At 38.7% G+C, this 144,179-nt stretch overlaps 1 protein-coding gene and 2 long non-coding RNA genes across 3 annotated transcripts; 2 read left to right on the top strand and 1 right to left on the bottom strand.

The window, feature by feature from the left end:
• The first annotated feature begins 26,871 nt into the window (after positions 1-26,871).
• LOC116874468 lies at positions 26,872-136,432 on the top strand. The gene is made up of 3 exons (XR_004384004.1): positions 26,872-27,024; positions 27,057-27,068; positions 136,392-136,432. It is a non-coding gene; the product is annotated as an uncharacterized LOC116874468 (long non-coding RNA).
• Positions 55,428-128,026, bottom strand: LOC116874467. The gene is made up of 3 exons (XR_004384003.1): positions 127,899-128,026; positions 126,558-126,644; positions 55,428-55,612 (listed from the first exon to the last, which is right to left on the bottom strand). It is a non-coding gene; the product is annotated as an uncharacterized LOC116874467 (long non-coding RNA).
• Positions 136,433-139,106: 2,674 nt separating the features above from the next.
• On the top strand, positions 139,107-143,328 carry FABP5 (fatty acid binding protein 5). The gene is made up of 4 exons (XM_032869121.1): positions 139,107-139,266; positions 141,873-142,045; positions 142,415-142,516; positions 143,068-143,328. The coding sequence occupies exons 1-4, from the start codon at positions 139,188-139,190 to the stop codon at positions 143,119-143,121; spliced, it is 408 nt and encodes a 135-aa protein (XP_032725012.1). The 5' UTR covers positions 139,107-139,187; the 3' UTR covers positions 143,122-143,328.
• The last annotated feature ends 851 nt before the right edge of the window (positions 143,329-144,179 follow it).

Below are 144,179 nucleotides of genomic sequence, written 5' to 3'. Positions count from 1 at the left end.
TAGTGTCAGAATTTAATTGAACTGTGGGGCACCCATTTGGTGTCAGAACACAATATTACATAGTGTATTTTAAAAACACACCATGTTTTTGCATTGCCTTATTTATAGTTTTGATTATCATATGGCAGAAATGATACCACCAGCTCAAGGTGAAAAAGAGAGCAATTATATCAAGTGTTTATGTCTTTATCAGTCAAACTGCAATGTTGATTGATGGTCAGGGAATTAATCAACAAATTTGAGTATGTGCATTCCATCCTTTCAGCTGGACTGAGGGCTTCTGGAAATTGAGTTCACATTTTCAACGTCTATATATCTCAAACCATGCCTACTGCTTTCTCTTCAAATTCCTAAGTACTAATGACCTGCTTTACAGTTTATATGATGATGTACAAATAGGTCCTTACTAATTACAATACTCACCTTGCATTACATGCTTATTTAACAGTCTTCTCTCTGTGGACATCGCTTTAATACTCTTCTTTCTCTCCTTATTTCATGAACAGGAAATGCTAAGCCATAGAAAAGCATCTTTCTTAGGATCTCAGAGTAAGCCAGGACCAGAATTGAAATTCGAAGTCCATCTCCCCTAAATTTCCAAGCCTATTACTTAGCTTATGACACCCTCCTTAAGTAGTAAGAGCAACTGGTCATTTTTAGTTCCAACTGCTACATGGATAATGATAGTGAAGTAGCCATCAAAATTCAGAATCAGGTTTTATTATGCATGGTGTGCTTGTCATTAATTTTAGAAGGGTTTGTTTGGCCTTATGTTTATGCTGGTAATTAAATCCAATGTCTTCTTCCCAAGTCAAGTCAATGAATCACTTATAATGATAGAAAAGTTTAGGAATCTAACTCAATTTAACATGTACATGATTAAAGATGATGAGAAATATACCTCAAGTATTGACAAAAACAGAAACAGTTAAATAAAGAAATCTCAAATGTATAAAAATAATTGCATTGCTTATCTAGCAGGTTAAAATTTAATTAGCTGTATTGAGTCAAAGCTGGGCTCACTTTTGTTGAGTCTTCATGTTATAAATCAGAATGGAAACAGTAACTTTAGCAGGCAGAGTTTTTAATGGCTATGGGGACTACCAGCCAACAACTTATTTCACACTGGAGAAAAGAGAGAAAAATCTCATTTTATTTTATCTGATCTATTGTTACTCTTCAGAAGTAATGACTTGCTTTTCTAACACAACAAACTTTTACTTTATTACTAACAGAATCTCTGAAAATGATGGCAACTGGAGTCAGGGAACTGTCATTACTGTCATTCGATTTGACAACATGCAATCATGTCCATTAAGAGCTTTACGTTCTCTTCAAATGTGTGGTAGGAAACTTCAAAGTTTATTTAACCCACTGCTAAGTACACAACAAGCTCAATAATAAACATGTGTTGATAGGCTATGTTTCCGACCACTTCCCTAGGAGCTTTATCTAAATGGCAAACATTGACAGAAATAATTGTTTTCTGGAGTCATAAGACACTATTTGTGACACTTTCTCAGAGACAAAGTGGATCATTCTGGGGGTCATTTTGTAGTTAAAGGAAAAGTTCATGGTCCCTCCCTTCTAGAATATTCCTGCATAAATGGTGACATGCTTCTGACCTTGGACTTCTGTTCCATACAAGCTTTTTTATGCATAGCTCTTGAATGGGAGACACTTGAGTGATAGGACTTGTCCAGAAGAGGCCTCAGAGTTGGCCTGTTTTAATTATTTCAGCAGTATTTAATTTCAGGGGAGTCCAGGTCAGTTTTCTTTTAAGATCCACCACTTGGGATAATTTCAAATGTTCAGATTTTCAGAGCAATGTCTCTACTAATCTAGGCTCTTCTGAAATAGGGATGATAAGGTCTACTATAGGCCCACCCTCCTGGGACCACAAAAGAATTAGTGGGGGAGAAAAGTGGCTTTGGTTAGAGGTTTGTATCTGCTACAGCAGGGAGCCCAGAGCAGTTCTTCTTTTATGGCCCGCAGCACAGTGGTTAGCAGCGTGGGCTCTGGGGCCAGCTAACCCAGGTTTAGAGGCCTCCACTGACAGGTACAGAATCCTAGTCCAATCGCTTATCCTCTCCAGGTCTCAAGAAGCCTCCTTTATGAAATGTAGCAACAGCTTTTCTTATTTTACATTTACTAACAAGTTACTAAACCAAACGAATGGTTTTTAAACATTTGGCACAGTCTCTCCAACCTAGAAAGTGTTCAGCTGATAGTGCTTACTCTGTGCCTGGGGAAGTCTGCACATTACGTACACGTAAGTCCTTTAAATTTCACAGCGTGAGATACCACAGTCCCATTTGACAGATGAGCAATCTGAGGCACATTCAGGCTAAATAGCTTGTCCAAGATCATATAGCTAGTAAGTAGCAGATTGCCTCTGCACCTTTGAACTCAGGCCATGTAACTCCAAATCCATGCATTTAGCTACTGTTTTCTGCCGTTTCTTGGATCAATACGGGTGATGTTTCATTATTGTTGTTTTCCTTCCTGTAAGGCTTTCCAACTTTGTGGCACAGACGTGACCTTTGTTCCCTCAGGTCTTGTGTCCCAAAAGACCAGCTGCTGCCTCCCTCTATTGCTAAGCCACTCATAATTCACAAGCTACTTATCACTTGCACGGTTCCCATTGTGAAGAGGAAACGGTAGCAGGAAGAGCTGAAAGACCGTATATGAGGAGTTACATTCTTGTTTGGATTTTGACACTCTCCTGGCCAAGGGCGCTTAAAGATCTTCTCTGGGCCTTAATATCCTAAATTATAAAATGACTGATTCAAACTGGAATATTTTTACATATCTTCCATATCTAGGATTTCACAGTAGTCTACTTACTTAAACTGAAATATTTACTAAATACCTTGCTAAATTAGAACATTGTGGTCTTTGCTAGGATGAAAAAAAAATTAGTAGAGATAAAAATGATAGAAAAAAACAAATAAATTGAAGCTGCGATTGCAACTACAAGTAATTTTTATCTAACAGGAAAGACACCTGTGTAAGTAAACAGGAAAGAAAGACTGTATGAGTTAGGAAGACCTGGACTCAAATACAATTTTTCTCTCCTTCCCCCCACAAGATATTATTTATTTATTTATTTATTTACTTGGGAGAGAGTGAGAGAGCACAAGCAGGGGAGAGGAGCAGAGGGAGAAGCTGGCTCCCCACTGTGCAGGGACCATCCCCCCGCAAAGCGAGATTCCATCCCAGGACCCTGGGATCATGACCTGAGCTGAAGGCAGACGCTTAACTGACTGAGCTACCCAGGCACCCCACAATCTTTCTTTCCTATCTGTGCTTAATTTTAACAAACTTATCTATCTAGACTTTAATGTTCTCATTTATAAAGTGGGTTTGATAATACTTTCCTTGAAAAAATTGGATCATTGCTGGTACTCATAAATGTTATTAAAAGTATTCCACAAATGCCTTGAATAAGTATGTTTTTAAAAAGAAAGAACATAGGGATGTCAGCAGGAAAAATATATGTCGTGGAAATTTAAAAATATGGATGGAATCATGGACTCGCTTGATTTCCATGCTCTGTTTTCAAAATAAATTAAAAAGAAGTTATATGCCAAAATTCATGATAAACTGGTTAAGAATTTAAAGTCTAGATACCAACACAATTTTACAAATAGAGTCTCTTCTATCTCATGATCTCCAGAAACATGCTCACTGTATGCTTTGGCAGTTGTGTTCATGCTCACCTGTGGGGGGTGGGTGTGGGGAAGTGGGTGTGGGTGTGGTAACTTTTCATGGAGGTAGCCAGAGTGAAAGGCAAAACCCTGTGAAAGGCAGCAGTGTGTGTACAATCAAAAAAATTGGGAGGAAAAACTGAATGGGAAGAAATCAGAGAGGGAGACAAACCATGAGAGACTCTGGACTCGGTGAAACAAACTGAGGGTTACAGAAGGGAGGGTTTGCGGGGGTAGGATAACCAGGTGGTTGGTATTAAGGAGGGCGTGTGTTGTGATGAGTCCTAGGTGTTATACACAACTAATTAATCATTGAAAACTACATCAAAAACTAATGATGTACTATATGCTGGCCAACTGAACACAATAAAGAAAAAGACATATTTTGTTAAAAAAATTGGCTTTCAATAGTGAACAGTGAGGGGGAAGCTGTTCTTTCCTCTCCTGATCTCTTCTTCTATGTTATAGGGATTCCATTAGCCTAAGCTGTCTGGACTCCTTTCTCCCTGTTATTAGTTCCCCACCCAGGGAGGGAGAGTGGCTTATCTGAACTGGTGAGGTTGAGAGAAGAAACGGTGTGCATAGCCCTCTCCCTCCTCTTCTCTTTTAGGTATGAGTTGCCAGAAGGAAGGGAATTCTTTGCTCTGCTCCTTCTCTTCTTTTTGTGTTCCAGAGATTGATCTGTTCCCAAAGTCCAGCCAACCCCCTGCAGCAGAATGGGGGGGTCAGGCACGCTGAGATCCCTGCTGCGCCCATGAATGTGTAAGTCACATCTTTATTGGTAATAAATGCTATATTGTGGCCTCCATCTACCTAACTACTCTATGTCTTAATTTATTTGGAATTCAAGAGAGGAAAACAGTGGCGTTAATTATCAAGTACTCTTGATCTGTGACATTCAAGAAATTGTTGTCCCACCCCAGGCGACCTCAGGTATTCCTGCTCAAGTAGGTGGCTTACACTGAGTCCTTGGCATTCTTCTGTCACCCCTTGATGGTGCCATGCAGTTTTCAGGGTGATTGTGGACTAATGGAATAATTTCTACATAGAATTTGACTACTTTAAACCCAAGTCAATTAGTGGGAAGAATTTTATTTAATAATCATTTCATCCTTTGCATGTGAAATGTGCTATAAAAAGATGTCAATGAATACTCTCGTAATTACAAACATATAATATTAATATATTATTTTAATGCTAAAGGAACACGCTATTATCAGACACTTGATAAGAATAAAATGCTTATTAAAATGGGATACATCAATGAAACACGATAAGCATGCCATTTAACCAATTGATAAATAAAAAAATGAAGTGGAAGGAGATGAGTATGGATTTGTGAATGTCCTGATTAAGCCCTGACTCAGGTGTCGTACCTAAACATCATAGTGCAGAAATTACATATGGACCATTTTTAAATTCAGGGCTCTCACAATAATGTTAGTTGTTCAATTCAATTCAACGAGTATTAATTTGACTCAAATTTTCTATATGCTATCCATGTTCTATGTTCTGTTTGGGCAAACAAACCCGACAAATATGAGCCGTGACCTCATGGGAAATAATGGAAAGGACCTAATTGTGTTTCTTAGTTAAATCTGTAATTGTGAACAAAGAAATATTTTTTTAATTAAAATGGCATATTTTCAATATATGTACCATGATTTTTATTGCTTTGTTTCTTATAACAGGAAAAAATAGGGAAAATATCCCAAGTGTTTATCAATAGAAGATGGCTTCATAAATAATTGTATTTCCATTCTATGGACTGTTATATACTTGTTTGATAGAATGAGGTAAATCTCTATGAAGGGATTAGGACACCATAATGATTCATTGTTAAGATAAGAGTTATGTGTATGATTTCATTTTTGTAAAACAACAATAGTAGCGATGATAGTTATATGCATATTATATGCTAGTTTAGCAAAGGAACAAGTAAGGAAATTTTTTTTTTTAAGATTTTATTTACTTATTTGACAGAGAGAGATCACAAGTAGGCAGAGAGAGGAGAATCAGGCTGAGCAGAGAGCCCGATGTGGAGCTTGATCCCAGGACCCTAAAATCATGACCTGAGCCAAAGGCAGAGGCTTAACCCACTGAGCCACCCAGGCGCCCCAAGTAAGGAAATTTTTAACAGTGATTACATTAATTGGGAAAATGTTTGAACTGTAACACAGGGAAGTAATATCTTTAATTAAAGGATCGGAATAAATGCTTTATTGGTAAAATAAAATAATGCTAAGTAGAAAAAATAGACTACATTTCAACTAAGAAAAACAAATAGGAGTATGCTAGAGAATGAAAATGTCAAAATGTTGACAATATTTGCCTCAAGGTATATAATGATGATTACAAGTTAATTTTTTCTCTCCCTCTGGACACTTTTATGTACTTTCTGTATTTTCTACAGAAGCATGCATTAATGTAACAATCAGAAAGAAAGAAAACTTATGATGAAGATGATTTTGCCCTCTGACTTGCTAATTCTACTCTTAAGTTTCTCTCTGAAAATAGAACATACCAGAAGAATCCAAATAAGAACAATTCCTTTTAAAGTAATTATAAGGGAGAGTATGTCGTTATTCCAAAAATGATTATTTAAAATCATTTTTGGAATTTCTTTTGGATTTTCCAGTGTATTCAGCAGAATCATTGATATGCAGAAGCTTATCTTTGAGCTCATCTCTACGAGCTAATGGTGTTCCAGTCATTCTGGGTAAGACGCACACTCCTCTAATCTGAGGTATCATGATGTACACTCATAGGAAAAAAAGCATGCTTCTCAGAAATTACGCAACACTTTCCCCTCTAGCTGTTAACTATTTAAAAAGAGGCAGCCTCAAAAGCCATCCAAAAGGAGCAAATAAATAAATAGGATACTTTTTAAAAATAAGATCTATTTATTTATTTTAGAGAGAGAGGGAGTGCACATGTGCACATGAGTGGGGGTAGGAGCAGAGGGAGAGAACCTTCAACAAACTCCCGACTGAGTGCAGAGCCCAACCCATGACCCATGAGGTCATGACCTGAGTCAAAACCAAGAGTCAGGTGCTCCGGGACTGAGCCAGCCAGGTGTCCCAGGTGTTTCTTATGTAGAAATGTATATTCTCAAACCTGAGGAGCTTAAAGCTTGAATAATTGCTTTTTTGCATGAATGTGTGAGGGTACAGGAGACAATCCATTTGACAAACACTATTGATAACCCACCATGGGTCATCTTGTCGTCTTTGGGAAATATAATGGAAGACGTGAATAGAAATAACACCCTGTGTGGTTTGGTGGTTACCAGACCACTTTGGAGGCACTGGGACTGGGACCACGGAGTGACATTGGAGAAAAGGGAAATGCACAGGAAAGTGGAGGCTTAGTTTGTCACTGGAAAATCGAGGCTGTTAAAACCTGTAGGTGAAGCAGGAAGACCTGGGGTGGAATTCTGTCATTGCCAAGTTTTTTTGAACTTGAACATGTCAGTTAATGTCTGAGCAATGACTCTCTGATTTGATCTGTGCTGAATTGATAAAAGCTGTAAAAAATATGCAAGTGCTTTGCAAAATTATTGTGAAGATTAAGGGAGATAATATATGCAAAAATGTATTTTAAAAGTGTGAAGTTTAATACATAAATTCGATATGTTAATAATCAAAGGCTTATTCATATCCCTGGGGACACAGAATACAGTGTCTTCTGCTTGGTCATTATCCATTAAATATTTATTAAGTTTATGTGGGGAGACAGGACACATACTGGTGATAAAGTGATGTTTTGGCAGCTATCTTCACAAAAAAAGCCAAGGTTCCCCAGGTAATGTAAAATTAAAAGATAGTTATCACACTTCACGTGGGCACAGAATTCTTAACCTCATGCAATTTTAGAACTGATAGGGTACTGTGTGGTCCCTTAACTCAACTTTTCATTGGTGGTGTTTTCCCATGTACTCTTTCCTGGACCACCAATTCACTGATTCGGTATGACTCATGAATTTAATTTCTCAGCCAGGAAAGACTACTTCAGAACTGACCATGTTTCAGACACGCTATTGAGAGCTATGGATACAATAGCAAGGAAAAGTGTTCACATTCCCTATCCTTACAGAGGTGACAGCATGGAATATGGGCAGATAATTACCAAGTGGTCACACAAGCCTCTATAACCATAACAATTGGTGGCAGGGGGAACTGTAATTCCAAGTGTCTGGGTGGCTGGGTTGGTTCAGCGTTTGCCATGCACTCAGGTCATGATCCCAGGGTCCTGGGAATCCCTGTTCAGCGGGGAGTCTGCTTCTCCCTCCATCCCTCCCCCCTGCTCATGATCTCTCTCTCTCTCAAGTAAATAAACAAAATCTTTTTTAAAAAAGAGATAAATATGTGAATCCAAAGGAGCCTATCTATGTTTGCTTTAGTCAGTAAGGTCAGGAAAGATGTCTAGTGGTACTTAGAAGAGGAAGATGGGAGAGAAGAATGTTCCAGACAGAAGGAAAGGCTTGCACAAAAGGTCTGAGGCAACAGGGAGCATGTTAGTATGAGTAAACAAAAGGAAGCCAGAGTTGCTGAATGCAGAATTAAAGGCAAGCTGAGAAGACAAGGTTGGAGAGGCTCAGAGAACCTGAAAACCATGAAAGACTTGACTGCTATGTTAAGGAGTTTGTGATGTTTCCAAAGAGTAATAGAAAAATGATTAGGGTTGTAAATAGGTGTGTCTTGGCCAGATCTGTGTTTTGGGGGGAAAATCTCTCACATTGTAAGAGTAGACCAGAGATGGGCCAGGGTTAAGTTATTAGTTTTCTATTGTTGCCAAAACAAATTACACAAATTAAACAATTTAAAACAATATCACAGTTTCCATGGGTCAGAGGTCTGGGCACAGCATGTCTTAGCTGGGTGTTCTGTTTACCATCTCAGGAGGTAGAAAATGACATGTGGGCTGGGGTTGAGGTTCTCATCTCAAGCTCATAGGCTATTGGCAGAATTCATTTCCTTCTCTGGCTTTCCATGTAGCCCCTCCCATCTTCAAGCCAGTAAGGCTCTCATGTATCCAATCTCTCCAGCTTCACCTTCTGCTGTCTCTCTCTTATTTCCTCTTCTACCTTCTGCCGACAGACAACTCTGCTTCTAAGGGTTCATGAGATGACATTGGGCTCACCTTGATTATCCAGGATAATCTCTCTATTTTAAAGTCAAACTTATGAATAATCTTTGTTACATTTGCAAAGGCTCTTTTACCAAGTAACATGTAACATGAGTTGTTCATAGGTGTGACATCAAGGACAAAGTCATGGAGCCAAAACTCTGCCTACTGCACATGATATAGGGATACCAATTAGAAAGATATTCTAATAGTTCAGGCAGGAGAGGTTTGTTCTCTGGACAAGATCAGTGTTGGTAGAGCTGGCGAAAAAAGTGGATGTGTTAGAAGAATCTTGGGGACTGAGGGACGGAAAGGTGTAAAGGCACACTCCCAGATTTCTGGCCTGTACAATTGGATGAATGGGAAGCTCACTACCTCGCAATGCAACTTGTTCCATTTTGAGATGTTTCCATATGATTCTTCTTTCCTGAACTTCCGTCTTCCTGCCCAATTTCCAGACTCTCTTTATTCTGCATTTCAAACTGTTCCTGCATTTCTTCATCTTTGCCTGGAGGCAGCACTCCTGCAGATGCTCCTGGCCTCCTACCATTATTGAAAACATACACCAGAGAAGATCTGTTTCTTTAGTGATTTGTTTCTGGTTGAAAATCCCATATATGTATGCACTATAGAAATCCATTAATATCCATATTCAAGTCTAAGAGAATAAAAGCCCCCAACCTCAAAACTAACCACTGTTTATAAGTTAGTTTATTCATCTTGATTTTTTGAATGTATATAAATATTTTTAATAGAAAAGGAATAAAAATATGTTCTACAACTGGATTATTTTTCTTAGTGATGTATCTTGGCAATCCTTACTTGTCACCATATGTGGATTTTTCTGATTCTTTTTAAGAGTGGCATAGTATCTTTTTAAATAGCTGTACCATAATTTATATAATCTGTCTCCTATTAGTGGTCTGTGTTCATTTTTTGCTGTTATAAGCAATGTTTGCATCACTATCTAGGCGCAGGTGTCTTTGGCCACTTGTACGATATATCCCTGGGATAACTTTTTAGAATTGGAATTGCTGAATCAAAAATTAGATATATTTAAAAATTTAATTGTCGTAATAAGCACCCTTCAAAAAAGTTGTTGCAGTACACATCTTTCACCTAGCCTGGCGGAAGGAGAGTATAAGTTCATGTAGAACCAAGGGAAACCCTCTCAAGGAAAATCTGGGGTAAGACAAAACTAATCTCTTCAAGAAGTTTAGGAAATGCTGATTTAATGAAGATAATACATCCCAGTGTTTCTGATACTATGTTAGGTCTGGAAATAGTGTCATGGTACTGGGGCGATTCAAAGAATGGGAAATGAGTCTTTTCCTTAGGGGTCCCCAGGTAGTATGCATAAGGCTGGTGGAAATCATTAAAGAAGCATGAGAGGAACTTGGGAGGTGATGAGCTGGGGACAGTTTGGGCTGAGTCATTTTGGTGAGCAGGATTTTGGAGGGAAAGTATTTTTGTGCCCATCACGAAATAGCCCTGTGGGTTCACAGAATAGAGTAGATTTTGTACCTCGAGGAATAAGGGTTTTGAGGTAATGAGGCTAGAAAAGCAAGTGATCTCAGTCTGTTTCAGTGAGGATTTATTATAAGGGATAAGAAGGGAACAGCCATGGCTTAAACAATTACAGGTTTATTTTTTTCTTAAAGTCTAAATGTAGGAGGCTGAGGAATGGGTTCAGTGACTAAATGGGGTTGGGGCCAGTGACTAGTTCTCTCAGCCTTTGTCCCACGGTGCCAAAATGGCTGCCTCAGTTTCTGATCTCACATCTACATTCAGGCTAGGAGGAGGAAGGAAAGGGTGGCACCAGCACAGCTGTCCCCTGCCTAAGGAAAGCAAAAGCTTCTTCAAAAACACCCCCCATCCTGGATTTCTGTTGCTGTTTTCCTGGCTATCACTCACCGCAAGGGAAGCTGAAAGGGTAGAGAACAGAATGTCGTAATTTGCTTGGGCCAACTACGACACTGCTGGGAAGTGGGCCCACAGATTCCCAAGCAAAACGTCAGGCCCAGAAGAATAGGGAAATAGATGTCAGGAGATAACGAAAGCTATCCTTATGGGTTAGATTTTGAAAGCCCTGTGCCCTCTGCTGGAATGTGAACTTCATGGTATGCCAAAGACAACCAACCATTCCGTTTTCCATATGGACCATAAAAGTTTCTAGTAGTGACTGTTCTTTCCCAAAGAATTCAGAGATTCTGAACTTGGTGGAAAATTATTTCGGAGTGATAGCTACTGATCAAATGAACAACTCCCTTTATTTACTTTACAATATGAAAGGACAAGATTGTGCTATCTCTTTCATCGGCAAAGCTTTCCTGACTTCAAACAGAATATCATAAACAAAACACTTCACAGGATGTGGAGATGAAAACAAGTTATGAAACCAGTTTACATGGCACAGTTTAGGAAGAGTCATAAGACATAAACAAACAACACTTTTGGGTTAAAAAAGTCCATATTTACACACAGATGTATAATTACTGTCAAGTTATTATGAATTTCAAAACATCTTTAATTAGGTGGTCAAATAGCTCAAATGTGCCATTGTTTTTATGGTTCCACATAGTTTTCTTAAAATATAAAACAGTTTTTTTCTCATCAAACCATAGTAGCTGAGAACAATTACTAAGCATTAGGTTATCTATAAATTCATATTCTTTCACTATGATTATTGATATGCTTCTATTTAATACAGGAAAAAATGGGAACACAGACAATGAGAATAGGAAACACACCATGAATCCTACATAAGTTAAATATTAAAAGTAACCTGTTAAAAACTTTAAAAGAACGTTTAAAAATTATTGAATTGGCCTATGTATTATAATTACTGTTCTCTGATTAAACACGAAAAGTGTTTTGGAAGAAGAGAGGAGAATAATTTTCTTAAATAAGTTATTGCCTTTTTAAACAAAACATTATTATAAAACCATAATTTCTTATGTGAAAATGTTAGTAGAAAGATCACAAGTCTAACTGTATTCTCCCTAGACAGTCTTCAGAGTTATGCCCACAGCATATGAATAAATGGTGGTAGTATTCTTTAATTAGGAAATTTTGATCATATGAAATATTATTTCATGTTACTGATATTCAATAAAAGACATAAATGTTTCAAACTCTCAACAACAAACACCTATTTGACCTGAGTTACTAGATCAACTCCACTCCAAGTTACTATAAACACAACTAAGGGACCCAAAAGGGGGGTAAAAAACCCCACAAAAACAACAGGTGAAGACTCAGAAGTGACAAAAGGATCAATATTTATCCATCTCCCCCAGAGGTGAAAAATGTATTGATGATTGGAAGATTTCAAAGTAATAAGCAGAAGGATATTGGAGATGGCTTTTTGTCATAGAAAGTGTTCCCTTCTTTTTACCTTCTCATATAATTCTCCCTTTTGCCCTGCTGGTGCTGACCCGTCTGTGGGACTCTGGGGAATACCCCTAATGTGGGTTGGGGCTGCTCATCGTTCTCGCTCCACTACTGTGTCAGTCCAAGTTTTCTAGGAGATGGATGACAAATATGCAAGAGGCTTGTCTGGGGCATTGTCTGTGGGAAGCACAGAGAGAGGGGGCACAGGAGGAGACAAGGGGAGGCTACAGACTAACCTATAGACCTGACACCTATGACAGGAGAGAGGAGGAAAGATTGAGCATCCAGAACCCAAACAGGGATGAGACAGTCTCAGCCATGCTAATGGGAGATACTCAAGGTGAAGATTCCCATCGAAGAGGTTGTCTGCTGGTCAGGAAGAGTGACACTGGGGAATTCACCAGTGGGGTGAGCCCAAAGGAGTGACTCCTGGAGACTATCAGTCATCTCAACTCCCCAGGAGATTGTCTTGAAGGGAAATCTGAGTAGGGCATTCCTGTCGCCATCAGGCCAGCATCATCTTTTTCATTCTGGATCAGCTCATGTTACTCCCCTATTGGAAAGTCTGCGCCAGTTTCCTGCTGGCTACAGAACAATGTCCGATATGCATTGGTGGTTTCTGCAACCTTGACATCGGATTCATTTACACCATCCATTTTACTTTAAATGTATCTCTTCCCGATTCTTGTTCTCCTGCCAGGCAACTTAACACCATTCCCCAGAGCTCCAATGCGGTGTGATGCCTCTGAGCTCTTGCTGTGCCTGTCCCTGCACACTCTCTTTCTCAGACTCTCAAAATACCACGTGCATTTCCACGTCCACGGAAGCTCCTTCTCCTCGGAGGCATCTTGCTCGAGCCATCTATTCAGGATGCAGCCCCTTTCTTTTGTGCTCGAACATCATATGGTGCAGATGTATATTTGGCATGAATTTCATTTTACTTTGTCTTACGTCTTTTCTTCAAAGAGCTAGTGGACAGGGACTATATCTCTAGGACCATTCCTGGGTCTTATGCATAGGAGGGGCCATTTGACAAGTGTTGATTGAAAAGAAATTAATCCACGTGCAGGAAAAGACATATGTTTGTGAGAAGAGAGGCTGGAGAAGAAAGGGGGCATTACCTAAGCAATCCCAAATATATTTCTGTATACACCCTTGCTAAATTCTCTTTGCTTCTCATGGAGCGATAAAAGATCCCCTTTCCAGGAACCTGAAGCACATAGGGTCTAGAAAAGTTGAGACCTAAAGAGCAAGGAAGCAGATGGAACTCCCTTTTTATGCAGCCCTTAGAGGACGTAGCCTTAAAGAAGAGAAGCAAATCTGTGTTTTCCTGTATAACTCTTCCCTTTCTTACTTACGGTTATCCATGTGGTCTAAGATTCTCCCGCCTACTTCTTATGTGAAGACCAGACAGTGAGGTTTCTCATGCCTTCTCGTGTTTATGTTTGGGACCCTATCACCCAGCAGAGCACCTGGTAGAGATTTTGTGCAGAACAAACGACCACAGTGAGCCGCGCTAAGTGGGGTGTGTGGTAAATGAGGAGGAGGCAGGCTGTCCTACAGAAGCAGGGATCTAATCGGCAGAGGGTGGTTGCCAGGAAATCACACAGAGAGAATTACAGAGACTACAACAGCAGCAGGACGTGAAGGGACAGATGGCAGCATGCAGCAAAGAAACTGAGGGGAGACACTTGGCTTTGCAATGGTCAGTTGGATTAGACTATTTCTGACCCCAATACAAATAAAAATATTAACTGCGTTCAAGTTAATAACTCTGTTATGTGCTCATTTTTGCAAACGGCCATCTTCATTTCTGTGGTTCAGACCAAAAAAAAAGGAGGATATAATTAATTTCTGGATGCTAAGTAGTTGTACTCTTGTTGGGAACACATATACAAACACACATTAAATAGCTTAATTATGACGTGAGAGAATTCACATTTGAGTTTCTTTACTCTTCTATCTTTAATTTGCCCCTAAGTCCTGAGGGTTTAACCTATAAAATATATCCCAAATCTGTCAGCCTTTCACCATCTTCACTAGACCATCTCAGTCGAAACCTCACTGTGCCCTCTGACCAACACAGCCTCCTGACTGGTTTCCCTTGCTCTGATCTGGGTCTCCCTCATGGTCCATTCTCTGCACAGGAGACAAAGAGATCTTCCAAAAACTATATGCCATATGCTATCTTCTCCTGCCTAAAACCTTGCCATGGCTCCTGGATGCACTCAAAGTCAAAGCTGAGGTCCATACATGATCTAGCACCGGCTCTCGATCAAACTAGACCCAGCTTCCCCTTGCTCACTACCTCCCGCCCATATCACCCTTCTCTCTGTTCCTGGAAACTGTCATGCTTGGTGCCTCCTTAAAATGTTTGCAGCTGTTACTCATTCTGCCTGAGACATTTTGCACTCCATCTTTGCAGGACTGGCTCCTTTTCTTCGTGTAGATCTCAGCTCAAATGTCATCTCAATGAAGCTCTCTCCACCCCCCAATCTAAGCTATCCATCTCCCCCTTCAAGCACTTTCTGATATCACCCTTTTATAGATCTTCCTAACACTTAGCAGACTCCAAAGTAATCTTCTATTTTGTTTGTGTTTATTGTCTATCCTTCCCCCCAGGGAATGCAAGCTTTCTGAGCACAGAAATTTGAGGTTTGTTTTTTTTTTCCATTTTCATTTCTTTATCTCCATTGCCCTACCGTGATGCTTCGTGTGTAGTCAATTCTCATTAAGTAGTTGTTTCATGAATGGATTAAAAGTATGAATTATTGGGGCACCTGGGTGGCTCAGTGGGTTAAGCCTCTGCTTTCAGCTCAGGTCATGATCTCAGGGTCCTGGGATCGAGTCCCACATCGGGCTCTCTGATCTGCAGGGAGTCTGTTTCCTCCTCTCTCTCTCTCTGCCTGCCTCTCTGTCCACTTGTGATCTCTCTCTGTCAAATAAATAAAATCTTTAAAAAAAAAGTATGAATTATTGAAAGACAAAGAAAGGAGATTGTAGTTTGGAGTAGCTGGGAGGAAGAAAGCTGATTTTAGCTGTGAAGAATGGGGTGGGGAGCAGAGACTTAGAGGATGTGCATATGTTCGTAGAAGGGAGGACTCCAGCGTGGCTGGAGCAGAAGGTACAACACAGAGGCAAAGATGGGGGCAGGTATCACGTCAGGCAGTGGGGTTTGGAGGGAAACACAAGGCAAAGGAAAGTCATCCCACGGTCAAATAGTATATATGCATTTTTGCCTCAGGTGGCAAAGCATTGGAATTCCACAGGGTACACGAGAGTTAAAATGTCTATTTATCATCTTATTTCCAATTGCAACAAATATGGAACAAATTACAGTCCCTGAATCATGACCATAATGAAAAAGATTTAGTAAGCCCCATATATTTCATATTTATACTAGTGAAGGTGATTTTATTTTATTTTCTGGCTCCTCTGTTTCTCATGAAGTGGTTTACTATTTTGATAGAGCCGCTCCCTAAATTATTCAATCTAGGAATAGTTTTCATTTACTTGACATTTTATTTTCTCTCAGGAATGAGAAAAATCCATATAGAATATGCATTTCTTTTCCTTGAATGAAATAATATATGTGAAAGTACTTTGCAAGCCATCAGGCGTCCCCGAAATAAAAGGTGAAATGATTATTATCACGAAAGGTCTTAAGGGACATAAACTACTGAAAGCATCAAGTCTCACTGCCCTGGTTTCCTTGCTTTTTATTGCAGTAAGATGGACTCTTTCATTATACCTGGAGATTTTTGTTGTTGTTGTTGCAGTCAGGAGGCAAACCTGTTTTTTGTCTGTTTATCTCCCAGTCATTAACGTTAAGAAAATTAACAAAACCATGTATTTTTGAGAGGAATCTTGGATGAATGATCATATAGTATATTGCTACTCAGAAGAAAAAAGAATTAAAATTCTGCTGATTTCAAAGAGCACGCGTTCCTCACATTCTCACTTGACTCATTCTCTCATTAGCACCGGAAGTCTACACGCAGAGTCAGGAAGAACGGCAACTTCTGTGAGCACCTCATGTGGCAAGGGTTGATTGCAGAGACTGGGAGACTAGTTTTGTGTTCTAAGTAATGGCGAAACTGTTCCAAAAAAAAAAAAGAAAGGAAAGAAAGAAGAAAGAAAGGAAGGATGGAAGGAAGGAAGGAAGGAAGGAAGAAAGAAAAGAATGAAACTGTTCCATTAAAGATTTTTAAGGAATGTACTTGAAGTATGAAAATATTTTCCAAAATAGGACCATCGCTGTCTTTGTCCTCTATAATCAGCTCAATCATGGTTCCTGAGCATTAATATTTTTGTGGTCGCATTGATGCTTCCTGTGCCATATTTTATAAGGTGGTCCTTTTCTCATTTATAGATATCAGAGGGGAAACAAAGTTCTCAGAGATCCCGGGGCTCCTGGGTCCTTCTCCAATCAACTGAAAAACTCTGCTTTCAGTTAGGAAGCAAAGGTCAGTCAGAGAGAACAAGGAGCAGAGTGGTTTGGCTGACTTGGGTAGAATTCCAATGAAATCAGCTGCAGTAGATGAACAGAGGATGGTGGGTCTGCTCTATCTGGAAAAAACAACAACAACAAAACAAACAACAAAACAAAACAAAAACTTGGAAAATAGGGACCCAGAGACAAGTTTTTCAGTGAAGAGGTAAATCCAAGGAAAACATAGTTTTTCAGGTGGAGAAGTAAATGGAATCTAATGCAAATACAAAATTCCAAGAGAACAAAGGGGGACAAGGATCCCACCTGGTTTAAGAATGGACTGGGATTAAACTTTGTCTGACAGGGCAGATAAACTTGGACTTTGAATCCAAAATAATAGTAGTAATAATAACTGAGCTTTCTTTTTATTACAGTATGCATTTTCATGAATCATTCTACGTTATCTTACGAATCTTTCCTATTTCATGATCTAAGAACTAAGCTTATTCTTACGTTATAGCCAAGGAAATAAAGATTTAGGAAATCCAAGATGCTTGAATGATGGAGCCAGGACCCAGGCTATGGCCTGCCTGACTCCAACATTCATGATCTATATAGTTCTCAAAGACGTAATGTGGTTTGGGATATATACTCAGTTTGAAAAATAGAGAAGCACATACAAAGAAATTAAAATTCACGATAATTTTACCATGTAAAAAAAAATTCATGATAATTTTACCATGTAAAAATAATAAAAATAATTTTACCATGTAAAAAATAAAAAAAGAAATTAAAATTCACGATAATTTTACCATGTAAAAATAATGTATTTCTTCAGATCATCACTATTTCCAAAAGTCAGTTCTGTTAACATTTTAGTTTATATGGTTCCTATATACATGTATATATATATATATGTACGTGTACATATATTTATATGTATGTGTATATATGTGTATAGATACGATATGTGTGCTTATGTGTATTTTTTCATTAATACTGCCAATAAGAAGTGGCACTAATTTATATTTTTACCCGGGTACCATGTAAGATCTCCTCTCTTCTTACATCTTTGTGAAAACTAGTTGTTATTAATTTTAAAAATTTTTATGATTCCAATAGTGGAGAAATAACTCGTCTTTACTTTTTTTTTTACTTGTTTTCAAGATTTTATGTATTTATTCATGAGAAACAGAGAGAGAGAGACAGAAGGAGAAGCAGGCTCCCCGCAGGGATCCTGATGCAGACTCGATCCCAGGACCCCGGGATCTTAACCTGAGCCAAAGGCAGATGCTTAACCATCTCAGCCACCCAGGTGCCCTGCTTTTTAAAATTTTTTTTCAAGAGGAACATTTTTCACATATTTAATGACTTTAACATAAATAGGTTTCTTTAAAATATATTAATGTAGATATATTTTCTCCTAACTACTAAACTGTTCTGTATAACTGTAATTTTACATATGGGCATAATACATAGTCTGGGAAGTAGGGATGGACAGTATCAAGAAAGAATGAATATTGATTGGGGTTGGGACAGTGAGACAGGACTATTTTAAATAGCTTTGAGACAGGACTATTTTAAATAGCTATCCCAGAAATGTTTGATAGAAGGTAATGAAAGAATGTTTCAAAGTACTGTTTCTGATCTTTGATCATTTTACTCTCTTATTATGATGGCTTTTTCACACCAAGATCTAATTTCTAATTTGTAAAACGGGGATGAAATTCTCTTTCCTTTTAAAAGGATATTTTGAGTATTAGAAAAGAAGACATGAAAACACTTTGAAATTGGTACTCGATAGCGTGATAACTGTCTTTATTTTCCTTTGTTTTATCAATGACATTCTCTCAAGTCTGATCTAAAGCATTTCAAATCCACCCACACACTGTTTTTTACCCTTCTTATAAAAACACTTTTATAATAGTGAAAATAACACATCTTTGCCATTTCCTTGGATTTCCATTCAATTGTCTTTCAGGCTTAAAGAAGGAGGTCTTATTCTAAAGTCAAGATGGAATTATCTGAGCTGTCCTTTAGTTAAGCATGAGAGCAGGAGAGTTTTGTGAAGAAATATAAGACTCCGGAATTTTGCTTTCTTTTGATTCAGAAAAAACCTAAACCTAGTGTCCTTTGGGGCATTACGCAAAACCCATCTGTTAAATCAGGATTTTCCTGATGAAAATGGACAGGGGCTCTCTTGAAAATTTGACCTATTTGTATTCTGTTGGGCAGCTATACATATGCCCGGAGGGCCCACCAAAGAGTGGGCATTATGAATTGAAATAAAAAAAAATCCCACTTGGCTGTATTAGAACCATGATCCATTAGACACGATCCCCGAATCTTCCTCTAATCAAATGTAGTTTTATTATCAGCTATCCATTTTTAATAGGCATCTCGCTCTATTCATTGTAATTCAAGGTTGTGCCCCTGCTGCCATCGTAAGTCACTGGTTATGCTCTCCTGCTTTATAATACCACTGTAACCTTTTGCTATATCTTGCTGTCAAAACATTCCAATCTGATCTGATGCAATTTCGTTCCACATGCATCCCTCTCTAACCTACCGGACAGCAGAAATAATTGAGTACATCTGAGAATTTTTTTTTTCTCCAAATACCTATCATAATTAGAATTCTAAATAAATGGGAAATTCTTGGCAATAGGGTTTATCATTAAGAACTTCTTTTCATAGGCATAGCAAACAAGATGTGGACTGTGTACAGTAGCTGGTCAAAGACGGATGAATAATAGAAGCTCTATTTGCTGAGCATTCCAAAGGATCCCATTTATGAGACAGCGAAACATGATTCATTGGATCCATTAGTGTTTCCCACACTAGCGGCAGACTGGCAAGAAAGACCCCCATTTCCAGGCCTGAGGATATGGTAGTCCTTATATTGCCTCAAAAAAAAAAAAATGGTTTCATACTACTTTCCGTATAGCTTGCAGAATTGCATTGGATTTTTTCCTACAGCTTTTGCAAGACAGATCTTCCCCAGATGCCTGGATCATACTTGCCAAATAGGTGTTCGGTCCAGCGGGTCTCTGGCATTCTGCACCAAGAGCTGTTATGGAGATACTCTGAAGGGCATAAAACCTGAATGTGTAATAAAGATTTAACTAAGGGTATAGTATTTTCTTCTCTTACCTCACACTTGAAACACAATATGATATATTTTTGGCTGAGAAGTGTTTTCTTCTTGTTTTCTATTTTTATACACGTACTATCAGAGAGGGGCACAGGAAATCTATGACAGCCCAGCCCAAGCTGTTCTGAGATGAGACTAGGAATTAAGTTTCTAGCAGGAAACCACATGTATTTTGAAATCCGGTATAATATGCAACAAAATCATCTCTTCCTCTCTCTATCCTATAACAATAGTCATTCTATTCTTTTACCAGAGAAACTGGCCCTTTGTTTCTTCTCTAGTCTGTGGGGGTACTTAAGGTATCTTTAGAAGACATGAACTGCTTGGCTGGTCCTAAAGTATGTGCTCTCTCAATGTCCTTTCCCACCATTCATGTTCTTTGAGAAAAACTTAATTTTCTTTTTAATGTCCCTTCTGTTAATATGGAGTCAGATTTCGTTATTTTCCTTATCTATAGTTTCCTTAGCCATATCAAAAATGGCACCTGGCAACCAATTCTTTAAAAATAAGGAAGGGCTTAAGGCCTTTTATTGCTTCTCACATTGAAACAAAACAAAACCACTAGAAGCACTGAAGAAGGAAGATGTGTTGCTTTTGCTGATCTAGGAAAGCAGTGTAATGTCCCTGAAGAGAGGGACCTCCAATGCATCACCATATTTCTGCAGAAAAATTGGACTTACCTCTGATGCATGTGGCTGGGTGCCAAGGAGGAAGATTAAAAATACCAAGTACACGATTTCCGGATCCATCCTACAGAGTGAGGAGGGAAGTGCTTGCTAGGGAGGCCAGAGAAGGCCCTACGGAGGTGACATCTGAAGCAATCGTGAGATCCTGAGAAGCAGGAAGCCAAGTGGAGAAGATGCAGGCAAAGAGAACAGCAAAGGCCGGGGAAGAGCAGGTCCCAGGCCCTGAGAAGGGAGTGAGCTGGGCGTTTCTCAAGAGCTAGACAGGCCAGTGTGCCCAGAATGGATGGACAGAGCAAGAGGTGAAGGGCTGGGAGGTATCAGCTCGCTCAGGACCCTGCAGGCCAAGGTAGGAAGTTGGCGTTTCGTCATGGTCTCGGATGAAAAGGCACCTGAACATTTTAAGCAGGGGAATGACACGATGTGACCTGGGTTTTTGAAAGAACATCTGCAGAAGTTGTTTGTGGTCACTGTGCAGGAGGCTCAAGGAGGCCTGATCCAGGAGTCTGTTGCAAAGGCTAGGAAAGATGTGATGGCAGCCGGGGCGAAGTTGTAGCAGTGATGTTGGCAAGAAGTGGTTGACACTGGGGTATACGATGGAGTGGAGGGTGGGTGGGACTGGCTGAAGGGTTTAAGGAGGAGACTGAACAACGGAGTGAGTGAGTGGACAGCAGAAGGTGACAAACAGATTGGTTTTAGTTAAGTGGAAAGTATAACCAGAACATTATAGGAGATAAGGATGGATGGTGAGCTTCCTGATGTCTGTTCTTTGGAAGGTTGAGTCAGTGAACTAGGAAATAGGGCTGATCTGGAGATCACACAGCTAACGGAGATTGGACTTTGATTATGAGGCTGAGATGGGCAGAGCAGAAAGAAGGAGGAGATACTAGAACAAGAAGGTAGTAGCCTTGCACTTGGGGGTGATAGAAAGATTCTGGAAAGAATGAAGGTGAGCGATGTGACAGGAAATTGGTAGCCCACCAGTTGTGTTAAGACACTTCCAAAACAGTTGCTCCATTTATCAGTGCAGAGAGAAATCCCTGGAACCTGATGGAGTATTGTAGAGACAGACAGCCAACAGACTGACTGCATTACCACACATTAGCTACTTGTTTTTATACTTCAGACATGAAACTTTTTTTTAAGGATTGGATGGAATGGATGAAGCAAGAGAAAAAAAAATCTGAATTTGATTTCAAACTTGGTTTCAAATTAGTGGGGACACAAATACAGGGTTGCCTTTCATGACCACGAGAAACCTGGGAGAGAAAAAGAAAAGTAGAAGGATGTCATTTCATCTAATAGTTAATGAAAAACTTTTACCTTTGACTTTGGAAAGGTTTTCTGTTTGCCTTTAAAGCCAAGAAGTGCCGTTTCCTGGAAGTTAATTTAAATATAATAAGTAAGTGGAGTGCAAACCATACTCAGGAGATGCTGGGAAGCTACTTCATTTCTCAGTATCAGCTCTGCCCTGAGAATAGATCACTCTCTCTTCTGGAAAGATGATCTTTCTTGGGCCTTCCCAGTAAGATTATGGGAAGAAGTTATGTGTTGTGTTAAATATGAAAAATGAGTTGAGAGGTCAACAAAGCTATAATTAAACCCATCCATTTAGTCATTTGATGTTTATGAATTACAGTCAAATCCAAAAGTATGTGATAAATATTCAAACCCCTTTAAGGTCAGGAGCCATAGCTGATGCATCTTCGTATCTCTCACAGCCCCTGGCAACAGTTGGTGAGCGAAATGAATTAGACTGGCAAAAGGAAAGGTGACCGTGGTTGGACTGTGCAGAGGAGCCTCATGGACAAAGTAGAATTTTATCTTGTCCTTTAGCCGAGGGAGAGTTTACAGAGAAATTAAAAGAGGTAAGGAGCTACAGCAATTAATAAATCTGTATGGAAGATTTGGCTCCTAATCCACATGTGAGCGACTCACTTAAAATCACTCATTCATTCCTTCAACAATTCACTTGGTACCCACTCTGTTTTAGGCATTGTGTTATGTCCTAGGCATGCACTAGAAAATAAAATAGTCACAGTCTATGCCCTAATGAGACTTAGAATAGATAAGAAACAAATTAGTAATTGAATTCAAAACAAAAACAAGCAAAAGAAATTCAACTTCTTCCTTGTGATGAAAACTTCTAAGATCTACTCTCTTTGCAACTTGTGAATATACAATGCAATTATAAATACATTATACAGTGGTATTAACTATAGTCATCATGCTATACATGACATCACAAGGACTTCTTACTTTTATAACTGGAAGTTGGTGCCCTTTGTTACAAAAAATTTGTGACTAATATGGGGTGATGAATGTTAATTAGACTTATCATCGTTTTCATTTCACAATATGTGCAAATATTGAATCATTATGCTGTGCATCTGTAATTAATATGTTATATGAAAAAAGAAAAGAAAATCTATATTTTTCTGGTAGAAAATAATGAGGGATTGATTGACTGGGGTGATGAGGGGAATCCTTTCCGGGGAATGACATCGCATTCGGATGAGGAGCAGCTAGCCAGCCTAATGGCAAAGAATGTGGCGGGAGAAGGAGGGAGTTGAGGTGGTTGATGTTCTAGACAGAGGAAACACCACGCAAAAGCTGTGAAATAGGCTATATCTTGGTTCTTTTAGGAAGCAAAAGGAGGGTTTGTAGCTCAATTTTTGACAGTCGGTTTTGAATAAAAATGGGATATTGAAGCAGAGATCTCCTAGAATAAGGAGGAAATGAACAGCCTAAAAGGGGATAAACTGTCACTGATAATAGTCACTCATTTCATTACTATACACTGAGCCAATCTGGGCATTGGGGAGATAGCAGTAAGAAGCTTGCACTCTAGAAGGGGATGACAAATCAGAAAACAAGTAATTCAATAAACAATTTAATTTCAAATCATGGTAAGGTGTCATGAAGTTGACACCATGTCATGAAACTGGTAACAAGTGCTTTATTTTATTTTTGTTTTAAAGATTTTATTTTTATTTGACACAGCGAGAGAGCAAACACAAGCAGGGGGAGTGGGAAAGGGAGAAGCAGGCTTCCCACTGAGCAGGGAGCCCAATGCAGGCTCGATGCGGGGCTCGACGTGGGGCTCGACGTGGGGCTTGATCCCAGGACCCTGGGACCATGGCCCGAGCCGAAGGCAGACGCTTATCGACTGAGCCACCCAGGAGCCCTGGTAATGACTGCTTTAAATAGAAAAGGCAGAGAGGCTTTGGAGGAGAAGACACCAGCTGCCTAGCCTGGAGTGAGAACATTTCAAAAGTACATGTGCAAAGGTCCTGAGATGTGCAGTTCTGTGGGGCTGTTTCCAGTGTCACAAAGCTTAGGCATGTTCTCATAGCATGCAGGTGCACCCCACTCCATTGAGTTCAGAGAAGCCCCTCACCTCCGGGAAGCCAAGGTTGTCCCGGTGCACTGCACCTCCTCTCTCTCCTTGACCGTTGTCTCTCTTTCTGTCGCCCTGTGCAATGTATCTTCCCATTCCAGCTACACTGCTGGCAACACCATCTCCTTCATCTCCTTCTCGAAGTGGGCACAGTGAAGTGCTGTGGGCTTGACGCTGGAAGGAGCTCCACGCAACCAAGAACAAGAACACTGTGTGACCAAAGAGGCTGGAGCAGGAAATAAGTGTGGGTAAATGTAATTACGGGCAGGCGCACTGACAACATGTCCCTGAGTTCCCACTGTGGGGGCTTGTGTTTCATCTTCCTAACATATGTATGCACTTCTGGCTGAGAATGTGAGGTCTAAATGTGGAAGCAGATGCTTTGGTGTCTATGTGCGAGATAAGAGTGAAGTAGAAAATTATGTTCTCAAAGACATACTAAGACTTTATTAAGTTGCAGTTAAAGATGAATTGAGATGTTATCAAGCTGCTGCTTAACGAGAAGCTATATAAAATAGACTCATGTATTTTCCTGACAGAATCAAGTCACACGAGAGTCAGACTCCACAAACCTTAATTGAGCACCTATTATATACCAAGTACTCTGCTTAAAAAATGGATTTGATGCTATCCTTTGCAGTAAGTCTAATTTCCCCATTTTATCAATCAGGGACGAAGGAACAGCCTGACACTTGGGTCATGTACTAAAAAGAGGCAAAACATCCTAGGATCACAGGTCTTCCAATGCCAGATTCTGGGGTCATCTGATGGGGTATCAACTGCCTGCTCAGTGTTATGACGGCAGATTGGGAGGGAACCTGGGGAGAAATGGAGGGTGATGGTGGGCATGCCTGAATTAGAACATGAGATAGAGTCCATGTTACTTCTTTCTAGACATGTAAGACGGGGCCAGGGACTTTACCTTCCTAAGCCTCAGTCTCCTGATGGCTAACAGGGGAATAATAATGAAATAATCTTGCAGGTTTGTTGAAAGATTAGTATCCAGAATTATGCCTGGGGCAGTTGGAACTCAATAAATGGCAGTTACCTATCACATCGGAGGAGAGAATTTAGCCCTTAGGGTGCTCTTTTTAAGCTGGATGATGTTCCCCAGCTCACTGTGTCCTCCCAGATTGGAGAGGGGGGCTCCAATGGAGCCCAGTGATGGAGGGAGGGGACTCTAACACTGTCCCGAAGAAAGGTGCTCTTGCTCTCTTCTTCATGAAGGGCGAGCAGCCCAGTTGCCCTCATGAAAGCCTACACTTCCCACCACCCAGCCTCAGGGGGACAGAGCCCTCCCAGAGACATGAATGGCAGGCAGCTGTAACCTTCAGAGTCTCCGGGGCTATCTACAACCTGAACTCTTCTTCTCAGAGAACACTGAGGTTTCCAACAACTGAAAGGCTTCATATTTGAATCAAATGCTTTTCTAACATAATCACTGCTCCCCTGTACCTTTTAGATGTCTGAGAAGTATGATTTACATAAATATCCTGTATACCATGTCAGAACATTTGAATGTGAGTTTTGAATCAGGCTATTATGAAGAAGAAATTCATTGCTAATTTAACTTAATTTTTTTTTTTTTGCATGTTAGGCCCATCAAATAGGCTGCATGTTAAATTATGTAATAAAGAAGTTAAAAATAAGCGAGTCACGTGACCTTGGCAGTGAGAAAATAAATCAGAGGAGGAAAAAAGGGAAGTGAATTGTTCTAAGTATACCAGAAAGGCCTCATGTATTCAGAAACTCATTTACTTTTCGCCAAATCAATATGCAGTGCTCAGCACAGAGACTATCAGAGAACTACTGAATATAAAGCACACGAGATAACAGCCGTGATTACAACACGCAATTGTGCAGCTGTGATACTAGCCTCTCCCCCCAAACACGGTCCCCCTCCATCAGATTGGTTGCTATGTTAATATTTTAGGCTTAAAGGACCAGAATTAATGAATTCCATTTTATCTCTGATGTGTTGGTTTTCTGTCAAAAATTCCTGACTGAATTAACAGCTAATGAATGAGGATAATTAGACGGAGAGATGTACCCTATCATGTAGTCCTTGGAATCACTGGGCACAGCATCGTCTCCTGCCTGGTCACGGAGCCTTGGCACAAGATGATAGCCTCTCCCCATTTTTCTACAGGGCAACAATTTTCGGCTATAAATAGGCTACCATTTTTTTATAATGAACATAGAGGATGATCTTCTTCTGTTTTGATGAACAACAGCAACTACAAAATCAGATGAAATCTGGGGAGGAAACTGGAAGAGGTGTTATGAAGTCCCTCATGCTGATGAAATTTAAATTAAGGAAAGTATATATAGTTTAAATTAAGGAGAATATGTAAAAAGCCTGATCATTTTACCACCATTTTTTCTCTTAATGGTGATGAAGTCGTTGTCTATTAAGAGCGATCCTGTGAAGTAGGCAAAGATCCTTCAGAGAATGTTCCAGTTCATTCAGCCTGACAGTAAAAATAGAGAAGTTTGTAGGGGACGACAGCAGAAGCACAGGAAGCTGACAGGGGCAGACAATGTGAAACTCTAGCATTTTCACCCAAAGCGCTGGCCTCTGCCCTTCCCCACTCCGTCTCCTTTTCTCTGGTGCCTTGGCTCTTGAACAGAAGTGTGGAGGAAGAAAGAAGGAGAAAGAATTATAGAAGTATCTGGCGGCCAATAAAATGAACACCTACTTTATGGTCAGAAATGACTAATCTTTACCACCTTTCTCTTCACCATTTACTCAAGAACTGTTGAGAATTCAGAGTTCGGCTGTTGTCAGTGGCTAGAATCTTCCCAGTGCAGACATGCTTTTGGTTTCTGATCTCCAGTTGGTTGCTCCAAACTAGCTTTCTTTATTTTACTTCCCTCTGCGAAATGTACTCAAATCCTGAAAAGACTTTCAGAGGGAGAACGCAGTGCCGCGGATCCTTGAGTGTCTGAGGTTTGCGAAGACTGTAGAGGAAGGTGTTTTTGAAGCTCGGTAGGGGAAGGTCAAGACCCCAGCGGCCTCGGACCGGCACCTCCAAGGGCATTAGGCCTTGCCAGGGACAGTTGGCTGAGGTCGCCTGCGGAAGTCAGCAGTGAGGTGCCCGCAGCCAGCAGTCTTCGAACAGGAAGTGAGCGGGGGTGGGGGGGGTGTGGGGTGGAGGTGGGCAGGAAGGTAAGAATCAGCTGAAACCCAGGAACAGAGATGGCCCTCTTGATCATCTCTTCTTAAATCGGCAGAGATGACTGAGCAACAAGGGAGGGAGATACTTTGTCCTTTAGAAACGAAGTTGGTGTAATAATTAGAAAACTAGCTGTAGCAAGGGTCTGATGAAACAGACCATCCACCCTTAGAAAGATGGTTTCCCTTCCCCCCTGCCATGTTGCTTACCATAAGCAGTTGGGTAACACCTATGCTCTGAAGTGACCCATTCCAGATTTCCAAATGCTGGGTCACTGTCACAAAGCACCAGGCCCTATCTATTCTGATTTATAGCCCTAGGAGCGGCGACAGACATCAATAAATAAACAATTAAGTACCCACATAAATCTTTTCGCCAATTCCTCCTCTAAAATTTTCACTTTCCTTAAGAGTGGAGAAGATTAATTTTAATGTTATTAAATTAGAATAAAACCTAAGAATAGGCACATTTGACCATTGATAGAACGTACTTTCTTCCTTTCATTATGAGAGTAGCAGCTAAGGAAGGCCTCATCCTCATTTGGCTGTGGCTAAAACTTGAGAGGGAAGAGAATCCGTTACATAAAAGGGGCTAAGCGTTGAAAAATATTAATTGAATTGTCCTTAAGTATGACCAAATAAACTTAATCAGAAATATGGTCAAAAATAGAATACACCCCCCCGCTTTGTGCTATCCACAGAAAGCAAAGCAAATCTTGTATGTGAATCACATTGTAATGACTTCCTGTTTCTAAAAGTTGTCATTTGATTTTTAAATATATGCATATAAATTTTCATTGCAGGAGTAGAGTGTACATTGTTGGACCATGTTTGGGTTAAATCATATGTGACTGGAAGATCTCATTCCAATCTTCTGTACTTCCCAAGATTACTCTGAACTGTGGGACCACAAAACTACTATAGGCTCTTAGGCTTTGGGGAAAAAGTCATGGGTGATGTGTGTGTGTGTGTGTATAGGTGTGTGTGTGTGTTGTGTGTTGTGTGTGTGTGTGTGTGTGTGTCTGAGATTACTCAGAATCATTTTGAAATATAATTTTCCCCATACCATTTCTTATTGTGGTAACAATATAACATCTATTTATTTAAACATTTTTCAGTGAATTTATTTTATTAAGCATAGTTTAAAGTATTTTAAATGACAACAACAACAACTAAAAGGTAGGAGGTTTCCAATTCTGGTCATTCTTAATCCCCATCTTAAAGAGTATTTTGGGAACTAGAGCACCAGTTTCAATACCGTGTTGAGTCCTTTGATCTTCTTGTTTCTTTAAAAAATCTAAAAGAAAGTGAAACTGGTAAGAGTGAGAACAGATATTCATTCCCAAGTATACCTTACTAAAGCAATATTGTGACCCAAATTTCTGAATAAAGAAATTTAAGTGTATAAAAATATACCTCTCATTTTATAAAAAAAATCTACAAAGTTTTTATCAGGAGAATTTGATTAACCCACTAAATTTCATTCAAATTGAATTTGACTAGATAGTAAGTAGGAAAAACTGATCTCTACTGAGACAAAATTGCTACAAACTGCATCATAATGTGTTCAAAGTATAGAATCTCCCAGATGGGACTCAGGGTAGCAACATAGGCATCTAAAAGCAATTTATGAAGTGATGAAAGCCCGAGAACATAGTGAAAACAGTAACAAATAATAAAGCAATGGCTGAATGGGATGTGTTATTCTTAAGTCCATCAAAGATAATTATAAAAAATATCCTCGACACAGAGTTAATTATCTCTTCATAAGATCAAATACTTTCATTAGAACATCTTTAAATTATCTATTTTTAAATAAATGTTTTAATATAAATCAACTGGGGACATGCTCACTTTTTTTTTTTAAACTGATGGGAGACACAAAATATTTGCAGGCAAACTTTCCAAAAGAATTTAATATTAAAATTATTTAAACCGATGAGACCTTTAAAAGCATACTTTTTCCTCTCAGAGCAGTAAACTCTGAAAGAAAAAAAATGCAGTTCCTAAAGAACAAATAAGACCATTAAAGCAAAAATTATTTTGGGGAAAATTTGGTTTATAATGTCATTTACTACAGTCTTGTGTCTCCTGAAGACTATTTTTAAAATGCACAAGAATTTAGGTTTTTTTTTTTTTTAATTTATATCAGCTTTACATATCATTTTAAAACTATTAGGTCTGGAGAATAAAGAGTAAGTCTATGGGGAAAAAATTGTTTTGCAGGTCACTTAGCTTACTACAACAAAATAATTTCATTTTATATCCCAAGTCTGACTCAAAGGAAGTCAGTGCATTCTTTTCAAGTTCCCAGAATAGAATTCCAAGTAAGCAAGGGGGACCTTAACTACAATTTTAACTACTAGTACTCAAAAGTCCCCAGTGATATTGATTTGCTTTCCTTTCACCTTTTTTTTCCCCTGTTCTGTGTTTTCTACAGTAAATTCCTTTATCGCAGGTAGACTAATCCCATCTTCCTTTGACTCAGCTCCAGAGCGGATGCATCTCAGTAGTCTCTGGGAAATCCAATCCCAGAAGGGAGAAATCTGGTTTCAGGAAAAAAAATAAATAAATAAAATCTAGTTCCAGAAAATAGATACACTTCCAATAATTAAAAAAGAAAATCAGGTTAAAAGATTTAATGAGGTTTTGTTCTCAAAATTAGTCACGTTGTTTTATTAAAAGAAAAAAAAAAAAACTCCGATGAGCCTTCTGTGCTCAGATTTGCATGTTGCTTTGCAGTTTACAAAGGTTTTTCAGATTATTTTAGTTTAGTTTATGTGGTGCTTGTTTATTTTTCTATCAGATTTTAGAACTCTGCTGTGATCAGTCATAATCTGGAGTTTGTTAGCAGTTGAGTTGTCTTGGATAAAATACAACACAGACTGGTAACAGGAGCCCCAGAAGGCACTCGTCATACACCGTTCCATCTCTAACATGATCTCAGAGTCACGACTTTAGAGATAACGTCATCGTGAGACTCTACTATACTTAATTTGATTTTTTTATTATTCAAAATCATTTCTTGGGAGACCATATTCTTACTTACATTCAGTTTTTACAAACATTTCATCTTCACCACTATTTCTTTTAAGCTTTCCAGACTGAATTCTTATAGGAAAGCCTCTTGGTAGTCATCATTGAGAGAGATGCTTTTGAAATACGAATACATGAAGGCAAAGTCAAATGCTTCGTGTTGTGAAAATAGCTATCATTCTTATTTGTAAAATTCAAATAAGCATTTCCTAATCATTTGTGTAGATCCAGTTTCGATTCATAATTTCCAGACTGCCACCTGGATGCATTCAAGCTGTTCTGTGACATAGTTGAGCTAATTTTGCAGGTTCCTCCTTTGTCTCTGGGCTCCTTCTCTTTTATCCCCCTAGGACTCTCTGCTTCAAATTATTTTATCTGAAGCTATGTCTGAACATGAATAGACAAACGGAGGACTGAGGCAATTATACTACTAATTCAAGCCGAAAAAGGAACACACTTTGCCGGAGTTATCTGGAAATTCCTGGCAAACGTCTTTTTCTGTTTCATTAATCTGGAAGACTGCCTAACTTCTTTGGGTGGGGGTGGTAGTGGTGGTGGTGTAGATCTGGTCTATGTCACATGGCTCGAGCATTCAGTGTCTACACATGATTGCTTCATTTCCTGCTGCCTCAGACCCTATCTATTCTAGGAAGGCTAAGCCATGATAGAAAGGTTCGGTGGTTCCGAGGTACAGTTCTCATGAAGACATCCCTGTGAATTTTAAATTCTTAACTATCTTAGGGTCTGTTACACCAGTCATGGTGAGCTGGACCAACTGACTTTTTTATTCATTCATTTACTCATTCATCATTTATGAGTGTTCTGTGCCAAGTCCTAAGGGTACAAAAATGATGATGTCTTGCTACAAGCACTTGAAACCCTTCAAAGACACATTAAAAAGCAGGTATGATACAATGTAATAAGTTTGAACAATGAGTCCACTGTGAGGGAAAGCACACACCCTTTGCAAGTTTCAAAGAGACAGAAGCAGAAGGCACAAAAGCAATTTCCCATGAAGATAATTTTCATGCTTATCTTGTTTTATTTTTCTCCTACAATCCCTTAAGAATGAGATAGACCAGTCTCCCTGGAGATTCATGTGCTACTTCTCAATATGCAGTCTCCGAGAGTTCTGGGGGTAGACATTCTCAACACATGAGGGCTTGGCAGAGGCTTGTTAAGTATCTCTGCCAAGGGCTCTCCCTGGCAGATGGCAACAGCTGTTTGTGATCGAGTCAAAGAAAGTACAGGAGGAACCCCTGCAAAACGTCCTTTTTATTACACTAATGACTTCTTCCCTGAGAGTGGTCCTTCATTGTATCTGTGCATAATTGTTTTTGCTGATGCGTTTGCTCAGATCACACAAAAATCTAATAACTCTGTGTAATGAATCATTAACAATTTCCTTAAATTCATTTCAGTGTTTGCATGCTGGTATTCAGTTTATGCTAATAAACCTAAAATATTCATGCCTTGAAGTCTGAGATTGCAGACTGTGTTGAAAAAAATTGTTTTAGTAAATGTACATTTTAAATCTGCATTTGGTAGAATAATGAAGTGTAAACTCTGCGGGATTATTCTTGAATACAATATTCTCATTTTCTATTCACTTTCTAAGCTGAGTTCTTTTATTTCCTTCACACCCCGTGATCACTTAGCTACAACAAAATGACACGTGGTCATGTTTAACTTCAGAGCATTAATTGGTGTTTGGTAATGGAAGAAGATCAAAAGTGTTTGATGCTGACCTTTTCTATGATTTATTCACACCGAGACTCAGCCTCTGATTCATTTGCTGAAACAGATATTGGAATAAGTACCTTAATATCATTATTTTTCATCAAAGAAGGGGAAAATAAACTTTGAATTCTAGCCTTAAAAAGATACCACTCTGCTGTGCAGAGGTTTTCTACGTTATTATTATTATTCAACATAAACGATGCGCCAGGTACTCTGCTCAGTGCCATGGTTCCCCATTTCATTTCCTCCTCCCCCAAAGCCTGTGAGGCCGATGTTGTATTATCCTCCACTTACAGATAAGAGACTGAGATTTAGAAAAGTGAAGCAACTTGCCCAAGTTTGCAGTGTTGCACACTGGTTCTCAACTGAAGACGGTGTTGCTTGCCTTCCTGAGGACATTTGGCAATGTCTGTAGGTGTTTTTTATTGTCACAACTGGACAGGGGCACAACTGGCATTTCACGAGAAAAAGCCAGGGATACTAGAGAACATTCTACAGAGCACACGGCGGCCGCCATGACAAGCAATTGTCTGGTCCAAAATGTCAACAGTGCTGTGGCTGAGAACCCCTGGGCTAGCAGCTGTGTGATGACGTGCGATGCCCAGGTCACAGCCATGCGAGCGGCTGGTTTCTGAGCAGCTGTGCGGGACAGCTGGGATGGACACCGCGCTTCGACTGTCAGCATCTCGCCATTGTGTGAAGTAGTGGGTCCTTGCTTTTCTGCCTCGGGGCTTTCTCTGAAACACCTGTGTAGGCGCTGCCCGGGCTTATTCAGGCATTGACAGCTGGAGACAACTATCCATCAGTGTGCAACCTCCCTGTTCATGGCCGGGACAATTCTGGGGGCCTTTTCTACAGTTCCTCTACGTGTCCCCAGATGGAGTCAGTCTTAACTTGTCTGCAGTGGTAACCCCTGGTACAGCAGGCCCTTGCTGACCCAGTGCCATCTCCCGCTGGTGGAGGGTTGCCCCAGGCTTGTCAGCCCCGCTGCCAATTCCAGGCTGTGTCTGTTGCTGAACTGCGGAGAAAACTCTGGGGCATGGGGACACAGACACCGCCACCTGAGCCTGAGTGGAATGCTGATAATGACGCTGAACTGTTTGCCGTAGCTTGCTGAAATCAAGAGCATACATGTGATGGGTTTTATCACCTACCTATCTCACTTCCCATGCTCTCCTTCCTAGATGTGACCTCACCCTCCAATAAACTACCTATACTCCCAGTCCTTATTTTAAACTCCGTTTTCAAGGGAGCTCAGACTAAGACACAAAGCTGGCGAGTCTGCTATGTTATATCGCAGATCTAATCAAAACAGAGCCAAAAGCTAGCCGTCCCTGGAGAAGCAAGGGAGATCAGTCCGTTAGCAGCCTTTGGCTTACAAATCCCTCTTCACTTTAAATTTCATAGTCGGCGACTGAATATTGCATAACTAGGACTCTAAATTCTCTCCGTACTTTATCTTTTCCCAAACCAGTAACACGTCCTCAGTGACAGAATCAATCTTGTTGTTGTTGTTGTCTGTGCACAGGTCATATTACCTTGAGGGAGGAAGCTAGTTGACTTGATCGTTTGCAGGTTTATGCAGAGAACTTGCAGTGGGCCTTTGCTACTGTTTGGAAATCTTTCATGAATCTTTTAATAACTTTGTTGCAAACCTCTCCTTCCTTTTTAGGTCCTAACTTTTGTTAGCTCTTTGTCCATGAGCTCTTGTACCATTTCACACCTACCAAGTGAATTTTTTTTTCAACTGCTATTATTTTACTATGTTTACTAGTCCTTGAATCTCTCCCATGCTCCCTCTCTCTTTTTTCAATCCACTAGGTTCTTTTTTCACTCCTTCCTCCAAGCTGAACATAAGATTTACCATCTGCCTTTTTCTACACTCACTCTCTGGGTGAGCTCATTCACTTCTAGACGGCTGATTTCTAAATAGTTGTTTCCAGCTCTGATATTTCCCCCTAGGTCCCAGGGTCATTTCTCACTGTCCATTGGATTAACCTATCAGCTCATCTTCACCTAGGTGGCCCATATAGCTCAGAAGAGGTTAAATCCTTTCCCAAATCCAGGAATGTTCCAGAATAGTCTAAGGAGAAACTCCTTCTCTTGTCCAATTGGTTCAGCAATTGTCATGCAAACCAGTTCAGTTCCCTGAGATTCAAGGAAAGAGTTATTGGGGTTTCTGGGAAAATTCTTCTTTTATCTTTTAAGAGAGCTCTTAGAAGCAATTCTTTTTCCCTTGCTTTTCCTCAGGATGTATTCCCACGTGGCTGGGACATCTGGAAGGAAGGTCATTATATTAATACCCCGTTGGGGATGAAGCCAACAAACGGAGGAGTCCTAAGTCAAATAAATCTCAAGAAAGTGGAGCTCGGAAAACTGGATTAAGTCTGTCCCAAAGGGTGCACTACTTTTGGATATCCAGCAATGGGAGACAATATCTTTCCTGATCGTATAAGTCAGTTTCCGTTACTTGAAGCCAGAGGCTCTTAGTGAGAAAATAGTTCTGCTGTGTTCTTTTTAGAAGTATCCTCACCTCTGTCCATTCTTCCCCATTATAATTGTCATCTGTTCCATGCACATCCAATTATTGGCATTGTCCTAGTGAATCTACATACTTTCATTCTCTCCTCTTTCTGATTCATCTTTCATATTGCTGCCAGGCCAGTTTTCCTACAAACAGTTTTTAACATGTTACTTCCATTCTGCAAATTCCTGTAATGATTCCTTCTTGTTTTCAACTTTTAGTCCAAACTCCCAAGATTTGTTTTTAAGGTTTTTCATAATCAAACTTTTTTATATACTCAGCAGGGTTTCTCTGTGTTACCCAGTACTCAATGATAATCTTTTTTTCTAATATTCTCCCAGCTGAGAATTATTTCCCGAGTGAAATTCAATGTGTACTTTCAGTCTCTATTCAAGTTCTAGTTTCTTGATAAACTCATCTTGAATAGAGAGAGCCTCTATTTATTCAAACAGTCTTTATGAGGTACATACTTAATGTTCTAAGTACTCAATAAGGCAGTTGAGCTATAAAGACAAGTATTTGAAAAATTCTGTCTAGGGGAACAACAGTGGGGAAAAAAAGTTGAGAAGCACTGTTCTAGATTCTGGGTAAATAGTACTGAATAACAGGAAAAAGAAACCCCTGGGTATGGAGCTTATATACTGGAGGAGGACACACAGGAAACAACATAAATAAGTAAAATGCATAATACAGCAAAAAAAAAAAAAAGGCAATAAGCAACAAGGCAAAAAGTAAAGGAAGGAGATAGGAAGTAGATGTATGGAAGGAAAGGACATTGACACTTGAGCAAAGTGGCCAAGAACATTTGAGTCAAGGCCTTCTTGAGTAAGGGAGTGAGTGAGAATGTCTCTCTATAAATGGAACAGCAAAGGCCCTGAGGCATGAACAAACCTGGCATATTGGAGGAGGGCCAAGCCAGTGTGGTGGGAGAGAAGTCGGGAAAGGGTATTAAAAAGCCTGTCCAAAGTGTTTGCAGGGCCCAAGACATGAAGGGCCAAGTGAGGACCTTGTTTTTAACTTTAATGATGAAAGAAGTCCTTAGAGTGTGCTGAAGAGGAAATGATATAACCGATTTACACTTTTTCTTTTTTTTAAAAGGTTTTATTTATTTGACAGAGAGAGAGAGAAATCACAAGCAGGCAGAGAGGAAGGCAGAGAGAGAGAGAGAGAGAGGAGGAAATAGGCTCCCCGCTCAGCAGAGAGCCCGATGTGGGGCTCGATCCCAGGACCCTGAGATCACGACCTGAGCCGAAGGCAGAGGCTTTAACCCACTGAGCCACCCAGGCGCCCCCCAATTTACACTTTTATTGGGCTCACTGTCATTGCTGTGCTGAGAATGGACTGAAAAGGCAAACAGGGCACCAACAAGGTTAGTTGGGAGGTATCTCAGCCTACTATGCTGCTGTAACAAAATACCACGGGCTGGGTGGCTTCAACATCAGAAATGTACTTCTCACAGTTCTGGAGACTGGAAATCCAAAATCAGAGTGCTGGCAAGATTTTTATTCTGAGGCCTCTTCTCTTGGCTTGTAGGCGACCGCCATCTTGCTGAGTGCTCACATGGCCTTTCCTCAGTGTGTGCACGCTGACAAAGGGAGTGCAGGCTCTTCCTTGCGACTTCCTACAAGGGCATGAATCATCCTAGGGCTCCATCATCATGACCTTACTCAATCCTAATCACCCCCTTCCCAAAGGCCCCATCACCACATACCATCACAACGGGGTTAGGGATTCAAAATATGAATGTTGGGGGGACACAAACACTCGGTCCCTAACAGGAGGTTACTGCAGTAACTCGGTGAGAGATGGTGGGGAGCTTGTATGACATAGTGTGGTAGTGGAGGATAGAAGTGAATATAGTTTTAAAGGGAGAGCAGGCACAATGTGTTGATTGATCTCATGTGGGAGGTGAGAGAAAGAGGAGTCAAAGATGCCAAAGGGTTTTGGAAATTCATGGTATTATTTCTTACTGAAGTTTTCAATATTAATAAGTTGAATAACACAAATCAAAGCAACTAAGACTCTTTGGAACACTGGAATTTGAAAACATTTGGTCTAATGAATCTCAATTTGTAAGTAAATGTGTGGGGACATTTTAAACTAAATTAAATTTTTTTTGACACAACAGTTGGGTAAAACTGGCATTTAGAAGACAGGGGCCAGGGATTTAAACCATCTTGGAATGCATGGGGCAGTCCTATATAACTGAAAAACTATTCTGCCACGAATCCCAACTTTGCTGTTAAGAAACACTGAGGCAGTTTCTTCTTTGTGTTTATTTATTTATTTTTTAAATCTCTTATTGCAGTTCAAGCAACAGAAAAAGAGTATTTTACTGCCAATTATTTAGGCCCATTCCCTTCCCTCCCACTAATCAAGCTTCGCAGTGCCTTGAGGGGAGATGTGATCCCCTGTATTTCTGTCACATCCTCCTAGAAAGAATGGCATACAATGCCTTTATTTTGGTGTCTCTCTTTCTCTGTCTCTTCCCATCTTCCTCTCTGTGTCTCTGTCATTCCTTCTCTCTCTCCCCATATGCAGTATATACTCTCATTTTATCCATTTCTTACTGGAGTGCAAGGAATGATCTATGCCAAACTGATCCTAACCATGGTTAAGGACTGCTTTTTGCTCTAACGACTTAGCATATAGGAGATGATAAAGAAATATTAGCTCTTATTAGTGATAATAACAGGAGGCATCTAAGATGTCTTGACTGAAACAAACACATGCCTTAGTTAAAAAGTCTTCTAGCTGCCATCACTTCACCTATTTCCTTAAATTCATATCTTAAAATAGGATTTAAAAATTACTGTAAAGTTTAAGAAGTTTATTTTCTTAATCTTTTCGTAATCTTAACATAATCTCAACTCTTTAGTATTTATTTCTTCATATCCTCTCACAAATTTTGTCCATGTGGAGTTGATTTTTTATGCTTTTTTTCTTTTTCTTTTTTTTTTTTTAAAGATTTTATTTATTTATTTGACAGACAGAGATCACAAGCAGGCAGAGAGGCAGACAGAGAGAGAGGGGGAAGCAGGATCCCTGCTGAGCAGAGATCCCAATGCAGGGCTCAATCCCAGGACCCCGGGATCATGACCTGAGCCAAAGGCAGAGGCTTTAACCCACTGAGCAACCCAGGTGCCTGATTTTTTCTTAGAAATAATAATATTGAACGTGTATTCACTGAGAATCATTTTGTAAATATATTTTAATGTTTCTACCTGATTATCACAGTTATCATTTTAATAGCTGCATTATAGCCCATCACATTTACTGATGGTTCCTTCCTTTTATGTTGGATAATTTGTTTCTCATCTTTAATGCGTTTTATCTGATGTTTCTGCCTGGTCTTTTTGTCATTGATTTTTCTTATCCTCTATTACATTCAACCCCTCCTCCATGGATTATTGTCCATTTGCTAGGTTTCTGACTATTGTGATTTATATGCGTACTAGCATCAGTTCACCAATCAGCTTTAGCTCTGATCAATGATAGTTGCTTGATCTTTCTAGCTTTTCTTCGATATTTATATCCCTGGCTCCCAAAAGCTTGTGCTTCAGATCTCTGTGGCTCAGGAAGGATTTGTTATAGCTTGAGGCATGTGTGGGAAATCAGTTGGATGTTTCATGGTAGGAGAGAACACATATCCCAGAATAATTCAAACTTTTTAAAGATAAAAGCCACATCTTTTTTCTTTCAATATTATAAAATATATCTTTAGTAAATATTTATGTATTTACTAAATTAGAGCAAATATGCTCCCAGGGTACCCATGGATTATTTGATGATAATAAAAAATAACAGCTAAATATTGTTTTCAATATTGAAGAAAAGTAAACACATCCAAAGCAATCATAACATTACATCATATGCCTTAATTAGGATGGAGTAACACTTTTTTTTTTAAAGATTTTTTTTATTTATTTGACAGAGATCACAAGTAGGCAGAGAGAGAGGAGGAAGCAGGCTTCCCGCCGAGCAGAGAGCCTGATGCAGGGCTCGATCCCAGGGTCCTGGGATCATGACCTGAGCCGAAGACAGAGGCCTAACCCACTGAGCCACCCAGGCGCCCCTGGAGTAACACTTTTATAGAAGATGTGATCTGGGTTCAAATAACACTTATTGAATGCAAAGGATTTACTTCTGACTTCAAGGCACATTAAATCCATCGAAGTTAAGATTCATTATAGGCATGGGTCAGATGCCATGACAAAAACTCAAAGAAACCAACCAAAGTAAGATAACTTCATAAGGCTCTAAGTAAACAGTCTACCACAGTCAATTTTATATGTTTGATAAAAAGGAGGAAAACACTTTATTCAAGACGAAATATTTAGGAATAAGTGTGAGATCTATATAAGAACCTACATAAAGAACATTTTTACGTGCTACTGAAACACACAAAGAAGATGAATATATAGAAAGATATTGCACTCCTTTAATAGGAAAAAATCTACATCATAAAGATGTGATTCTATAGTAACAGCAGCAGCATTTTGGAATTATTTTGGAATCAGACAAGCTGGTAAGGTCAAACGGAAAAATGAAAAACAAGAATAGTCAAGAAAAATCTGGAGCAATCGTGAGGAAGACTAGCTTTTTCTCATATTTGAACATATTTTAAATCTTTAATAATAAAAAAGTGGGGTACCTGAATAGAATGACAGATCAATGGAATTGAATAGAAAAAAAAATAAAAGGAGAATTTAGCATATTGAAAAAGGTGGAACCCCAAATCAGTAGGATGAAGGTAGATTTTTCAGTGAATGATGTTGGGTCCATTGGTGAACTTTTAAGCAACGTGTAACTTGATAGCACATCTTTATATGAACCCTCCCTCCTGCTCCCTTCTCCACCCCTCACTCATTCTCCAGACACACTCTTCAATAACATACTTGAACGAAAGCCTTTGTTACAGTTGTTTTCTAGGGAACATAGGTTAAGGCACTTACTTCTTCTCTAACCTCTTCTTCCCTCTACCTACCTATACTATTTTCTCATATCTTTTATAAGTTTTCAGAGGTTATAATATTTCCCATTCATCACTCTATTGCCTGTAATTTTTTTAGTCTTGGTCTTAAAATTATTTAGATGCAATGCCCACTGTCAGTAGTTGGCCGAAGTTTTTCCTCAAGTCGATTCCTTAGGAAATATTTCTGGGAACAATATTCCCTGAATTCTTGAAGATTCTAAAGACAATTTGTCTATTGTCTTTACACCTGAAAATCAGTTAGGGCATAAAATGTTTAAGTCACAATTTTTCTTTGAGGATTTTGTAGGTGTTTCTTTATTGTGTTTTGATGTTGGAAGGTTTAGAAAAGTCTAAGATCAATCTAAGGTCTTTTTTTTTCCCCGAGTGCCTGAAGAGTTTTCTTTCTTTTAAAAGTTTATTAACTTTATTAGAGTATTTCTAGGTAAAGCACATTTTGGGTCATTCTGGGTCAGTTTACTCTGGGAAATGGTACATTGTCAATATGTGTAAAGTCATTCATTTTGGAAAAGTTTTCTTGAATAAGCATTTTGTTTTCATTTTACTTATTTTAAAAATTTTTATCTCTGTGTTTGCCATGTTTAGTTCCCTCAAATCCCCTCCAAACTTTACCTTTAGTTCTGTTGTTATGATATTTTTCTACTTCGTTCCTAAACTCCATTGGCTCATATTTCATCCTTTCTATCACCTTGCCATCTCTCTTCTAAGTTATTGCATTTCCTTCTTTCTCTCTTTCTTTTTTTTCTTTGTTCTTTCCTTCCCTCCTTCCTTCTTTTCTTCCTTCCTTCATTCCTTCATTCCTTCCTTCCTTTCTCTCTTTCTTTCCTTCTAAGATTTATTTTTTCATGTGAGACAGCAAGCGAGAGAAGAGGAAAAAGGAGAGGGAAACAGGAACTCAGGCAGACTCTGAGCTGTAAACAGAGTGCTCTACCACACTTGATCCCAGGACCCTGAAGTCATGACCTGAGCTGAAGCTAAGAGTCCGACACTCAACTGAATGAGCCACCAATGCACCCCAAGTTATTGCATTTCTGTTTTATGCCTTTGTTATGTAAAGGTGATGGCTTCATTGGACTTCTTCCCTCCTATTTACTTATTTAAAATATAATGTATTATTTGCTGCAGGGGTACAGGTCTGTGAATCATCAGGCTTACACAATTCATAACGCTCACCATAGCACATACCTTCCCCAATATCCATCACCCAGCCACCCTCTCCATACCCCTACCTCCACACCCCCAGCAACCTTCAGTTTGTTTCCTGAGATTAAGGTCTCTTATGTTTTTTCCCCCTCCCTAGTCCCATCTTGTTTCATTTTTTCCCTCCCCACTCACCACGACCCAGTGCCTTGCCTCTCAAATTCCTCATATCAGAGAGATAATTGTCTTTCTCTGATTGACTTATTTCGCTTAGCACAATACCCTCTAGTTCCATCCATGTCATTGCAAATGGCAAGATTTCATGGTTTTGATGGCTGCATAGTATTCCATTATCTATATCTATATCTATCTAACATCTTCTTTATCCATTCATCTATTAATGGACATCTAGGTTCTTTCCATAGTTCGGCTATTCTGGACATTGCTACTATAAACATTTGGGTGCACATGCCCCTTGGGATCACTACATTTGTATCTTTAGGGTAAATATCTAGTAGCAGATTTCTGGGTCATAGAGAAGCTCTATTTTCAACTTTTTGAGGAACCTCCATACTGATTTCCAGAGTGCCTGCACCAGCTTGCATTCCAACCAACAATGGGAGGAGGTAGATGTGTAAGAGTTGTTCCCTTTCTCCACATACTCACCAACATCTGTCATTTCCTGACTTGCTAATTTTAGCCATTCTAATTGGTGTGAGGTGGAATCTCACTGTGGTTTTGATTTGTATTTCCCTGATACCAAGTGATGTGGAGCACTTTTTCTTGTGTCTCTTGGCCATTTGGATATCTTCTTTGCAGAAATATCTGTTCATGTCTTCTGCCCATTTCTTGATTGGATTATTTGTTCTTTGGGTGTTGAGTTTAATAAGTACCTTATAGATTTTGGATACTACTAGCACTTTATCTGATATGTCATTTGCAAAAATCTTCTCCCATTCTGTCAACTGCCTTTGGTTTTGTTGACTATTTCCTTTGCCGTGCAAAAGCTTTTTCTCTTGAAAAGTCCCAATAGTTCATTTTTACCTTTGTTTCCTTTGCCTTTGACGATGATTCTAGGAAGAAGTTGCTTCGGCTGAGATCGAAGAGGTTACTGCCTGTGTTCTCCTCAAGGACTTGGATAGATTCCTGTCTCACATTGAGGTCTTTCATCCATTTTGAGTCTATTTTTATGTGTGGTATAAGGAAATGGCCCAGTTTCATTCTTCTGCATGTGGCTGTCCAATTTTCCCAATACCATTTGTTGAAGAGACTGTCTTTTTCCATTGGACATTCTTTCCTGCTTTGTCAAATGTTAGTTGACCATAGAGTTAAGGGTCCATTTCTGGGCTCTCTATTCTGTTCCACTGATCTATGTGTCTGTTTTCGTGCCAGTACCTTATGGTCTTGATGATTACCACTTTGTAATAAAGCTTGAAGTCTGGAATTATGATGACACCGACTTTGGTTTTCTTTGTCAACATTCCTCTGGCTATTTGGGGTCTTTTCTGGTTCCATACAAATTTTAGGATTATTTGTTCCATTTTTTTGAAAAAACATTGATGGCATTTTGATACGGATTGCATTACATGTGTAGATTGCTTTAGGTAGCATAGACGTTTTCATCGTATTTGTTCTTCCAATCCATGAGCATGGAACGTTTTTCCATTTCTTTGTGTTTTCCTCAATTGCTTTCATGAGTACTTTATAGTTTTCTGAGTACCGATTCTTTGCCTTTTGGTTCAGTTTATTCCTAGGTATCTTATGGCTTTGGGTACAATTGTAAATGAAATTGACTCCTTAATTTCTCTTTCCTCTGTCTTGCTGTTGGTGTATAAAATGCAACTGGTTTCTGTGCTTTGATTTTATGTCTTGACACTTTACTGAATTCCTGTATGAGTTCTAGCAGTTTTGGAGTGGAATCTTTTGGGTTTTCCACATAACGTATCAGATCATCTGCAAAGAATGAGAGTTTGACTTCTTCTTTGTCGATTCAGAAGCCTTTTATTTCTTCCTGTTGTCTGACTGCTGAGGCTAGGGCTTCTAGTACTATGTTGAATAGCAGTGGTGATAATGGACAGCCCAGCTGTGTTTCTGATCTTAGGGGAAAAGCTCTGTTTTTCCCCATTGAGAATGATATTTGCAGTGGGTTTTTCATAGATGGCTTTGATGATATTGAGGTATATACCTCTATCCCTACACCGTGAAAAGTTTTGATCAAGAAAGGATGCTATACTTTTTCAGATGCCTTTTCAGCATCTGTTGGGAGTATCATATGGTTCTTGTTCTTTCTTTTACTAATGTGTTGTATCACATTGATTGATTTGCAGATGTTGAACTAACCTTGCAGTCCAGGAATAAATCCCATTTGATCGTGGTGAATAATCCTTTTAATGTACCGTTGGATTCTATTGGCTAGTATTTTGGTTAAAATTTTTACACCTGTGTTCATCATGGATATTGGTCTTTGATTCTCCTTTTTGATGGGGTCTTTGTCTGGTTTTGGGATCAAGGTAATAATGGTCTCATAAAATGAGTTTGGAATGTTCCTTCCATTTCTATTTTTTTGGAACAGTTTCAGGAGAATAGGTATTAATTCTTCTTTAAATGTTTGGTAGAATGCCCCTGGGAAGCTGACTGGCCCTGGGCTCTTGTTTTTTGGGAGATTTATGATGAGTGCCTCAATCTCCTTACTGGTTATGGGTCTGCTCAGGGTTTCTATTTCTTCCTGGTTCAGTTTTGGTAGTTCATATGTTTCTAGGAATGCATCCATTTTTCCAGATTGTCATATTTGCTGACATAGAGTTGCTCAGAATATGATCTTATGATTGTTTGTATTTCTTTGGTGTTGGTTGTGATCTTTCCTCTTTCATTCATGATTTTATTAATTTAGGTCCTTTCTCTTTTCTTTTTGATAAGTCTGGCAAGGAGTTTATCAATTTTATTAATTCTTTCAAAGAGCCAGCTCCTAGATTTGTTGATTTGTTCTACTGTTCTTTTGGTTTCTATTTCATTGATTTCTGCTCTGATCTTTATTATTTCTCTTCTGCTAGGTTTAGGCTTTCTTTGCTGTTCCTTCTCCAGCTCCTTTAGATGTAGGCTTAGGTTGTGTACTTGAATTTCTTGTTTCTTGAGAAAGGCTTGTATTGCTATATACTTTTCTCTCAGGACCACCTTTGTTGTGTCCCAAAGATTGTGAACAGTTGTGTTTTCATTTTCATATGTTTGCATGAATTTTTAAAATTCTTCTTTAATTTCCTGGTTGACCCATTCATTCTTTAGTAGGACACTCTTTAGCCTCCATGTATTTGTGTTCTTTCCACCTTTCCTCTTGTGGTTGAGTTCTAGTTTTAAAGCACTGTGTTCTGGAAATATGCAGGGAATGATCCCAATCTTTTGGTAGTGGTTGAGACCTGATTTGTTACCAGGATGTGATCTATTCTGGAGAATGTTCCATGTGCACTAGAGAAGAATGTGTATTCGTTGCTTTGGGATGGACTGTTCTGAATATATCTGTGATGTCCATCTGGTCCAGTGTGTCCTTTAAAGCCTTTATTTCCTTGTTGATCTTTTGCTTAGATGATCTGCCCATTTCATTGAGGGGTGTGTTAAAGTCCCCTACTATTATTGTATTATTGTTGATGTGTTTCTTTGCTTTTGTTATTAACTGATTTATATAATTGGCTGCTCCCATGTTAGGGGTATAGGTATTTAAAATTATTTCATCTTCTTGTTGGACAGACACTTTAAGTATGATATAGTGTCCTTCCTCATCTCTTATTATGGTCTTTGGCTTAAAATCTAATTTATCTGGCATAAGGATTGCCACCTCAGCTTTCTTTTGATGTCCATTAGCATGATAAATTGGTTTCACCCCCTCACTTTAAATCTGGAGGTGTCTTTGGGTCTAAAAGGAGTTTCTTGCAGACAGGATATTGATGGGTCTTTTTTTTTTAATCCATTCTGATACCTTATGTCTTTTGATTGGAGCATTTAGCCCATTTAAATCCAGGATACTTATTGAAAGATATGAATTTGGTGCCATTGTATTGCCTATATGGTGACTGTTACTATATATTGTCTCTGTTTCTTTCCAGTCTATTATTTTAGGCTCTCTCTTTGCTTAGAGAGAGGACCCCTTTTAGTATTTCCTGTAGTGCTGGTTTGGTGTTTGCAAATTGTTTTAGTTTTTGTTTGTCCTGGAAGCTTTTTATCTCTCCTTCTATTTTCAATGACATCTTAGCTGTATATAGTATTCTTGGCTGCATATTTTTCTCATTTAGTGCTCTGAATATATCATGGCAGTCCTTTCTGGCCTGCCAGGTCTCTGTGGATAGGTCTGCTGCCAATCTAATATTTCTACCGTTGTATGTTATAGATCTCTTGTCCCAAGCTGCTTTCAGGATATTCTCTTTGTCACTAAAACTTGTAAGTTTTACTATTTGATCAAGGGGTGTGGACTTTTTTATTGATTTATTGATTTAGGGGGTTCTCTGGGCCTCCTGGATTGTGATGCTTGTTCCCTTCACCCAATTAGGGACGTTCTCTGCTGTAATATGTTCCAATATACCTTCTTCCCCCCCCTTTCTTCTTCTGGAATCCCAATTATTCTAATACTGTTTCGTCTTATGGTATCACTTATTTCTCTAATTCTCCTCTTGTGGTCCAGTAGTTGTTTGTCTCCTTTTTTCTCAGCTTCTTTATTCTCCATTCTCCATCATTTGGTCTTCTATATCACTAATTCTATCTTCTGCCTCATTTATCCTAAGAGTAAGAGCCTCCATTTTTTATTGCTCCTCATTAATTGCTTTTTAAATTTCAACTTGGGTAGGTTTTAGTTCTTTTATTTCTCCAGAAAGGGATTCTCTAGTATCTTCCATGCTTTTTTCAAGTCCAGCTAGCACCTTGATAATCATCGTTCCAAACTCTAATTCTGACATATTACTAATGTCCATATTGATTAGGTCCCTAGCCATTGGTACTGCCTCTTGTTCCTTTTTGTGGTGAGTTTTTCCACCTTGTCATTTTATGCAGATAAGAATAGATAAATGAGAGAACAAAATACTAAAAGGATAGCAACGGCCCCAGAAAAATATACAGTAACCAAATCAGAAGAGACCTGAAACTGGGGGGAGAAAAAGGGGGAAAAAAAAAAGAAAAAAAATATGTTAGTTGGTGAATAGAGCAGAGCCACACACTTGATTTTGGGTGTATTTTGGTCTGCTAGGAGAAACTACCTCCCAAAATTTCAAAGAAAGAAAAACATACATATACAAAAATAAGGGTAAACATGATGAAGGGGGGTAATATAAATGTAAAGATGAAAATTTAAAAAGATTTTAAAAAAGGAATTGGTAAGATAAGAAGTTGGTTGAAAAATGAAAAAAAAGGAGGAAAGAAAGTGATCAGCCTGGAAGCTAGAACAAAGCCATGTGGTAAATTTAGGGTATAATTTGATCTAGTAGAAGAAACTGTGTCCAAAAAATTTAAAGAAAAAAAACCTATATGTATACAAAAAATAAGCTTAAATACAATGAAAGGAAAAAATATGTTATTTCATAACAATGAAAATTAAAAATGATTTTTTAAAAAAAGGTATTGATAAGATAAAGTGGTTTAAAAAGTTAAAGTAGGAACAAGTAAAAAGTAAAAATAAAGAATAAGAAAAAGTAAAATTTTAAAAATTTAACTTTGAAAGACTAAAGAATCATGGGGGAAAAGCAATGAATTCTATGTGCTGTATTCCCATAGCTCTGAAGTTTTGCAGTTCTCATTGGTTGGTGAACTTCTTGGTCTTGGCTGGATGTTTTTGCTGATCTTCTGGGGGAGGGGCCTATTGCAGTGATTCTCAAATTTCTGCTCAAGGTGTAATTGTGCCGCTCATGCCAGGGGCCAGCCTAAGTAATCTGCTCGGGTTTGCTCTCGGGAGCTTTTGTTCCCTGAATGCTTTCCGTAGAGCTCTGGAGGACAGGAATGAAAATGGCAGTCTCCTAATCTCCATCCCGGTAGGAGCCCGGAGCTTGTGGCCCCACTCCTCAGTGCACCCTCAGAGAAAAACGGTCAATGACTCCCATCTCTCTGGTCTCTGGCTCCTCCAAGATCACTCGGCCTGTGACTGAGTGTTTCTATCTCTGGTGCACAGTCCTGTTTGGAGTCTCCACCCCAGCATATTCCTGCTGGAGGAGGAAGGAGGGGGTCTCCCTGGTTTTGCCACCTGCAGGGTACCTGCTGGAAGAGCAGTGGCCTGACTGTGCCTCAGATCACAGTTTAAGGTAACCCCGAGCTGAGAGTTCACTCCTCGGCTCCATCTCTGTAGTTGGCTTCCTCACTTCGATACCTGGCAGCTCTGCCACACTCAGACACCTTCTGTTTTTCTGTGACACCACAGGTCCTGAGACCACATGGTCCCCCCGAGGGCTCCACCCCCAGATTAGCCTCTGGAGCGATGTCCCTCAGTGGAGCAGACTTCTAAGTTCCGATTTTGTGCTCTGCTGCTCTACCCCTTGCCAGGAGCCAGCCCTTCCCCCCTGCAGTTTATCTTCCTGTACCCTCAGATTCATATCTCTGCACATCCTACCTTCTATAAAGTGGTCGCTTTTCTGTTCCTAGAATTGCTGCTCTTCTTTTTTATCACCTGTTGAGTTTGTAGGTGTTCAGAATGGCTTGATAACTATCTAGTTGAATTCCTGGGACCTGATGATATTTAAGTCTCCCACTCCTCCATCTTGCGCCGCCCCCTTCTTTCCTCCTTTTTAATTCATTGCAAAATAATTGGTCTTTTTTTTTTTTTTTTCCCCTGTTCTACAGCAACTTCTTTCTGGTGAGATTTTCATCTTTCATCTGTTTTCCTGCTTCTCTTATTTTTTTCTCCTCAGAAGAATTTTGGTGGGTACTTGGGTGGCTTAGCCTGTGAAGCATCTGCCTTCACCTCAGGTCATGATCCTGGGGTCCTGCAATCAAGCCTGCTTCTCCCTCTGCCCCTTCACCTATTCATGCACTCTCTCTTTCTCTCTCTCACAAAAATAAATTTATATAAATAAGTAAATAAATAAATATAATATAAATATAAATAAAAAAATAAAATATATATATATAACAATCTTAATGTAGGAAGGTTCCCCTTTCTTCACATCCAAGTCATTTCCTGACTTGTTAATTTTAGCCATTCTGACTGTTGTGAGGTAGTGTCTCACTGTGGTTTTGATTTGTATTTACCTGATACCAAGAGATGTGGAGCACTTTTTCATGTGTCTATTGGCCATTTGGATGTCTTCTTTGCAGAAATGTCTGTTCATGTCTTCTGCCCATTTCTTGATTGGATTATTTATTCTTTGGGTGTTGAGTTTGATAAGTTATTTTCAGATTTTGGATACTAGCCCTTTGTCTGATATGTTATTTGCAAATATCTTTTCCCATTATGTTGCTTGTCTTTTGGTTTTGTTGACTATTTCCTTTGCTGTGCAAAAACTTTTGATCTTGATAAAGTCCCAATAGTTCATTTTTGCCCTTGCTTCCCTTGCCTTTGGTGATGTTGGTGGGAATGCAAGCTGGTGCAACCCACTCTGGAAAACAGTATAGAGGTTCCTCAAAAAGTTGAAAATAGAGCTACCTTATGACCTAGAAATCGCACTACTGGGTATTTACCCTATAGATACAAACATAATGATCTTAAGAGGCACATGCACCCGAATGTTTATAGTAGCAATGTCCACAATAGCCAAACTATGGAAAGAACCTAGATGTCCATCAACAGATGATTGGATAAAGATGTTGTGTGTGTATATATATATATATATATATATATACGCGCAATGGAATACTATGAGGCATCAAAAAAAAAAAAAAACAAACCCTGAAATCTTGCCATTTGCAATGACGTGGATGGAACTAGAGGATATTATGCTAAGCAAAATAACTCAATCAGAGAAAGATAATAATCATATGATCTCTCTGATATGAGGAATTTGAGAGGCAGGGCAGGGGTTCATGGGGAAAGGGAGGGAAAAATGAAACAAGATGGGACCTGGGAGGGAGACCAACCATAAGAGACTCTTAATCTTAGGAAACAGAGAGCTGCTGGGGAGGGGGTGGGGGTAGGGATGAGGTGGCTGGGTGATGTACATTGGGGAGGGTATGTGCTATGGTGAGTGCTGTGAATTGTGTAAGACTGATAATTCACAGATCTGTGTACCTGAGACATAATAAATTATGTGTTAATAAAAAAAATAAAACATTAGAAAAAAATTTAAAAAACACTCCTAAAAAAAAGACTTTTTTATGGTTCCTGTTTTAGTGGCATTTTAATTCCTGTTCAATAAAGTATGCAAATTTTCTCAGGTAAGTTATTTGTGGGAGTCTCATAATATGGATGAGTCAAGTTTGTGTATCCAGCTAGCTTGAATTTTTCTTGTGATCTAATACAATGAGGCCTTATTTCTCCCCAGCTTGTGGAGATAAGCAACTATGATATTTTTCTTTTTCTCTTTCTCTTTCCCTTCTTCCCTTCTTCATTCATTCATTCCTTTCTTCCTTTCCATGAAAGATCTTTCTTTCCTTCTGCTGCCAAGGATATGGAATACTTCTTGCAAATGCGGCTAGCGTGTATGATTCCCCATTTAATCTCATGTTCTCTGCCTCTTGGCTCTAAGGGAGGTCCAGGAAACTCATGCTGCCATTTGGCTGTACCTATTCTCATTACAGCAAAATATTTACATTCAGTATCTCATCTAGTAACTCCCTACCTTCAGGACACTTATTTTGCTGGCTCTTTGAGAGATCTGCTGCTACCGTGCTCCTTCTGCCTCGTATTCTAAATCTGCTGCTTCCTCCAGAGTCTCCTGCTTTGGGCAGTCTTCCCACTTCTATGGAGCCTGAAGTTTTAGCTTCTCTCCTAATTTTACTAGAAATGTCACAGAAATAGAATTTGTGGTGCTTTGCTTTCCTTCTCCTGTATTTCTTATTGCCTTTTGGATAATTTTCAAAAAGAGAAGAGGTAAATGCTGACTTAATGTCACTATGTTTCACAAGAAAACTCTACATTTCTCTAGAAGTGATGGTGAATTTCCTCATCAATGCCATCAACAAATGTTTGATTCTACCTGAATGAAAATAAGCTCTGTTCAAGCATCAAAAGAGTTTCCTTTGCAAGATTCCATGATGACCCTCTTTTATGCCCACATGAGCACTATGTGCATAGACCATATGATCCACTCATGGCACATTAACTCAGGTGATCCACTCACATATCTCAACCTTTGGTCTGTCTTGTTCTTTCACTTCATATTCCAACTACAAGTGTTCTTGCATCTAGCTGATACTCTTTTCCCTTCAACCTTAATTTTCTCCCAATTTATCACCATGCTCTTGGCTCACTTTCCTTCTGTATCCAGCCTAGGTCCACATATGAAGTTCATTTTAACAATTTCTTGGTAGTATGTGATTTCTGTCACCATCTACTATATCTGCTATATCTACTATACCTGCTCAAGAAAAGCCCAATCCCAAATCAGTCTAAATGTCCATCTTCTCTTTTCCAATACTGAGTACTGATAGAAAATAAATATCACACAACCAGTGAGATGTGTTACCCGCACAGATAAATGGTTCCTAGTCTCAGTCAAGCAGTAGTTATGTTGATAATAATCACTAACATTAATTCATTTTTTACTTCAAACTTCTGTTTAGGAAGTTTGGTGTCATTTTGCTTGTATTTGATATCTGGCTCCCTAACTTACCATCTCTATGACTTTAGATACTTTTTTCGACCTCTTGATCTCAGTTTTCTCGTCTATAAAATGGGGGAAATAAGAGTACCTACCCCTTAGTGCTATTGGGAGAGTAAAATGAGATAATATGACTAAGGAATAAGAATGGTGTCACACACATAGTTTACACTCACCAAGGGGTAGCTAGTGTCGGTATAATTGCTACACAGTTTTAAGACACATTTTCAGACAGACACTAAGTCATAGAATATATTCCAAGGACTATAAATTCCATAAAGGTGGTGTCTCTGTCTGCTTGGGCTGCTATAACAAAATACTGCAGACTGGGTAACTCATACACAGTAGAAATTTATCTCATAGTTCTGGAGGCTGGAAGTCCAAAAAAGTGTGCCAGCAGGGACAAATTCTGATGAAGGATCTCTTCTGGCTTATAGACATGTCGCCTCACATGGCAGAAGCGTTTGGGGAGCTCTGTGGAATTTCTTTCTTAACAGTACTAATTCCACTCATGAGGGTTCTATCTTCATGACCTAAACATTCCCCACAGAGCCCTACCCCTAATACTATCACATTGGGCATTAGGATTTCAACATATAAATTGGGGGGTGGGGCATAAACATTCAAACCATAATGGGCAGTGGCTATATTGCTACTTTTTGTCTTTCACAGCTGAATATAATATTTTGCATCATACCTGCCCCATGTGAGAGTCTGTTATTCAACAAATAGTTGCTCAATGAAAGAATGAATGAATGAGCAAATACTCTTCCCATGGGTCACACAGCTAAGAAGTGGCAGAGCCAGTATTTGAACTCAGATCTCTCAGACTTGCCAGTCACATTTACTTCAGCTGCATCTTATTGCTCCAAGCAAGTCATAAGACCAACTGGATTTCAAGGGTTACGGAAACAGACTCCAGGTCTTGTTAGGAACTACAAAGGTTGTGTGGCCATAAGTAAACAACCACAGATGTTTTCTCCCATCTTTACCACTCTCCTTGAGTCTCCTAGCTCTTCATATATGCCCACTTTTGGAAGGTACATGATCTCTAACTTTATAAAGAAAATAGAGAACCTTAGACAGAAATTACTTATGTTTCCTGCTTCTACCTGGCAATGAATTCACTATAGATTGTGCCTCTCCTGCGCCCTATCTCCCTATCTCTCCTATCCTTGGTCCCATTCCCAGGAATTAGTCATTCTGATAGTTATCTTTTTATTCCTAATTCCAGGATCAGAGATGTAAAAGTCTTCTTCCTGAAAAAGGCTGCTCTCTTTACCATTAGGTCTGTTCCCTATTCTATGTTTTCCTCAAGAGACTTCCATCATCACTAAAATCTTTGAATAGTTTAAATATATGTTTTAAGTTTCATGCCATTTTATAAACATGCAGATATCTTTTCCATCTTTCGAGGGGGGAAAAACCCACTCTAACTTTACCTTATCTTTTGCTTTTAGTCACATGAATATGTTTGCACAGAGATATCTCCACTTACTATCTCTTTTTCTTTACTTTTTCTTATCAAAGAGGTATCTTCAGTTACTATCTCGTTTTCTGTACTTTCCATCACCAAGAGGCTTTTACACCAACATGCCAAAAAACACAAGTTGTTTCCACCAAAGTTACCCATGACTTACTTCCTAGTTGCTTAATCTAATGGATCTGCTTGAATCATTACTGGATACTTCTTTACAATTTTTTCACTGATTTCTTTTCTCTAATCATGTATTAAACATTGGTTTAAATTAAAACCTTTAACACCTCTGTCCATGACTGAAACAATATGACCTCATGCGGGATCATCTCGTGCAGTCCTTGGTATTGATCATCATAATGGTTATATTCCTTCTCCCATGGGCTCGTAGACTCATATCCAACTCCCAAATGGATGTTTCCCCTCAGATATTCTATTAGCAATAGATCAGTTCTCTATGGCTATATAGTAAATTACCCTAAAATATAGTATCTTTAAACAAACAATAATTTCTTCACTCATGATTCTGGTAATTTGGTTAGACAGGTAGTTCTTCTGTTGGTCTGGCCTGGGGTCTGGTAGGTGGCTGCAGTCAACTGATGAGTTGGTTGGGGATTGGTTGGTCCTGAAGGGTCCCATCATCATGTATTTGGGAAATCAGCTCAAAATGCTGGAATGTCTGGAACTCTCTTGCTCCACGTTGTCTCTAGTCCTCAGAAGCTAGTTTCTTCTTCACAAGGTGATTACAACACTCCAAAAAGAAGAGAATAGAAACTGCAAGACGACTGTGGTTAAGAGTTGCCAGTCATGTGTTACTTCTGCCACATTCTCTAGGTCAAAGCAAATCATATGACCAGCTATATTTCAAAAAGTGGGAAAATGGACTCCATGTCTTGTTAAAAAGACCTGCAAGGAATTTATAACCATATTTAGACTATCACATACACCTGGTACCTAATATTTCCCTAACTGATATTTGTCATCTTCCTTAAATTTTCTGATACTCCTAAATTTTCTGTTTGAATTCACGTGGTCCCTCAGGCCAGAAATCTAAGAGCAGTTATTGACAACCCTCCTTTGTTTATCAAGTCCAATCGCTCTCCAGGTTCTGTCAAGTTAATCACATCACTCTCTCAAATCCGTTGTTTCTTTCCTTACCACCTTAGCTTCAAGTTGTATATGTGTCTTCAAACTCAAAGTTCAATTTTGCCTCTGTAATCTACTCTCAATATCCCTGCTAGGGTGATTTATCTGAAGTGCAAAATGGTCATAATGCATCAAAGTAGATGTATATCTGAAAATAAAGTTATTTTTGTTGTCTGGCTTCTGAATCTCTTTCCTATACTTGGTTTGTTTTACCTCTTCCTATGGAAACTAGAAAGAATGATCACTGTTTTCCCAGCCGCTGGCTGCTGGGGTGCATGACCATCACCCCGGCCAGCCCAATCAGACATGCCTACTGCAGACTTTGAATCCAAAACAAAAAGTGGTGGCAACATCCAGTCTCCAGGGCGACAGTGCCAGGAGTAGCCTCCAGAATCTGGGGCTGAGGGAGCAATGGTGGTCATTCCAGTATCCAGTCATCAGATGTAAGGAATCAGTGTTTTTGTCCAAACAGTTTTTTGTTTCTTCTGTTGCTGCCTAGTTTCTGAGCCTGGTTCTCCAGTCTTCTATGTAAGGCTTTTCAATATTTTTTTGTCTCTTAAAATTGGCCTGGGTTGAGTTTGGTGGCTTGCAAATCAGAACTTTGTATGCTTCCTGTATTTTTGCTTCTCATCTTTCAGTTAGGCATTCATGAACTAATTTTGAGTAAACATTTATTGAATGAATTATCGAATCTGGTTTTTGACATCCAGAGGCAAGCCATCTATGAAGGCAGAAGAGACTCAAAAGCATGAAAAATTTCCTTGATATTGTTGTCAGTATTTTGGAGTTGGAGAAATCATCAATTACCTTATGAAGTGCCCTCTGGGCTTTGGTAGATGTTCTTTTTGGTGCTATTAGAGAAAGACCAATATATGGGCTTGGCCCTTAGGGCTAGCATTTAAGAGATTTTAAGGACATATAAAATTATTTTAATTTTAAGGGAACAAGAACAGTGCTCTCTTTTATTAATAAAGTATTGTGTAGAAAGTATAATTTAATCAATTAAGCGTTACACTATTGCACAATGGCCAGAAAAACAAACAACCACACACAATGCCACTTTCTTTCTGTTTTAAATTGTAACAAATTTACTCTGAGCCAATCATCTTGGCAAAATCTGGTTAATTAGTGACCAACATTCATTAATAATTCTAGATGGCATTATGAAAGGTCCAGAGATTTGAAGTAATCTCCTTTTATTTCAGCTGATTCCTGCTAAGCTAAATCTTCATTGGTAGAAAATACAAAGATACATGTTATTTGTCGCTAAATAAATGCAACAAGTAGCAAGTATAATAGTAGTTCAGAGAACTTTTATAACTAGTGTCATTCCCTTTTCGTTCCAGGCTAATATTGCTTTTCTATTCATTGTGCTTTTGAATATATATGCTGGTAACGTTTTATGAGCCAGAGAGATCAGAGAAAATCTATTAGAAATTCAAGACTTGAGCTGGGTTGTGACACATTACAAAGATTTAAGTATGGATAGGAGAGAGACAAAGGAGGTCATTAGTGAGTGGGGAATGGACTGGGCAAGATATATGGAGGAGAAACTGTAGTTGGCATGTGAGAGTGGAAATAAAATTCCAGCTCACTTGAGAAGTATTAAAATAATGCAGTAATTAGAGAAGGCAGTGGGGAAGGTAAAATTAAGGATAAGGAAGTACCATCGACAATCTGTAAGTGGAAAAGGAATGGATGTAGTGTCTAGAAAGATTAATTCAGCAGTCTTGTGCATGATGGATGGAAGTGAAGAGATACTGGAGTCAAGAGTAGGTAAGGTGGTTAGTGAAATTATTACCTCATAGGGTTATTGTAATTATCAGCTCACAAATATCTGGCAGTGAGTCAGGTAAGAGGAATGAAAAAAGCAGAGACTTTTAAAGATGTTATGAAGCATACATTTATAGAATTTAAAGATAGAACATCAAGTCAAAGGACAAACGAATGAAGAGTTAGGGAATTAGTAGTTTGAGGGTTTCTCAATGTAGAAAGCATGGCCCCACTAATGCAGGTGAACTCAGAAGAGGATAATTCTAAAGAAAAAAGACAAATCTGGTTGTAGATATATTGACTTTGAACATCTAAGTGGAAGTGTCCAAGTTCCATCTGCATACCGTAACCTAAAAGAGGCACTGAAGACTGTAAACTATCCTCATCGTAAAGATGGTTTGGTATGGGATGAATGAACTCATGAGAAAAGTAGATATCTGATAAGTGGTCATGCAGTGGAGATAGGAGGAGAAAGAGGAAAGCAAAGAGGACTGAGAAGGAGCTATCTGAAAATCAACAAACAAACAAACAAACAAACAAAAAATAATGTAAAAGTAAAAATGGGAGCTGGATTTGGAGGATTAAGCAAGAATGGAAACATTAATAGTGTCAAATGCTATTCCAGCATTTTCTAAACATCCTTGAGGTTATCACATTTATATCTATATTAATTATCTATTGCTATATAACAACATTTCCTAGAACAAGAACAAACATTTGCTACATCAAATAATTTCTGTGGGTTAGGAATTCAGGAGTAGCTTGGATGCAATATTTTGGTTTGCAGTCTCTCATGAGGTTGCAAACAAGATGGCAGCTGAAGCTGTTGTTATCTGGAAGCATGACCAGGGCTGGGAGGCTTTGCTTCCAAGATGGCTCACTCAAATGAGTAGAAAGTTGGCATCGGCTGTTGACAAGAAACCTCAGTTCTTCACACGGGTCTTTCCATAGGGTACTTGACTGTCCCTGAACCATGGCAGTGGCCTCCTCCTGAGTAAGTGATCCAAAAGAGAAAACAGGAGGAAAACCACAACGTTATTTATGACATAAGTTTACAAATCCCACTCCATCATTTTTTGCAATACCTTATGATTAGACATGTCAGCCCTATTCAACACCAGCAAGAACTAGACAAAAGTATGAACAGCAGGAGGTGAGGATCATGGAGGGTGTCTTAGAGGTTGGCAAACACAACGTGCCATGTCTTGTCACCAATCAGAAACTTAGAAGTGTTTGGTCTTTCCTATAAATCTACTGACTTCTAAAAAATCAAGTTGATGGAAAAGTTCCTAAAATAATGAGAATGTCATATCTTTTTACAATTAATTCTTTTCTTCTTTCTGATCCATTAAGTTTCATTTTCAATATATGCTCTGAACTTGTAACTTGGAATGCAGCATTATGAAATAGTTGGTGAAATCCATGGGGTCAGTAACCATAAGTGGACATTATCCTTCTTAATGAGACATTTAATATAAAGCAGATGGATTAGTGATGTTTCCTGGCTCATTTGCTGATTATTAATGCTTGTGTTCCTCCTTGTCTTCCCAAAGCACGTAATCCATTTAAAGACACGTTGATTTTTAAAATTTTATTATGATTTTATGTTTATCCTTTTATCATTTTTAAATGCTCTTCCAGTATGATGACTAAGCAAGGTCTCCATTAATTAATCAATTAAATTAATATTTCGTGAAAACACAGATGGCATATTCAAAATAGGCCATCCTTTTCAAATTTGAAGGTGTAGAAGAATCACCCAAGAAGCTCGTTTACAGATGCAGGTTTCAGGGCCTTACCAACAAAAATTAACTCATAAGGTCTGGAATAGGGCCCTGGAAAGAGAAATTTTAAATGAGTAGCCAAGATGATTCTGAAATAAGTGGATCTATGAATGATAAAGACCTGTGTTCTTTTTTTTTTTTTTTTTGAAGATTTTATTTATTTATTTGACAGACAGAGAGATCACAGTAGGCTGAGAGGCAGGCAGAGAGAGGGGGAGAATCAGGCTCCCTGCTGAGCAGAGAGCCTGATGTGGGACTCAATCTCAGGACCCTGGGATCATGACCTGAGCCAAAGGCAGAGGCTTTAACTCACTGAGCCACCCAGGCACCCCAAGACCTGTATTCTTATGAAAAACTTTCATTAGCTCATAAAGTTTATACTCAGCATTTCGTAGGATAAGTTGCAGAGGATAAGAGGCTCTGGGAAAAGTTGCTACCAAACATTAGTTCTTAAAGGAATGTACTTTCTGCCCAGTACCTAAGGGAAGAACATTCTATAGTTACCAGCCAAGGCCTGAAGAAAGAGGTACTGTGCAAAGCAGCAAGGTATGAAGCAAATACCAGTGTTTCTCACCTAGGGTAATTGTGAGGATTAAATGAAGTAACACAAGGTGCTTAGAACAGTAACTCACACAGTAAAACTTCCACAAAATGTTCTTGATGATGATGGTACTGTATATTTTATACATCTAGAAACAATGGTTAAAGATGACTACCCATTCATCAGTGAGTAGGAACTAAACATTGGTATCAGACCCTTGTGTGAACATACTCTTAACAGTGTGCAACATATAGATACGAGAAGTGAAGCATATACAGTTCTTATCTCCATGAATTCAGACATCTTCAAAAAATACCTAGCTGCTTCAGGTTAAAAAACACAAAGAAGAAAAACAAACAAAAGAACTTCTGCATTGGTTTCTTAGGGCTGTTATAACAAAACACCACAGACGGGATGGTCTGGAGAACAGAAATGGATCGCCTCGCATTTCTGGAGGCTATGAGTCTCAGATCAGGGTGTCCGCAGTGTGTGTTCTTCCTGAGGGCCATGAGGAGAGGATCTGTTCCAGGTCTCTCTCCTTGGCTTGTAGAAGGCCGTCTTCTCCCTGTGTGTGTCTGTGTTCAAATATCCTGCTCTTAGAGAGCATCAGTCATATTGGATGTGGGTCCCCCCTAGTGACCTCATTTTAAACTTGATTACCTCTGTAAAAGTACTGGGGGTTAGGACTTCAACATATGAATTTTGGGAGGGACACAATTCAACCCATAACAAGCCCTCTCAACTCTCCTTGCAAAGCCTTATTTTATTTACAAGGTTTCAGATTGGGATTGAGGGTCCCTAATGAGTGGGCTTGGAATAGAACACACACACACACACACACACACACACACATAACAACAAAGATGGTCAAAGCCTGCTTTTCTCACATATTGCCTTAGTAATAAAGCTTTCTTTCTTTCTTTCTTTTTTTTTTTTTTTTTTTGAGTGGGTGGGAGTGGTAACATTGGCAATATGGGCAATATAAAGGAGTAAATTATCTTGCCCTTACCCTAGAAGGATTTATAATCACAGGGCACGCAAGGAATAAGTCGGGGGAGGGGAGAAAATAGTGTACAGAAATGTCCACTAGCTGAATTTAATTCAGCTTAGAGTGTGAGTAAATTTAATGAGTAATGTTTTGGGTGTAGCACAGGGAAGGTGCTCAATAAATCATGCTCATTCCTACCTCACTGCTGTTAACCTGGCATCCTTCTAGAAAGGCTTCGTATGAAATAAGTGAGAAAGGGCCACAAGCAGGGAGAGCATCCAATACAATAAAACTAATAGGGCATATTTGTCTGGAGTCCGTTCTTTTGTTTATAATCTTAAATAATAGGTACAAAGTGGTCGATCATCTCCACTTTTATTAAGTCTTCCCTTTTGTTATTCTTATTTGCTTTGGCTCTTTTTGTCTTTTTTAATATTGTCATATAACTATACATCATTTTGTAAGTCCTTTCAAATAGGGTTTGGAACAAGATGAGATATAAATACAATAAAATGTTCGGAAAGAATTGTCTTGCTTTATTTTGTTCGCCGAAAGGCAAGTACTTTTATAAGTCAAGCCGGCTTTCAAAACCTTGAAACTATAAACAAGAATATCAGCTAAGGAAAGGTCAAATAATGGAAAAAACCAAATCATGTAATTTGGATAAGATGTGTGTGCGTGTGTGTTTTTGTGGGACAGTAGAATTGTGTCAATTGAGTCAACCATACGTTTAACAGGGGAAAAGGTCGCAGACCCAGAGCGGCATGCACTTCATGTAATAAACTGAGATACAGAAGAGAGTAATAGTGATTTATGGGATTCTTCTTGATTCTGACATTTCATTATTTTTATACAGAAATAGCACTTCTAGTGCATGCTTCTGGCATTATGTTTCCTCATCTTGCTCTGAAATAATATATACACTGCAATGAGCCATCTCATTTTACAGTTTTCTGACTTCTATCAGGAAAATAGTGTACTATTTTCAGCTGTGTTCCTGAAAGTATGGAAAGGAATGACATAAATATGAAATTTAAGACTAAAAACTGACTTCTTACAAATTACATACACACATGCACACACACAAATACACACAAAACATTTCACTAATTGGTATGTGCAGTTTTAAAAGAAATAAAAAAATTAAAATGGTAAGGCTTTACTTTTCCTTTTTAGCTGATTTTTTAACATCAAACATTTAATTATGCTTTTGAACAGTATGATTACTTAAGAACTAGAGAACAGAGTTTCATTTGTAGCAAGATATTAATATGGTTCTCCTCATTACCTATCAATTTCTTGTTTAATATAGAACTTTGTCATAAGTGATACATGGCACAGAATTTAAGTAGGATGGAGAAATTTTGTTGTATGTGGCAAAAGTCTGTGCCCAAAAATTATGATTTGGCTACAAACTCATCATATGGTTTTGACTATGACCTGTAGCCTACCACTTCAGGATAGCAGTAGTGTAGTCATATTGGACGTGGGATTAAATCTTTACTTTGACACTCAATTGGAAGAGGTACTTTACCTTTCTAAGCCTCAGTCTCTCCATCTGTAAAATGAAGATGATGATACCCATTTTATAAGACCTTGAAGAGAAGAAAATGAGGTAATATATGTGACAAATGTTAGGCATTACCTCTCATAGTACTTTCCAAGAATAGCTCAAATGTTAACTGAATGAAATTATGGTGTTTAAAAATAAGAATTATTGAAAATTAAACTTGGAGGGAAAAGTGATGATTAGAATGGCCATTGTCTTCTCCAAGTAAACATCTTTGACTTTAGGGCTTTTGCTTGAAGATTGTCAGTAAAGAAGTTTCACCATCTGCCAGTGTAGTTGGCTCTACGCTGAACTGTTTTAATTACTACCACATTTGCTATGTTATTTTATGAATAAAATATTGACATGTTGCTTCTAAACTCATATTGGAAAAGGAGATCATGTTTTTGCAATACAAGGCTGTGGACTTTACACTTGCAATGACTATGGTTCAAATGGCAAGGAAAATATGGCAACACCACGTCATCTAAATGAAATATTGCATGCCTGGGAGTACATCCTTTATAAAACAGATGGTTCTTTGTTGAAAACAAAATATGATTATGGTGTTTGCATGCAAGAAATTTTATGCTGTCCAATTATAGGAATCAAACTAGTTATGACCGTTTTGGAGTGCAAAGCGTCTTCAAATTGGAGGGAAATCTCCTACTCTTGAGTCTCTACAATGGAGAAAAATGAGATAGAGGTAAAATAGCATTTTAATGAATACCATTAGGATGCCCAGGTCTATGAAACAAGACTGTGTGCAATTTCAGACACATGATCCATTGTTAGTGTCGCCTGTTGATCTGGCTTCAATAAATATTGTTGAGCCAAAGAGTTAGCTCAACTGCTGCTATGTTTACTAGGCCCTTCCTCTTTAAGAGCTCATCTTTACTAGTATTGCCTTGACACTTATCATTGCATTGTAACTGGACTTCAGTGCAGTGGAATGCTTCTTTAAACGTTGACAGATAGGAGGAAAGAATGACTATCTTGGTTTTAGAGAGGGTACGGAGATCAAGTAGGTGAGTAAAATCATAGAGGAGAAAAGGGAAAATGGGGAAGTATCTGAGTGAGGTGTCTTTACTTGATAAATGAATATAAATATCCTCTCTCTCGGTGACTTTCCACTGGGGTAATTTTGCAGAGAGGCATTTGAAAAGGTCTAGAGATGACTTTGGGTTGAAACAGCCCAGAGAGAGGAGAGATTGGCATGTAGTGAGTAGAGGCTAAGGTTGCTTCTAAACATCCCACAATGCACAGGTCAGCCTTTCACAGCAAAGAATTATCCAGCCCAGAATGTCAATAGTGTGGAAACTGGGCACCCCGTGACTTGAAAGTCTGATTTACATCCCCTTATATACATTTTGTGAGTAGATATATCTATAAAAGTTGGACTTGTAATAAACAATTTTTATATTGTATCAGCATCATTCCTATGGGATTCTACTCAGATTGTATAATTTTAAAAAATAGTTACTTTCTGAATGTTACATGAAAATAAGATTTTCATGGTGGTAAAACCTATCCTCAACAAGTAGTAACCTCAGAACTGTCTTTATCTAAATTCGGCAGAAGAGCAAAATATGCAGATACCAAATTTGGAAATACCTTAAGCCTATTTACATCCCTGAGGACTCTATGACCGCTCTGGGCAATAGCAGAAAAACCCAGTCAACATGGGACACAGAGGTAATGGTAATTTAAGTTGTAAATATTGGGACAGTAGTAAAGACAGCTAAACTGAGCACAAAATTTGAGAAATTGCTGGGAGCTGGAACAAATCAGCTTACCTTGGGGGGATTAAATCTCACAAGTTAAAAATAGGAAAAGTAACTCTGGAAACAGAGCTGAAAGGAAATCAACCATCTTCGGCCCTTAGATTGTTGACCCCATAATTCTCATGTTTGCTGAGTTATTACTATGCATATGCAACCATAAAATCCCAGTGCCATCCAACAATAAGGGCTTATTTTCCATGGGTCAGCTTGTTGATGGCAGTTGGCTGATCTAGACCCTGCTGGATGGCTCTGTTTTAAACATCTGGCTTGGCTGTGGTTGGCTCCACTTGTCTTTATGCTGAGCAAACAGATATGCAGAAGAATCTCATTTCATGGCAATGGTAGAGACACAGGAAGGTAACTGCACAGGCGCATTTCAAGCTCTTGTCAATGGTCAAAGCAAGTCCTATGGGCCCACCCAAATTCTAGAGACAGGGAAGAATACTCCTATGGAGGTAGAAAGGGGAATGAATATCTTCAACAATAATGTAGCTTTCTATGTCATCTATAATTGAGCCCATTGCTTTTTGGGAGCAATATAGCTTTTATTTATTCAACTGCACTATCCTATTTTTAGTTCTCAGAAGGAAAGGATGGTCTAGGTCATGAGTAATGTAGTTGGATTCCCAGGTCTGAATATTATTCCCCCTTTCTACCACTGACTGAGAAGCTGAGCGTATTGGTTTTTCTGCAGTCTCATCTCTCCCATCTGCTACACGTAGATAACATTTGCTGTTGATTTACTATTGTATGTCTTCCAGGAAACAAGGTAACTCAAATTCACTAAAACACCCTCAGTGGACAGGAGTAATGAAGGACTCATCATTACTTAATTGTTTAGCCTTGATAGTTTTTCTGCATTTTCTTTGACATTATTTCGAATATTTTCAGGATGGAGAAAAAAAATTTGTCCAGACAAGCATTTGATGATTTTCCTCATCTCTTCTCCAAAGGATACTATTTTGAATTTGTTTAGCATTTTAGTAAATCCATTAACCGTTCATCCTAGACTTAGCAAACAGGTCCAACAGTTTAATTTTGTTCCCTGCGAAATCTAAAACCACATCATAAACTGCATCATGTTAGACATTAAATATAATGTATTTTCACACCAAATTCAGAGTTAGGATAATGAAAGTATAGAAAATAGGTGCTGGAGAAAGCCAAAGAAATTTGTCAGTCTTGGCACTTGCTAATTTTGGTGTAACTGGGTTAACTCCTGTCGCTGGAAATGGTATAGATCAACAAAGGGGCTAAAACAATAACTGGGTTTTTAAAAAATATCCACTTAAAATAAGCTTGTTTCTCTTTCCTGTGTGAGATTGCCGCCTATATCCCTTATTTAATCTGTGATGAGTCTTAGGGACTATTGGTTTCTCCATATGCTCTAATGTTCACAGCTTGGAATTAAAAGGAGTACCTCAGAAAGATGGATCTCAGTTTCTGGGGGAAAAAAAAAAAACTTGTTGTAAAAATCAGTCTGCTTTTCTGTTGCCTCCTTTCATTTCTTGAATCAATCCTGAAAAGCAGGAAACACATAAATGGCCTCAACAGGTTACTCTGAGGGGAGAAAAAAAAAGAGTTAGACTTTGTTTCCTTTACTACCCACATAGGTGTGGTTATTGCTAGGAATGGTCATTACAAGAGAACAAGAGCTGCCTTGTGCCAGACTCTCTGTCTACCGCCTGGATAGCCTGCCTCACTTCCACACCTCCCACCACACATCAAAGTGAAGATAGTGCCTACTTGTGACTCACCTCATGTTCCACCTGCTATCTACCTCATGATCATCAAGGTCTTCTCAAGGGCTTTCATCATCGTGAATATCCGTATCTCACTGGAGATCCCAGTCACTTTGTTCTGTTACCTAACTGACCTTACAAAGGTTCACCTTACAACCAGGTCAATTTCCTCCATTTTCTTGCGCTTGAACAAGGATTTCTTTCCAATTCAATATTTCTACCAATTTCCAATATTGTTGAGGTAGCAGAGGTTAAGGCATTAAAGTTTCTAATGAGCAATAATTTCAAGGAAAGGAAAAAGGAGATGCACATTCCAACATTTCTCACAGTAGTTATTTGATGAAAACATCACTTCATTAGAAGACTCAAATAAATCATGGACTAAGTGAGCCTCTATTATTTTGCGTGCTGGAAGTGAGTGAGAAGGGAACAGATAATGGGTAGTGATAATATGACATCCACTCTGTTGAATTATAGTGGCCTGTCATTGAAAGATATTACTTGGTATTTCTGTCTACTAAATAGGAGACCAGAAAAAGTTTGGGCAGAGAGCTATTAATTATATTTTTTAAAAATTCTGCATTTCTGGTTTTCTATTTGAATTGGAGTAATGGTTTGTTATTTTACTAAACAATATTCACCAATAATATATTGTACATAGTGCTCTCCTACTTTTCTAAGTCCTTTAAGTATTTGTGGTTTTATTTTTTTTTCATTTACAATGATATTTACTTCTGTTGACTGTCCACTTTTTCTTGATTTGACATACTGAGGGTTTCTCTTTTCATTCACTTCATTCTGTAAATATTTTGAGGACCTACATTAAGTGATTGATTCAAGAGTTTGTTGGTTTTCTAACTCATTACTTTCTGCCTTTACCTTTATTCTTCTTGCTTGCTGCTTTCCTTAAATTGCATCTCTTATTATCGTGTTTCACTTTATATTACTTTGATTATGAATCCTTTTATGCTTCTTTAACGAAAATGTTAATTTTGTATTTCATTTTTTTTAAAGATTTTATTTATTTATTTGACAGACAGAGATCACAAGTAGGCAGAGAGGCAGGCAGAGAGAGAGAGGAAGGGAAGCAGGCTCCCTGCTGAGCAGAGAGCCTGATGCGGGGCTTGATCCCAGGACCCTGAGACCATGACCTGAGCTGAAGGCAGAGGCTTAACCCACTGAGCCACCCAGGCGCACCTGTATTTCATTTTTTAAAAACAAAAGTAGCAGTTAACATTATAAATTTTTATCTGAATATGTTTAGAGATGTAATCATCATATTGATCATTTGGCCTTTATTACATATTCCCCTTTTCTAATAGTGAGCCTGTACAACATTTAATGAGTAGGAACTTGGAACCCTACAGTCCCAACTGATTAGACAAGAGTGGGCATTTTATTCAACTGGACCAATCATATTTTTTCTCACCTTGAAGGCCAGATTTGGTAAAGTGACTCCAGGGAGTGTCTGCTAGACTCCAACTGGGATTTCAGAAAAACTCAGAATTGGAATGACCATGTTTAACCCATGAGCAACTGGAACAATAAAAGCTAGGCTGTTGGTAAGTTTATGCATGAAAACAGGAAGAACCAAGAGACTATGCAAGGTGAGACAGAAAGACAGAGAAAGAGGTCACTTTGATTCTTGTAAGATTTCCTGTTTCTTCTATAGTTTGGCTTCTCTTTTAGACTTTCATTTCCATTTTACTTAAGCTAGACAATTAGTTTATTATCTTACAACAAAATGACTCAACACAGTAGTTCTTTCATTATATGTTAAAACAATGTAGTCTTTTTTTTTCATTATTTTAAACTTAAAAAAATTTTTAAAATAGTGAGTTTGGTTCACGTAAACCTATGGGGAAATTAACCAATTAGTTCATCTATCTGTGCCACAGTTCATCTGGTAACAGTAACTTGAGTTTTCAGGAAAGTTTCTGGATTTCTCTGCTCCTTTCAATAACATGATTATTTTAATGAAAAGAAGTAAGGTGTTTAGTTGGAAAGAGGGTATATTACTTTCCTATTGCCACTATAACAAGTTAATGTGACCCTCGTGGCTGAAAACAACACAAATTTATTGTCTTACATTTCTAGAGGTCAGAAATCTGAAATGGGTTTTATGAGCTAAAATCAAGATGATGGCAAAGTCTCATTTCTTCTGGAGGCTCTAGGGATAGTTACTTCCTTGCTATTTCTAGCTTCTCAAGTCTACTTACATTTTTTGGTTGTGGTCCTTTCTTTCATTTCAAAGCACATCTCTCTGAGCTTTGCTTTCATCATCTTGTCTCTTTTCTGCTTCTGAGCTTCCCTCTTTCTCTTACAAGGACCCTTGTGATTGCATTATACCCCCACAAATAACCAGAATAATCTCCTCATTTTATAATCCTTAACTTAATCACATCTGCAAAGTCTCTTTTAGTATTTAAGGCAACATATTCATAAGTTCTGGAGATTATAATATGGATAGCTTAGGCCGTTTACTCAGCCTATCTAAGAGCATTAGATTAAGGGCAATTTATTCAATGTCAATGCTGTAACTTCACTTATTAATCTTAAACAAGTTAGTTAAATTCAGTGTGTTTCAGTTTCTATATCTGAAAAGTAAGGGACTTATATTAATCACTTTTTACAAACTCTCTTCTTAAGCTAGAATTCTTTTTCTAGGCTACCATGAATAACGTGTAAAATAACATCAAATTGCCAGGATAATTTTGAAGATGTTTATTTTTTCTCAAGAATATTTTACTATCTTTAGCTACTAGGTTTCTTAATTTCAGGCAAACATTTAAATGTTACTTCTCATTTAACAAGAACAGCATCCTCCTTCACTCTATATAATCATTTTGTGCTTTCTTAATGACAGTGCTCCTCATTCTTATTCAATACTTCCTTTCCTTTCTAATGCTTTTCCTGTTCCTTCCCACTCATATTACCCCACCTCCTAATTCTTTAAGGGAAAAGGGGAAAAAAAAACAAAACCAAAGCTTGTAAGACCAACTAATAGATGGCGTCTTTTAAGGAAGTTTATTTTAAATAAACATCCCATCGTTTTTTCCTTTATCACCAGCTGTTCTCTAGTCTTACCCATCCATGGCACCGAGGGGACCTGAGTAAGATAACAACTTTTTATTTTTATTTTTTAAGTAATTAAAAAACCACTGGGTGAAAGCATAGATAGCAATGGTTAAAATGCAACATTAAGGAGTTCGTGTGCTAAATTTTTATTAACAATCACAAGATTTTCTCATAGTGAGTTTACTAGTTTAGCCAGTCTACTTTCCAGTATGAAGGGATAAGGGAAATAGAAGCAGACACATTTCAGGGGAGGCAAGTTGTAAAATATTCAGACAAGCATCATTGAGAAAAGACGTTACAGTGAAAAAATTGAAGAGGGAGCTTTAGAATCAGAAGAGGGTCTGACTACCAAGAGGCTGACTGCAGTCTCTGAATAAATCTCCTTCATTGTCCCATCTTGCTTAGAGTTGCTGGGAACATTACATTGTCCATGGTTTCCCCAGGAATGTCTGTGAGAACAGGCCATCATTTAAACCTTTGATTTTCCTATTTAAATTTTAAATATGAACTAGATAATCGCAACTAACAAATTAGACGACCTAGAAAAAAAATGCATGCATTTCTAGAAACACAAAACCTGCCAGGACTGAGTCATGAAGTAATAGAAAATCTGAGAAGACCAATTACTAGTAAGGAGATTGAGTCAGTAATCAAAAACATCCCAACAAACAAGGATCCAAAACTGAATAGTTTGTTAATTCTACCAAACACTTAAAAAATTCATACCAGCTCTTCTCACTCTTCAAAAAAATTGAAAAGAACACTTCCAAACTCATTTTCTAAGACCAGTGTTATCCTGGCACTAAAATGAGGCAAGGACATTATAAGAAAATAAAATTACAGGATGAACATAGATACAAAAATTTTCAACAAAATATTACCAAATTAAATTCAATGGTACATTAAAGGAATAACATGCCATGATCAAGGAATGCAAGGATGGTTTAACATCCACAAATTAATGTGATCCATTGTATTAACAAAATGAAAGATAAAAATCTGAATATCTAAATAGTTGCAGAAAAAGTATTTGACAAAATTCAACATCCTTTCAGGATAAAAACACTCAACAAACTGCATATAAAGGCTCAACATAATAAAATCTATATATGACAAACCCACAGTTAACACCATATTCAATACCAAAAAACTGAAAGCCTTTTCTCTAAGATCAGCAATAAGACAAGGATGCCTACTCTCATAACTCTTATTTAATATACTATAGGAAGTCCTAACCAGAACCCTTAGGTAAGATAAAGAAATGAAATTCATACAACCTATTTCTATTTGCAGATGATGTGATATTATATATAAGAAACTCTAAAAACTATACCAAGGAACTTTCAGAACTAATAAACCAATACTAGTAAATTCAGTAAGTTTCAGGATACAAAATCAATATATATTAAAAAAAAAAGAGTTGTACTTTTATATGCTAAAAACAAGCCATAAGAATGAGATATTAAGAAAACAATCCTGTTTATAATTGTATCACAAAAAATAAATACCTAGGACTAAATTTACCCAAGGAAGTAAAAGTACACTAAAAACTATAAGACATTGATAAGAGAAATTAAAAAGACACAAATCGATGGAAAGATACCCTATACTCATGAAACAGAAGAACTGATGTGAAAATGTACTTACTACCCAAAGCAATGTACAGATTCAATGCAAATCTTGTCAAAATTCCAATGGCATTTTTCACAAAAATAGAACAAACAATCCTAAAATTCGTGTGGAACCACAAAAGACCATGAATAGCCGAAGCAGTCTTAGAAAAAAGAAAAAGGTAGAGGCATCAAACTTCCTGATTTCAAACTATATTTAGAAAGATATAGGGCACCTGGGTGGCTCAGTTGGTTAAGCATCTGCCTTCAGCTCAGGTCATGATCTCAGGGTCCTGGGATCGAGTTCCACATTGGGCTTCTTGCTCAGCAGGGAGCTTGCTTCTCCCTCTGTCTACTACTCCCTCTGCTTTTGCTCTATCTCCTTCTGACAAATAAATAAATAAATAAAATCTAAAAAAATTAAAAATGGCCAGAGAAACTGAATAGACATTTTTTCAAAGAAGACATACAAATGCTGAAAAGATGTTCCACATCATTAATTATCGGGGAAATGCAAATCAAAACAACAGTATTTACCTCACTCCTGTTAGAATGGCTATTATCCAAAGTCAAGGGATGACAAGGGTTAGAAAGATCTGCAGAAAAGGGAATCCTTGTGTATTGTTGGTGGGAATGTAAGTTGGCACTGCCACTATGGAAAACACTATGAAGGTTCCTGAAAAAATTAACAAAATACAGCTACCATATGATACAACAATCCCACCTCATATATCTAAAGGAAATGAAAATAGGATGTTGAAGAAATGGCTACACTCCCATATTCATTGCAACAGTATTTACAATATCCAAGATATAGAAATAAGTGCCCATCAATGGATGAATGAACAAAGAAGATAGTATATATACACCTACACAAATAAGATGGCATATGTACATATTTATAGACCTAAAAAAGAAGGAAAGCCTGCTGTTTTCAACAACTTGGATGAACTTTTAGGGCATACCGTGAAGTGGAATAAGCCAGACAGAGAAAGACTTATATGGTATCACTTACATGTGGAATCCAAAAAAAATAAATAAAAGAAAAAAAGAAAAGAAGTCAAACTCATAAACACAGATTATAGAAAACTGTTTTCCAGGGTGGAGTGGAAATAGGGAGAGATTGGTGAAAGTGTATAAACATTCAGCCATAAGATGAATAAAGTATGAAAATTTAATGTAAAACATGTTGACAATAGCTGGTAACACTATACTGTATAATTGAAATTTGCCAACAGAGTAGAACCTAAATGTTCCTACTGGGGAAAAAAAAAAGGGTAATATGTGAGGGGATGGGTTTATGAATTAAATTGATTGAGGAATCCTTCCATAATGTACATGTATATCAAATCACTACAATGTATACTGTAAATATCTTATAATTTTGTATGTCAGTTATTTTTCAATAAAGCTAAAATTTTAAAAAAATGAAACTTAAAAGAGTAGTTTGAACTTTTATATATTTACTATTTTTGCTTCTAAGTGGTTTCTTAATTTAGCAGTTTCCCAGCTCTGCCAAATCACATGACCTTTCCTCAAAAGATATTACTTGGTAGAGCCAGCATGTCTGGATACGTTATACGCTCTCAATCCTTCCTTTAGATTAGTCTTTTTTCCTTGCAAATCTTTGTTAAAAGTAACTGTCTTCAACTGCTTGAAAATGTTACCATCATGCACATATTAATATAGAATATATCATCTGGACTATGAACCAGGAAGAAATCCAGGCTATATTTACTGATGTTACTCAATATGGCTGCCCTGTTCACTGCTCTTTTAAAAAAAAGAGCACTGAGGGGTGCTTGGGTGGCTCAGGTTAAAGCCTCTGCCTTTAGCTCAGGTCATGATCCCAGGGTCCTGGGATCGAGCCCCGCATCTGGCTCTCTGCTCAGCAGGGAGCCTGCTTCCGGAACTTCCTCTCTCTGCCTGCCTCTCTACTTATTTGTGATCTCTGTCTGTCAAATAAATAAATAAAATCTTAAAAAAAAAAAAAAGAGAGAACACTGAGAATATTCGTCCAAAACCTCAAGAACTTACGGTTCAGTAAAAGGAAAGTATAATTAAGAAACTTAAGCATCAACATTCTGAAAATAAGCTAAAAAGTTTAAGTTAAATAGGCAGAGATATTTCAGCTGCTATTTCTCCAGAAGTGTGTCTTTTCCTGAAAAGTGTCTGTAGCCCCCAAGAGACTGAGATGTTTCATCCTCATTGCCCAACTGCAGACAACTCACATGTGGCCTTTTGGGGAAGAAACTCAAGCCATACTCCAGCTTGAGAAAACCATTCCCACTACTATCAAGATGCTACTTCACAGCTGTAATGGCCACAACTCATTCTTCCAAGGAAATTATGTTTTTGTGGAGAAATTAAGGCAAAAAAAAAATTTTTTTTAAAGAAAATCGTGAACAACTTGACAGGATTTTTGTAGCCAGTTAATTCTGAAATGTAGTTACAACCAGGTTCATTGTTCTCTCTCGGCTACTTTTATGACCAGAAGTTTCTACTGAGTCTAATTTTTAAGGCATGCAAATTACAGGAGCCTTCAGAATGCCAATAATAGCATGCTGGGGTTAATTATTGACTCAGAAGGGAGAATGTCAACTACTGAATCATCAACATATCTCTTGCCACACCTGGGGTTTTCTCTGGATGACTTCCATCCAAGTGTTGACAAAACTTGACCTTGGATAGTTACTAAGATTTGTTGGGACTATGGCCAAAGGTATTTATGTGCCAGTAGGACAGAATCCATATTCATTAGCCAGGTTATTCTGCTCCACATATGGCAAGAAAAGTACTTTCTGAGTTTTCCACATTAATGCTGATTGAAAGCTTCCAGACAAAAAGGCTCTTATTACCGTAATCCCATGCAGTGACCTGGATTCCATCCTGATGTAAACCTGAGTATGTAGTGAAGTCGAAAGACTGGAGCTCAATGATGGGTCACCTAGGAAGGATAAGCATGCTCATTTATTAAAGTTAGGATACAGGCCCACAACCGGGATACTACATTTATACCTTCTGAATGGTCTTGGCAGCAATTCTAGTGGGGTGGGGGAGTGCGTTCTTTTCCAATTGAATTAAATGGAGCCAAAAGTACATTTCTGACCCCAGCTGTGCTCCTGATTTGTCTGGGGAAAGGCACTTAACCTAGAGTCTCCCAATTCTCCTTAAACATAAAATCATTAAGTAACTGACCTTGAAGGTTATTGTAAGGAATGATGACATTTTAGGAAGCCTTGTCTTTGGGAGAAAGGTGTTTCATAGCCCTCTCAAAGGCCTTGGTGCTTCCACAAGGGGTGGTAAATAGAATGAAGAGAGTGGAATAACAGTCATAAAAAGGGCATTATAGAAAAAGACTAAATAATGTTGTCTAGCCTGTTAAAACCTTTTCTGCTGCTATTATCTATAATTTCCAGGTCAATTATGTTAATGTCAACTCAGGGCCTAACTGAGTTAAGGAAGGAATACAGGAAGATTTGTATTGACATGATGTCAAGAGAAGGGTGGGCATGGGATAGGGAAATGGCTCATCATGCCTCCATTTGGATATAATAGCCTGTTTTAGTGCGAGCTTCTAATAGGGCTTGATGGTTAATCATATCCCTGTGGGGTGAAACTTGTGTCTCACTAGATCACAAATCCCAGAGACAACCAGTTTCACAAAATGTAAGGTTGATAGCAAACTTTGAACAATTTGCTAGAAAGTATCCTTTGGAAGAGTTTAGAAAATTGGTCAACAATAAAACAAAATTTATGCTTCCGGCATGCCAAGTCAGGAGTAAGCTCTTTAGATTTAATCGTAAATTATTGTCAGGTCATAAAGCAAATTCACCAAGATGAATAGAAAATTTCTAATATAAAATATGACATGTATTAATTTTAAATATTAACATATGAATAAATCATCCTGCCCCATTTTTCCTCCAGGAAGTCTTCATAACCCAGGAAAAAAGATTTACTCCTTAATTCTGCCCCTCCCTGACCCATGATAACACATTCTCTTAAACTCAGGTATAGTGGGTCTCAGTCCTGAGGCAAGCTCCCCAGCACAAATAAATTTCCCTCCATGTAGAAAACTATCTGGAGAGAGTAAAGAGTTTTTTCCCAATAACTGGAAGTATAAAACTGGGATTGGGCAATTAGGCCCTTCCTTTTGGAAGAGCTCTGTCTTCCTTTCTATGGGGCCCAGCATTGGTAGAACTTTATCTGAGTAGACATAGTTTTTATTGAAACTTGTGTAAGGGAAATGGATGAGCAGCTTTCCTTGGTATGTCAGCACCATGTTGATTCAATTTTTTTTAAAAGATTTTATTTATTTATTTGACAGAGAGAGAGAGATCACAAGTAGGCAGAGAAGCAGGCAGAGAGAGAGGGGGAAGTAGTCTCAAAATGTTAGTGGTATACTGTAGGTAGTACACTGTACTGCAGAGTATACTATTCTATACAAAGTATATAATTATACTTCACTACTCCATAGCATATGGAAGTATACTATACCTTTAGAAAGTGTTCCAGGGTAAAAACAATTTAGAAAATGCTATGTTGCAGAAGCTACACATTTTTTAATTCAAGACTTCCTCAGTATCTTCAATGTGATAATGAGATAATGAGCATTGTAAAACACTAAGAGGAAATATAATATTCACTATTCACTATTTCCCAAACTATCTGATCAGAGAAAAATTTTTTTCATAGTATACATAGTAACATCTCAGAGCAAAGCTCTTCTTATTAGGAGTTAGCTGGGCAGTCAGGCAGTAGGGCCATGGTCCCCAACAAGAAAATACAGAGTCAGGACAGCAAAAATAAAACAGCACTACATCCTGTTTTGCAGCTTGGACAGGAGCGCGCTAACATTCTGCTTTGCAGCCTTTGCAGAAATGACTTCTGCAAAATGTCCTAAAGCAAGGCAATTAACCACAAAGCATTTGTCCCTATCATGAGGAAGGGGGCAGTTAAGACATAAGCCTCCAGATGTCAGCAAAAAAGACCCTCAGCATGTTGACAGTAACCAGAGAGGTAGACAGATAATGACCAAAGTCTTGATTGGCACGACTCAACATACCCTGATTTTTAAAGATAGTTCTGCTGAAGAGCTCATAAAAACCCCTAAACTTAGGAACCCCAGGGGCAACCCACCACTCTGGCCCCACTCCCTCTCCTGGAGCTTTACACTATCACTCAATAAACTTTGCTTTGTTGCCCACCACTCTTGGTCTGGTATAGCTCTTCATTCTTGGAAGCAGTGTGGCCAAGAACTATGGACACTAAAGACAGAAAATTCCTTCAACATTCTGAGTAGTTTGGGAAACATAGAGCTGAGCATTCAATTTAAGAAGCATTAAGAAAGAAGGAATAATAAGAGTGAAATAAATCAAAACCACAAACTGTTCAAATTAATAAATAAATTTATAATCTGGTTCAATAAAATGAAATAAATTAAATTCAAAATAAAATAAAATAAAATTGGCTACACTTGATAAGCCTAAATGTAGAAAAATACAAAACCATTTGATACTAATAAAATTAAAATACCAATGAAGCATTTTTGAGTAAGTTATACATTACTTAAATTAGCTTAAAAGGAACACAGAAAGTCAAGAAAATAAATATTGTGATAGAATTGAGGGGAAAATCACTTAAGTGCCTTTCATAAAAGCTCGCAAATTACATGATCAGTTATTTTGGAACTTCAATGGATGTAAATGTTTCCAGAGAATAGAACCTCATGGAAAACCCATCAGTTCATTTCAAATATCTAGAGAAATATTTGTTCTGAAACAAAAACAGGATTGTACAAAATAGCAAAAAAAGTAAATTTGGGGGCAAACAGATCAAAAATTTCCAAATAGAGGCACCTGGGTGGCTCAGCAGGCTAAGTGTCCTTTTCTTACTTTCTGCTAAGGTCATGATCTCAGGGTTGTGAGATCAGACTGGGCTCTAGGTGTGGAGACTGCTTGAGAGTCTCTCTGTCTCTCCCTCTACCCAACCCCCCCACCACCGTCACCTCTCTAAAAAACAAAAAAAAAAAGTTTCTAAATAAATTACCGATAACTAAATCTCTCATTTGAAATAGATATAAATATATATTCTATTTATATACTTATTTAAATATTTATTTTATCAAAATATTTATATACTTTTATTAAGGAATGCAAGCATTATTGACAACTAGGGGATTATTAACATCATAATCCATCAATATCAAAGACAAAAAAGGTGATAAATTTGATAGATGTTGAAAGGCATTTGAAAGGGTTCAAAATCAATTTCTGACTAAAAGCATTTAGTTATTTTAAAACCGAAGAATTCTTAACAGGACAAGGAATATTATCTCAAGTTCATTGTAGAATTTTCTGATAGGCCAACTAGACAGGCATGTAGAGAACTAAAGCATTCGATACTTAGTATTTGCAAAACACCCAGTGAAGTAGTCACCTTTAGAAGACAGAATTTCTTGACTGTAATTTACAAGTTAATGCTGGTCTGTTTATTTGTTTATTTATTTGAGAGAGAGAGAAAGAGAGGGAGATAGTGAGAGGGAGCATGAACAGAGGGGAGAGGCAAAAGGAGAGGGAGAAGCAGAATCTCTGAGCAGGGAGCCTAAGGCGGGGCTCAATCCCAGGACCCTGAGATCATGGCCTGAGCCAAAGGCAGACGCAGACGCTTAACTGACTGAGACACCTAGGCACCTCAGTGCTGGCTCTGTTTTGAACTGCATATTGAATCCTAATCTTTTCATACTTAAAGTGTCTATATGTCTTTAAAGGTTGTTTAATGTTTAAACAATTAGCATTCCTATTAAAGTAAATAACAAAACAATGATAGCCATCAGCATTTGTATTGAATAGGTCTGCCAGTATAGTAGGACAGGAATGATAAGATACAATTACAAGATTTAAGGAGGCAAGATTATCATTTTATGCTAACGATATGGCTTTTTACAAAGCAAGAAAGCAATAATAAAAAATTGTTAGATATAGTGAAAGACTTCATTAAGGTGATTGATTATAAAATAAATATACCAAGTCATTCAGTTTTCTATTTACCCATAAAAACAAGTTTGAAAATATAATGGGAATAAATCTCAATTACAATAAAAAACAAAATTATAAAATCATCTTGGCATAAGTCTAATCAAAAGAAGGGCTTATCTAATTAAGATTATATATTTCTTTCCTTAGAAATGTAAAAGAAGATTGAATACATGAGGGCATATACCTTAATGCTGGAGGGAATCTTCAAAATTTTATGTATTGCCAATTATAACAAATTACTGGTACAAATTTCATGCTAATCAAATTAAAATATGGCTAATTCTTAGATGCATCTGGAAGAATAAAGTCTATTTGGATTAAATATTTAAAATGATAAAAATTAAAATTGGGAGAAAACGAGAGGAGGTCTTTTTAAATAAGGTAAGAAATTGAGAAAAGCTATAAAGTAAGTATAAAACAGTTGGACTACACAAAAAATTGTTTTAAATGTCTTATGGCAATTTATATATTAAAAACAAAATGAAAGTTATAGAGAAAGGATATTTATAATGCATATTATTGATAAAGGGTTAACTATAATATACAAAAGGCTTCTATGCATTTATAAGGAAAAAAACCCAAATAATATCAATAGGTAAAACAAACCAGTTTTAGGTGGACAATTCATAGAATTGTATTGTATTAGTATTTAGCCACAAAATACTAATTCTATGCATTATATTAGTAAAATTAAAGAAATGATAATACCTAATGCCTGCAAAGATGTGGACAAAACAATATCCCCAGACTTCTGGAAGAAAGGTGAATTGTAACACCCTTTTTGGGAGGAAGCAATCTGGTAATATTTATTTCCAGATGTTACCCTTCAACCTAGAAATTCTATCCCTATGAACTTATCAATGTAGAAACAAAGGTTTGATACCTTAGAATACATGCTCAAAAAATTCTTTTCTTATAGGATTGTTTGTAGAAGAAAAATGTCACCAAGGTCAGTGATTGTCCATTCATGGGAAAATTGTTGAATATATTGTGGCACATCCGTGCGTGGATTTTATGCAACCACAAGAAAAAATAACCTAAATCTATACCTACTGAACTAAATTTCTATTATTTAGTGAGAAAATCAAGATGCAGAAAAATGCTTAGAAGACTCTACTTGTATGGGACAGAATTTTAAAAAAAGCCCTGTATGAGAGTGTGGGTACATACATATTTGCAACTTAAAGGAGCATAGATAAAGAGGAGGAAGGACATTCACAGGCTGCTGGTGATCATGTTCAAGGTGTAAGGAGAGGAAGAGAAGGAGAATGGTTTTAAAAAGTCTACAGTATACTGGAAAACACTTCTGTTTTAGAGAACATAAAATTCAATCTACATTATTGGTTCACATTGTAAAAATTAAATTTATGCATGAACTAGAAGATAACATGAGTGGATTAAAACATTGATTTGCCCAGGACAGTTATTTCAAAATACTGAATTTTTGAATAAAGAAAGGAAAAAAAAAATCAGTGAAAACAGCCAGGAAAACTGAAAAAGCAATAAAGAAGGGAAAATTTTCACAGCCTGTGAATTAAAATGGGCTTAGGCTGGTTGGGCTTTTTCAGATGTTAGCTCCACTGATAGGGAAAGAAAGCAGAGGCCCAGGAAAGGAGAAAAGGAAATGATCCCTGAAGCTCCCATGAAGATCTAAAGTGTCACTTATTACCATTCAGGACAGAAAAGTGGCTTTGGCCCAATGAGAGCACAGAATTCTGGTGTCCTCCATGTAGAGCTACATCTCTACTCCTTTGTCCATTAGGGCTCATTTTCAGAGGTGGTAGGATCCATTATGCTTAGCGTATGGGTGGGAGTAAGAAAGAAATTCTTGTAGAAGTAGAGCCACACCCCCTGGAGATGCCAGGGACCAGCTGCTGTGCCTCTGACATTTCTATAGCCATCTATTCTTGATTCCAATTCATATGGTAACATAGAGGTTCTTGTACCCAGACGAAGACCACCATGTGACTGCCTCTCCTGGAAGCACCCCTTGTCCCTTTCCATGTCCATATTCTTCTACTTTCATCCACCTCAGAGTGCCCATTCATTATACTGTAGAAATAGGGCTGTGCCTTGCAGTTGGTTTTAAGGCCTATTCTCTCACATTGTTTATAGGTTGTTTTCATCTGTCGCCCAGACAATGCACTGACAGACATGGGCTCCCAAATCAGCTAGATCTTGAACTTTAGAGGGGCTCTGTAGACCATGAGGGATTGCTGGTCACTGATGACCATGTAGTTCTAGTATTTAGAGGTTCAGGATTTGGGGAGAAAAAAGAGGTAGGTGATGAGTGTCTCTCTTTAGCTTAAACTTGAACCTGACCCACATAAATGAATGACTTGATAAATAGGTTGATAACATGTCTTCAAAAAACTCTTGTTCCTCTAATTTATTATAGGAAAGTCTCCTCATAAGTAAAGCAATATGTCTCAAATTTATCTTCTTTCTGGAATTTACTAAATGCTTTTACATATTTCATGCTTTGTGATATGCAGCTATGTCTTACAGGCAAATTTTATGCATTCCAAACTTTATACTCTTCATAAATATTTTAATTCAAATAAAGTAAATTTCAGAGTGTTATTTTTTCCAAGACCAAAAAATATAACTATTAATAATTTCTGACTTTATTAGTGTTCTCTAAATATCATAAACAAAATTAATATTATAAATCTTGGGATAGGTTGTTAATTCTTCAAATGGTTCTAGTTTATATGTGAGGAACTTTTGAAACTTTAAAAAATATTTGGAAAAATAGTTCACTTTCTTTGAAAATTGCTTCTCCAATTGTATATCTCTAACTGTTGTGTTTTATCTACCTGATATTTATTTTTTTACATTCTAACTGCTTAATTTATGATCTATGTCTTGTCACACGGATTACTTCAAATATCACTCTTTCGTTCCATCAATTAGAAATGCTTGTCTTGATTCTGAAGCCAACTATCCCCTGTAGAGAAAGGTACAAACAAGAGAATCACAACAGCTTAAAAAATTTTTTTTTTCCTTTTTTTCCACTTTGGCTGGGAGATATGTACACTTAATAAGGTTAATAAATTTTGGTTTTCCTCAGTAGGACTGAATCTAGAAGGGAACTTGAACATGAATAAAATCACTTCACGTGAAATCCTCCAAATTTTGCAAATCATCCTAAATTTATTCTCATTAGCAAGCAAATGAATAAGAAAACCTACCTATAGACAATTTTAAGGTCCTTGAAGAGGGTGTTTTTATGTTTGCTTGTTTGTTTTGTGATGAAGCAACCAAAAAACTCTAGTAAAACAGAGGTACTGTGGATACAAGCCTGCTCTGGTTCATTCGCTCAGAGATTTTAGAAACTGAATACAGGGGCCTGGATGGCTCTGTTGGTTAAGGGTCTGCCTTTGGCTCAGGTCATGATCCTGGAGTCCCTTTCTGCACTGGGTTTCCTGCTCAGCGGAGAGTCTGCTTCTCTCTCTCTCTTCTGCCCCTCTCCCTGCTCCATCTCTCTCTCTCTCTCTCAAATAAATAAGTAAAACCTTAAAAAACAACAACAACTGAATACAGAGGTTTTCTCTTTCTTCTGCCTTCTCCCACCTCCTCATTTGGAACTTGGTTGTGTTTTTTGTTTTTTGGTGTTTTGTTTGTTTTTAAACTTAGTTTTGAAAGGAAATATTAAGAGACTGTGCTGAATGCTAAAGTTATAATTATTTTCTGAGTTCCACCCTATAATATTTTTAACAACAACAACAAAAAAAACAACTAAATTGAACCCACTTGGATTAATTCTCACATGTTAGTCATTAGGAAATGTATTTGCTGATCAAACAAACATCTTCAAACCTCTAAATATTGTTGGATACCAAGCTATGAAATACTTCAGTTGTGGGGTTCCATAATGTGATGCTTAGCACTGGACTCTGAAATACTTCGGTACGGGTCACATTGTTACGTTGACTTGTTCCTTAAGGGCACTAATTGGCCTCTTTAATTGGATGCCCACAGAGACAGTTTAATTTGGAAGCAATCTGACTGGCTACCTCTCAGTATCACTGGCTTTTGGTTCCATAAGCTTATTTTTTCTGCAGATGATCATAATTCCCTTTTCTCTTTCTTCAGCTTTTCCTCAAAATGAGTTCTTAGAGTTCAGGAGACCTCAGCAACTCAACACACCCACCCTTTTTTCTTGTTTGAATCACTCATTTTTTTCTTACAAGTATTAATTGGACACCCACTGTTGGGTACCAATGTGTAGGGATTTAAGATAGTTTTAAGTATGTAAAGGTAATTTCTTCATGATTTTTCCCAACTCTCCTTGGGAAGAGTTATTATGCTATTATACTATTATACAAGCAAGAAAATGACAAGGACATGAGAAAGGGAGGAGAGAAATCTTAGGAGTCAGAGGAGGGAGCACCTGGTGTCAGCAGAAGAATTAGGGGTGGCTTCCTGGAGAAGGTGAAGGTCAGCTCTCTCCTCTACTGAAACAGAATACACATGCACATAGATTCACACACAAATCGCAATGCTGCATTGCTTTTTAGTTACTACCCTACATAGCCTCTTCCCCATAACCAAGCTGCCTCATTTAAATCATGAACCCACTGCATCCTCTGTAGGTGGGTTTGCCCTTCCCACTCTATGAATGGCTCCATCAAGTACTAACTGGTTCCCTGTTACTACCACTAGATTCGTTTCAAGTTTTATTTCATTTGATCTTTCTCTCCCATGCTTCTAACACTCTTGACCTCTTCTTTCTTCTTTTGACTTCCTAAATAGCACCCTCTCTTGATTCTATCCCCGTTCCAAGCATTGTTCCTCAGAATTCTTTCTAGCTTTTCTTCTCCTAACAACTTATTTAAGTATGGATAGACCTCAAATTTCTCTGACTCTCCTAACCACTCACTCTGTATATCCTCCCTGAAGGAGCTCATTCAATCCAGTGGTCTCAGTTAATATCTTCACCTAAACTCGGTCTTATGTTCTGGGCTCAAAACTGCTATAGGATATTTCCACTTCAGTCAACCTAAAGCCCTGTTGTGGGTTAGAGTTCCTGAAAAAAGCACACCGAGATTTTGTGTGAGGGGTGTTTGTTAAGGAGTTCTCTTGGGAACATCTTGAGAAGGGGAAAGAAAGAAGAATCTTGGACAGGAGAAGTTAAGTTGTAATGCATTCACAAAGCCTTAGGTAATGTCATGAGAAGCCCTGAAGCTGGGATGCTCCTGCAATCTTGTCCCTAGTTGGAATGAAGGGGCTGGGCCTTTGTACCCTTGTGCTGACCAGCAATGGACACAGGCTGCCCCTAGAAAGGGCACTTGATGTGGGCGAGAAGCCTCTCATTCCTGGAAGCACAGAGAGTAAGTCCTTCCGCCATGAAGGTGTATCTGACAGCCCAACACAATGTTTACTACAGGCACCTAGAGTATCTATAAAACTGTATCCATTATCTTTTCCATGAACATGTTACTTCTCTTGCATTTCTCTGTCTGTTGAATTGCTCTCCTAAATAGCAACCCGTAGCAGACCCTGGCGGATCACTGAGTCTCCTCACTTTGTTGTTACTAGTAGCTACTCCAAAATCCAAATCTTGAGAAGGCTTTTCAACCTCTATCCTTAAGTTTTCACTTATATTCTCCCTCATCTCCCAGGTTGTTGCTAGGGGGCCTAATGAAGACTCACCTTCTCTCTCACCTCAATATCCATGGTAATCCTACCGCAGGTTCACCTCTTGCATCCTTCCAAGATTGGAGTGAACTTCCTTCTATTGTCCTCTTCACATCCAAAGTGCTATCTCTCCACTGTATAACTGACCGCATCAGTCTTCCATTTAGTCGGTAGTCTCCACTTTCTCCTGTATGATCAAATTTCACATCATGGCCTGAAATTTCTCCAGCCTCATCTGAAGCCCATAATTCAGCCATTCAGAAATGCGTGCAATCCTGCAAGTACAGCAGACTGGCTCATATCTCCCCGCCTTTGATCATGACGTGCCTTCTGCCCGGACTATTCTTTCACCCCACTCCCTTGCCACTTGAGAATGTCTATTCATCTTTCAAGTCTTACTTCAAGCAGTAACCCTCCGTGAGACCTTTCCTGGCTTGTTTTATCCCCCTTGAATCATCCCATTCTTTATTTATGACCCTGCTACATCCCCACATACTGCTATCTTTAAATCTATAATTAGTAATTGCCCTCTTTGTACCCACAACTATCTGTCTTACTCTTCGTATCCTCCTAGAAGGCAGAAATTATGTCTGATTTATTCCTGAGGAGCATGGAAGAAAGCACATTAATTAATGATGAATGAAAAGATTGTTAAGTAGAGGGGAGGGGCCCATTGCTAACAGACAGGATGAATCTGAAAAAAATGAAAAACCAGACAAACAAGCTTGATTCTGTGACTTTCTTCAATTATGCCCCAAAGCCTCATGAAGGGAAGGGAAGAGATAATGTGAAGTGCTCACAGTAAAGACCTGAAAAGTTGGGTCCACTAGAAGGACGCAGTATAGAAGAGATCAAGGTCTATAGTGAGAGCTATACAGAAATGGCGACCTATAGGGAGTGGTCTGTATCAGAGACAAAAGAACCTGCAGTCTTTCCTGGATGGGCTGTGTGCATTGTGTCCCCAAAGCTAGAGGACAGAAGAGGCAGAATCGGCAGAAGAGAGGCCATGGGAAGGGGAGGGGGAAATAAAAACTTCGGAGCTCAAAATTTTGGAGATGAAGCAGTTTGGGTGATGACAAGGTTCAAGGTTTAGTCTTTAACTTAGGTTGCTTAAGGGGAATGTAATGAAGATAAAGGTTGTTATCACTAAGGAAACTGAAAATCTTTGAAATCAAAAACCTATATGGGTTTTTATTTGAGTGACCATATATCCTGGGCTCTTGGCCCCTTTCTGAGTTATGCCTGTTGTTCTTGTGTAATATTAATAGTATTTCTCTCACTCCCAAGTGTTCTTGTTTGGATGATAAATTATAGTTACTCTAGTTATTATTAATTTCTCCCAACCACCATAATAATACATAGTATAGCTAAGATAGCTTTCTGGATTTTTGGAGAAAAGTTAGGCTTTTCACAATTGGAATTTTCACAATTAGAATGAAAATATAGTAGGGTATTTGAAGACTATTTATTGCAATTTGCCATGGGAAGATAATAATAAATGTATTTTTAATTAAAACATATGTCACAATCAGAACTTTTTAATTTTGCATTTACACACAAAATCTTAAGTTTTTCTGTAGTATGGGTCCTACATTTTGTGTTTTTTAGAATAGAGTGCATTAAAACAAATAAGTAAATTTTAACATGTGGCTTTATAAGTTACACTTAAAAAGGAGTCCACCAACTTAGTGATGTTTCAAATATAATTGCTCCATTGTATAGAGGAAAGAACACAGGATGAAAATCAGAGGAAGTAGTTCAGCTTCTTACCAGCTAATGTGAAAATATCTAAGCCCATTACCTCACTAGTAAAAGAGGATAATAATAGTCATCTGACCTCACAAAGGAGTTGTGGTGAGGACCAACTGAAATAATGGAAAATTCTGTTAAAAACTATACAAATGTAAGTATACCAAATGTCCTTTCTAAAAACAAAACAGAAACAAAAATAAAACAAGAAGAGGAGAAAGAGAGATTCCAGGTAAGTTGTTAGTATTTTTGTTTTTAATGAACTTGAATATTTTTACATAAATAGAGAGTTAACAAGTTTGCCACTGTTAATATAAAAGAAGATGAGTTGTTCAGGATTTTAAAATTCATTTCATAAAATAGAATGTAGGAAGAACACTGGGAATAACTGGAAACCATAGTTATCTTGTTAGAAATGTGTCTTCTCATTTTATGTGAAAGACAGAATCATTAGGGAACGGAAGGCTTGATGAGAAAATGAGATAATTTTTGGAGACAGAAATATCTAATTCATTCCTTTATAAGAGTTTTGCCTATTAAAAGCCCTCAGCCGAACCACCAGAAGGTCAACCATTTTATAGATTAATTCACTCAACCTCTGTCAGAGGTTAGGAACTCTCTGGTGAGAACAGCTGTTTGTCATTTGTCTTTCCACATCAAAGACCCAGGGAGATTCTTTAGGAAATTAGGGAGGTATTGAGATGGGATTAGTTCCTGGTATTAAGAAAGTACATACTACAATACTCATTTCCCTATCATGAAGGTAGGAAATAATAAACATTAACTGGATGAGTGAAGCTTCTTGGTCTAGGACATTTTATTCTAGGACAAACTTATTCTAAGTTTGCAAATATGAAAAACATTTTAGGTAAAACTTGACATGTAAGTTCATAAGGGACAATTATTTTTCATGCTGAATATAGATTTTTCTGAGAGTAAACTTAACTTTAGTTATTAAAAAGAGGCAAGTTTATTCTTATACCCTGCTTGCAGTCAGTTCATAGAATAATAGGAAAAGAATGTAAATATTTGTGAAAATGGATATACTTTGGTAAGAAAATAAATATATTTAAAATTCCAGCTATGGTCTGGGAGCTGTGCTAGCATATAACATGAATAATGGCATTTAATTCCCATAGCAATAAATGAGGTAGGGGTAATTCCCACCCTCACTTTTCATAAAGGGAAAATAAGAGTAGCTAGGTTAAGTTAGAAGACTTTAGGCAGAAATCTAAAGGTTCGCCCCACCCCACCCCAGGATTCCCTGGTTATTTAATCAGACATTAATCTAAGTAGTGCTGTGAAGAGATTTTTGCAGTTGTAATTAACGTCCCAAGTCAGCTGACCTTAGGACATGGAGATTATTCAAATGGGCCTGATCTAATCCCATGAGCCTTTAAAAGGCAGATTCAGAAATCTAGAGAGAATTAAAGTGTGAGAAGGACTCAGACTCGCTCTTCTAGCTTTGAAGATCCAGGGGCCATGTGAGTGTGGGCAGCCCTGACAAGCGGAGACTGGACCCTGGATGATGGCCGGCAAGTGAACTTCTGTCCAATAACCACAAGGAAATGAATTCTCTCTAGCTTCATTAGCTAAGAGTCCCTGCTAGCCAACACCTGGATTTGGCCTGGTGAGACCGAAAGCAGAGAAGCCAACTGAGCCATGCCAGACTTCCAAACTGCAGACTGTGAGGTAATAAGTAGGTGTCCATTTAAGTTGCTAAGTTTGTGGTAATTTGTTACAGCTGCAATAGAAATCAAATACAGAAATTCAGAATAACCAGGAGATCTAAGATTTAACCCACTCAGCATAAAAGTATAGTGATGAAAATAGAAGTAAGACCAGTGCATTGATTTGAAGAAATTTCATTTGTTCACTTGTTCATTCATTCATTCATTCAGCAACTACCAAATATTTTTGGACTACCTTTTATATAATGGGCTTAGCTTTATAGAGGCTACAGAGATTTTAAAAAAAATCTAGTCCCTTTCCTCAAAGAGTTTACAATTTAAGGGTTGGGAGACGACAAGCAAATGAGTTGGTACAGTACCATATGACTCTTAAGTACTATAAAAAGATAGGTTAGAGGTTATGGTAGCCCAGATACATTTAGTCTGATTTCTTACCATGTTGACAATGGCAGGGAGGATAATGGGCCCCCAAAGATGTCTCTTTCTAATCCCCAGAACCCATAATTCTATAGGATATAGAATATACTGTGTTATAAGGCAAGAGGAAACTGAAGATGTAAGTGGAATTAAGTTTGTTAAATTAGCTGACCTTAAGACAGGGAAATAATTCAGTATTTTCCAGGTGAGACCAATTAATCACAAGGGTCCCTAACAGTGGAAAAGACAGCGGTATCTGGGTGGCTCTAGTTTGAGCATCTGATTCTTGGTTCAGGTCATGATCTCATGGTTTGTGGGATCGAGCACCTTCACCCCACCCCACCCCACACCATGGGCTCAGGGTGGAGTCTGCTTGAATATTCTCTTCCTCTACCCCTCCTCCCACTCTCTTTCTCAAATCAATCAGTCAATCAATCAATCAATCAATTTTTTTTAAAAAAAGTGGAAGAGAAAGGCAGAAGAGTAGGTCAAAATGAGTTGATATGAAAAGGACTAGACAGGTCATTGCTGGCTTTGAAGATGAAGGAAGAGACCACAGCCCAAGGCATGTGGGGAGCCTCCAGAAGCTGGAAAAGACAGTGAAATGGATTTTTCCTTAGAGTTCCAAAAGAGAAACACCCCTTCAAATGTTAACCCAGTAAGACTCATTTTTGGACTAATAACCTCCAGAATTATCAAATAATAAATTTGTGTCATTATAAGCCAACAATTTTATGAGACTATGTTACAGCAACAATAGGAAGCTAATACATTGCCTGAATTTCCCTAACATGAGATGAATTAAAATAGGAATAGAAGAGAGAGAATGCATTAGGTTTGTTTTATTTTAGCTAATAGTCAAGAGATAGTCTCTAAATAATGAGAGCATTTGAAAAAAAGAAAATGAGTGCAAAAAGCTAAATCATTAGAGAAAAATTATTTCATCAAATTAAAAAATTCTGTTCTTTATTATAAGTATAATGTAAGATAAGAAACTATTAACATTCTTCTTTAAGAAAAGCTCAGACTGGGAGCAAATATTTACAAACATAAGTCAGATAAAGGACTTGTATCTAGAATATGTAAAACTCTTACAGATCAACAATAAAAAGACAGACAATACACTTTAAAATTAGAAAAATATTTTAAGGCACATTCCAGCAGAGAAGATATACAAATAACTAATAAATACATGAAAATATGCTTACTATCATTAGTCATCAGGGAAATGCAATTTAATATCATAAGGAGATACTACTGTCTGCCTGGAATGACTAAAGTGGAAAAAATCGGCAATGTTAAGTGTGAGCAAGGATGTGGAGCAACCTTGAGTCTCCTACATTGGTGATGCAAATACAAAATGGTATAACTACTTTGGATGGTGGTTTGTCAATTTCATATACATGAAATATGCACTTAGCACCAGACCCAGCAATTCCACTTCTAAATATTTATCTAAGAAAAATTAATGTATAGATGTCTGAACTAAGATCTGGATATAAATATTTATGGCAATTTTATTCTTAACCCCCAAATAGTCCATTGGTTAGTGCATGGATAAAGTGTGGTACATCTATACAATAGAACACCATTTGCTAATGAAAAGGAATGAACTGATCTGTGCAACAACATGGGTGAATCTCAAAGACTTTATGCTATGTGAAAAAGGTAGATTCGAATGACTGTGTATTGTATGATTCTATATGACATTTTAGAAAAGGCAAAATGTAATAATGGAAAGCATATTAGTGCTTGCCAAGAGTGGGGATTAGGGAGGTAATTGCAAAGGGACATGAAGGAAATTTTAGGATGACAAAAACATTACATAACTTGTTTGTGGTGTTGGTAAAATAAACATACATACATTTGTAAAAATTCATTGATCTGGGGGCATCTGAGTGGCTCAGTTGGTTAAGCATCTGCCTTTTTAAAAAAAACATATAATGTGTTATTTGCTTCAGCGGTACAAGTCTGTGAATCATCAGTCTTACACAATTCACAGCACTCACCATAGCACATACCCTCCCCAATGTCCATCACCCAGCCACCCTATTTCTCCCCTCTACCCCCCAGCAACCCTTAGTTTGTTTTGTGAGATTAAGAGTCTCTTATGGTTGGTCTCCCTCCTTGGTCCCATTTTGTTTCATTTTTTTCCTCCCTACCCCCCATGGCCCCCATACTGCCTCTCGAATTCCTTATATCAGAGAGATCATATTTTGCTTAGCATAGTACCCTCTAGTTCCGTCATTGCAAATGGCAGGATTTCATTTTTGATGGTTGCATTTTATATATAGATATAGATATAGATATAGATATAGATATAGATATATCACATCTTCTATATATATATATCAATCACACATCTTCTTTATCCATTCATCTATTGATGGACATCTAGGTTCTTTCCATAGCTTGGCTATTGTGGACATTGCTCTATAAACATTCACATGCATGTGTCCCTTCAGATCCCTACATTTCTATCTTTAGGGTAAATACCCAGTACTGTGATTGCTAGGTCGTAGGGAAGCTCTATTTTCAACTATTTGAGAAACCTCCATACTGTTTTCCAGAGTGGCTGCACCAGCTTGCATTCCCACCAACAGTGTAGGAGGGGTCCCATTTCTCTGCATCCTTGCCAACATCTGTCATTTCCTCACTTGTTAATTTTAGCTATTCTGACTGGTGTGAAGTAGTATCTCACTGTGGTTTTGATGTGTATTTCCCTGATACCGAGTGATGTAGAGCACTTTCTCATGTGTCTTTTGGCCATTTGGATGCCTTCCTTGCAGAAATGTCTCTTCATATCTTCTGCCCATTTCTTGATTGGGTTATTTTTTAATTTGGGTGTGGAGATTGAGAAGTTCTTTGTAGATTTTGGATGCTAGCCCTTTATCTGATATGTCATTTACAAATATCTTTTCCCATCCTGTCAGTTGTCTTTGGTTTTGTTGACAGTTTCCTTTGCTGTGTAAAAGCTTTTGATCTTGATGAAATCCTAATAGTTTATTTTTGCCCTTGCTTCCCTTGCCTTTGGCAATGTTTTAGGAAGAAATTGCTGTGGCTGAGGTTGAGGAGGTTGCTGCCTGTGTTCTCCTCAAGGATTTTGATGGAATCCTATCTCACATTGAGGTCTTTCATGCATTTTGAGTCTATTTTGTGTATGGTGTAAGGAAATGGTCCAGTTTCATTCTTCTGCATGTGACTGTCCAATTTTCCCAATACCATTTGTTGAAGACTGTCTTCTTTCCATTGGACAATCTTTTCTGCTTTGTCAAATGGTAGTTGACCATAGAGTTGAAGGTGCATTTCTGGGCTCTCTATTCTGTTCTACTGATCTATGTGTCTGTTTTTGTGCCAGTACCATATGGTCTTGATAATTACCACTTTGTAATAAAGCTTGAAGTCTGGAATTGTGATGCCACTGACTTTGGTTTTCTTTTTCAACGTTCCTCTAGTTATTTGGGGTCTTTTCTGATTCCATATAAATTTTAGGATTATTTGTTTCATTTTTTTGAAAAACATTAATGGCATTTTGGTACCGATTGCTTTACATGTGTAGATTGCTTTAGGTAGCATAGACATTTTTACCATATTTATTCTCCCAATCCATGAGCACGGAACGTTTTTCCATTTCTTTGTATCTTCCTCAATTGCTTTCATGAGTACTTTATAGTTTCCCGAGTACAGATTCTTTGCCTTTTTGGTTAGGTTTATTCCTAGGAATCTTATGGTTTTGGGTGTAATTGTAAATGGAACCGAATCCTTAATTTCTCTTTCCTCTATCTTTCTGTTGGTGTATAGAAATGCAACTGATTTCTGTGCTTTGATTTTATGTCTTGACACTTTACTGAATCCCTGCATGAGTTCTAGCAGTTTTAGAATGGAGTATTTTGGATGTTCCACACAAAGTATCATATCATCTGCAAAGAGTGAGAGTTTGACTTCTTCTTTGCTGATTCAGATGCCTTTTATTTCTTTTTGTCATCTGACTGTGGAGGCTAGGGCTTCTAGTACTATGGTGAATAGCAGTGGTGATACTGGACAGCCCTGCCGTGTTCCTGACCTTAGGAGAAAAGCTCTCAGTTTTTCCCCATTGAGAATGATATTTGCAGTGGGTTTTTCATAGATGGCTTTGATGATATTGAGGTATGTACCCTCAATCCCTGCACTGTGAAGAGTTTTGATCAAGAAAGGATGCTATACTTTGTCAAATGCTTTTTCAGCATCTGTTGGGAGTATCATATGGTTCTTGTTCTTTCTTTTATTAATGTGTTGTATCACATTGATTGATTTGCAGATGTTGAACTAACCTTGTAGCCCAGGAATAAATCCCATTTGGTCGTGGTGAATAATCCTTTTAATGTATCATTGGATTCTATTGGCTAGTATTTTGGTTAAAATTTTTATACCTGTGTTCATCATGGATATTGGTCTTTGATTCTCCTTTTTGATGGGGTCTTTGTCTGGTTTTGGGATCAAGGTAATAATGGCCTCATAAAATGAGTTTGGAATGTTCCTTCCATTTCTATTTTTTAGAACAGTTTCAGGAGAATAGGTATTAATTCTTCTTTAAATGTTTGGTAGAATGCCCCTGGGAAGCTGACTGGCCCTGGGCTCTTGTTTTTTGGGAGATTTATGATGAGTGCCTCAATCTCCTTACTGGTTATGGGTCTGCTCAGGGTTTCTATTTCTTCCTGGTTCAGTTTTGGTAGTTCATATGTTTCTAGGAATGCATCCATTTTTCCAGATTGTCATATTTGCTGACATAGAGTTGCTCAGAATATGATCTTATGATTGTTTGTATTTCTTTGGTGTTGGTTGTGATCTTTCCTCTTTCATTCATGATTTTATTAATTTAGGTCCTTTCTCTTTTCTTTTTGATAAGTCTGGCAAGGAGTTTATCAATTTTATTAATTCTTTCAAAGAGCCAGCTCCTAGTTTCGTTGATTTGTTCTACTCTTCTTTTGCTTTTTATTTCATGGATTTCTGCTCTGATCTTTATTATTTCTCTTCTGCTAGGTTTAGGCTTTCTTTGCTGTTCCTTCTCCAGCTCCTTTAGATGTAGGCTTAGTTGTGTACTTGAGAGCTTTCTTGTTTCTTGAGAAAGGCTTGTATTGCTATATATTTTCCTCTCAGGACCACCTTTGTTGTGTCCCAAAGATTTTGAACAGTTGTGTTTTCATTTTCATTTTTAAAATTCTTCTTTAATTTCCTGGTTGACCTATTCATTCTTTAGTAGGATACTCTTTAGCCTCCATGTATTTGAGTTCTTTCCACCTTTCCTCTTGTGGTTGAGTTCTAGTTTCAAAGCACTGCATTCTGGAAATATGCAGGGAATGATCCCAATCTTTTGGTAGTGGTTGAGACCTGATTTCTGACCAGAATGTGATCTGGAGAATGTTCCATGTGCACTAGAGAAGAATGTGTATTCTGTTGCTTTGGGATGGACTGTTCTGAAAATATCTGTGATGTCTATCTGGTCCAGTGTGTCATTTAAAGCCTTTATTTCTGGAGCACCTGGGTGGCTCAGTGGGTTAAAGCTTCTGCCTTCGGCTCAGGTCATGATCCCAGGGTCCTGGGATTGAGCCCTGCATTGGGCTCTCTGCTCAGAGGGGAGCCTGCTTTCCTTCCTCTCCCTCTGCCTGCCTCTCTGCCTACTTGTGATCTCTGTCTGTCAAATAAATTAATTAAAATCTTTAAAAATATAAAGACTTTATTTCTTTGTTGATCTTTTGCTTAAATGATCTGTCCATTTCAGTGAGGGGGTGTTAAAGTCCCCTACTATTATTGTATTATTGTTGATATGTTTCTTTGCTTTTGGTATTAACTGATTTATATAATTGGCTGCTCCCATGTTAGGGACATAGGTATTTAAAATTGTTTCATCTTCTTTTTGGGCACTTTATGTATGATATAGTGTCCTTCCTTATCTCTTATTATGGTCTTTGGCATAAAATATAATTTATCTGGCATAAGGATTGCCACCTCAGCTTTCTTTTGATGTCTATTAGCATGTTAAATTGTTTTCACCCCCTCACTTTAAATCTGGAGTTGTCTTTGGGTCTAAAAGGAATTTCTTGCAGACAGCATATTGATGGGTCTTATTTTTTTATCCATTCTGATACTTTGTGTCTTTTGATTGGAGCATTTAGCCCATCTAAATCCAGGATAACTATTGCAAGATATGAATTTAGTGCCATTGTATTGCCTGTATGGTGATTGTTAATTTATATTGTCTCTGTTCCTTTCCAGTCTGTTACTTTTAGGCTCTCTCTTTGCTTAGAGAGAGGACCTCTCTTAGTATTTCCTGTAGTGCTGGTTTGGTGTTTGCAAACTGTTTCAGTTTTATTTGTCCTGGAAGCTTTTTACCTCTCCTTCTATTTTCGATGACAGCTTAGCTGGATATAGTATTCTTGGCTGCATATTTTTCTCATTTAGCGCTCTGAATATATCATGCCAGTCCTTTCTGGCCTGCCAGGTCTCTGTGAATAGGTCTGCTTACAATCTAATATTTCTACCATTGTGTGTTACAGACCTCTTGTCCTGAGCTGCTTTCAGGATTTTCTCTTTGTCACTGAGACTTGTAAGTTTTACTATTAGGTAATGGGGTTTGGGCCTATTTTTATGGATTTTGAGGGGGGTTCTTTGTGCCTCCAGGATTTTGATGCTTGTTCCCTTTGCCAAATTAGGCGAGTTCTCTGCTATAGTTTGCTCCAATATACCTTTTGCCCCCCCCCCTTTCTTCTTCTGGGATCCCAATTATTCTAATATTGTTTTGTCTTATGTCTCTTGAATTCTTCCCTCGTGGTCCAGTAGTTGTTTGTCTTCCTTTTGCTCAGCTTCCTTATTCTCCATTATTTGGTTTTCTATTTCACTAATTCTATCTTCTGCCTCATTTAACCTAGTAGTAAGAGCCTCCATTTTTGATTGCACCTCATTAATAGCTTTCTTTATTTCAACTTGGGTAGACTTTAGTTCTTTTTTTTCTCCAGAAAGGGATTCTCCAGTATCTTCCATGCTTTTTTCAAGCCCAGCTTACACCTTAATAATTGTTATTCTGAACTCTAGTTCTGGCATATTACTAATGTCGATATTGATTAGGTCCCTAGCCATTGGTACTGCTTCTTGTTATTTATTTATTTTGTGGTGAGTTTTTCTGCCTTATCATTTTATCTAGATAAGAATAGATAAATGAGAGAACTCAATACTAAAAGGGTAGCAATGACCCCAGAAAAATATACAGTAACTAAATCAAAAGAGACTGGAAACCAGGGAAAGAAGAAAGGAGGGGGAGGGAGAATACACACACACACACACACACACACACACACACACATATATTAGACAGGTGAATAGAACAGAGCCACACACTTGATTTTGGGTGTATTTTGGTCTATTAGAAGAAAGTGCCTCCCAAAATTTTAAAGGAAGAAAAACTTGTATATACAAGAATAAGGGTAAACACAATGAAGGGATGGAATAGGACTGTAAAGATGAAAATTAAAAAAGATTCAAAAAAAGGAATTGATAAGAAGTTGGTTGAAAAAAGAAAAAAAAAGAGGAAAGAATGTGATCAGACCGAAGACTAGAACAAAGCCATGTGTTAGATTTAGGGTATATTTTGATCTATTAGAAGAAACTGTACCTCAAAATTTTAAAGAAAGAAAAACCTATATGCATACAAAAAATTAAGGTTAAATACAATGAAGGGATAGAATATAACAATGAAAATTTAAAAAGATTTTAAAAAAGGCATTGATCAGATAAAATAGTTAAAGTAGGAAAGAGGAAAAAAATAGAATAAGATAAAAAAAATAAAATTAAAAAAACTTAACTTTGAAAGACTAAAGAATCATGGGGGAGAAGCCATGAATTCTATGTGCTATATTCCCATAGCTCTGAAGTTTTACAGTTTTCATTGATTGGTGAACTTGGTCTTGGCTGGATGTTCTTGCTGATCTTCTTGGGGGGGGGGTTGCTGTTGCAGTGATTCTCAAATGTTTTTGCCTGAGGTGGGATTGCAATGCCCTTGCCAGGGGCCAACCTAAGTAATCTGTTCAGTTTTGCTCTTGGTAGCTTTTGTTCCCTGAATGCTTTCTATATACCTTTGGAGGATGAGAATGAAAATAGTAGCCTCCCAATCTCTGGCCCTGTAGGAGCCAAGAGCCGGGGGCCCCATTCCTCATTGTGTCCTCAGAGAAAATCAGTCTATCACTCCCATCTCCCTCATCTCCCACTGCACTCAATGCTCAACTGGCCTGTGACTGAGTATTTCTATCTCTGGCACATGGCTTCCTTTGGAGTTTCCAAACCCAGCAGATTCCTGCAGCACACTGCCATGCTCCTCCTCCTGGAAGAGGAAGAAGGGGGGTCTCCCCAGATCTGTCATGTGTGGGGTCCCTCCTTAAAGAGCAATGGCCCAACTGTGTCTCAGATCATGGTTTAAGGTAACCTTGAGCCAAGCCCCCTCCTCAGCTCTGTCTCTGCTGCTGGCTTCCTGCTCTGATACCTGGGAGCTCTGATATAATCAGATACCCCCAGTCTTTTTTTGACCCAGCAGTTCCTGAGACCACATGGTCTCTGCAAGAGCTTCACCCCCTGCTTAGCCTCTGGAGTGACGTCCCGCAGTGAAGCAGGCTCCTAAAATTTCTGAATTTGTGCTCTGCTGCTCTCTCACTTGCTGGGAGACGGCCCCTCTCCCCGTGGTCTCTCTTCCCATATATCACCTAGGATTCACTTCTCTGCATGTCCTACCTTCCAGAAAGTGGTCACATTTCTGTTCCTAGAATTACTGCTCTTCTTCTCTTCTATCTCCTATTGAGTTTATAGGTGTTCAGAATGGTTTGATTACTATCTAGCTGAACTCCTGGGACCTGATGATATTTAGGTCTCCTACTCTTCCTCCATCTTGCTCCTCCCCCAAGCATCTGCCTTTGGCTCCGGTTATGATCTCAGGGTCCTGGGATTGAGCCCTGCATAGGGTTCCCTGCTTAGCAGGGAGTCTGCTTCTTCCTCTCCCTCTGCCTCTGCTCTGAACTTGTGCTCACTCGTTCTCTCTTTCTCTCTCAAATAAATAAAATCTTTTAAAAAATTCATTGATCTCAGGGTGCCTGGGTGGCTCAGTGGGTTAAAGCCTCTGCCTTCAGCTCAGGTCATGATCCCAGGGTCCTGGGATCGAGCCCCGCATTGGGTTCTCTGCTCAGCAGGGAGTCTGCTTCCCTTCTTCTCTCTCTGCCTGCCTCTCTGCCTACTTGTGATCTCTGTCAAATAAATAAATAAAATCTTTAAAAAAATTCATTGATCTGTACACTTAAAAGGAAAAATTTTATTGTGTATAAAATGTACATTAGCAAACCTGATTAAAATTTCTACCTCCCTTGCAGAGAGGCTGGGTGGCAATTTGGTTAAGCACCCACTTAAATTTGGCTCAGATCATGATCTCAGGGTTGTGAGATCAAACCTGGGCTCAGGCTCATAACTGGTTGTGGAGCCTGCTTAAGATTCTCTTTCTCTCTTTGCCCTTCACCTCTCAAAATTAATCAATCAATTAATTAATTAATTCTCCTCCCCCCCAAAATAAGGAGATGACCAAGCTTATAAATGTAAGCTCTTTTAAGAAAAGATGGCTTCTTAAATATATAAGGGCAGAACAAGCATATAAGTGCAAAGATTTACAATTACTGCTTGTGCATTAAAATTTACCGTAATGTCTATTTCCTTGTCTGGTCTTTTAAATCAGTGTAAACCTTAAAAAGGGATATTTTAATTAAATATAAGTCTCCAGAGATGAATTAAGATAGCCAGAAAGAAAAACAAAGAAAATATGCTCATATCATCTTCATTTAAAAAAATGCACTAGAAGGGGCGCCTGGGTGGCTCAGTGGGTTAAGCCTCTGCCTTCAGCTCAGGTCATGATCCCAGGGTCCTGGGATCGAGCCCCACATCGGGCTCTCTGCTCCGCAGGGAGCCTGCCTCCACCTCTCTCTCTGCCTGCCTCTCTGCCTACTTGTGATCTCTGTCTGTCAAATAAATAAATAAAATCTTTTAAAAAAATGCACTAGAATAAACAGTTTGATGTACAGTGACTAGCACATTGAGAATTACACAATCGTTTGCTGAAATGAGTCTCATTTATCTAACTCAATATTCAGGAATAGACTTTTTTTAAAAAAAACCTCTTTTACTAAAAAGAGAAACACTTCTGTGCTTATATAGTACACTGAGCTCCTCAGAGAAGAATACTAAGTAGAGGGTGGTATTATTTCATGAGCATTGGGCTTACTTTGACAGTCATTATAGTTGTTCCATTTATAATTGCTGGGATTTTCTCCATAAAGTACATCTTTTGTACATGTATTTGTAATTCATTAAAAGCACACCCTCATTTTGGGAAATGCCATTTTAGAGATCTGGGCATTGAACCTGTGAGAAGACAACTATTTTGCCTAAATTACTGTGGCCTCGAGGCCTAGAAGGGATGAATAACAACAGGGACTCCTGGTATGATGCCTTCTGTACCACACAGGGGCTCAGCAACTCTCCATGGATTATTTACATGAGAGAGATTTTTTTAAATGGGCATTATTTTTTTAAATTTAAATTCAATTAATTAACGTATAATATATTATTGGTTTCAGAGGTAGAGGTCAGTGATTCATCAGTCTTATTAATACCCAGTGCTCATTACATCCCCTGCCCTCCTTAATGTCCATCACCCAGTTACCCCGTCCCCCTCCCTCCCTCCCTTCCTCCCCTCCAGCAGCCCTGTTTGTTTCCTATGGTTAAGAGTCTCTTACGGTTTATTTCCCTTTCTGACTTCATCTTGTAGAGGAAGAGAGGAAAAAATAAAACAATCCTCTGTTTTGTTTTTTAAATTCCACATATGAATGAGATCATATGATAATTGTCCTTACGTGAGAGAGATTTTTAATATTTTTACTTTGCGAACAGTTCTTTTGAGGAGGTCCTTCTACATGGGGGCCTGAAGATTATAATAGAAAAATCATTAGGTTAGAAAAACAGAATTTTATTTTACTATAAATTTTATAATCTAAAGGGGGGAAAAAAGGCCCAATGCAGTTCTTTGTTAATATCCTTCAACTGCAACATATTGTCTTCATAAATGCAGTGCTTCTCACTGTTTTAATAAGCATTTCTGCCTCTTCCCTTGGGGTTTGTGGTGGTCGTCAGTAGCTATAAACTGTAAAGATGTGATGGGATGTTTCATCTCATTAAGGTGCCATGCAACCAGGATTCCTTCTTCCTCCTTCCATCTGATTTGTGCTCCTCAAATATGACCTTTAAGGCCTTCGTTGCTTTGCACACACATTGCATGTCCCAAGGGTACATAATTAAGTAGGTCACATGTCTCATATTGCATATTAGTACTCGCCTTTCAACATGCATTTCCTCTGTTGTACTGTGGGAAAATTCCCTTTTTCATAAGCCATTCTTGCCTAAGTTCTTGGCGTTTTGCACAGAAGAAATATCTTTGATATACTGTGGGAACACTTAAGGTCATTTGGGATTTTATCTGTCATGAGAATAATTGGCCCCACATTTTCTAAGGAGCAGAGTCCACTCTACTAATTGTAGCATTGCCTTAGGTTTGTACTCTAGGGGTATAAAAAAGCTCTCAAGGATCATAGTTGTAGTTATAACCTTTGCCAGCTGAAGTATGTCAATAATGTTTGAATAATGCTATCCATAAAATGTCACAACAAAAATAAAAAAAAAATTGAAAATACAACTTGATAATCTTTGACATTAATAAATTGGCTTACATCAATGCATATGTACCTGGTAGGGTTTCTATGAATTCCTCTTGGAAATGGTATTTACTATGCATGCTGTAGGACTTTCCAATCAAATGAGTAAATAAATACACATGCTTATCTATGCTTAAAATAATTTTGCTTTCATAACTTGAATAACTGAGTATGAGCTTTAGCAAGATAAAATTTCATTTTGCTGACTATAATTTTTGAATAGTAAAAGATTTAAAATATTTAGTGCAAGTAGATTTTGACAAAAATCAGGATTCCTGGCTTTGCTTCTCCACTCCAGCATCACAATCCTTTATCCTTTGAAAATCAAGTAAGTTTCCTCCATCTAAGAAATCAACTGGCACAATCCTAGATGATGCATTTGTGTCCTAATGAATAGGCCTATTTAATTAAGTTGGATTGCATAACTAGTGACTTGCTCCTTTTAGTGATGCTAACAAAGAGACATCCACAAGACACAATTGAGTTTTCGCATGATGATCCTATTAAGAAATTCATAGGAGATGAAACAGCGGCAAAGAAGACACAAAACCTTACAGAACAGTGATTTTCAGATTCAGTGTGCATACAAATCACCTGGCGAATATGTCAAAACATGGATTCTGATTCTGTCACTCTGGGGTGGAGCCAGAGATTTTTCATTTCTAACAAGCTCTCAGGAGATGCCCATGCTGTTTGGTGGGAAGGACCATGTTTTGAATTGCAAGTTTTTGGACCATCACAAAATGACAGTTCACCATTTGTCTAGGTAGTGTGGTCTGGCATATAGCTCTATGGTGCCACTCAGGGCTGAGCTGCCTCCTTTTGTTGTCCCTGAGGAAATTAGAGCAATGCACTGGGATATAAAGTGGGCCTTCTGGATTAAAACATACCAGTTTGCCTTGTCTCTCTTTTATTCCCCTGCTAGAACTGAACTATAGCTATTGACTTTAGGAAGAATGATGTGGATTCTATACTGAGATATGTTGATGGGTGACAGTGATGGGAATGTGTGGGACTCGGTGTCCTAATGGATGCAGTCAAAATGGTGATTCACTTGGGAGAGTGTAGGGGATGTGCAGAGTCTGTGTGTGTTTGTGTGCGTGTTTTGGGGTGCCCATGTATGGACTTGTTTTGGTTGAGTAGAATCATACTGCCGTGGGCTTCTTACTTTCATTTCCCCTCAAGTATGTGGACTGATGGATTCATTTCCAATCTTATTGAATACAAAGACCTCCTTTTTATTTTAAACTGAAGTGTAGCTGACACAGGTGTTTCAGGTGTATGACATAGTGGTGGGACAACTCTATTCTGTACTCTATGCCTACTTAGTATAGCTACCAAGACCTCCTTTGTGATAGAAAAGTTATTACAGAATTTTATCATTCAGCTGAAAATTCATTATCAAAACGTTTGAATTGAATGTGTCCTTAATTAATATTAAGACTATCTACATACATTTTTGAGGGGAAAATCCTCTCTAAACCAAAATGAAACTAGTATACCTATGAGAGACATAGTATTCATTCAACCCAGATAGGAGTTTCTCTTTGCATCCATGGTTTGGGAGACAAGTAAGATGATCTGGCTGATGAACCTCTAACTTCACTCTACCACACTAGATCTCCTGTTTTGTTCTCCAGGATGACTAATTTCCTATGAAGGACAGAGAGCATGGAAAGACTGGAGATAATGAGTTTACACAAAATCTGGAAGAACTTGTGGGCCCTAGATTTATATATATTTTTTCCTTTCTCTAAAAAAACATTTTTTAGTATAGTTGACATACCATGTTACGTTAGTTTCTAGTGTACAATGTAGTGATTAAACTTTTCTATATGTTATACTCTGCTCGCCACAAGCGTAGTTACCCTCTGTCACTATACAATGCTATAAGAATATCATTGACTATATTCCCTATGCTGTGACTTTTATTCCCATGACTTATTCATGCCAGTTCTCTGTACAGAAAATTAGTATGTAAAAATAAGATATAAGGAATGTTTAGCTCTTCTTTAACATGATAAATGATAAGGGACTGACAAAAAAAAATCAACAATTCTGTTTCAAATGTTCTTACGAATAGTTCCAGAGTTTTTTTTTTTTTGCTTCTTTGTATTTGTCTGGGTGATGTTTCCTTATAAATAAATCAACAAAGCCAAACAGCAATATGTAAAGGCTTATCATCAAGATTCTGCTAACAACAGAAGAGATTTCCATGCTTTGAAATAGAACGAATCAGTTTTCAATCTGTGATGTGTGCTCCTTAACCAATTTCTGTGTCCTCATAGTGACTTGCCTACTGTTTTCACCCTCCATTCTTACTATTGGCCATGAGACTGAGTTCTCACTAATAGAATGTGGGAAGAAATGTATTCCTATCCTGAGACTATCATCAGTAACTCCCCAACATGTCCGCATGTGCTCTTTCCCCTATTTTGATTGGCTACAGAGGGAAGGAGCCATGGACGGAAAGAGTCTTTATCCATGACTGACCATTTAGAAGGTGATCTGAGAAACAAACTCAATACTGAGCTGTAAAGTTAGAGAAAATTAAACTTCTATTGTATGGAGGGATTATACATTTTTGATTTATTTATAATGCAACAAGGCTACCCTAAGAAATACAGTGAAAAATAGGAAATCAATTCTTGTTTTGATGTCCATCTTGGGGAAAGGGACTGGGCCTTCATCTTTGAGTATTTGGCAGATTGCCTTATATTATCAGGTGTTCCATAAACATTTGCTGAAAAGACTTGAGTTTGGTACTACTTTCCAGATCCTGCTCCTTCTTCCAAGTCAGTGACCGAAAGGTGAGAGTCTAAGAGCCCACATTCCACACAGACCTGTGTCCAGAAACAGTTCAGGCCTATTCCACTTTTAAGTCTCTTTTCAGGTGTACTTTGCCTAAACGTGTTGCAAAGGAACTTTTGCATGAATGAATTCACCTGCCAATATTTTTTTTGAATGACTTCCTTTCATCTTAATCTAAAAGATACTTTTATTTAGCAGTGAACAAAGGCTAACATCATTTATTTAGGAATAATGTCTGTTTATTGGCTAGGAAGGAGGAGAAAACGATTCCTTGTATTGTAAAATATATATTGGGCGGTTTTAGTCTCCAAGGACTTTGTGCTTTCTGAGAAGAGAGGGGAAATTATCTTCTGTGATAATTTCTAGAATCTTCTCTTCATACTGAAGAAGTCATGAGAGGCGGCTGAATCCTTCTGTTTCTTGGGGAACCACCCTCTGGCCTTGGTAGGCTAACTATAGGAGATATTTTACTTTGAAGATATTTTTTATACATCAAAATGTGATATTTCAAAAAAATATTTAAGTTTGTAATTAGTTATATTAGGTACCTAAGTATAATATATTAGGTACCTAAATACTTAAGTTCCTAATTGTATTGAATACCTAAGTACTATCTGCTTAGTAGAAATGGTTCCCACTTTTTGTAAACCTGTTCTTTAGAGGTAAACAGAAACCACAAATGTGGACTTAAAAATGCCACAATTGAGGGGCCTGGGTGGTTTAGTCAGTTAAGCAGCCAACTCTTGATTTTGGCTCAGGTCATGAGATCTGAGCTCTGCGTCAGGCTCCTTACTGGGCGTGGAGCCTGCTTGAGATTCTCCCTCTCTCTCTCCCTCTCACTCTCAAAAAAATAAAAATAAAAAAATAAATAAATAACAGTAAAGTCCTATAAATGTCAAACATATAAGAGATGGCAACATTTAAAAGGAAAGTCTTTTGTATTAGATGATGAAAGCATGCTCGGAAAGCATGCCAGAGAAGAGAGGGTACATACCTTGTTTTGCCTTCTTATTGCTCTTAGAGGATTCTTAAGCCAGAGGTCTCTAGAATTGTGAGAAAGTACATCTCTAGTAGTGTGAGCCCTCACGTGTGTGATAATTGGTTAGGAGAGTCATGTGAACTACTGTATCTCCCATACCGTCATGTCAGCTCCTGGAGATTACGAGATTGTGTTTTGTTTACTGCAGTAGTTTCCCAGGCATAGACCCGTGCCTGGTGTGAAGCAAGTGCTAAATAAAGACTTGTTGATGGATGAGAAGAAATAAGGAGATGTATCTCCAGCTTACTCAGAAGGTGTAATTTCCTTTTTAAACAACGTTCATAGTCATTATGAAATTGCACTGCCGAACTGTTTTCTGGTTTGTCCTCATTCTGAGACAGTGTGTGGAGGTTGAGAGCTGAGGCTCTGAACTTTGACGGACTTCGATTAAAACTCTGGCCACAGAATCCCTGGCAAGTGTTGTAGTGGACAAATTAATTAATATTTCTCAGCCTCAAGGAATTTCTTCATAAGACTGTTGGAAGGATTCAATTAATTATGTATATAATTATATATATGTATAGATATAATTCCTAGCTCAGTGCTTGACCATGTAAGTATATAGTATATCACTATTATAATAATAATCATTAGTTGACATTAATAGGAAATAAACTGAAATTTTATAGACTCAAGTATCTTATAATTTTAAGTTGCTTTAAAATGAGATCCATCTGGGATAACATTTCTTTACTAAGAATTTCATTCAAGGAAACCCTTTGAAACCAGAAAATCCCCTACTATGGTATTTGCAGATCTATCTCTCTGTACCATGTATAAACCATGAGAAGACTGTATTAACTACCTGTGGATTTCCAGGAATTACAAGTTATAAAATAAATTCAGCCCCATCTGATCGGCCTGCCTCACCGACAGTGTCAAGGTGACTAGGCAAGCAATTGGCCTCTTGGTTCTTAGCCCTTTGGCTTACTGTGCCCTGATCTGTCAGTTTTGCTGCCTCACGAAAAGAAATTCTATCTGTGCTCTTTATGTTGTGATTCAGTGCCTGAATATCACATTGGATATTGTGTGTCACTCAGGGAACAACATTTCAAAAACATAATTATTCATTTGCATAAATTAGTATAACATGGAAAGATGAAAGATCTTGAGCTACTCCATCACCACTGCAAATAAAATAATATAAAATAAAAGTGAAGGAAGATCTTTATGAATAGGAGGCCATGTTTAGATAATAAAACTGGGGAACTGTGCCAAAGAAGGAGGCAAGAAAGGTATGTCTTTAGAAGGCAAGACATGTATTCTTGATCTGTCTTATTATTTTGTTCATTGAACATAAAATATTTATTAGACTTCAATAAATTCATTCCTAACCTCAATCCCTTTAATTTTCTTCTAAGCCATTATATTTCTCAACCATGAGGTAAAACAGTTTTGGGGTTTAGAGACAGAATATGTACAATATATTGTATTAAAATCTCCGCTTCTTATTCTGGTGGAGGAAATCTTGCCTCTTCTACCTTCCCACTCCAGGATTCTTTTCTGTTCCTCAAAAATAAAGCTAAGGAGCATAGCTGCTCCTTTGGCCTAGGAAAGCACTTTCCCTCATCTGTTGATGGCTGGTTCTTCGCGGAAGCTTTCCTAAATCCCTGCTCACACGTCAGCCTGGCTTTATCCTTTGCCCAGCATGGATATTGTGTGTGTGTGTGTGTGTGTGTGTGTGTGTGTGTGTGTGTGAGAGAGACGATTCACTGATGAACTGGCCATCTCCTATCCCATTCAAAAATAAGCTTGGGGCACGCCTGGGTGGCTCAGTGGGTTAAGCTTTGCCTTCGGCCCAGTTCATGGTCTCAAGGTCCTGGGATAGAGCCCTGCATCGCACTCTCTGCTCAGCAGGGAGCCTGCTTCTTCCCCCTCTCTCTCTGCCTGCCTCTCTGCCTTTATCTTTCTGCCTCATGATCTCTCTGTGTCAAAAAAAAAAAAATTATATATATATATATAATTTTTTTTTTAAAATAAGCTCTGTGAGGGGCGCCTGGGTGGCTCAGTGGGTTAAAGCCTCTGCCTTCGGCTCAGGTCATGATCCCGGGGTCCTGGGATCGAGCCCCATGTCGGGCTCTCTGCTCGGCGGGGAGCCTGCTTCCTCCTCTCTCTCTGCCTGTCTCTCTGCTTACTTGTGATCTCGGTCTGTCAAATAAATAAATAAAATCTTTAAAAAAAATAAGCTCTGTGAAAACAAGACCCTGTTCATTTTGTTTGCTGCTATACACTCAGTGCCTAGAACAGTTCTTAGTATAACCAACTGGATGCTAGTAAATCTACAGGAAATGTAATCAAGGCAATTACAATCAAAGCAATATATTAATTTTATTGTTAGTATCCCTTCTCAGTCTTGGATGATCCAAGTTCTGATTTCCAAATTTTCACTCGAGTCTGAGATATTACAAATTCCGACTTCCGCAATTACAGCATGATATATAACCTTAACATTTAATATTAGGCACTGAGTACTAATACATACTGATGTTGGCCACTAAGGTACATGAAGGGCTCGATGGGAGACCACTGGGCTAGGAGACTCAGGAATGGGAATATCATCTTATTTACCAGAAGTTCTTCTACTTTGGCGTTCTTGGGGAAAGTACACACCGAGAGACCCCGACAAAGAAAGGGAAGGACAGTTTTACTGGTGGAGTGGTTCTGGCACCTCGGATCCCAGTGTGGAGCTGCTAAGAAAATGCACTAGAGCAAGAGATGTGTGAGGGGGAGGAAGCACCATTTGACGGTTTTATCTCCTCCTGCTCAGATGAAAATCTTAGAATCTTATCACTCTGGCCAACAATAAGATACAAATGGTGGTAAATGCCTACAACATCACAGATGGACATTGACTCAGCTCCTTCTGTATGAGACAGGCCCCTTGCTCTTTTACTCTTCGAGACACATGGATTTAGAAAGAACTGCACACAGTCGATATATCCCCCGTCTAAATTGTGGTGCAGATTCTTAAACAGTTACACATTCATTTACCAGATGACCTAGTAATCCCACTTCTAGGAATTTACCCCAGATAAATGAAAACATGTGTTCCCACAAAGACTTGTATTTGAGTGCTCCTCACAGATTTATTCATAATGGCTAAAAACTGAAATCAAGAAAATATTTGGTGTTGGGGAATAAACAAATCGTAGTTTATCTATATAATGAGATATTACTTAGCCATAAAAAACTCCACTGATATATGTAATATCACAGATGAATCTTCTTCTTCTTCTTCTTTTTTTTAACAGACGAATCTTAAAAACATGCTTTGGATAGAAGAAGCCAGGCCAAAAAAAGATGACATGCTGTAAGATTTCATTTTATGATATTCTAGGGAAAAAAAACTATAGTGACGAAAGTAGAGGATTTGTTGTCAGGAGCTGAGGAGCTTGGAGAGAGTTGGGAGGAAGGAGAATGTTTGCACAAAGGAATGTGTCATTTTTGGAGCCGTGGGAAATGTTCACAATAATGGTCGTGGGTACACAACAATATATGTTTGTCAAAGCTCATGAAAATATACACTTCAAACTGGTGAATTTTATTTTATATTAATCATACCTCAACAAAGCTGGTTAAGTAAATACTATCTATCTATCTATATATATATCTCCCTATAAATACTCTGGAATCTGATACAAAGATATTAGTATTTCTTCCTTTTGAAGAAGAGGGAGGGGAGGAAGAATGTAGACTTTTTGTTCCTATTTAAAAGAACAGCCTCTGGGGCATGTTCTAGCAAAATTACAATGGGTGACATATTTTCTGTTTCACTCAACATGGTTCTGAATGGTCCTTCTCATTTCACATTTTGTAATTACAAATTCTTTGTGTTCTTCAGTGACACGTTTTCTGACTAGGAATTTTTTTTTCCCAATAGTACTGGGGGATGTGGAGGGGACATGAGAGGGGGAGTGAGTTGCTGCAGGGTTCTGTTCTTCCTATGAAATAGGAAATGGGGAGTCAAGGATTTTCATGGTTTGTTCATGTGTGGTAAGTTGTCATCCGAACTTGTTATGGTTTGACCTGATGTGTCTCTTACACTTTTGAGTGTCTCCAACAGGAACCCTTCGTTTGAACAAAAGTCCAAATATATGGCGATCTGGGTAATGCCTATGTGAATAAGCCTGTGTATTGGTCCCTTTGACTTCAACCTCTAAGCTGGGCACTTCCATTAGTGAGTTTCATTAAGGTCATGCTATTCATAGGTATGGTGATTTTAGGTCTTTGAGCAAACTTTGCTTGAGTTTTGACCTCAACCTGACTTAATAAGAATTTAATAATAGATAACAAAGGACAAAATCTGTTCTGCCTCTTAAATTTATGCTTTGTGCTCTGTTTCTCTTTGATTGTCCCTGTTAAATATTTGTATCGATCTAACTTAAATTAAATAGTTGAAAATCTGATGGGGTCAAGGAATAAGTAAAAGTCAACCCACAGTAGATGTGTGGTAACTTCAGTCAGACCTTCTCTGGGATATTAAGGACCTCTCTCGGCCCCTGGTAAGTATTCATTCCCCAAAACAAGGGATGCCATTCTAGATTTACTGTAGTAGAGAAAGGTATGGCCATTTGAAACCGGAGATATCTTCAACTAAATAAGCCAGATTTATTTATTATCCCCCTCCTCATTGAAGGAAGGAATGAGGAGATTCATATCCTCTTCTATTTTCTTTTATGGATTATGAGATTCCAAATGTGTGGGAAATTATTTTCATTATGTTGTGGGTCTCGATTTTGAAAAATGAAAAATTTTCCTTTTCAGGATTAACTTCGTAGGAAAGAAGATTATTCCTAGTCCCAATCTTCTTAATTTAAAGGGAAATAGCTATTTCTGACAGTTGCTAAATCCCATAAACGCTGGTAAGATTCGACCACACCCAGTCCAAACTCGATCCAAACCGGGCCGCTTCTGCCATCTAGTGACCATCTTTCTGAACTACATGCATAGGGCATTACCTAGCCTGGTCGGTTCAAGTGTCAAGATTTTTAATGTGTCATGTGATTAGTTTTGGCCTTCTTACCTCCTGTCTGTGTGACCTTGGGAAAATTATGTGATATTTCTGTGACTTAGTTTTCTCATCTGTAGAATGGGAAGAAGGACCTGTCTCTTACAGTTTTCATGAGGTTCATATGAGATAATATATGAAAAATGCAGAGCAGAGTGCCTGGCATAAGGAAATCCTGAAGAAAGATATGATAGTATTGTATTTATAATTATGCAAGTCCAGAGCTAAAAAATAAATAGGCCAAAGCATGGAAAATAAAGTTACGATATATGGAGTATTTCAGAAATAAATTAAGTATATAATATTTAAAGCTTGGAAGAAAATCAACTTTATTTAGGCTTTTCGTGTAGACTGCCAACAAATGCATTATTGCACTTGCCTCATTCCAAGTCTTTCCCCACCTCATGCTGAATGTTCCCGTCACAGCAGACAACTCATTACTCTGCATACATTTTAATGCCTTTCTTCCTCTTTCTGAAATAGTCTCCCTCACATTTTTACATTTCACAGCCCTAAACTCCCAACTCAAATGTCAGCTTCCCATATACACTCCTCTAGTGCTGTCAGGTGGAGTTAACTGCCATGTAGCCTTTAATCTCGTCTTCATTAGAGCATCTGACAGAGACAGGCTCTACTAGAGAGAAGCAGGAATCCGGTGTGTGAGGCCATGTAACTAGGCGGTGACCTGCCCGCTGTCAGAAACTGTGTATTGTCTTTGTATCTTCTCCCCCTCAAGCCAATGTCTCACACAAAGACTTCACACAATCGTGCTCCATGGAAGCTTGCTAAATTGAAAAATGAGTTTAGCAAATGTCTTAGAATGCCTTTTTAAGAAGGCTGAATGACTCATAGAGGCTTCTAATGTACGTTGAAGTACATCAGCCTACTGGTTTGAGTTGGCAGGGTTAATCCCATCAAAACATGCTTTTGGCATACAAAATAAGTAATCTCTCTCTCTCTTTTTTTAAAGGTTTTATTTATTTCTTTGTCACAGAGAGAGATCATAAGTCGGCAGAGCAGCACAGAGAGAGCGAGGGGGAAGCAGGCTCCCCGCCAAGCAGAGAGCCTGATGCGGGGCTTGATCCCGGGATCCTGGGATCATGACCTGAGCTGAAGGCAGAGGCTTAACCCACTGAGCCACCCAGGTGCCCCAGTAATATCTCTCTTTAAAAAAAGATTTTTATTTATTTATTTGACAGAGAGAGAGAGAGAGAGAGAGAGAGAAAGAGCTCAAGCAGGGGAAGCAACAGGGGGTGAGGGAGGAGCAACAGGTGCTGAGCAGGGAGCCTGATACATGGCTCTATCCCAGGACCCTCGATCATGACCTGAGCCGAGGGCAGACACTTAACGGACTGAGCCATCCAGGCGTCACCAAAATAAGTAATATCTTAATAATAATAGTAATAATAGAGTTCATTAAAAAAATTTGGAAATTACTAAAAATGTAAAAAAAAGATCATGGCTCCCCTACCCAAATAGTCATATTTGATCTTTTTTCAGTGTTTTTTCTATACATTGTTTTTATTATGGTTGTGATCCTTATCTGTTTGCAGTTACATACCCTGATTTTTAAGCTTAACATACTGGAAGTATTTCCCCTTCATGCTATATACACATCAAAAACAATTTGAAGAACCACAAGCCCACTGAATAAATGTACCATAGTGTCCTTAACATCACTGTAGTTCAGACAGTTAGCTTGTTTGTATTTTTTTTTTTTTTTGCTCTTATATGTAATAACACGGAGTAAATCTTTGGGCATAAAGGTTTTCCTTTGCCCGGGATTATTTGCTTTTATGAGTCCCAGAAGTATAATCCCCCACTGACTGAATACCTTATTATAGCAAGCCCTGAAGGACACGAATTAGTTTTAATCAATGGGTTTTGGCTTCTGATGTCTCCAGACCACCATTATGAATTTCAACTGCCCAGAACTTAACTGAAGATGTGAAGAAAGGCTATAGAAGATTGGGCTGAGCAAACACAGAAGACGTACTGTTTTCTAAAACCATTCGCTGATATTAAGTTGCTTGCTTTATTTTTTATTGCTTGTTTGTACGTGTGCATTTGTGTGTGTATTTTGTCATTTCATTTTATAAGTGAAACCCTCCAGCCCATTATGTGTTAGCTGATTTTATATCTTTCTTTTGCAAAGAATGATTTCTTTGATTTCTGGATTTACTCACTTATACATTTATTAATGCATTTTACAAATATTTATGGACATTTACTCCATGCCAGACACTTCTACTAGGTGTTACATAACCAGACATTCATAAGACACATTCTTAAAAGCATTGACAATGTAGGACAAAACTTAACTTTGACAGAAGTAAGAATAGTATGGCTTTGGAAGAAAAATGGGGGAATTTTTCTGTCTGGGGTAATAGGAAGACAAAGGAGCTTCTACTTGCGTCTTGAGTGATATAGGAGTTCAACTGTTGGGCGTCATGTGGATTCCACTCAGAGAGACCAACTTCTTCATGGGTGTGAAAGGGAATGATATGGAAAAATTGAAAAATTCTTTGTGGCTAATGAGGAGGCGTATATGGAGGGAAAGAACAGGAAATCATGTAGTAAAGATAGAATGAGGCTAGATAATGAAGGGTTTCTTGTATGTTTATATATATATATGTATTTAATTTATATATATATATAAATATATTTAATTTATATCTATTTTTAAATTGCAAGCCAAGAAGTTAATGTTTTATATTATAACCCATTAGGAGTCATTTAAAGTTTTTTCTCCTCTTCTTCATCCTCCTCTTCTTTTTCTTCTAAAGCAAAGGAGTGGCATTAAATGATAATATTTAGGAAATATTATGCCAGGCATGTTACTTGGACATTTTACATAAGAAGTTTTCACAACAATGCTAGGAGACAGTAGAGTTGTTTTCTTGAATAATATGGAAGAGGAAAATAAGACTTAAAAGAAGTTATGTAATTTGTCCAAAGCCACAGAGCTGGTAAATGGCCAAAGGGAGGTACAAACCTGAGTACCGGCGACTGCGGAACCTCTTAATCACTGTGGTCTATTCCCTCTTCAGTGACACATTTTAGAAAGATGGCTTTGGAGTCTGGAGGGAGGTAATTAGTAGTTGAGGGAGAGAATGAGAGAGACAGAGAAGTCAGAGAGCCCATTTGTGAAGCTATTGCAAAAATGCAGGACAGAGGTGATGAGGGCCCAAACTTGGAGAGACTAATGGAGGCTGAGAGAATGGAAAAACAACAGCTCTAAGTATAAGGCTTGGATAACAGAAAACCACTGCAATTCTAGAAAAAATAGATTCATTTCATTAAAAAGACTGAAAATTCCAATTGTGGCACCTGTCATTTGGGGACTATCATAACATTCTAGAAAATAGTTGTCCCTCTCTGAGACTGATCTGAGGTAAATGACATTTCTTTCTAAATATCTGGCATCATTTCCTTTTGAATCATAGGGTTGCCTTTCATATACAGAGGAATTGTGTTCAAGGAAAATTCTTTATTCAGGCATTGCTTCAATACACTGCTAGATCCTGGGGTACGAAAAGATGAATGGACTAAAAACTTTCCCTTAGAAATTTCCCAGTCAAGAAGGGTGGGTATAGTTAGGACAAAATAATCACATTGCTGATAAAATGTATCCGATGTCCTGAGAGGTGTTAAGGCATCCCGAGAGCCCCTGGGGAGGGGACAGAATTTCTGGTTGTGGTATGTGGGCAAAGTCTACCAACAGTCTGTGGAGAGAGTCTGCATTTAAACTGGATAAGAAGCATTTGGGGAGGGGGGTGGAGTGAGAGGTGGTGAACCCCGGGTAGAAAAAAAAAGAGAATCATCACAGAAGGAGAAGAAGAACTGGGCATCTGTGGGGAGAGCAGAGTCAAGTTTAGTTTGATGGTTGCAGAAGGCTCATGTCAGCAAAGGGAGGGAGGTAAGGCCAGGAGGTACGAGGCCAGCAGAATGCCAAAGCAAGCTGTCACATACGGTAGACTGGGGCAATATGGCTGACACTAAGTAAACACTCTGGATGGAGGAAAAGTTTTTTATTGTGAATCACTGGATTAGAAATCCTTCCGGGTCCTCACACCTCAAATATCCACAACAGTCTTCACGGTGCTTGGCAGATGTGCTGCAGATGTGAATGAATGACTTTTGTTCTTCCTGCTATAGTTACGATAGAGAAGACCTACTTCCCAGCAAGTAGACATCTTCTAAAAAAAAAAAAAAATAGCCAAAATTAATGGCTACCAGTGAACTCTGGAGTCAGGAATGGCTCCAAGTTTCACTGAGGACAAATGATCAAGCCTCTAGCTTCAAGCCTTCTTTCTTCATTTTCAACTGGGAACAAAATTAGAACCTACCTAGGAAGGTTGTGACATTTTAAAAGCCTGGCATACAAAGCACTACAGTAGGCTATTATTCGGGAGCTGTTAGAATTCTAATGTAGAAACCAGAGTTCTTTTCTTAGGCTTCTGGCAACCAGCAGACCTATCAAGACGTTATTCTACCTTATCCTCACATCTGTCCTCCTGACATTTTATTTCACTCTTCAGAATGCATCAAGCAAAGAATCATAAACATAAAAATCATCACTTTTCCTTGCCCTAACTGATTGAAACCCGTTTCACATGACAGGCTTCAGCGGGCACTGTCACTAGCTGCCTGCTGGACCCTGTCAGCTCTTCCCGCATGCTGCCCTGGCCATCTGCTACGCGCCACGGCGAGCCATATGGAACCTAGCCCCCACTTCTCTGTAAATGCCTGGCTTTTTCCTTCTGCGGGTTCTTTGCTTAGCTGTGCTTCCTAGGTCGATGGAATGCCATGGTTTAGATAACAATTCTCTTATCTTCCATCCTTGGAAGGACAGTCAATGACTTTAAATTTTATCAGGAGAACCTTTGGATGGCGCATCAACACTCATGCTAAGTAGTGACCAAACACTTCACTAAAAGCCCTGTGGACATTTGTGACACAAGATAAATAATTCAGAAATCACAGTCCTGTTATTCTTTCCTATAACTCTCCCTCTTCTCTACAAAGGGAGTAATATTATATTCGCTTTCCTTCTTTCCTCTGATACTTTTAGTTGCAATTATCTTCCTCCAAGCTTAGAACAGCAGGTACAGCCATGCTGAGATGATTAGTTCTTAACTGTTGCAGGTTATTAGCTGTGCAGAAAACTATATGCAAACCAAGATATGGTTTGGCTCCTACTGTGATAATCTCCATGAGATTTACAAATATCAAGGAGATTTCGAAGCTCTCCTTAAAACTCCTAGCAAAAACGCTTGTCTCTTCAAAGTAGGCGCTTAAATTAAACCTTAATCAGTTTTCAAAAATAACTTTTGAGGATTTTGTCTAAATAAATAAAAGTGTCGGGTTGCTTACTTAAATATACTTTTTAATGAAACAGGAAAAAATGTCTTAATGGAACAGAGGTAAAAGGAAGCAATTTTTGCTGATTTTCAGCAAAACCATGAAGCGAGACAAGCAAGTTTTCAGCTGCCATAACATCTTTTCCACGCTTCTCAGTTTTTCTTCCCACCATGGCCCCAAGCCACTTATAAATCACATTTTTTCTACCATAAGAAAAAATGTATTAAAACACTAGGATGTGAGTATAAATTAATTAAAAAATGTCAGACCCCTGAAGATAAATGAAGGACATGTTTTAACAAAAGCACTTCCGAGGAAGAAATAAGCAATTCACCTTCATTTTCATGGGGGAATAATTTCGCTCTTCTATTCATTTTCTCTTAGGCAGCGATTCTACTTCCATAAAAAAACAGCCCTTTTCCTGCCAGTTCTTTCCAGAACAGAGTAACATACTTAAATTCCTGTTAACTTTGTCTTTCCCAAAGCATTTACCATATATTGCCTCATAATGTAGTTATTTGGGTCCTACTTAATGAGCTCAGATAGAAAGCTCAGTTAACTGTCTGTTTTTCTTTGTATGCACAATTGCAGACCCGATGCCTGGACCTACTAGGTGTGTATAAATGAATCTGTGCTAAATGATCTTGAAAAGTCCAACATTTACTACAGAACAGAGAACTTGGCATGGACGGAAGGATCTCCGGAGTTAATTGCGTCAATGTTAGATCCTACATTTGAACACAAAAGGGTTTCCTTATATTTTTGTGGTTCTCAACCTTTTATGTTTATACATGCTTTAAATTTTTAAGTTTTTGGTGACCACTTTCAAAGGATTAACAAAACAAATCAAACTAAACATTTCAGCACTGAATACAACCTTAGCTAATATTTTATAGTCAAGGACCCAGGGCAAGCTCCCTGGGATGGCATTGGCATGGGAGTACTTGACTCCGCCCCTTGCCCTGTAATCTTCATCAGCGTCCCCCTTTGCTGCAAGCCACCCCAAACAACACACAGTTGAAATAAAAGATGGATCCCACTAAGCAAACTCCATTTGCTTGTCTACTATCTCTTCCAAGTAGACAGCCAACCTACTTAAGAAATTCAGTAGTCACTACTGGTTAATTTAATTTAATTAATTTAATTTCTTATTATTTTATTATTTTAAATTATAAATTTAATTTTTATTATTTTAAATTTAAATTTACATTTTATTATTACAATTATTTATTATCATTAATTATTATAATTATTTATTATTTTTTATTATTATGTTCAATGTACATCACTAGTTTCTGATGTAGTGGTCAATGATTCATTAGTTGCGTATAATACCCAGTGCTCACTACAATACATGCCCTCTTTAATGCCCATCACCTGGTTACCCCATCTCCCCAGGCCCCGATCCTCTGCAACCCTTAATTTGGTTCCCGGAGTCCAGAGTCTCTCATGGTTTGTCTCCCTGTCTGATTTCTTCCCATTCAGTTTTCCCTCCCTTCCCCTGTGGTCCTCCATGTTATTCCTTATGTTCCACATATGAGTGAAACCATATGATAATTGTCTTTCTCTGCCTGACTTATTTCACTCCGCATAATCCCCTCCAGTGCCATCCATGTTAATGTAAATGGTAAGATTTCATCCTTTTGATCCCTGAGTAACATTCTGTTGTATATATGAATCACATCTTCTTTATCCATTCAACTACTGAGGGGCATCTCGGTTCATTCCACTGTTTGGCTCTTGTGGACAATGCTTTTATGAACGTGGGGGTGCAGGTGCCCCTTCTTTTCACTATGTCTGTATCTTTGGGGTAAATACCACTGGTTAATCTTAGATACACTGCTGCCTATTTAATAACGCTTTATCTGCCCTGCCCAAGCTCTTCTAGATATTCAAAAGGCAATATGCTCTCACATTCCACTAAACATTTTTTCATGGCACTGATGATCATGCCTGCCTTTTACCTTCAGCCAAGTACCCCTATTCTACTCATGTTACACACTCAATGCAGGGTTCTGGTGGACAGCCATCGCTCTACAACATTATGAATTATAGCAAAAATGTAAGAAAAGCAGGGAACCCGTGAAAGGTCCACAGTTCTCCAGTGACCCAGTGGGCTGCAGAAGCTGGGTCAGTCACTATGAAGAGGAGTAGGCTGGCATCTAAGACTCCCCTCAGAATGGAATCCCTTTGATTTCCTTGTCTTGATTTTTCATGCTGCCCTACTCAGGGGCAGACCCAGATTCTGTGGGCTCGAACCTTAAATAATTTGGGAGTTCTTTATGAAAAACAATAAAAATAACAAGTACAGAATTAGTTACAAGATACTGATTTCCATTGAAAAAAAATCACAACAAATAACACACTCTAAAAAGCTCACATATACCCCAAACATCACAAAACCTACAAAAATAACAGAAGTTTTCAAATTAATTAAGTGTTGAATGCAACTTTGTGATAATACTTTCCTACTATTTTGGGCTGCCTACTCTCTGGTTACTTCTTTATATGATATATGGCGAAGTTTCTGGGCATTTCCAATTTACTTAAGCAGGGCCAATTTCAAATGCTCATGCGTTGACAATACTCATTACCCAGTTAGCTGTCACTAACAGTAGCCTTACAGTAGCATATTATGAATCTCAGTGTTAGTTATTCCCCATCAAATCAGCAAGAAAGTTATCTTTTATTGGTGTGTTGATATAATTTACTACTCTTTACTAATTTGCTGATCAAATAATTGAAAAACTTACTCATTTCTTTTCAAAATTGATCTCTTTATTTTAGTTAATTGTGGCTTTTGATATGATCTGAAATGTTATTGACTTTTTAATAAATTAATTGTTGAAATTTTTTTCTGTCTTTGAACACATACTATAAATTCTTTTTTTTTTCTTTGACAGAAAGAGAGAGCACAAGTAGGCAGAGGGAGAAGGAGAAGCAGACTATCCGCTGAGCAGGGAGCCTGGATGTGGGGCTCGATCCCAGAACCCTGGGATCACAACCTGATCCAAAGGCTGAGCCACCCAGGCACCCCCATGCTGTAGATTCTTAAAGCATTATTGTTCCCATGCTCTATGTCTTGAATAGCTTTCTAATTAACGTATTATCCCACATCCAGGGTTGTTAAAGAAAGTCACAAACTGTTAAAGAAAAATCCAAGTTACTTGCATTTTTACAATGCTTCATCTACAAAACAAGAATATGTTGCAAAATTTGAAGTAGTCAACAATCCCAGGTACTGCAGATGGAGGGTTTTTTCCCCTCTATCAATGAGATTAAGTGAAAGAGCTGCATACCACACATATTCTGCAATTAATTCATCTCTTAAAGAGCACTTACAGCCATTTGTCTTCACCAATGTCATACGCTAATCTCCATATGAAGTATTTTATGCGCAGTACTTCTTTTTATGTCCACTGCTATCCTATTAGTTGTGAATATAATAACTATTATCATCTCCACTTTACAGGTGAAACTGTGAGGCTTGAATGTATAGCTAGCAAATGATTAAGCCAGAAGTCATGCTCGGAAACTGAATCTAGGGCTCAAGTTCTTAACCTACTTACGATCAGATTTCTTTCTTGCTTTCTTCGATTGCTGTATTGATAGAAGTGAGAAGATTTGGAAGGAGGAAATATGTGTCCTGAAATACCTGAAATATTAGCATCGCCTTAGCTTAAGGCTATGTATGGCAAGAAAAACACACTTAGCAAAGCTAAAAGGGTGCATATTTTCCCCTCTCCTTGTTCTAAGGATTTATTGGATCATGGCAGCCATTTTTAGCCTCTGAGACAGGTAGAGGGAGCAAGGAGGCTTTAAGTTCTCACCACTTTTGCTAGCTATACAAGACTAGCCTGGTGCAAGGAAGGCAGAATCTTAGATCTTTCCCCTGGCTGTGACCTCTGTTAAACTCTGTCACCACACTGGGGTACAGCTTCCTTCTCTATAAAATTACAGAGAACTACACTAAGTGGTCTCTTAGGTCTTTTCCAGCTCTAAAATTCCATGAAGCTCAAATGCAGTGCCAGTTTAAGTGGGAATAGCGGGTGTACCTAGTACCAAAGACATTTATTTTTTCATTTATTTTTTTGAGAGAGAGAGAGAGAGTGTGTGTACAAGCACATGGAGGGGCAGGGGGAGAGAGAGAAGCAAACTCTTGGCTGAGCAAGGGAGTCCAATGTGGGACTCAATCCCAGGACCCCAGGATCATGATGTGAGGCAAAGGCAGCTGCTTAACTAACTGAGCCACCCAAGTGCCCCTATTTTTTTGTCTTTAGTTGCTAAACTCATACTATTTAGATACAGATATTTTCATATACTGAAAGAAAAACCAAACTATTCTCTCTTCTCAAATATTCTGATTTATCAATTACCCACAAAATTAAAATGAAGGGGCTTTGATATTAATAAGCTGTATTGTGCGTAAGTAAGGATATTATGGGAGGTGATCCACTGATAAAGCAATAATAATAATGATGATGATGATGATGATGATAATGATGATGGCCTCACTTGAGGTCATACTGGTTTCTGGCAATCTGTAAATCCAATTTGGAAAATCAGTCATATTGAGGCATGTTTACAAATAAATGCTCCTGACAAAAATTATAAATGATCAATAAGCTCATGAAAAAGTATCAATATCACTGAGAATCAAGGAAGTGAAAATTAAATCAAAGAAATATAATTTTCTATCCCCCAAACAGATAAAGATGGAATAGAAATGTAATTTGACTTTCTTAAGAGAAAATTTGATAATATATTTGGAATTCTTTTTAATTAAAAAAAACTTTATGAAAGCAGCTAAACTGAGCCCGACAACACTTTCTCCCCCAATGGTACACCTGAAGCAAGAGTTAAATGTAAGAGGAGTCTAATTTTGTGCATTTCTGATTAATTATGACAATTCTAAGTTGTCCACTTCTTTTCCACTCATAATTCAAAGAGACAAGCCCTTGTCGTGTTTTGTGCCTCTCAATCCTTAACTTGACATCCAGCACCAGGTGGGAGGACCCCAGCTGAAGGTGCTCTCAGCTCTAGGTCTGCAGACCTTCCTACTGACTGAGGGCTCTGACTGGAGTCCCAGACTCTCTCTCCTCCACAGCGGGACGTGTGCAGGGTTATATCCGGCAGCCAGCATCAACCATCCTTTCGGATCTTCTTCCCACCTGGGACAGGCTGGGAATCTAGTGTTGCTTGGTCTGAACAGATTTAAGGAAATTTTCTCAGGAGGACCTGAAAACCACCATAGCTTGCCCTCATCTTACAGAGTCCCTTCAGTTGAGGGCCGTGGTCACCCAGAAAAGGCAGAGGCTTCCTTAGTCTCTCTTACCTCCTGGAGCAAGGAGCTTCCCTGGGTGGGTGTGGGTCAGCGTGGACACTACTCGGGATTCCAGCTTTGCTCCATCCAGGGGCAAAGGGGTGGGGGGATGGGGAGAAACTACTTAATGGGTGAGATGTTTTACTTTGGAGGGATGGAAATGTTTTGGAATGAAATAGAGGTGGTTGTTACATAACACTGGGGATGTACTAAATGCCACTGAATTGTTCACTTTAAAACAGTTAATTTTATGTTATCTAAATTTCACCTCAAAAAAATTTTTTTTTATTTGAGTAGAGACTATCTTTGAGTATCAGCATTATGCATGATTTCTCTTGTCTTATCTGCATTTAAAAATTGTCAATTGGGAATGACCTTGTTTTAGTAATTAGGAAAGAATTGTAAAAAAAAAAAATTAACCTCCAAGAAACTTAAATTTAAAACTACAGTTGAAGGCAGCTGACAAAAAGGCTAAGAAAAATCTAGACATCATTCCACACACTTTGAGAAAAATACAACTTCAAAAAATATATGAAAAACATAATATGTATCATTTTCATCTCTGTTTGTTAACAAATTTCTTCCCATGTATGGCTTCCCAGAACTCTTTTAAGCAAAGAAGAATGGCAGCAGGAAAGTTCATAGACTTAATTTAGAGCAAGTGTCTTTTGGGAAAAGGAGAGGTGGTGAGAAGGGATGGGATTATTGGGATAAAAAGGTTAATTCAAATCTACTTTTAAGAAAGAAACAACTAGCCATTTGGAGGATGAGGACAAAGTTCATTTTACAGCTGTGTTTGTTTTCCCTCTCTTTCTCTGCCAGATAGAGGATTGAGAGAAAGTAAATGCACGATACTTTTTTGCTTGCTTGTTTTAATCATAAAACTATTCCCTGAAGACTTTAGATAGAGCAGTTGAGTTCTGGTTTGGAAAAATTAGAGAAGCAATAAAGGAGAAGGAACTGCACTTCTTGCTGCCTCTAATTTTCTTCTGTAATGAGTTTCCTGCTTAAATGTGCATGCAATTTGTCCTTTTTCCTTATGGGAAAATATGTGCAGTAGCAAATCTTTCAGGGGGCTACTTTCCTCGTATTTTGTCCCACTAGGGGAATACCCTTACAATTAGTGCCAGTCCAGCCCTACTGTGGGAAACATTTGGAAGAACATGGAAGATGTTGTTGAAAAGAATAATAGATCAAGGGCTTTTATTTTTCTATGATCTACTTATAAGAAAACCATAGATATCTAACATGCAAAGAAAAATGATGGCTGAAAGTGTTTCTCAAAGTGTTTGTGGACTGCCTGAACCAAAATGTCCTCATTATTGCCCAAAATACAAATAGTTGGTTTAATCTTAGAACTACTGAAACAGAAACTGTTGGAGGTGAGACTACATTAAAAAAAAAAAAAAATACACATAGGGATAGCTTGGTGGCTCAGTCTGTTAAGTGTCTGTCTTTGGCTCAGGTCATAATCCTGGGGTCCTAGGATCAAGTCCACGTAAGGCTCCCTGCTCAGCCAGGAGTCCGCTTCTCCTCTCTCTGTGCTCTCCCATCCCTCCTCAGGCTCTTGTTCTCTCTTTTTCACATTCTCCTTCTCTCTCTCTCTCAAATAAATGAATAAAATCTTTTTAACAAATACATGTAAATACATTCTAAGTCAGAGGTCGATGAAACATGATGAGCAGAGGACCAAATCCAGCCCACTGCCTGTTTTTATAAATAAAGTTTTATTAGCACACAGCTACATTCTGTTGCTGTTTTCGTAGGAAGATGGCAGAGATAAGCAGTTGTGGCAGAAGCTCTATGGGACTGTAAAACTTAACTGTTTACTATCTAGCCCTTTGGTGAAAAGTTCACCACCCCTACTCTAAGCTACTGCCTCTCAAACTTTCATGTGCATAGGAATCACTCAGAAATCATTTGAGAAAGATTTTGACTCAGTAGGTCTGTCAGGAGGCCTAAGATTCTTTTTCTCTCCTATGTGATGCTGATGTTGCTATTTTGTAGATCATATTTAGTACCATGGCCTAGAGTAGTTGTTCCCAGAATATGACAAATGTAAATTCCTAACTCCGACATAAGTCTACCAGGTCAGAAATGCTGTGGGTTGGACTCAGCAATCCATGTTTTATCAAGCCTTCCAGGGGATTTCTGATGCATTCCAAAGCTTGAGAACCACTTGTCTGGATTATCCTTATGTAAACTAAAACTATCTTCAACGAGCCTGAAATTTTATGTTTATGTTAGACTCCATTGTCTAATATACACATATCATTGATTTTCCTAAACATTGTATATATTTGTTGATCATAATAATCAGCAGGGAAGGAGACATGCTGTATGAAATTGCTGCTTAATAATCTGATTTATTTCTTCCTTGTGTATCCAGAATGGCAGCCTCAAGTAACTAAAATTTTAAATATGTCTTCTTTGGTTTATTTTAGTTTAATTAATATTTGCTGTCAGAGGGATTTTCTGTTTTGGTGCCTGCTCAAAATAGCTTCAAATGGCATGTCATTTCTAAAGTGAACAACAGAGGGAGCTGGTGTTATAATATTAATCCATGAGAATTAGGGGCATTTTCCCTCTTTATTGGCCAAATCAAAGGAAGAACAGCCTCCTGACTGATTCTTGAATAAAATGTTCTTGTGTAGATGCGTAGGGCCTGTTATAGACAGCCCTTTCTAATGCCGAAACTAGCTATATGGTAGTTCGAAATGACTGTAACGTGTAAGCAATTCTATACGATTACTTTGTTCTTTTTTAAGATTGTATTTATTTATTTATTTATTTATTTATTTATTTGACAGAGAGAGACAGTGAGCAAGGGACTACAAGCAGGGGGAGTGGGAGAGGGGAAAGCAGGCTTCCTGCCAAGCAGGGAGCCCGATGCAGGGCTAGATCCTAGAACCCTGGGATCATGACCTGAGCTGAAGGCAGACGCTTAACAACTGAGCCACCCAGGTGCCCCTCTATTCAATTACTTTCAACATTCACAGACCTTCTAATATGTTCAAACAATATTGAAGGTACAAGAGATTACTAGAACACAGATCCTGTTCTCATTAAACATAAGGTTCTGGGGAGAAGGAGTATTAATAGAGACATGTAAATAAAATTAATAATATAGAATACAACCCCCTACTAAGATCAGAGAGGAACAGAGAGCTGCTTTGGCTAGAAGTGTCTTTTGGGTTCATGACATGAGTGGTCACAGGAAAAGCTGAGCCATGTGGCACTGTGCTAAAGGAACCCTCCCCATAGCACTAGAAGTACAAACTGGTCATCATAACCAACCAGCTTGTCGACAGGAGAGAAATGTTTACAAAATGCAATGGAACTTATTCCCTGGGATGAGGAACCAGCACACAGGAGACAAATGGACTATATCAGATCCTTGCCTTCAGCCCCACAAAGATTTAAATGGGTTTTGAGTGGCATGGATTCAAGATTTGGCTTTGCTTATCCAGTCAAACAAATTAATGTTAATACAGCTAAAGGATTGAAATGAACGATACGGTGTCAGTTTGTCCTACCAAGTGACTTTTTGTCTGAACAAGAACACCATTTTATGGAACATTTTGTATAATACTTAGAAGTACTTAGTGGATTAGAGACTAAGTAAATATTTGCTGATATATGAAGAGGTAGATGGAGAACAAAATGGTGGATTAGATTGACAGAATAAAGAGATGGTTGAAGTCTGAGGAGAGTGTTGTCAGTGAGAATGAAAGAGAAAGGAAAACTGGAGAAATGTTGTTTAGGTAGACTCTCAGGGTTTGATAATTATTTGGATACAGAGACATAGAAGTCAGTGTGTATGAAAATGACTGGTGACCAAGTGACGATAAGGTCTTGAGCATTAATAAACTGGAAAGCTATTTGAGTTTGGAAGGTGTGTGTCTGGGGATGAGCTTAGCTTTAAACTCTTTGAACTGGAGGGACTACAGTGCCGAGGGTGTGATAAACAAGAGGCTGTTGGCATCACAACTTTGAGGTCTGGAAGAAAGTTTTGAAATAGAAGTAGGGATTGCAGTTATCTTTATAGAGATTTTAGGATAGCTTACGTTATGATAAAAAGAAAATATATCTAGTTGCAAGTGTACTGATCCATCCAATAACATTTATCAAAGATGTAGCATGTTCTATGCTCTGGGCTACAGGCTGATGTGTATACCGGCCCATGTTTTTGGAGGACTGATTATAGCATAGGTGCTGCCTGGTGATAAGACAGGGACAGCAAGCTTAGATGAAATTTACATCCTAGTGGGAAGAGATAGAAAATAAAATGAAGAAGGAAAATGTATACTGTTAGACATGATATGGAGACAAGTAAGGCCTGAAAGCAAGATGGAGACTGCTAGAGCTAGGGCCTTTCGCATTTGAGCAGGGTGATCAGGGAAGGCCTTGCTGAAAAAATAGCATTTGCACAAAGACCAGATGTGGATAAAGGGGCAAGGATGCATGGGAAACACATGCTCCAGGCAGAGCAGCATGTAGCAACAAGAACATTGGGTACGAATGCAGTGGGGTGGGAACATGCCTGCAACACTGGAATAATGGCAAAAAGGTCAGGGTTTCTCAGCAGAGTAGAGTAATAGGAGATAAGGTCAAGGAGGTGACAGGGAACAGTTCATGTGGGAAGGACTTGTAGGCTGCTAAAATGACTTTGGCTTTCGCTAAAAAAGAGAGGAGAGGGTGCCTGGGTCGTTCAGTGGGTTAAGCCTCTGCCTTCGGCTCGGGTCATGATCTCGGGGTCCTGGGATCGAGCCCCGTATCAGGCTCTCTGCTCAGCAGGGAGTCTGCTCCCGCCCCCCACCCCTGCCTGCCTTTCTGCTTGCTTGTGATCTCTCTCTGTCAAAAAAATAAATAAAATCTTAAAAAAAAAAAAAAAAGAAGGAGAGGAGAACCTATCAGAGGGATTTTCATGGAGGAGTGACAGGATCGGACTTATATTCCATAGTATCACTCAGGCTTTCACTGGGAAAAATAACTAAAGAGGCAAGAACAGAAGCAGTTAGAAGACTAATTTAGGTAAGAAATGACTGTGGCTTAGACCAGGTTAACAGCAGCAGAAGTGGAGAGGGGCTGCATTCTGAATATATTTCGAAAGGAGAGCTGATAGGACTTGACTGGTTGATTATGGGTTGGGAGAGAAAAGGGGGGAATAAAAGATCACTCCACCATGTTTTTCTCTGAGCAACTGGAAGTGGGGCATTATCATTGTCTAGGATGGAGAACACTGAGATGAAGTTTGTGTTAGGAAGGAAAGATCAGGAATTTTGTCTGAACACGTGAATGGTGAGATACCCCTTAGACAACCAGGTGAAGTCATGGAAGAGGCTATTTTCTATATGACCCCAGAGTTTGGGACAGAATTGTAAGCAGGAGATATGAATGTGGCAGTTGTCCTGTCCAGATGGCATTTGCAGCCTAAAGCAGATGAAGTCCCCAAGAGAATGAGTGCAGACAGAGAGAAAGAGCTCAAAGGCTAAATTAAAATGAAAATCCTGGAACATTCAATATTTAGAGTTAGAGAAAACTACAAGAACTAGTCAAAGAGAGGCAATCAAGGAGTTTATGCTAAAGAAAGACAGAAATAAGTGTAAGTATTTTTGTACTTATTACAGAGGGGGTTCAAAGGAGGAAAAAGATTGAGTCTATCAAACTAGTGAAGGACCAAAAAAGATTTGATAGACAAGGACCTGGAAGTGGGTGAGGATGTTCCAGGCACAGAGAAACAAGGTTCACCAATCCAGCTCATTGTGGTAAGGCGTGGTTAATGAAAATGACTTTGAAGCCAGACTGCCTGGGTTTGAATCCTGGCTCTGCATTTACTAGCTGTGTGACATTGGCCAAATTACTTCAACTAGGTGGGCCTCAGTTTCCTCATCTATAAAGTGAAGATAATAATAGTACATACATCATAGGGTTGTTATGAGGATTAAATAACTTAATATTTGTAAAATTCTTCAGTTACATAGCATGCTATGTGCTATATAGAAGTATTAGTTAAATAAATCAACACATGGAGATTTGCAGTTCTGTGGAACAATTTGGGAATTGTAATGATAAGAGTACAGAGAGGGTGGGTGGGGAGGAGAAACAGTGAGTCATTAGTCTGGAGAGACCAGCGGGGGCCGCTCATTGGAGCTCTTCATATGGTAGTAAGGTATTTGGGCTTTTTCTCTAAGCAACTGATCAGATTCACGTTTTTGAAACGCCATCCTAGTATCAGGGTGAAGGTTCCTGAGCGATGAGGTAAGGTTAGAGGCAAAACGTGAGTAAGGAGAAAGAAATGAGATGGTGTGAAGAGAAAGAGGAGGCGTGAGTGAACTGGAGAGCATTAAGAGGTCAAAATCAGCAGCGATTGGTCACGACTTGGATGTGAAGAGTAAGAAAAAAGGGAAGAACTCAAATGACTCCCAGGTTCTCTACTGTGTTACTGATTAGTTGAGAAGGAATATAAGAGGAAGAACATGTGTCTTTAAGGGAAGATGATTCTTCCGTTTTGTAAGTGTTGGAATTGAGTACTTCTGAGACTCAGGCTAAGAGGATCAGACCCTCTGGGCAGCAGAAGCATGGGATACAATCTGATGCATGGCCATGACCTCAAGAGAAGAGTCTAGGCTGGACATGCAGATTCAGAAGTCAACATCGCGTAAGTGGTTGCAGGAGTCATAGAATTAGAAGAGATGCCTAAGGAATAGCATGCACATGAGAAATCCTAAGCAGAGCCGTGTGCAGGCAGCATCAGCACTTGGAGAAGAGACAGATTCTTCACACAGAGGTGGAAGAAGCAAGGAAGAGTGGCTTCTTAAAAGCCAAGAAAAGGAAAATATCTAGGAGGATGATGACTGAAGCCCCAAATGTTGCCTATAGTGAGGGCAAGGACGAGAACAAAAGAAATTTCATTGGGTTGACAATTACGAGATCATTGGTTCCTCACCATAAAATGAAGTGGTAAAAACTGGAGGCTAATTACAGTGGGCGTAGTAGACACAGTTTGTGCTTCTCCCATATCTTTCAGCATTCGCCGTTCCCATACCTGTTCATGGGCTCCTACTGCAAACACCTGCCACTTTCTGCAGGAGTCCAGCTTTGTCTTGGAGCTGGCCAGAAGGGTTAGAGAGCAATGTCACCAGGAGCAACCCTCAGTGATCTGAGATGAGAGTTGATGGGTAAGTACCCCAGGATTCCCACCTCCAAAGAGGGAAAACTCTCCGACATGTTCTGCATAATTTCTCAAATGTCCTCAATGAGATTCAAATCTCAGTAGCACCCTATCCATTGACACATCCTATCTTGACTCTTTTCCTTCTCTAAGTCACCTCCCCCTGGCTGGGATTACCTCCCAAATAAGCCACTCCTATCAAATTCTCATCAGAGGCCAACACAGAGTTGCCCAACTTAAAATATTAAGTAATAAAAGTTATAAAGAGACAAAGATTAAAATAAGTCAGAATATTGAAGCGAGATTGTGAATGAAAAAAACATATAGGGCTGTGGCTAAAGGGTGGCATAAGGTCTAGAGATTTTTTTCTCTTTATATCATAGGAGAAAATCAAGCAAGTTTACATTCTGAGAGGAAAGAGCCTCTAGGAAGGGGCTGAGGGTGTAGGACAAAAGACAGTGTCCCTGGGATAGTTGGAAGGCAGGTGATTGCACAAGGAGGGATTGCGAATTGAGGAAAAAGGGCACATTTTCCTTGAGTAAGAGGAAGGGAGAGTGCAGTTGAGTGTTTATGTTTTGGTAGCTAGAAAGCAGAAAAAGAGCTCATTCTCTTAGGGTGAAGAAGATTAAGGTCCAAGTATAAATCTATTGAGCAAGAAAAAAGGATAAAAGTTGAGACTAATAGAATGCCTTCATTTAGGCGTCGAATGGAAAAGAGAAAAATTTAGAAAGGTAAGTCACAAAACGAGTAATACAGTGACATGGACATGAAAGAAGAAACACATTGAAAGGAGAAAATGATCAAATTGGCCAAGATTGTAGACAGGCTGAGGTGATAGGAAAAGGTTTTTGGATTTTGCCATTTCCTACATAATTATCAGTGATTTTGGAGAGAGGAGTCTCAATTGGGAGGATAGAATAGAAGCTGTTTGCTTAAAGGAAAAAGGAGTAAATGGAAAGGGAAATGATAAACAGAAGAGCCCTTGATCAAATAATAATTCCAAAATATATATTCATATCAGTTTAATGGAGAATGATATTTCCAGGGACACCAAGGGCTTATATTCAAAACTCATCAGCTATTTGGTTCTATTATATGAAATTGCCTAGATTTGACAATTTTTAACTACAAATAGGATAATTTCATATGGCTTAACCCAATACCCAAAAATGTCACCTAACCCATCTTGTCTTACTGACAAGAAGTCAGATTCTCCGGTCCTGTGGACTAAGTTTACACAGAATACCTGAGCCATAAAATTGCCAAGAATCCTTTATAGCTCATGAGACACATGGATGGGAGATAATGAAAATTGACAAATTATAATTTCATTGTTACTCTTTGCTAATAATGTATACTCGACAATAATAATAATTTCTACAACACAGTATTAGAAATAAGCAGCTTGCTTCTTGCTATATTTTCACAAATATTCTGAAAATAAAAATCTTTCTCTAGATCCCTCAGCTTTTTTTCTAAGTATTTTTGAGAGTAAAAAAGCTATAATAGAATGAAACTATGAATGGTAATTTATCTGCTAGAGACACTATTAAATGAAAGCAACTTTAGTGAACTTGATTATTTTGGACCTTACTCCTTGCTTCAATAATTTTTCTCAAATTTAATTGCTTGAAGGCCAATGATGAAGGGCATGTAAAATGCAATTAACAGATGAAAAATATCTCTTGTGATTTGATATTAAGCAGAAGTGATGGAGTGTGACATTAAAAAAATGGTATCAGAGGTGTACACTTTGCATTTCACTTTAATTACATCAATTTCAGATTCTGGAACACTGCAGTTTCACACATGCTTAATTAAATTATGTCAGTACCAAGACTTCTAGGTTAAAAACATTTTTTTGGAGGAAGTTTCAAAGACAGATAAGATGAGGACAGTCATTCTTTCTCTTTCTGGCTACTGGGTCAGAATAAGCTCTTGATTATCTCTTTTTACCTGTAATGATCTATGGTTGTAGTAGAAAATGCTTTGAATGGAATTCAAAGCCCTGAAGACTACTGATATGATTTTAAGTAGACTTTGGGCTCATGGGAAGGACAGTGGTCTATATTAATTTCACTCACTTGCTCCCTCTTATAAGTAGTTTCAGACTGATCTACTTTTTGCAGATGTAAAAAACAAACAACAGAGAGACTAATAAAAACCTTTTTTTTTTTAACAATTAAAGAATTAAATCATTCATTTTACTTCAAAGAATTTAAAAGGTTGGGGCTCCTGGTTGGCTCAGTTGGTTAAGTGGCTGCCTTTGACTCAGGTCATGATCCCAGGGTCCTGGGATTGAGCCCCCTATGGGGCTCCCTGCTCAGTGGGGATTCTGCTTCTCCTTCTCCCCACTGCTCTTGCTCATTTTCTCTCTCGCTATCTCTCTCCCTCTCAAATAAATAAAATCTTTTTTTTAATTAAAAGCTCTAATTTATACCCATTTTACAAACCAGAAACTAAAACTTAAAGATATTACTGTTTAGGTTGTGTCCTGCTGGTTGTATTGTTGATGTACAAGTTTCCCTGTGACGTATCATGTACTGCATTCCTGATCTACATGTTCCTTTCAAGGGATTCTGTGAATATGCAGGAATTACATATTTCCTTCCCTTGCCCCTGTTTATGTTAATAATGATGTTCTTTTTGCCCTTCCAGTGCTCATGTCCTACCTTCTTTTCCATTCTACCCTTTTCCTAGAAGCATTCTATGATAAAAGTTCAAGTGAAAGTCGTCGATGGAGGCCTGAAGTCCTCATGCGGGGGACACTAGCTAAACCGTAGTACCAAGTAAGTCTTAGGGGCACATTCATTAGCTTAGATTCTGAAGAAAGTATCTGCAGCCACAGAGAATACCCGCTCCAGCGCTCCAGACATTTTGAGATAGACCAGTTATTTTCTGGGGCCAGGATTGTACTTTCGGAATGTTTTATTTATTTATTTATTTATTTACTTACTTACTTATTTATTTAGAGAGTGAAAGTGAGATCACAGAGGAAGAGGGAGATTGGAGAAGGAGAAGCAAACTCACCGCTGAGCAGGGAGCCCACCGCAGGGCTCGATCCCAGGACTCTGGGATCATGACCTGAGCTGAAGGCAGTTGCCTAACCAACTGAGCCACCCAGGCGTCCCGGAACATTTTAACATGCAATGAAAACCTTGAGAACTTAAGTACTTTTTTTTTTTTATCAGTTTAGTTTATTTAATTTGTTAGCAAATAAGTTTGTTCTATTCATGATAATAGTTACCATTAACTAAATAACACATGTTATTTAAAAATACATACATACATACATAATCTAGTTCCCATTTAAATGGATATTATGATTCTTCTTTAAGGATGAGGGAACAGAGAAAATAAGTGACTTGCTCAACATCACACAACTTGTCTCCAAAAGGAGTCTGCGGATATTTCTTAGTTACACCTCACCTTTGTGGTCATTAGTGTGACCTTGTCATGTAGGAGATCAGAAGTTATTGTGTGATCCCCTCAAAATCTACTTCCTTAACTGCCAACTTTAACCAACTCTAGCTGTACTCAGCTGACAGGTTAAAATTGACAGAGTGAAAACCTCCAAGTTAGGTATCCCCTAACTAATTAAAATAATTTAAGAGACTCTTTGATAAGCTAAGATTAATAATACATGTAGAATTTTATTGACCCATTGATCGTTTTTTCCCTGAGACATTTAAGATATTTCAAAGATATTTCCACTAACACTTATCTCTTCCTTTTAAAACTAAACATCCCTAGTTAAAGCCTAACACTAGATAAGGACAAGTGCACAAATCCTGTGTGTACAGGTTGATAAAATACCACAACATGAACTCACCCATGTAACTGTCTTCCAGGTAGAAAACATTGCCAGTACTCTGAAGCCCCCTCATGCCCTTCCCAATGGCTCCTCCTTCTCTCCTTCCTAAAACAAACCATTGTCTTGACTTTTAACACCACGGATAATTTTTACACATTTTTTAGTGTTTTTATAAGGAGAATATTCAGGTTTTTAATCTATGCAGATTCTTTCAGTCAACATTATATTTAAGAAATGTCATCCAAGTGGTTGCAAGTAACTGTAATTTTATTTCCATCACTGATTGCTGCTCCATTGTATGAATATACCACCCTAAAAAATCAGTCTGCTGTTCATGAAAATCTGAGTTATTTCCATATGGGGGCTCTTACAAATATCACTATCATGAACAGTTTTGCACTTGTCTCTTGGTAGAAATGTTCGACTTCAGTAGGTAATTACAAACAAATTTCCAAAGTGGTTGTACTAATTTACAATCTTACCAGCTGTGAATGAGGAATACTACTTCACATTTTAGTCCTAATTTTTAATGTTTGTTAATAAGGTTGGGAGCCCAGAGGAAGCATCATCCTTGTCCAAATGCAGTATTAGGATTTTATATATTTTACCCCAGGTAAGTAAGCTGTCATCTTGGTCTCTTGTCATTGTGACCTACTCCTGAGTTATAACTGTTCACACTCTAACTGAAAGTGTATCCTGTGAACCGAGACAATTTAATAGCATATGGCAGCATACCAGTATGATGATCTCATGTATGAGTAACCATTTTAAAATCATCTTAGTAAATTGTTGATTCATTGGCCTGAAAAGAACAATGTCAAAGTAAGCCCATTCAGAGGGTGAGGCATTAAGCCTGGACATTGTGCTAAGATGAACACTGAGGTCTTCCTAATGTATCTTATGCTTATCACAATGTTTGAATGAAAGTTCTGAAGATACCAGAACTTTTGCACTACACTACTCTAGAAGGCAGTGTTAATTAAACTGACAATAGACGCCTAAAACTTCTGACCCATTCCTTTTAAATAGGTCAAAACCTTCTATTAAAGTTCTTTATAGGGGCGCCTGGGTGGCTCAGTGGGTTGGGCCGCTGCCTTCGGCTCGGGTCATGATCTCGGAATCCTGGGATCGAGCCCCGCATCGGGCTCTCTGCTCAGCGGGGAGCCTGCTTCCTCCTCTCTCTCTGCCTGCCTCTCTGCCTGCTTGTGATCTCTCTGTCAAATAAATAAATAAAATCTTAAAAAAAAATGTTTAAAGTTCTTTATAAATCCTAACAGTCTTATTTCAGAAAGTCTTAGAAACTATACCTAGTTTTTACTCAGTTAAGAGAAAACTTGTGAGAGAGAGATGATCGTTTACCTTAAATGATCCTGGGGCTGGAAACAATTTGAGAAATACATTTGCAAAATGAAATGTCTATTATTTAGCTTGTCTTTGAAAAGCTGAATGAGACTTTGGAGTTGCTGTGGAGAAGAAAAGAGAATCACGTTCTTGAATTTATTTTTTATTTTTTTTAAGATTTTTATTTATTTATTTGACAGAGAGAGACCACAAGTAGGCAGAGAGGCAGGCAGAGGAAGAGAGAGGGAAGCGGGCTCCCTGCTGAGCAGAGAGCCCAATGCGGGGCTCGATCCCAGGACCCTGAGACCATGACTTGAGCTGAAGGCAGAGGCTTTAACCCACCGAGCCACCCAGGTGCCCCTCTTGAATTTATTTGTAAGTAATGTATATGCATCCATGATTTTTCTTCTTGCTGATGGTAAAGAGAAACTGAACTAGCAGGTTAAACTTGTAGCCTTCACAGAGAACCTCCTCTCCTTGCCTCATTCACCTTAAGTAGGTGAAGAAGAAAAGATGTCATCTCTGAATAATAAATGGAAGATTAAGAGAGGCTTAATCTCCGTGGTATTTCCAGTACCCAAAGTTTCTTTAACTACAAAGTCCATCTCCAATGTCTTGTCTTTTTTTTTTTTTTTAATTGCATGAATTGTCACTAATTTCCAATACATCATCAATGTTCTTCATTACCTTTTCTTCAGCCCATGGAGTCATGTGAAGAATGATGCAATCAGGAAGTGTCTGGTGAAAGTAAAAAAAATAATAAAAACTAAACACACCTAGTAACCTAGAAGTGAGGTATTCATGTTCAAACCTACTCCTGCCATCTTCATGCCATTTGCTTCCAGTGATATCCAGTTGACTTAATTGGTTTAGATAGAAGATTTAGCATAGACCCTGGCAATTTTTTCAAGAAATAGCAGAAATTCTTTGCGGATGATAATAAAAAAGAAAAACAAGAGTGGGGTTAAGGAAGGAGGAGGAAATGTGGGACGAAAGATAGTGCCTTGTGCACATTTTCACAGGCCTAGGTCAGTAAGGGTGTGGCTGGTAAGTTTCAAGAGGGACCGCCTTCTTGTTCAGGCAGAGAGCAGCTGCCTCCTGTCCCTCAGCTTCTCTGCAGATTGAAAAACCTCCATCACGGAAGGGTGGTGACTTCTCAGCTATCCTCCTGCCTATGAGAGGCTACTCTGACTGCTCTAGAGTTGGGGAAGAAAGAAAAAAGAAAGGGTAGACAAAATCTTATTTGACTGGAGTGGTTCGATCTGAAACTTATTTACATCTCAGTAGTAAAGTGAAATATACCTGAAATTTATTTTGCACTCAGTAGATATTTAAAGCTGACTCATGTGTATGTGTGTGTGTGAGAGAGAGAGAGAGAGAGAGAGACAGACAGACAGACAGAGAGAGGTTACTATGGATCTCATGTGTGAATAACCACCCCTTCTCCGCCATCCCAGTCACTGAAAATTTCTCCCTGGCAGTTACCGCCACTGTAGGAACTCTTCCATCTCTCTATTTATAAACACCCCCTTCAGCAAGAGCTTGCTGGGCAGAAGGGGGCTGGGTAGTAAGAATAAAGGTTATATTATGAAATTTGCTCAGGAGTCTAAGTCTGAGAACAGTCACTAGCATAAATTTCAATTTGCAACCATTATATTATACCCTTAAATTAGATGACAAATGATTAAAAGACACAATGAGGATTTTTTATTGTTGTCAAAGCAGCTTTCTTTCTAGATTGCTAAAGATATGCAATTAATATATATAAGTCCTTGAAACTTGATTTACTCTCTTCTCATTTTACAGTGAAAAAAAAATCTAAGTTTATTCAGTTATTTTGTAGCAGAGTAAATTCTAGAAAGAGAGTCTCCTACATCCTACACCACTGTTCTTTCAACCTTGTGCCTTTAGGGTGAATACTTAGTAAAATGATTATTTTAGGAGAGATGATAGTGTTCCTTTGCCTGGCATATCTTAAAGTATTAAAGGGTGGTTATGATAGAGACGGAAGCTCCCGTAACTCAATTCTTAAATAATCTTTTTAAGATAATCTTTTTTCAGTTTAAGTGAAGACTAATGACAATTGAGGCTACAGAGATCGTGACATTTTTTGGAAGAAGTTTAACTAAAGAGCCTAAAAGTACCTATACTATTACAGCTTAGATAGTGAGCAAATTGTGCCCATCTATTTATATGACATGTATAGTCATGATATATGGTTTTCCTGAGGCACAAAAGTGGAGGCCAAGCAATTGCATAATTAATTATAGTGTTAAATTCTCCATAGCTGCTTAAAATCCATATACTAACAATACTGTACTCATCAATTCATAGGCCAAATATGACTGATAGAAATAATTTTTTAGGCCCATCCTCTTGCCTTACTTTTCATTTTAGTATTTATTCCTATAAAGTATTTTTAAATGCTTAAATAACTATAGAATATATTTGGCATTCTTGGTAAACCTTTTATTTGGGATTATGTTATTTCTTACTCTGGAAAGACTTCATTCAGGCACCAATTGCAATTAGATTATACAAATATTCTAATTAAGTTGAGTGGAAATGATTCTTTTTCAGAATGTTTTATGATAGTCCTGTTAAACAACTTTAAATCATTATTTGGTCCTTCCTAGCCTCTAAGCTTATTCAAAATTGAAAATGAAATTATTCTTCTTTTTCACTCTTATTTTTGCTAAAACGCATACCTCTCTCCCTCTCTCCCTTTCTCTCCCTCTATGTCTCTTTCTCTCCTCTCTTTCTCTATCTCTCTCTCTACACACACACACACACACACACACACACACATATGCACACATATACATATAAGTATACATATACATACATACTTTATAGAGTTCTATTTATAGTTCTCTCAGATCTTTTATATATAGTACATTGGGTATACAGATGAAAAGTCATCATGAAATATTTCTAGGCCTTATAAACCTATGGAAGAATAAATGAGCCAACATTCTGTTATTTCAGAGGGTCGAGCTAAGACCAATAGCTAGAAATTACTGGAAGCAGATTTCAGCCCAATAGAGATTATGGCTTTCTCCTGATCAGAGCTATTAGAACATAGAAAGGGCTTCTTGGGGAGGAAGTGAGGCCTCTATCATCAGAATGATTTAAGTAGACTGGTTTTATTTATATTGAGAGAAACTTAATGGGCTTTAGTTGAAGTAGAAGACTTCCAAACTCTAGGATTTTAAGATTCCTCTTTAGTTTTGAGTCCAAGTCACAAATGCGTATTCAGAAATGAAACTATATAACTTTAAAGGATTTGCTAATAATATGTATGCTCAAGCGACAACCAATTGGGCCAAGATCAGGTTTGACCAGGAATTACTGCCAAGGTGTGCAATTAAAAATTATACAACTTGGGTGTGGGCACCAGAGTTCAAGTTTTACTTCTGAATACGTAAGTGCTAGTGACTTGAACTAGCTAGGTTCCCTAGGAGCACTGAGGACTTAAGGCTTTGGGTTGAGAAAGATCAGGGTGTGAGAAAGAACTAGAGCCTTGCCCTGTGAAATGAGAGGCTGCAGCCACTAGCTCAGGAAAGCTTAAAGGGAAACCTGGTAACATTTTTCACGAGACTTAGTATCACTGTTCATGTTTATTGGAAAGTGATAAATAAAGGTTTGTTGAATTCTTAAGTGATTTTTTATTTTAATCATGATTTATACCCCCACCTGCTTTCAAGTGAAATAATAAATAGTTATGATCTTCTGTTGCATAATGGAACCAAACTTTCGTTTCGGTAAATATACACCAGGAATGGTTATGCCAACCAAAATGCAAAACTACAATACAATGGAAAGGCAACTAAAACAACACTTTTTTTCATATAGTAAATGACATAAATAACTTTCATATAGTAAGTAATGTTCAAAGGGACACTAGTAAATGACATTCTTTCCTGTTTCGAGAAGCTGGTATTATTCTAGAGTAGTAGAAGAAAAGAGACTTTCAGGATATATTTCAGTGTAAGGCATTCTTTGCAAGACTGGTTTGGGTCTGCAGCTTCTAAGGGGAATCATTATGATTCCTCTATCAGGTTTGTTTGTTGTTTGTTTGTTTTGGACCGACTAGAGTTTTAACTACTGTACATGATATATTGATAACATAGCTGCAGACGTGATACTATTTTATACCATGCAACGAATACAATTGAACTTGTCCCAACAGAGTCACATGCCTCCCCCAGGAACCACCTATAGTTTCTAACGAAGATAAGGGCATCAGAGCACGTGTGGTAAAATCATTAAGCTTTGCTCTGAGCCTCTTCTCTCCAAAGACCATATCAATGACATGAGAAAGGGGGGCACAGCAGCATCTTCTGGTCCTTACTCATCCGGCCAGGGTGGTGCAGAATCCCTGTTTTGACTTGTACACTGGCAGATTTTATTTTGCAAGTGTGTATCTCAGCATGAGCCACAACCTTGGGGACAGCCAAGTGTCAGTTTATTCCCAAGTTTATGGGGAGGAACTCACTTGAAAACACAGGGCGAGCTGGGTAGCGATGTGGGTTGCATCATGGTCTCTAACCCAGTATTTCTCAGACAAGATCTTTCTAATCTGCCGATTAGATGGTGGCTTTGTGGCATTTGGCACATTCGTTTTAAACAGGATGTATCCATTTTGTACACCCACCTAGTTCCTGCCAAAGAGATGACCTGTTGAGACAAACAAACAAAACTCTAGAGTTTCCAGGATACAACTGAAAGCAGTCCGACTATGTATCCCCTCCCCACCCAAAAGACTGTGTGGAATCTTCCTGGAAAATTCACTGAACATTATAAAGATAAAATGAGTTTTTCTGACATTTTCAGAGACATTTAATACCTGAGAATTTCCAGAATGTGCTGAACTAAAACAGCCTTTTTAATAAGTGTTGGTTAAATGGGGGGGGGGGGAGGGAAGAAGTTCCTTAGCTGGTATAAGCTTAGGTTAACAAACTCCTTGAAGACCAAGGCTAAAAGTCCTTCCACATAATTATTAGGTGATCTAAAATTGCAGCCTGACTTGAATCAAAGCAATCGGTCTTGTGTCGACAGCTCCGCTGGCCCTTCATTTGTGGGTAAGCAGAGTAGTCCACATATGACATATTTGCATAACGCCATGAGAGTAGGGACAGACTGACTATGGCCCTATAGCACCTCTTCCCTCTTGTAGAGTAAACGTCAGTCTTTTTCATTAGATGATATTAGAGTGCCATGATAATGCTGTACTTGCAATTTAGGCTTTGGAACCGCCTGATAGATAAGAATTAAATCTCACCGCTCTTCACCCAACATCATTCAATCGGAGATACTTGGAGTAAAAGAGCGCTATTCATAATGACACCAGGACAACAGCATGTCTTGGCTATGCAAAAACCAGAGCGCTCAGTCCTGCTAGCCTACCAGTGCAGAAAGGCAATTAGGAACCCCAGCCTTGTCCTGAGAGATTAATTATGTATTTTGAGGCTGAAAAATAGGTGACAAAATTTGAGATTTGTAGCACAGATATTCTTTATCCCACCTTCTAAATTAGACCCAAACCAAGATCATGGTTGTCCTCCATGGTAACACCCACCTGGCCTTCCAGTCCTGTATGAAGAGAAGCCACAGTGTTTAGCCAACCCAGAAAGCAGAATGTGGTTCACTGGAAACTCAGTTTGGTTTCTCATTATTTGTTAATTTGTGAGTCACTTAATTGAGAAACTCTTGCTGTAGAAGGAGGAATGCAGGAACAGATGAGGTAGGACAGCATGCGGACGTGCATGGGAGCAAAATAAACCTTTCACTACACACTGTTGAATTTATATCTTTCAATGTGGTCAATGCAGAAGTGAGACAGTGAACAAAAGGTGTCCTATGGTATTTGTAGGTGGATGAGCAAAGGGATCCGTCTTGCCTCTTGGCTCCTTTAGAGGAATGCATGGAGGTAAAGAGGATGAGGGTTAGGATTGAGAAAGTGTCCTCGGCCAGATTTAGGTAGGTTACTAAATTCTGATGATTCCTTTTAAGAGCTCATTCGGACAAAAGGAAGCGATGAGTCTGACCTATCAGGATAAACAACTTAGAAAGAAGCAACTCTGTAATTTTCTAGATTTGACTTTAAAAATCTAGTCTTATGGGCAAATATTAATGAAGAGAACTGATCAAATGGTGTTAAGAGTCTGGAGGGAGAAACCTTAAATCACAAAATATCACAGGGAAAGTGAGACTGAAAAATGGGAAAGTATAATCTGCAAGAAAAGAATTTGGCCTCTTCCAGTAGGAAAAAATCAAATTTGGAGGATTTTTGCTTTTGCAATTTCTAAAGGGCAGAAATACCCTTTATGAATTTGTCTGTGTGCTTGGAGCTGGGGTAGCCTCAGACTTTGTACACAATATAATGTATATTGGGAGAGGCAGTTTTGTTGGAGGTGGGCTTGAGGAAATTGAGGTTGCTAGGGGATTTGTTTTGAGACAGATCTGGTTGTCTGTAAGCACATTGTTTTTACTAACATTTTGTGCTTATTGGGGGCGGCTTGACAAGTCTCTTCCTGTTCTATTTCAAGATGCCCCCTTACATCTTGTTTTAGACCTGGAACACTTTGAATACCACCCACATGAGGCATAAAATGGCTACATATTTCTGCAATCTGTTGCCATGAGCTAATGACAAATGTAATACTGAATACTATATAAGTCTGGACTGTAGGAAGATCTATGTAGGCAAGAGAAATGGATTGATCTTATAATGATATGAACCATTTTACCCTCTGCCTTATTTAAAGTCAAAAACCTTTATCGTAACATTTTAAAATTATAACTTTCATTGTCACTTTTGCAATGTCTCATTTTCTCTCTATTCTCACATCTAGTTAATTTATCAAGCACATACTAACGATGAATTATTTAGGCAACGGGAAAGTTTTTTTGGTTTGTTTGTTTTTTAAGATTTTACTGATTTATTTGAAAGAGAGAGATGAGATAGCAAGCACAGAAGAGAGGGAGAAGTAGGCTCCCTGTTGAGCAAGGAGCCCAATGCAGGGCTCAATCCCAGTACCCCGAGATCATGACCTGAGCCAAAGGCAGCCGATTAACTGACTGAGCCACCCAGGTGCCCCAGCAACTAGAAAGTTTTAATGGCTATCCATTTGCAGACATGTTGGGGAGGAATCAAACTGTTTGAAGTAAAAGGACAAAATGCATAAAATAACTCCATTTTTAGAAATGCTTTAATGAGAAATAATATTACCAAAACCAGAAGAAAACAACCTTCCATTAATGAATGGTAGCTTGTTGTGGCTGGATACATTGAAGGATTTAAAACTTCAGGGTGTGGCAGAAGCTGCGTAGCTTCCTGACTTCTCATCTGGGAAGCTTTGCTGCTACACACTACTGACAAGATGCAGATCCGTGCTCTATCCACTTATTAGGATTTTCTTTTGGAGCGGATTCCAAATGGGATTTTCTCAAGGAAGATGTGGCTTTAAGGGTTGTACAGAGAATGAGTGAGCAAGACGTGGAAGAACCAGGGTCAAGAAACCTGGTTATAAAATTTAAGAGAGAAACTAGTTTCAGAATAACGGAATGTCCCCCCTCCTTACCCCATTTGAAGTCTTCCGTCACACTTTCTGGTGAACAGACAGAAAGAGAGCTGCCTCAGGTTAATTAGAAAGTAGTCCAAAGGTTGAGTAAGGTAATTTTTGGAGTGAGTTGGTTCAGTTTCCTGTCTTTTCCATATATTTTTTACATCTTTATGGGGATACAATCAGACATCCTTATGCAGGGAAGCGAAAGTCACCCTGATGTGTCAAAGCCATATGCAAGTTCTTACTTCACAACTTTGCTATTCAAAGCATGGTTCCCAAACCAGCAACACTAGCTTCACCTGGGAGTTCCTTAGAAATGCTTGGTCTTATGCCTGCTATGGAAACTACTGAATCTGCATTTTAACAAGATCCCCAGGTAATTGTTTGCACACTAAACTTTGAGAGGTATGGCTTTATAGTGCTCACTTTGTCCTCCCCCGCCTGTTTTTGCTTAATCTGCACATGTACTAAGAAAAGACTCCATTGTTTCAACATGGATTGCTTTGTGTATTCTCTCCAATGATTGATTGAACTTTCTCTACTAGCTGCTTACTTCCCAGCCACCAATGCTCAAGGTCCTTAGGAAATGATTATGTACTACGGTCAACTTTGCGGAAGACACATTTATCTACACAAACTGTAACGAGGAAGTTGTCTTTAAATAAAATCACACCATACACGCCAAATTTATGTGAGAGTTTGTGGATATGAAGCGGACCAACTACTAACATTCATCAAAGGAAAGTGAAGAGAAATATTCCGCTTTACCACTAGGTGGAAATAGAGTAATTTTGAGTATACTTTTCAGAGCTATGAACTATTAGCACAGGAGATAAGCTCAAAAGGACCTAAGAAATCATTTGCTGTAATTCTTCTTAATTTCATTGATGAGAAAACTGAGTTTCTGGAGATGTTAAGTAAAATTGCATGTGTCTTACAGATGGTGGTCTTCTAGAGCTACGGAGGGGGAGAATTACTGATAAGTTTTGATCTTCAACCATTTTCATCTATTCGAATAACATGTCATTATCCTCCAGCATGAAGGGAAGATAGGATGTAACACCTACATTGCCTCTGTGTTACTGCTAAAACTAATGACGAGCACAGTCATTTAAATTTGTGAGGATAGGTTTAGAATAAAATGATTTTTCCTCATCCCTGTATTATAATATAATTAATCTCAATCAAGTAATAATTCTCCCTTTTTGTAATAAAGAGATATTCAACCAACCCATAAAGTCACACAAGATTTTAATCAGATTTGTTTTTACAAACATTTTTGGTTTTTAAATTTCGTATTGGGTTCAAGTTAAGTAGCCTAGAACAGAGCTTCAGTTAGCGGGTTAAGGAAGTACTTTGTTTTTCAGAACTTGAAATCTATTCCCATTATTTTTAAGAAAGGCAGGGAATCCGAATTCAGGCCTTGAGGGGCATTAGGAAAAATCTACTCCAATCTCTTTCCATATCTATATATCTTACAGGTGAGAAGTACCAGAGAACCAGGGATGAAGTGTATTGCCCACAGTAGCAAAGCCATCACCATGCCCTTCTTCTTTGTTCTAGGACAGACTCTAGCACATATTTTGGCCTATATCTTTCTGTTGTTCATTGGTGTGTGTTAACCACAAAAGGATTATTTTCATTCATTACATCAAAGAGTGTGTTTAAAAGTTAACTTTTAGTTAACTATTCTTAAGTACTATTTCCTAAGTTCTTATGTATTTAGTACCATAGTGTCATTTTCCTTTTGATATTTCTGTGACATGGTGGTTATGATCATCTAAAAATTAGCATTCCAGGGGCACCTGGGTGGCTCAGTGGGTTGATGCCTCTGCCTTCCGCTCAGGTCATGATCTCAGGATCCTGGGATCGAGCCCCGCATCGGGTTCTCTGCTCAGTGGGGAGCCTGCTTCCTCCTCTCTCTGCCTGCCTCTCTGCCTACTTGTATCTCTGTCAAATAAATAAATAAAATCTTTTAAAAAAATAAAAATAAAAATAAAAAAATTAGCATTCCAGTCCAGAGTCCTGGCTATCATTACCATGTTCCATATGAACAAGCATGTTGAATTAGCATATTAAGTATGCAAGTCCAAGCACACAGGAGGAGCTGCCTCACTTAGGCCTGTCCTAAGTGTATAGAAGCCAGCACTTGCATCACTGAGCAAATGACATACTTAGCTGCCTTCAGAACTTGAGTATTTTCTCAGCAGTAGAGCCTCAAGTGTGGGACATCCGGGCTCTTAATGGCACATCTACATGGTCCAAGTCCCTTGGTATTAAAATGGTACCACAAGAAAAAAACAAAAAACCCCAAAAAACCTGGAGTGACCTTAAAATTAGGGCAGGAATTTGAAATAAAAAAAAAGATTCAGTGCAGGGGAATAAATGTCCCGAGGTATGATGGGAAATGACCAACCAACCCCAGATTCCAGTTTGTAGAGGAGAGAACATGAACCCATGTCTGGTATGGTTCAGGAGACTGTAGCCTCCACTCTTAGCCCCTTGAGTGCAGTGCGCTAGAGGCAACCAGGTGTGGTCCTGTTTCACAAGCTCTGAAGTGAGGACTGGACAGGAATTCTGGTTCTACCACTTTGCAAACGTTCTCTGCCTCGTATCCTCTTTCAGAAAATGGGGACAACACTAGCAAAAATTTAGTGGAGCTCAGAGTTAATGGATAGAAAGTGCACAGGAAGCAGGGCACCTAGCACAATAAATGGAGCTCCTCTCCATCCAGGCAGCTGGCCTCTCTGTGTGGCAACTTTTTCACCTCGTCCCAACTCACTCCCGCAGGGACCTAGGATCACCTGGTAAGATACCGTGACAAGTACACTTTGAAAAGTATAATACTCTACACAACAAACAGAGGCTATCATTATCATTAAAGGCAAAGAGGAAAGCTCTGGAGTCCTAATACTTGGGAATCTGAGAAGAAACTATGAACGGCTCACGCAGCTAGGAACATAAACGAATAACACATTCTTGATGGGTACATTTAATAGCAACGGCGGTCACTTAAACTGAAACTTAAGGGGTTTTAGTTCAGAAACTGCCTACACTGTACTCAAACCAGGTATAGGCTGGCCCTGAGGCCCTAACTGGGCAGGGGTGGAGGAGGGAGTTGTGGGGAGAGGTGGGGGTGTCCTGAAGGTGGGGAGAACAGTTTCTCTCAGGAAGGGTCCACTGACCAGGAGCGGGGATGAGGGAGGCGAATAAGTTTATCCTTCAATCAGCCAAACCACCACAGATAAATCAAGTCCTGCCCCCAAGCCCTAGAAGGGCTAGTGGATTCATCGCGGGTATTTCGAGGGAAAGAGAGTGGCGGCCAGGAGGTAAAACGGTGGGACGCTGGAGAGGTGGGGCGGGACTCCTCACCCGCCCCTCCGGCCTCCCTGCTTCGCGGAGGCGCTGGAACGTGCAGGCGCTGGCGTCCGGGGCGGCATGGGGCGCGCCGGGCGAGTCCCCGCTTGCAGGAAGCGTGGGGGGAGCCCCCAACCTTCCTCCGTCCCCCGGCAGGTGGAACGGGTTAGCGCCTCGAGACCCGGGGAGAGAGGCTCTGGGGGCCTGCCGGGAGGGGCGGGACGGGGGGGCCGGGTGCGACGCGTCTCTCATTGGCCTCTCGGAGCCGCCCCGGCGCGCGCCGCTTTTATAAAGCAGCCACGCGAGCCCGCAGGTCGCAAGCCAAGCTCTCAACGCCCTGCTCTGCTCTGCTCGCTCGGCCCGCCCGCCCGCGCCCACCATGGCCACCATTCAGCAGCTGGTAGGAAGATGGCGCTTAGTGGAGAGCAAAGGCTTTGACGAATACATGAAGGAAGTAGGTGAGGCTCCCGGCCAGGCGGCGCCTGTAACGTGGCGAGTGTGTGTCTGTTCCTGGGTCCCCTTCAGCGTGCCGAGCTCCGCGGCGGGGCATGCCCGGCTGTCTGCCCCAAACCCCTGTACCCCCATCCATCTCCCATCCCCACACCAGCACGTGGGCAAGCAGCCGGCAGAGCAGCGTGCGCCTGCCGCCCGCCTGCGGATTCTGAGCTGTTCGGTCTCCGGGGCCCCGCAGCTTCTTCCACTTTCCCCCAGCCCACGCGGCAGCCACCCGCACTGCTTCCTGTCCTTTAGCGCGCTCCTCTTCCGCCCCAAGCTTCACTTCTTTCGACCCCGTCAGACAGCCCCCGTAACTCTCCCTCTTTTTCTTTTCCCACTGCTCGTCTTCCCTCCTCGTGCCGCCGTCCTGCAGTCCCGCCGTCCCGCCATCCTGCCACTCCCACTCGCCCCATCGTGGCCGCACCCACTCCCTCTTTCCCACCTTGCTCCCGCCTTGCCTCAGCTTTTGTTCCTGGATGGCGCACGGGTCCCCTCTTCTCCACAGGGCGCGGTTTCCCGCAGAAACCCTTCCGAAGGTCCGAATGGGGCGACAGCTTCGGCCCTCGTTCTGCGGCTCGGCCGCCTCTGCCCCAACCCGCAGGCGCTCTGCCCGCCCTCACCGTGTGAGCCCGGGCCCTTTGGTTTGGAGCGGCCCCCGGCGGAGCGTCGGGTTATCCTCGCCTCCCGGCGGCAGAGCGGCGCTCCGAGGCGTGGCGCAGCCGGCGCCGACCGTCTGGCACTGCCAGCCCTGAGCCCTGAGCGCCGCGGTGCCAAGGGCATCCGGCGGGTCCCCCTGTGCCCACGAAGGGCGACGCGCTGCTGCCCTGCCCTCTGTGCCTGCAGGGTGGGGGGGGGCGTAGAGGCGGGGAGTGGGTTTATTGGAAAGCAGCCGTCAGAAACTGCGGAGCCCTCCAGAGGCTGCTTTCCAGCCCTGTGCAAGATGGGTGTGGCCCTGCAGGAGGTCGTTCCCCCCCACCCCCCTTAAAGCCTTTCAAGGCAATATGAGTCTCTGTAGGAAGATTCCAGTTCACTCTCTCAAAATAGTACTTGATTCTCTGTTACTGTCCTTTTCTAAGCCAGTGACAGCGATTGTATGCTGGTTGACCCATTGGGTGGATTAGCAAACAAAAGTGGACCTTTGTCACAGGCCACTAGGAAGTGGGATGGAGGACTATAGCATGGATCTTCTCAGAAAAGGGGCTTCCAGCCCTAAGACAACTGCTGGAACCCTGAGGGTGCTTTAGAAGCTGCCCATCCACAAATGTTAGCATGACTGCTTTCTGGGGCAGACTTTACTACAAAGACCCTCTGCAGAAACCTAGTCCCTGTGGCACTTCAGAAACCCACCTTCATTGGCCTTTATCCAAGACAATGACAGGTGAAGGCTGTTTCTGTGGTGAATCTTGAGCGTATTTATGATTCTCTGAGTAACAGTAGAAGTCAATCTTTTTCTTTTTTGCACTATAAGTCTAGAGCAAGGTAACTCTGGAAGAAGCCAATTATTGCACTCATAGGCAATAATTGTCAGTGTATGTTCACTTTTGTGAGGACCAAATAAAGAATGCTGTTTCTCTGCCCTTTGAAAATGAATGTGCTCATTGGGTGGTTTGTTTCCAGGGTTCTAGAATCATGAAAGTTGTCCGGACTCAACTCATTAGAGAGCAATCAAGGTGTGGGAAGAGCAGAGCCCTATATTTGTCCAAAGTGAGAATTAATAATGACTCATCTAACAACACGAGGCACCAGTCCCCACACTAGCAAAAGAGAAGGCACCCAGGGGACATTGCAAGCCTAGCTGAGTTTTTATTATCAAGCTAGTTACTCAGCTTAGATTTAGTGTCTCCTCTGTGAAACCAGGATTTGGCCTAGATCTAAGTTTCCTTATAAATGTTAACATTAGGGACAAATAGATTATAAATTAAATATGATATCAATATAGTAAGTGAGTTACACAGCTCTGAAATGCTTACTGTTTTTGAGGATAAAATTTCCCCAATTTATCTGCATCACGATTGTGCCGTTAACTCTTAAAATACCATGTTCTCTGAACAGAATGGATTTGGACCTTGTGTAGCTATTAATCAGATATTTATCAAGAGCTTTGGATATGTCAGACTGTGTGCTAGAGTCATATAATGCAGTGCTTGGCAGAATTGAGTAAATCCATTTTGGAAGTCCAGATTTCTTCCCTAACTTTCTGAAGGCCAGTATACCATGGTAGCCAAGAGCTTAAGATTTGGAGCCAAACGGCCTGCTCTGTTGGTTCCAGCTCCTTCATTTCCTAGCTGAATGAGCTTGGGTAAGTTACTTCAGTGCCTCATTTTCTCATCTTGTAAAATGGAGACAGTACTCTCCACCTCTCACACAGTTGTTGCAAGACTTCCAATAATTCATATGTGTTAAGTGCTGGCACATTGTGGTAAACGCTGGATATGTGTTTACACTTGTTATTGAGAAGTGAATAAGTGGAAATATGTACCATACAGTAACTGCAATTAAATTACTGCATTTATTATGTAAACCAAAGCCTTGGTCTTCCTGTTATTTAACCTGAAAAAACATTCTACAGGAGTGGGAATGGCTCTGCGAAAAATCGGTGCAGTGGCCAAACCAGATTGTATCATCTCTTCTGATGGCAAACACCTCACCATAAAAACTGAGAGCACTTTGAAAACAACCCAGTTTTCATGTAACCTGGGAGAGAAGTTTGAAGAAACTACAGCTGATGGCAGGAAAACTCAGGTCAGTCATCATTCAACAAAATCAGAGAGATTTATTGAATGATAGATTGTATTAATAATAGTCTTACTGTTTAGAGACAAAACTTAATGAAAAAGTTAAAGTATTTTATGAATTGAGTTTGACCAATTAGTGAAAGTACAAGCTTCATATCTTAGTCAATTTTGGAAAAATAGTTTAAGGAATATGAGAGAGAATAAGTGTCTCTTACAGGGGTCTAGAATTGAAAAGCATAAACTATATTATTAATAATATTGGTATGGCTTAATGAAATGGGCCCAGAAAGAAAAAGATGAAAAAGTGTCGATTAAGGAAGTTATGAGCATCTCTCTGATAACATACTTTGAAAGATTAAAAAGTGTATTTTTGCAGACGGTCTGCAACTTCACAGATGGCGCATTGGTTCAACATCAGGAATGGGATGGGAAGGAAAGCACAATCACAAGAAAATTGGAAAATGGGAAATTAGTGGTGGTAAGTGCCAAAATTCTTGTGTCTTATTAGGCTTCTTGTTTGCATTCAAAGTTCATATAACTGTTCAATAGTGATCATGAACATGAAAACTAGGTTTGGGTAGGAAAAAATTGCAAAATAACAAGGTAATCACTAATTACCTAAGAGAGCCCTTTGTGGGAGTAGAAGACATAAGATGACAGCAGAGGATGTACCTGGAGCTGGGTTTAGTCTATGCTCACTGTGGCGTTACAGTAAAATCTTGGGCAAGCCATCAAACTCCCCTCCTGGGCATATATCTTTCCACTTCTTTAAAATAAGGAATAACATTTGCCAAGATCATATGAATACTTTAGACTTTGCAGATCAATACTTTAGTTTGTAGTAAAGCATACACATGTCATAAGCAAAATAATAGGTTCTAGCTTTTCAAACTCAGGAATTCTAAAATTCAGTTTCTCCATCTATGAAGTAAATTACAAAGTTTTGTAGAGTGTCGATCCTTGTATTTAACTACCATTGCTCTATGACGCAAGACTGACCTAATTCTTTAATATCGTTCTTTCTTCTAGGAATGCGTCATGAACAATGTCACCTGTACTCGGGTCTATGAAAAAGTAGAGTAAAAATTCCATCATCATTTTGGATAGGAATTAGCTGTGAGGATGAACAAGCTCAGTTCAATGAGCAAATCTCCATACTGCTTTTTTTTTTTTTTCCATTACTGTGTTAGTTATCTTTATCACAAACATTTTACATGCAACTATTTCAAAGTGTTGATTTAATTAGGATCATCCCTTTGGTTAGTAAATAAATGTGTTTGTGCTATGCCAGTGTCGTATGCTTTTTTTTTTTAAATGTCATATGAAATTAGTGGTGAATTTAAGTATGAATTCATTAATTCTCAGGTAGTCTTGAGAGTACTACATTGAGATCACATTTTTTAAAGATTTTTTTATTTATTTGAGAAAGAGAGAATGAGAGAGAGTGAACATGAGAGGAAGAAGGGCAGAGGGAGAAGCAGACCCCCTGCTGAGCAGAGAGCCCGATGTGGGACTCCATCCCGGGACTCCAGGTTCATGACCTGAGCTGAAGGCAGTCGCTCAACCAACTAAGCCACCCAGGAGCCAGAGATCATATTTTAGTAATTTATGTGTAGAGCTACTTCTGTGGAAAATACAATACCAATCATTTCAACTTCCCCGACACTATTTGAACTCTGTATCAACTGAAGAATCTTAAATTTCCGGCAAAAGACTATTCTCGTTAAAAAAGAGCTACATAAACATTGTAATGTAAATAATTAGAATAAAAGTTAAATGACCATCATTGACCAATGATCATACTTTAATAGTGCACTATGAACTATTATTCATGAATTCATGAATTCTGCAACTCCAAATTTCTTTAACTTCATGAGGACCTACCATGTACCAGGCAGTGTTCTAGAGGTTGAGGCGTATCTGGGCACAAGGTCAAATCATTGCCTTCGCCATGAGAAGAAACACCAGCTTTAGAAGAACACAGTGGATTCCTTAACAAAAGCCATAGAAATAATACAGTTCTAAAATACTTCCTGTGTGCATATATAAAGAATAACTAGGATTCTAGTGAACACCTGTTCTGCTTCTCAAACCCAAATACAAACATTTGCAGTTCACATTTGGAGAAATAGCTTGTAGAC

The sequence above is a fragment of the Lontra canadensis genome, unplaced genomic scaffold, assembly GCF_010015895.1.
Source record: "Lontra canadensis isolate GAN:19392208 unplaced genomic scaffold, GSC_riverotter_1.0 scaffold37, whole genome shotgun sequence".
Lineage (NCBI taxonomy): Eukaryota > Metazoa > Chordata > Mammalia > Carnivora > Mustelidae > Lontra > Lontra canadensis.
The sequence above is the reverse complement of the archived record's forward strand: the minus strand, read 5'-3'. Positions and strand labels throughout refer to the sequence as shown.

Bases quoted from the DNA above. Each gene is read 5' to 3' on its own strand.
- FABP5 (XM_032869121.1), top strand. From the start codon at position 139,188: ATGGCCACCATTCAGCAGCTGGTAGGAAGATGGCGCTTAGTGGAGAGC. The intron at 142,046-142,414 runs GTCAGTCATCAT...GTATTTTTGCAG, and splicing joins CTGATGGCAGGAAAACTCAG to ACGGTCTGCAACTTCACAGA. The intron at 142,517-143,067 runs GTAAGTGCCAAA...TCTTTCTTCTAG, and splicing joins AAAATGGGAAATTAGTGGTG to GAATGCGTCATGAACAATGT.